This window comes from Plectropomus leopardus, chromosome 18, assembly GCF_026936395.1.
Source record: "Plectropomus leopardus strain MGB_pleo_1.0 chromosome 18, ASM2693639v1, whole genome shotgun sequence".
Taxonomy (NCBI): Eukaryota; Metazoa; Chordata; class Actinopteri; order Perciformes; family Serranidae; genus Plectropomus; species Plectropomus leopardus.
The window spans coordinates 30,313,816-30,457,994 of record NC_142193.1 but is presented as its reverse complement, the minus strand read 5'-3'; the positions used below and the strand labels follow the sequence as shown (position 1 = coordinate 30,457,994).

General features: G+C 38.9%; 5 protein-coding genes across 9 annotated transcripts in view; 4 read left to right on the top strand and 1 right to left on the bottom strand.

The window, feature by feature from the left end:
- Positions 1 to 5,161, bottom strand: part of LOC121940465 (uncharacterized) — a 5,633-nt gene extending 472 nt beyond the window's left edge. The window contains exons 1-3 of the mRNA XM_088069369.1: positions 4,638 to 5,161; positions 3,001 to 3,133; positions 1 to 2,300 (exon numbers count right to left, since the gene is read on the bottom strand). The exon at positions 1 to 2,300 is cut by the window's left edge and continues 472 nt beyond it. Of these exons, the coding sequence (XP_087925495.1) occupies positions 1,485 to 2,300; positions 3,001 to 3,133; positions 4,638 to 4,702 (1,014 nt within the window). The 5' untranslated portion in view covers positions 4,703 to 5,161 and the 3' untranslated portion in view covers positions 1 to 1,484. The remainder of the gene's footprint in view (positions 2,301 to 3,000; positions 3,134 to 4,637) is intronic.
- Positions 5,162 to 6,102: 941 nt separating this feature from the next.
- On the top strand, positions 6,103 to 14,723 carry wbp11 (WW domain binding protein 11). Its single transcript, XM_088090954.1, is given in 13 exon segments — positions 6,103 to 6,288; positions 7,821 to 7,907; positions 8,022 to 8,053; positions 8,167 to 8,260; positions 8,392 to 8,588; positions 9,345 to 9,478; positions 10,217 to 10,383; positions 10,601 to 10,831; positions 10,991 to 11,116; positions 11,228 to 11,506; positions 12,740 to 12,890; positions 12,892 to 12,923; positions 13,061 to 14,723. Coding segments are annotated over 12 exon segments (2,181 nt in total). The 5' UTR covers positions 6,103 to 6,288; positions 7,821 to 7,843; the 3' UTR covers positions 13,735 to 14,723.
- A 1,036-nt stretch (positions 14,724 to 15,759) lies between these two features.
- On the top strand, positions 15,760 to 24,602 carry ddx47 (DEAD (Asp-Glu-Ala-Asp) box polypeptide 47). Its single transcript, XM_088090955.1, has 12 exons — positions 15,760 to 16,045; positions 16,172 to 16,265; positions 17,573 to 17,761; positions 18,384 to 18,455; positions 19,104 to 19,222; positions 19,337 to 19,408; positions 19,762 to 19,878; positions 20,822 to 20,968; positions 22,376 to 22,513; positions 22,593 to 22,663; positions 22,805 to 22,934; positions 24,259 to 24,602. The coding sequence occupies exons 1-12, from the start codon at positions 15,800 to 15,802 to the stop codon at positions 24,433 to 24,435; spliced, it is 1,572 nt and encodes a 523-aa protein (XP_087947081.1). The 5' UTR covers positions 15,760 to 15,799; the 3' UTR covers positions 24,436 to 24,602.
- A 1,775-nt stretch (positions 24,603 to 26,377) lies between these two features.
- On the top strand, positions 26,378 to 120,840 carry LOC121937905 (myosin-10-like). 5 transcript variants are annotated; one of them, XM_088091287.1, is made up of 43 exons: positions 26,378 to 26,546; positions 28,809 to 29,182; positions 38,050 to 38,206; positions 70,578 to 70,605; positions 74,759 to 74,861; positions 77,102 to 77,131; positions 81,505 to 81,597; positions 84,531 to 84,594; positions 85,606 to 85,704; positions 86,789 to 86,932; positions 87,065 to 87,160; positions 87,431 to 87,549; positions 88,133 to 88,285; positions 89,571 to 89,744; positions 89,829 to 90,002; positions 92,992 to 93,106; positions 94,628 to 94,690; positions 96,708 to 96,901; positions 97,847 to 97,968; positions 98,345 to 98,414; positions 98,920 to 99,080; positions 99,821 to 99,929; positions 100,976 to 101,107; positions 102,143 to 102,349; positions 103,068 to 103,205; positions 104,204 to 104,327; positions 105,252 to 105,423; positions 106,272 to 106,484; positions 107,275 to 107,419; positions 107,735 to 107,941; positions 109,252 to 109,356; positions 109,436 to 109,588; positions 109,664 to 109,912; positions 111,171 to 111,383; positions 111,470 to 111,682; positions 112,662 to 112,823; positions 112,897 to 113,025; positions 113,120 to 113,208; positions 114,914 to 115,037; positions 115,706 to 115,914; positions 116,495 to 116,603; positions 117,218 to 117,390; positions 118,234 to 120,840. In XM_088091287.1, the coding sequence occupies exons 2-43, from the start codon at positions 28,838 to 28,840 to the stop codon at positions 118,385 to 118,387; spliced, it is 6,033 nt and encodes a 2,010-aa protein (XP_087947413.1). In that variant the 5' UTR covers positions 26,378 to 26,546; positions 28,809 to 28,837; the 3' UTR covers positions 118,388 to 120,840. The 5 variants fall into 5 exon arrangements, with proteins under 5 accessions (XP_087947413.1, XP_087947415.1, XP_087947416.1 ...); XM_088091288.1 differs by lacking the exon at positions 26,378 to 26,546 and adding an exon at positions 26,589 to 26,735; XM_088091289.1 differs by lacking the exon at positions 77,102 to 77,131.
- A 140-nt stretch (positions 120,841 to 120,980) lies between these two features.
- Positions 120,981 to 125,864, top strand: LOC121939806 (serotonin N-acetyltransferase-like). The gene is made up of 4 exons (XM_088091292.1): positions 120,981 to 121,956; positions 122,358 to 122,599; positions 123,234 to 123,388; positions 123,465 to 125,864. The coding sequence occupies exons 2-4, from the start codon at positions 122,443 to 122,445 to the stop codon at positions 123,831 to 123,833; spliced, it is 681 nt and encodes a 226-aa protein (XP_087947418.1). The 5' UTR covers positions 120,981 to 121,956; positions 122,358 to 122,442; the 3' UTR covers positions 123,834 to 125,864.
- Positions 125,865 to 144,179: the final 18,315 nt, after the last annotated feature.

Below are 144,179 nucleotides of genomic sequence, written 5' to 3'. Positions count from 1 at the left end.
AGTCTGTGCAGAGTCGATGTTTCCAGATGTGAATCAGGTGATCCGTGAACCCGACAGATCGAACAGCGTTCATCACGTTAAAGCGTTTATTATTGTATTCTGTATTCCTCTAAATAAAAAGATCTGCGGAAATCTGCTGCAAAATGTTCAGTGGCTGCGTTTACATGCACAGTAATACTCCTGTTATTCTGAACATGACCATATTTTTAATATTTTCATTCTGGTTGAATTTCCCAAATTATTATTTTTTTCCCCTGAATAGATGTATATTTTTCCGGCGCCTGTTACGCTCGGCCTCTCGCCTGTTTATGGTCAGCTCTGTGTGTTGTGTACAAATCAACGAACCGACAGTTTGCAAAAGGGATGCACGTTTTTTTAATCTATCCGATGTAGTGTTATTTTCTGGATCATTTTGGCTGATTGCAGATGCAGATATTGATTTTATGCACAAACGTTTCCACCTAATTGCAGAGAACATCAAGTCTCTTCTGCAGAGGGATGAACGCGTCTCTGACCCAGCGGCTGCAGATGCAAACATAACATACGAGACTTTTTTAAAATGTACTAATTCATAGGGCAAAGCAATTCTTTAACTTATGTTACATGTAAAGCATATTAATTCTCATTTAACCGATTTCGAACAAAACTGTAAAACTCGTCTCACTTTAACAGACGATGAGAGCCAAAATCTGACTTGTTTCAACTAACTACAGTTGTATTATTAAAGCGGCGTCTTTCTGGCCTGTCAAATCTGCAGAAAAATTCATTTTGGGCCAATGCTGATAATTCATTTTTAATGAATTTTTTTTATTTTCTAATGTGCCGATACTGAGGACATGCCGATATTATTGCGCGTCCTTAATTTGCAAGGGTTGGAGAAGCATGGCCCTGAAGCTGCGTTAGCACGGTCAAAATGTGTGCCACCTGTCGAAAAGTTACAAATAATCCTATTTTGATGCAAAAAAGGAAAAACGGCAAAAGCGGCTCTTTCAGAATAAACCTGAATATTTTGTGCATGTAAAGAGTCACTAGGCGGGTTTCCATAACAGATTTGAGTGATATTTTCCAAATGTGGATAAAACACAATGTGGAGCTGACTGTGTTTCCACTGTGTGATGTTGTACGACTTCTCTTCAGGCGATAACATCCCAGTAACCATGGCGATGGATGTTCAAAACGTCAGCAGCACTGCAGTTTGCACCAATGTGGCTTTTTGGAATTGCCTGAAATATCACCTCTTCTGAGCGTAGAAACTTTTTTGCGATAAATGGGAGTTTTTATTGAAATTGACGTGTTTCCATCAAGCGTATTTAATATTCACAATGTCAATTTTTGCAATTTGAGGCTTAATGGAAACCCGCCTACGCAGGGTGCATTTTTGTCTGTTTCATAGCGACTTAAATAAACCAAGAAACTGAAAAAATGAATAGTGTTCAGACTTTTTTCTGCCTGCTACACACAGCAGCAACAGTCTCACACAGCGCTCACGATAATAAACGATTTCTGACCCTTTCGCACTTTGTGCAGCTTTCCTGCAAACTCATCACTGCAATTCTTTTCTCATACGCGATCATCTTTTTCTGAAGGACCTTCGTCAGAGCTTTCAGGGACAAGAGTTTGGCTTTCATCCTCCGCGTCTGCTGACACTTCAACTTCAGCTTCTTACGAGCTAAGACAAGCTTGTGCCGCAGTGCGTTTTCTTTCGTTTTGAGCGTTATGGTTGACATGGACACCAGGTCAACCTGCACCGTGTTGTCTTTGCGCTGAGGTGTTGACGGAGACTCAGAAACAGGCTGATCCTCGGTGTTTTCGTTCTGCTGGGGTGTTGAGGGAGACTCGGAGACGACCTGATCCTGTGCTGCGTTTTCGTCACGTGTCACGGCTGAGGGAGAAACGCTGTAGTTGTGAATGGTGCGCACGTTGATTCTCTTTTTCGTGAAGCCGCACGTGGCGAGGTAGTCGTGATCGTGCATAACTCTTTCAGGCTCTGCTCTCGTGTTATACTCGACTACGCCGTCAGCAGCAGCGGCCTGGACGTTTCTGATGACGATGTCATTTTTGGGTTCAGGATCTCCGTTGTCGGGGATGATGACGGCCTTACGATCCCACACAGACAGCAAATGTGCGACCGTTCCCGGCGTCTTGTAAGGCTGGATGAGATAGCTGGGGAGCGGACATGGCGTGACAAAGGGGATAGCTATCTTGCCCTTCGTGGCCCTGGTGAGTTGCTTCTTTCTCATCAGATGTGGTGGGAAGGTGAAAATGTTCGGCACGGCGAAGTTCTTCAGCCTCCTCTTTCCCTGAGAGAAAATAAAGAAAGCAGGCTGATGTGATACATATCAAAGGATGTTTTCCCCCTTTACACCCATGATAGTCAACTTAAAGCCTGCGGGCCAAATCTGGCCCCCGAAAAGGTGCTGAGTGCCCCCCAATCATTTTCTAATTCACAATTAAAATAAAGTGACTCACACTGGGAATCGATTTTGTACTTTTAGGATGCATAAAGTGCCTGAGTGCATAAAACAGCACCAAGATAGAGCTTATTAATTAAGAAAGAAAAAACATGTCTGTGAAGGGTCTCCTGACAAAAGTAGCAAAGCCCATAAAGTCCTAAAATTTTGTCTGAAAATTCTAAAAATGTAAGAAAATCCTTGACCTTCTAAAATCTTTAAAAGAAAGAAAATAAAAATATATATCTCTGTTCAGTTATGCATTGCACCTCTCGCAGTGCAGAGCGTACTTTGGGCACAGATGGAGCAGCAGAACGTCAGCAGCAGTGAAAAAAACGTAACCGTTCATTCTGTTGGGTCTAAGTTTACTTTCACTTGCAGCAGCTGCTCCTCTCATCCATCAATCAGATCTAAATCATCAACTCAACAAATCAATTATGAACCCCATCAGTCACAATCCTCAAACTGCTGCTGAGAGAAAAAAACAGTTTGTTTTGGTACATTTTGAAGATTTTCTTTGTAATTCGAGCACAATAATGTATACAATCACCTTCGAGTCAAGGTAGAAGTGATGCTCCTCAAAGTGATTACTACACAGACGGGACGATGTCGTCGGGTACCAGTTCTTCCTCCTCACGTTCGCCAGCCATTTCTTCAGCCTGTCAGGGTCACTTAAAGGAAATCTGTTTGGGGAAAAAATGTGTTTACTGTGTATTTTTTTCACTGTGTTTGTGTAAGTTACACAAGCCGCAAAGAAAATATTAAATGTTTATTTATTTACGACGCTTTGAAACCTGGAACAACGTCAGCCTTTTTGTGGCGTGTTTAGATGCCTTTTACATACATTTAACTCCTGAAAAACCCAGACAAAAGTGGTTTGATTTCTTTTGAAAACACGGGTAAAAAGGCAACGAGAAACTTGGCAAAATTGTCCCACAAATTGCAAGAAATAAGGAAAAGAATATGGCCTGAAAATTAGTCTTAAACGAGAGAGAGCACGCACGCACACGCACACACACGAAACGTGTTTGCAGGTTGATATTTACGTATATATAGACATATGAGATAGGTATATTTATCTCTATCTATCTACTGTGTATACTACATAAATATCATTATATTTTCTTTGGTAGTTTATTTACCTGTTTACTCTTTTTTACTAATATTGTTATTCATGTGATCAGTTTTAAATTTAATTTACTGTATTTTTATTGTTATTGTGCTTTGGCAATGCATGGCAAATGCCCTGCTTATAAGTGACTTGAATTGATTTTGAGAGCGAGAGAAAGAGATGGGGAGAAACATCGATATTATCAATAAAACAACAACAACAATAATAATAATATACTTTGCTATATATTTCTATTTATTTATTATTCTTTTTTGGGGGCTTCTTGTTTGTTTATTTTTTGTTGGTGCCAAATTGTGGGTACTCCTATTATAACTCGTAATTTGTTACTTCTTTCCATGCATGTTTAAAGAAATAATAATAAATATATATAATCATGCCTATATTTATATATATATATATATATATATTACTAATAAGAGAGAGTGAGAAACATTGGTGTAAACATTTTGTATAATAATCATTATTTTTACTATACATTTATACATGATTATTTTCTTGTTAATTTTTCCTTGTTTAGCTAAATTTTTGCTACTACTGCAATTTATGACTTTTTCTTATGCATGTTTTTGAAAGAAATCAAGCCAATTAACAAGCAATTTAATATATATGGGCTCATTTTTTTATCTACCTTACCTAGTAGGTTGATTATTTATTTAAATAAATAAATAAAAACATTGGAAGAAAACATACTCGTGAACACAGATAAATTGATAAACGATGCAAAAATACTAATAATAACCTCACCTAAACCTGAGCTCTGACCCTAACCACCGAGGGAGGCGCTGCGCATCGAAAGGAGGGAGTCACTGTGTGACGAGGGGACACATTTTGATACCACACATCAACGTTATCCTAATGTTATTTGAAATTGCCTGTTTTTATTAGTTTCTGACGGAATAACCACCACTGACAAAGGCCACCATGCCCCCGTATTTCCACTACTACCACAGCAAACGCTAAGCTATCAGCTAGCACTAGCTAGGTTAGCGCGTCATCTGTGCTATCGATGCTAATTTTGGCTAGCAGAAAACGGGCTTCAAACAAAACGTACTCACCGGAAAAAATTAACATCCGACCCCACGGTGGATCTGTTGGTACAGCCAAACGCCGAACAAGACATTTTTCAGACGATCGAAATGGTACAATTAACTTTTATAAGCTGAAAAACGCAAAGAGAAAGGCCAAAGTTGTGGGACGAAGCCACCGAAAAGTGAAGCCAAAGCGGAAGTGCGTTACGGCTGCATTCTTCGTGATGACCAGCAGGAGGCGACTCCACTGGCTGCAGAGAGAAGGCCGCGGCTCATGTTGACATATAAACACAGAGAAGTCTTTGAGGAGTTATCTATACTTCTGTTTCTCTTATTGCTCCTTATTTCACACAAAGGGTGAACAGGCACCACATGGCAGAGAGGTGAAAAAACGGCATCAAGTTTAACACGTTTTTGGAGCCGCTTAAAAAAAAAAAAAAAAGTTTAAAAGTTAAAAAAATATTAGTAACATTTCTGGAAAAAAATCTGTAAACTGTTTGCAAAAAATAAAAGTAAATTATTAGAATAGTATCTGTAAAATATCTTAAAAATAAAAATAAATGTCTGAAAATAATAAATCAAATAAAACATCTGAAAATATTAAGAACTTGTCTGGAAAAATATTAGTAAAATGTCCAAAAAATCGTTTTTCATTCATTTTACTTAGTTTGTCTTTAACTCACACTTTTCGAGCAATTTAAGATTTTTTTGGGACATTTTGCTAATGTTTTTCGACATTTTGCTTATATTTTTTTAAGACCTCTTACCAATATGTTTCGGACCTTTTACGAAAAAAAAATTCAGACATCTTACTTAATTTTTCGGACATTTCACTTATATTTTGAAGACATTTTGCTAATGTCTTTCGGACATTTTACTTTTTTCGGACATCTTGCTGATAATTTCTGATATTTTACAAATAGTTTCCGGGTATTATTAAATAATTAATTAAATAGTTTTAATCTTATTTGGACATTTTACTTCTATTATTCAGACATTTTATTCATATTTTCCGTATATTTTTTTCTGACGTTTTACTATTATTTTCCAGACATTTTACTTGTTTTTTGGACACTTTACCACTATTTTTTCAGACGTCTTACTAATATTGTTCAGACATTTAATCAATGATTTTCGAACATTTTAAGATTTTTAAAAAAAATTTTTTTTTTTTTTTTTTTTTTTAAATTTTAATAGTTTTTGGACATTTTACTACTATTTGTCAGACGTCTTACTAATATTTTTCAGACATTCAATCAATAAATTTCAGACACTTTACTAAAAATATATATATTTTTTTACATTTTACAAATATATATATTTTAATTTAACCTTTTTTTATTTTACATTTTTTTCTTCAGAAATGATACGGACATTTTACTATTATTTTATTAATATTTAAACTTGTTTTTATTTTATTTTTATTTTCTTCAGAAATGATACGGACATTTTACGAATATTTTTGGGGTATTTTTCTATGAACGCGTGTTGATGACGTCAGGCCTCCTGCTCGCGGCAGTAAACATGGCGGCCGGCTAGCGGAGTCTCTGCGTGAATCCAGTCGTGAAATCTTCGGATTTCTCCTTCAAAGCGGAAACGAAACGTTTTTATCGTATTTCGGACACGCAGAGGTGCGCGTGCAGGGCGTCGGGCTCTGCGGGTTTTTCTTGAATTAAAGGTAAAGTCACGTTTTTCTGCTGTCGATGCTAAAGCGGCCCGAGCCACAAGTGCAGGCTAACGCAGCGCTAGCAGCTAACCCAGCGTCCAGGTGCTGCGTGATGTTTGAGTTTTCGCACGGCGGGTTTTTACCGCTTTTTTCGGGCTCTGTCGTAACTTCAGATAAGCGCAGTGTTTGTAAAATGTTACATTGTCTCAGTTTATTTATCGCTCACGCGTTGGCTCTCAACTTTACGCTAACTTGTTGGCTAACAGCAGCTAACCGTCTCATAAAAGGACCGCAGTGTTTATTTTCCCAAATAAGAGATAAATTTAAGTTTAACAACGCGGAAATGTTGATTTTATATATCAGCGGAAATCAGCAGTGACGTAAGAGTGCTTAAAAAACGAAAGTCCTCTTAAAGATATGTAGAGTTTTATTCCCAAACTGATAATATCGAGAGAAATTAACATGATTTCAGAAGAATTATATTTAAAAAAAAGAGGACTAATGTTAAAGGTCACTATTATGGTTAAAGGTGTTATTTCATGAAACAAGTCAAATGTAGAAATGAAAACACGTTCAGTTAACACATTTAAACTTTTTTTTTTTTTCTAAAAGCAACATACTCAGTAAACCGACAGTGTAAGACATTAAGGACAAGAGTGTATGAAACAGCATCAAAGTAGAGCTGGTTTATCAAAAACAGTTCATGTGGAGGATCCCCCACACCCCCGACAGAGGGCCCAGCTCAGACCGTAACTTCCTAAAATCCTAGAAACATCTTATAATCCTAGAAGCATCCTAATATCATTGAAATATCCTAAAATCCTTGAAACACCATAAAATCCTAGAAATGTCTTTCACTCCTAGAAACAGCCTAAAATTTGAGAAACGTCCCAAAATTCTTAAATTGGCGTTAAAAAAAAAACATGCTAAATTCTAGGAAGTGTCCCCAAACCCTAAAAATGTCCTAAAATCTTAGCAATGTCCAAAAATCAGAAGAATGACTGAAATATCCTAAATTGTCCTAAAATCAGAGAAATGTACCAAAATCCCAGAAACACGCTAAATTCCTAGAAATGTCCTAAATTTTGAGAAATGTGTTGAAATCCTCAAAACCTCCTAAAATTCAATTAAAATCCTAGAAATGTCCCAAAACCCAAGAAACGCCCCAAAATCCTGAAACGTGTTGGGCTGCTGCGATTGGCCTCCTGTTATGAGATCTGCTGTATGAGATCTGTAGGTTGTTTTTGAGTTTTATTTTATTTTCTTTGTTTTTCTGTTTTTTATTAGCTATTAATTCATTCAGATCGATCTTTTCTTTTTTCGACGTCAGTGTTTTATTGTGTTTTTTATTTAATCTTGGTGTGTAGGTGATTAAAAAAAAAGGGGGTAAATATTTACTACTCATTTTCAGACATTAAATAAATATGTTTACTCAATACGTTTGCCGAGCATTCAGCAGCTGATTTTGAACTTATATTTTAATTTTTAAATTTATGTAGCATTTTTGAAATTCGAATCATTGCTTTGATTTTTAAACTTTTCAGGGTGAAGGAGACGCTCGGGCACAATGGGGCGACGTTCAACCTCCTCCACCAAGAGTGGGAAGTTTATGAACCCCACCGACCAGGCCAGTAAGTACCCGCCGAAAACCAAGAGCCGGTTCCTCTGGAAGCGTCCGGCTGGATAAATCATAAATCTGTTGATGTCAGAACGAAAACGATAAATGTTTCCTACCTTCCTCACAGGAAAGGAGGCCAGAAAAAGGGAGCTGAAAAAGGTACCACTGATCTGGAAACTCACGATTTACTTTAATGTGCTCATTGTAAATACAAAAATAAAATGAATGAGTTGATAACTCGTCGCTTCGTTCATTAATATCCGTTATTTTAGAACAAGAAGCAGAGAATGATGGTGAGAGCGGCGGTGCTGAAGATGAAGGACCCGAGACAGATCATCAGAGACATGGAGAAGCTGGATGAGATGGGTGAGGGAGCCGAACACGTCAGACCGACTTTTAGTTATTTTAATGCAGCCTGTAGGATTATTTTTCCTACTTTTTATCATTATTTTCTGTCATTACCAAATAATAAAGCTCTTTCTTAACACCGTCGACAGAGTTCAACCCCGTTCAGCAGCCTTTGCTGAACGAGAAAGTGCTGAGGGACAAGAGGAAGAAGCTGCGAGAGACGTTCGAGCGAATCGTCCGTCTGTACGAGAGAGAAAATCCCGACACCTACAAGGAGCTGCGCAAACTGGAGCTGGACTACGAGACCAAACGAGGGCAGCTGGCTCTCTACTTTGACTCAGTCAAGGTGTGTATATGTGTGTGTGTGTGTGTGTGTGTGTGTGTGTTTTGTTATTTAGTATTACATGTTCACTCACGGTTGGACTGACGTGCAGCAAAGTGGAAATATTTTTTTGTTACATGAAGTAAAAATCAGACACAGCGCGCTCAGCTGCAGTTAAACTTTTTGAGACGGGCTGCTGAATCCTCAAAGTGGACATCAAAAGTCAACACCAGGACAGCAGTCCGATATTAGCATTTTATTATTGCCACACGGAGGTTTTGGGACAGATGCCCGTCGGCAAGAACGCGAAGAAAACCAACGCATGAAAACAGCGGGAGGGTGAGCCAGCATTTTAAAGACGCAGAATCACAGTAATATTAAAATCATACAGAAATAAACAAGAAAAATAAATTTATATATATATATATATATATATATATATATATATATATATATATATATATATATATATATATATATATATATATATAGATCAAGAGGTAAATAAATAAAATATTAATAATGACAACAAAAACAATAACAGTGACTGTAACCAAAAATATATATAAACAAAGTTAAATAAAATAAAGTTTCAGTAGTTTCAGGTAGTAACATGCTCTGTGTTGAATTTAGATTTTGATGGATCTCAGTTTAAGTTAAGGGAATTATTTTGGAAGAAACCAGCATGTTTGTGTCTTTTGTCTCAGCACATTTAGCTCCTGGCTCCTTTCCACTGACTCCCCACTTATCGTCATGTGTGTTAAACCGTTTTTTTCCCAGAATGCAGAGTCAGTGGAGGTCGACAGTATCCCTTTACCAGATATGCCTCACGCGCCCTCAAATATCCACATCCAGGACATCCCACTCCCAGGAGCTCAGCCTCCGTCCATACTGAAGAAGAACACCTCTTTTGGGTTTGTATTAACCGGTTTACATCAGAGCTTTCTGCCGGTAAAACTCAGCACAGCGTTCCTACAGATAATCAATCAATCAATCAATCAGGCTTTATATGTAAAGCACTCCCACACACACATACATTTACAAACGCACAAAAACAAAATAAAGCTTTAAAGAATAGAAGTACTCATTAAAACCAGAAATTGCAGATCTGAGGAAGTGCAACCCATTAGAAAGAAAAAAATAAGTAAATAAACAAACAGGTAGATAAACAAGTAAATATATACATAAAATGATATTAAGATAAATAAGTAAAATACTCAAACTGTAGATAAAAGGCAAATGACAGCACAAAGTAAAATAAGTAAATATGTTAAAATGATATATGAAGTATTAAAAATAGGAAACAGATGAAATTTTATTTTAAAAAAAAATATAAAATGAAATAGAATAAAGCTGATAAAAATGACTAAAACGACTAAAAAACTAAAAAGGCAGGTGTTGAGTTTGCTTTTTAAAAATATCATCCCTCCTCTGCAGCCCTCAGATCCTCAGGCAGGCTGCTCCACAGACCTGGACCCTATTAAGTTTCTGTTCTAACTTTTGGGACCATAAAAGGCCAGAAGACCTGAGGGCAAAAGTACGAAAAACGTCGGAGTTTTGAATATAAGAAAAAACTTGTTAGTATGCGAGTGTTTCTGCATCACTGAGGTATTTCTTTTTTTGAGGGACTTCTGTTTTCGTGTCTCTCTCAGTAAAGGACCTCTGTCGGCATCTTCTGGACCGGTTTTGGCGTCAGCGCCGGGCGTGCCGCGTTTACCTCCGGGGAAGAAGCCCCCCGGGCCGCCGCCTGGGCCCCCGCCTCCACAGGTCCTGGCGCTGTACGGCATTCCTGCTCGGCGAGCTTTCGGGACGGACACGGGTAACGCAGGCTCCTCGATGAACAAAAAAGGAAATCCAGGCAGTCCAAAATATGAAAAACATAAAAAACAAGGAGGAAATCACACAGAAAGCCTTTATGACAGCGGCTGAACTGTCAGCTTTTTTGAGCCCTGATGAAGACCGTCGAAACATCACGACTTTGCTTCATCGTTGACTTTCTGCTCACGTTTCTCTTTTTATTGGCGTCTTTCAAACAGAGCCGTCCATTCCCGGTTTAGAAAAGGACGCCGCGATGGAGCTGGGAAGAGACCGGGACAGCGGCAGCGAGAGCGACAGAGATCGGGACGATGCAGACGACGACGAAAGCGACTCCGAGGAGGACAGCGAAGACGAGAGAGACGAAGGGGGAGACGGAGACCAGAGAATGAGCATGGACAGACAGGATGACGACAGAGAGGAGGACCGAGACCGAAACGAAAGACATGCTGGTGAGATGGACGTTCGAAACATTAGCAGCCTTTTTCTATTGCAGCGGCTCAATAAAGCCGATCTAATGTCGCCGTATTTCTTTGTCCCGAATCGGAGTGGACACAAAACACACAGTGATGTATTGTTTTGATGAATGCTTTAACGTCTGACTACCTCAGGTCGCAGTGTACGTTTTGCGGACATGCCTCCAGACGCACCGCGTGAAGGGAAGAGGAAGAAGAAGAGGCTGGTGAAGAAGACGAAGGCCATCACTCCTCTGCAGGCCATGATGTTGAGGATGGCAGGTGCTGTAATACACCGGAGGCTTTTCCTCATTAATGCTAAACTATCACCGCTTTGTTTCTGTTTATGAAGACGTGCTACGGTATTTTCATTGTTTTTGTTTTTGTCTTTAGGTCAGTCGGTGCCTGAAGACGAGGAAGAGGAGGAGGTAGAGGAGGAATACACAGATGAATCCGACAGCTCGGACATCGAGGACAGGGGACCACCTGGAGAAAGTCAGCCCCACCTGATGGCCAATCAGCGTCTGCCTCCTCCTGCTGGGCCGGTGGGACAGGGGCCTCCACACATGCAGGGCCCACCGATGACGGGGCCTCCTCCTCTGGGTCCCCCTCCAGCTCCTCCAATGAGGCCTCCTGGTCCACCCTCTGGCCCACCTCCGGGCCCACCACCAGGTTAGATGCTTACTAGCTTGAATACGCCGCTCCGACTCTGAAATACATATTAGAATAATCCCTGAATCTCGCTCTCTCTCTCCATATATATATATATATATATATGTATATATATATATATATATATATGTATATATATGTATATATATATATATATTTTTTTAATTTTTATTGGAAGAAGTCTTTCTTCCATTTTTTTTTGTGTTTTCTCCCATTATCTTCCTGCCCCCTAAAGAGAGACCAGAACAGAAATAAAGGCAATAACGGAAATCGTTGTAATGGCAACAATCATGAGAAAACTTTTGGGTTTCAGTGACACGGAAATTAGGTCGAAGAATAAGAATAATTTATTAGAGGTCTCCGAATTTTTTCAAAAGAATGAAGCGAACTTGTTTGTTTGTTGGAGATTGAACATGTTTCCATTCAAGAAATACAAGTCGCCTTGCCAACAAGGTAGCAAAGGCGATGCTGTGGAGGAACTTCGAACAAGACAACGAGAGGGCCAGGAACAATAACACCTCATTCCTACTGCCCAAAAAACCTGCTATCACACGCTAGCATCTGTTTTTTTAATGCAAGGGAAACGTGTATGATCGGCATTCACACCCGTGTGAAATGACTCTGCAGTAGACACGGGTTTTTATCGCCTCTGGCTCTGATCAGCATTGATGGAAACACAACTCGTGGGTGAACGAGATAATTTCAGCTCCTTAACCATCGTAATGCAATGACGCGCTGTCACTAATTACAGTCTATCTCCTCCTAAGCAGCTAAAACACTGATCCAAACACATCTGCATCGAGTTTGAAAGAGACTGAATAAGTAAGAGATAAATAAAGAAACCACTGAAACGTTTTCAAAGACCTCTGCTCCTGCTGTCTACTTTTTACCTGTTCTCCTGCCTGTCTGTGATGTTGCACAGACACACCAACAAGACAACACACACGCTAGCTGACAGGCTGACTCACTCTCAAGTGGTGAGTTCAGTGGCAGTAGGAATACAGTCAATCGCTAATATTTAGCAGGTCTATCCGTGTTTAAAAAAACCCACATACAAACGATAAGTTAGTGGGAAAAGGTTTATAAAGGTGATTTTACGCAGTGTTAAGAGTTTCAAATTTGTCAGATATGAATATATTAAGCTTTGTGCAAAAATCTGTTTTAAAGACGTCCTGGCTCTACCTTACACGTACACTATTGATTGTTTCGATTTTTGTATTCTGTTATCTTCAGGTGCTCCTCCGTTCTTGAGGCCTCCTGGTATTCCTGGAGGCATGAGGGGTCCAATGCCGCGTCTTCTGCCTCCTGGACCTCCACCAGGTCGGCCCCCGGGCCCTCCACCGGGACCCCCTCCTGGTCTTCCACCAGGCCCCCCACCACGAGGACCCTCCCAGACTACCACCCCCGGCACCACCAGGTAGGCGTGTGTGACCGTATGAAGTGTATGAAGGCGCATGTTTGTGCGCGTCTGCGGTTTGACCCAAACTTTGTATTTATATTCATGTTTGTATTTATAGTCATATTTTTCTCATCAAAATAAATGTGTTTTTTCAGGTATCCCACCTCCTCCCCCGAGAGCAGGAGGGCCCCCGCGCCCGATGGCTCCGCCGCTCTCCCTCTTCCCTCCTCCTCTCAACTCCAACGTGCTCAGCGCTCCTCCCAACATTGTGCAGCGACAAAAAGGTGCCGGACCCAACCAGGACGGTTCGCAGAGCAGCATGCCGCCTCCCGCCATGCCCATGCGACCAGGCGTCATGCAGATGCCTCCTCCACCGGGAACAGCCGCCGCACCCTCAGGCGCGAACCCTGGCAGCAACCCCCCCGGCCACCACCACGCGGCCACCATCGAAAAGCGCGCCAACATCACCTCTGTCGCGGCGGCCGGAGGCGGCTTGGCAGCGGGGGCCGGCTCCGGCGGAGCCACCATCTCCGCCAAACCTCAGATCATCAATCCGAAGGCGGAGGTCACCCGCTTCGTGCCCACGGCGCTGAGGGTGCGCAGGGACAAGAGCGGAGCGATGCCCGGGGCGGCGCCTGGGCCTCTGGAGAAAGTAGGAGGAGGAAGGAGGGGAGATGAGGTCATGGGAGGCGTGCAGGGACCGAAACAGCCGGCGGCAGCTGCTCCGATGGTCAACCCGACGCAGATGGGCGCCGTGTCTCAGCCCAACATGAAGACTAAGGACCAGGTGTATGAAGCCTTCATGAGAGAGATGGAGGGACTCCTCTGAGGCTGCGGAGGATTTTCGGGGCGAGGCGCTCTGAACAACAGGAGTACGTTTGTTTTCTGTGTTTCTGTGCAGTTTTAGAGGCAGATAGATCAGTTTCTCGTCTGTAAACCACCGGAAAGATTTGACGCTGAGCACCGGCTCGTCTTCATTTCACCTGGACTTTATTTGTTGTATTAAAACGAATGTGATGCACCTAAGAAATCTGATTATGCGTGCATTAGGTGGTATGTAATGTTTCATACCTTCCTGAAATGTCAGTGGAGTATACGAAGGTATAAAAGTGTGTCCCTTCCCGACAGCAAGTGTGCTACTTTCTACTTTCCATATTAAACAGAAAAAAACAACTTTACACCCTCCGAATTCAACTTTCTCTTAACTTTCTCCCTCTCTCAACTCATAAAAAAACACACAACATAAAACTCACCCAAACCATCTCTTATTAGTAATCAAATTAGTAAGTCCATCGTTCCAACAATCACCAGCTCCGGTTTGGTTGAAATAAATCCTTAATTCACCAAATTAGATGTAAAAAAACATGCTGCTTTGCTGGCCGCCGGCTGTTTACACTACTGTAACTTCTCCCTCCACCACTAGGTGTCAACAGCACTGAAAAACATACCTTTGGGATCTCTAAATTGCTTGATATACTGTGATACCGCCCAAGCCTAGTTTGACATTCGTAAACTTTAGTTGCTATAAAAGGCGACTAGAAAAAAACAATTTCTTCTGCAATGAAAAACAAATGCCAGAAACTACCGAGTGCTTTTTGTCCACCAGTATGTTTTTGTTTTTACTACAACTGAATTTTTCCTCCAACCAACTCTTTGTGATTTACCAGACCAGAAAAAAAGGCATTTTTGTATGATGATTATTTTATTTGTGATCTTCTAAACATGTTGGACTTCAAAATAAAGGCGTAGAATGTTTGTCAAACTCTGAAAAAGTTTGAAACAGTTTGATCTGCAGCTAAATAAATACTTTTTACCTCATGTCACTGTGCTAAAGATCTCTTTATTTAACCAGAGTTCCCTCTGACATGAACAAAACATTTTTAAAAGAAAAGTAAAAACTTGTCTGAAGAGGCACAACGCGTCTGATTTACTAAATGACCTTGTTACTAAAAAAAACTTAAATTTTGCCTCCTGAATGTGTAGAATCTATCTCTAAATCAAAGGCAAACCTTTTTTTTGTCACCATTCAGTAACATCTAGACTGCATTTAATCCCAGTGAACTCTGTCTCTTTAATTTGTTGTTCTTAATGTGATTGCGTTTACAGTGTTGAGGAATAATTAGTTACATGTTAATAAATTCTAAATTAAATCGAATCAGTTACTGAGAAAAAAAAATAATTTAACAATAAAAAAACAAAACAAAGCACGAGTACACATACCCCCATCTGAGAAACACTGGTGTCATACAGGAGATAATAAAGGAACATAAAGACAAATCTTCATCTTCACATTTTATTTTTTTATTATTTTGTTTTATTCAGGAATCAGATATTTTTATATTAATTTATTATTATTATTTTTATTAGTGTTTTTTAAATTGTATTTATTTCAGGATTAGACATTTTTTATTCTTTTATTTTATTCAGGAATCAAATATTTTTATATTAATTTATTAGTGTTTTTTTGTTTTATTTAGGGATTAGATATCTTCACATTTCTTATTTTATTTTATTCAGGAATTAGATATTAGATATTTAGATATCTATAGATTAGATATTTTTATTAGTGTTTTTTAAATTGTATTTATTTCAGGATTAGACTTTTTTATTATTTTATTTTATTCAGGAATCAAATATTTTTATATTAATTTATTAGTGTTTTTTTGTTTTATTTAGGGATGAGATATCTTCACATTTCTTATTTTATTTTATTCAGGAATTAGATATTTAGATATCTATAGATTAGATATTTTTAGTAGTGTTTTTTAAATTGTATTTATTTCAGGATAAGACATTTTTTATTATTTTATTTTATTCAGGAATCAATTTTTTTGCGTTATTTTTCTTTTTAAATTTAGGGATAAGACTTCTTTTTTAAGACTTGAAGTTAGGTGATGGTGGTGGGAGCGTCAGGACAACAATTCCCACCATCCACTGCGTCTGAAGCTCGAAGTCGTCATTTCCGCAGCTGCGCAGTCCGGAGCTGGCGGCACGTTGGGGAGGCAGACATGGCGGACGGCGCAGAGGAAAACGTGAAGCCAAACTCAGAAGAAAGTCTCGAAGCTTCGAGCGGAGAAGAAGAAACCAGTCCGGGAGACGGCGGAGAAACCAGCGCGGCGGCGAAGACCTTCAGAGACCTGGTGAGTCCACGAAGAAGAAGAGACGCCATGTTGGCGACGTAAACAAGAAGCTGAAACAGTTTGTAATGTGTCTCCGGTGTCCCCCGGGTGTCTCCGGTGTCCCCCGGGTGTCTCCGGTGTCCACAGGGCGTCACTGAGGTCCTCTGTGAGGCCTGCGATCAGCTGGGATGGAAAAGTCCGACAAAGATCCAGATCGAAGCGGTTCCTGTGGCGCTGCAAGGTGAGCGGACAGGTACACAGGTGAGACCTGTGAGCCCGCCACACGTGACAACAACACACGGGACAGCGAGACACAGCCGCGAGACACAGACAGCCGCGAGACACAGCCGCGAGACACAGACAGCCGCGAGACACAGCCGCGAGACACACCCGCGAGACACAGCAGCGAGACACAGCAGCGAGACACAGCCGCGAGACACAGCCGCGAGACACAGCCGCGAGACACAGCCGCGAGACACAGCCGCGAGACACAGCCGCGAGACACAGCCGCGAGACACAGCCGCGAGACACAGCCGCGAGACAACGTTAACGTGAAGACACATAACAACGAAGTAACAATACTACAGTGTTTATATACTACTACAATCCAAGTAATATTCAAGTAAATGTTTGTATAAAATCATTCTGCAGCAGATCCGCGTTCACTGCTGTGAAATACACTTTTATTATTATTATTATTATTATTGTTATTATTATTATTATTTTTATTATTGATGCTACACTTTAACAAAGTGACAGGAGGTCAGAGGTCAGGCACAGCAGCCCCACGTTTCAAGGATTTCAAGGGTTTTGGGATGTTAGGATGTTTCCAGAATTTTAGGGCGTTTCCAGGATTTTAGGAAATTTTAGGATCTTTCTTAGAAATCAGTAAGTTTCTACGATTTTAGGATATTCCCAAGGTTTTAGCAAATTGTTTTACTTTGAGGATTTTAGGATGCTTGCACAATTTTAGGAGATTTTAAGGATTTTAGGATCTTTCTAAGATATTAGTAAGTTTAGACGATTTTAGGATGTTTCTACGATTTTAGCACATTTCTAGGATTTTAGGACATTTCTACGACTTTGGGATGTTTCTAGGATTTTAGGAGATTAGGATTTTTTAAAAACATTTTTAGGACATTTTTAGGGTTTAAGGACATTTTGGGGAATTTAGGACCTTTCCAAGATTTGAGCATATTTTTAGGATTTTATGACATGTCTAAGATTTAAGGATGTTTCTAGGATTTTAGGATTTCTCTAAGGTTTTATGACATTTCCCGGATTTTAGGACGGCTCTGAAGTGTTGGCACATTTTAAAAAATTTTTTTAGGACATTTCTCAGATTTTTGCACATTTCTAGGATTTAGGATATTCCTGGAATTTTCAGACATTTATTTGTTAATTTTTATTTAAGAAGGACCACCGACTGTTTAAAACATAAACGACACCATGTGATGCACCAGATCACGCGTTAGCTCTATAATCTGATTCGGTGCAGAGAGCCGCTCACACGACCTCAACAACGTCCGCCTTCTTCGTGATCCGCAGGTAAAGATGTCATCGGCTTGGCGGAGACCGGTTCGGGAAAGACGGGCGCCTTTGCTCTGCCCATCCTGCAGTCCCTGCTGTCCTCGCCGCAGAGGCTCCACACCCTCGTCCTGACGCCCACCAGGGAGCTGGCCTTCCAGATCTCGGAGCAGTTCGAGGCCCTGGGCTCCAGCATCGGGGTGAAGTGTGGTACGTGTCCAGCGGAGGTGTGAAACGGTGCATAAAATGGATTTAGACGTCTTATTATTGTTTTTGTCTTTTGTTTTAATTTAGGGATGCAACATTTTAATATTCTTTATTTTGTTTTATTTTAATTTTTAAGGGATTAAACATCTTAATGTTGTTATTATTATTATTTTATTTTATTTTTTATCACGGGATTAGACATCCAAATGTTAGTTTTTAATTTAATTTCCTAATTTAGGGATTAGACATCTCATCTCGTTATTTTTTTATTTTTATTTTTAATTTTTTTTAATTCAGGGAAGAGACATTAAATATTATGGTTTAATTTAATTTTCTAATTTAGTGTGTAGTTTACTTAATATTCCTTTTTTAATTAATTAATTAATTTTGTTTTACCACTACTACCACTACTACTAATGATAATAATAATTATTATTATCATTATTATTATTTATTTATGTTATTTTAATTTAAGAAAACAGATGTCTTATATTCTTTAATTTATTGTATTTTATTTCAGGATTAGACATCTTAAGCGTTTGTGTCCCTCACAGGTTTGAAAGGATGCTGATGACTTTCGTTATTTCTTTACCTAATTGTTTTTTGTTCCTGGTTTGTGTTGCAGCTGTGATCGTGGGAGGAATCGACATGATGTCTCAGTCGTTGGTGTTGGCGAAAAAACCGCACATCGTTATTGGTAAGACAACGAGTCAAACTCACGAACATCAGCGGTCTCTTCTTCTTCTTCTTCTTCTTCTTCTTCTTCTTCTTCTCTGTGTGCGTTTGCTCGTGTTTTTTTAAGTTGTTTCAATATTCAGAAGTTTTTAGCAACAAATAATTTTAGCACGAATGTGATGAAGTGATGGAGATGTGTTTACACGTCTGTCCGAACACACTCGACTTTCAAGTGGTTTCCAGGATTTTAGGACAGTTCTAGCATTTTTGGACGTTTCTAGGATTTTCGGACGATTGTAGGATTTCTGGACGTTTGGAAAATTCTGGCATTTTAGGAGTTTAGGACTGATGATGTTTCTAGGATTTAGGATATTTTTAGGTTTTTAGAACATTTCTAGGAAGTTTGTAGGATTTAGGACATTTCTTGGACTTTGGATGTTTTTAGGATTTTAATGCATTTCTAGGATTTTAAGATGTCTCTGATTTCAGGACTTTTGAAGGATTTGGGGACGTTTCTCGGATTTTAGCACATTTCTGTAAACTGAGGCTGTCTCTATGACTGGATGTGTTTCCGCGTGTTGAGCCGTTTGATGGCGGTTTTTTGTTATAAATAGGCAGAAGTTTTGGCGACGTGTAATTTTCGCACTAATGTGTTGAAATGTGTTTACAGCCACGCCCGGACGCTTGATCGACCACATGGAGAACACGAAGGGCTTCTCCCTCCGAGCGCTCAAGTTCCTGGTCATGGACGAAGCCGACAGAATCCTCAACATGGACTTTGAGACGGAGGTGGGTCAAAACCCAAAACTCTGAGTCACTGACGCAGATCATGAGGGATCACTTTATAACACAGTTATGCATAAATAATGAAAAATAATGAAATAACCGTCTTTCTTTCACCAGGTGGATAAAATCTTGAAGGTGATTCCCAGAGACAGACGCACGTTCCTGTTCTCCGCCACCATGACCAAAAAGGTAAACCGGCACTTCGACAGTGAGGATGCTTTTTTAGGGCCTGCCTGATGCAGCGTGAGGTATTCGGTGTCTTCGGTGAGGTATTCAGTGTCTGTGGTGAGGTATTCGGTGTCTTCGGTGAGGTATTCAGTGTCTTCGTTGAGGTATTCGGTGTCTGTGGTGAGGTATTCAGTGTCTTCGTTGAGGTATTCGGTGTCTTCGGTGAGGTATTCAGTGTCTTCGTTGAGGTATTCGGTGTCTGTGGTGAGGTATTCGGTGTCTTCGGTGAGGTATTCGGTGTCTTCGGTGCTGCAGGTTTCTGCAGGTTTACCTGCACGCTCCTCCTGCTCTGACGCTCTTTGCTTTGGTTTCAGGTCCAGAAACTCCAGAGAGCGGCTCTCAAAGACCCCGTGAAGTGTGCCGTCTCCACCAAATACTCCACCGTGGACAAGCTGCAGCAGTACTACATCTTCATACCGTCAAAATACAAGGTACGGGTCGCTCTCAGCTGAGAGGGAGATAGTAAGTTTATACTGCTCTTCAGATGATGCTGTTGTCGCTTATTTGAATCTGTTCATTGAGTAAATTTTTTATTTTTATTTTTTTCTGTTATTGTCCGTCTGTCCGTTCCTCGATTGCTTTTTTTTCCCTGTAAATTTTTTGGTCATTTTGAAAAAAAAGGCAATTATTTTTCCTAAAAGTCAGCTAATTTGTACATACGTAGAGCTTTTTTTCTTTAAAAAAATGTTTTTGCAGAGTCTTTTACTTCAAAACTTTTTTAAATGATTTAAAAAAAAATCTTAAGTGATTTTTTTTCTTTAAAAATGTTGGTGATTTTAAAAAGGAAAATTGGTACTTTTTTACCTTTACAATTTCTTTGTCTAAAAGCATTTTGCAATTTTTTTTAAAGTCTTTATGATTTTTGGTAGGATTTTTGGTGTCTTGAAAAAAATGTTGGTGCTTTTTAAAAAAATCACTTAAAAAAATTGTTTTGGTGATATTTTTTCTCTAACGACTTTTTTATAAACAGCGTGAAAAATACTGAATTTTACGATTGTAATGCCAGTGTAAAGCAGATTTAATGCCGTTTACAGGATAATTTAATTTTTTTCTTTCCTCAACTTTTTTCCTCATCGTTTTTGTAAAAAGAAAAATAAATATATAATACTTCTATATCCACATATGCTCTTTTACTCACACATATACACCAGTATGTAAATGCTGAAGTGTACATGTGTGTATTAGTAAACTTAAATATTTTCACTGGAGCTGAGGGAGTGTGTACTGCAGTAGTACACGCTCCCTGCATGTTTTAATGACTGTACCGTCGTGCTGCCAGCCGTCCATCCTCTGAGTACTGCAGTCACTTTATGAGACTGTTTATATTAAGTGTATTTGAGTGTTTTTGAATGTTTGTGTGTGTTTTTACGACAGGACTGTTACCTGGTGTCCATCCTGAACGAGCTGGCCGGAAACTCCTTCATGATTTTCTGCAGCACGTGTAATAACGCCCAGCGGGTGGCGCTGCTGTTAAGGAACCTCGGCATCACGGCGATCCCTCTTCATGGTCAGATGAGTCAGGTAGAGCTACACACACACACACACACACACACACACACACACACACACACACACACACACACACACACACACACTCACACACACTCATGAATGTGTCTGGAAGCTCTCGGTTTCAGACGTTAGTATTTGTGATAAAGCTGTAAGTTTTAAAGGTTTAACTGTTCACACATATTTATTAAAACATAGAAAAGTTGCTGACGCGTTGTTCTCTGCCAAACATTCGGAAGCTTTTCGTTTACGTGCCGTGACAGACATTAGTGCAGTTTACTGCAGCGAACAACAAAAAAAAGCATTCCTTGTTTTTTTCTTTTATTTAAAACCTCCGAAAACACACTGAGGGTGAACCCTGATTTTCAGTGGAGCCGAGGGACATAAAACAAACAATTATCAAAACAGAAAAATACAAGGCTTTCACAATATCAAAAACCTTATGTTTTCATTACTTTATGGGTCTAATAATAATAATAATAATAATAAAAAAAATAATAATAATAATGAATATTATTATTATTATTGTTATTATTATTATTATTATTATTATTTAATAATAATAAGAAGTAGTAGTAGTAGTAGTAGTAGTAGTAGTATTGGTATTATTACTGTAGCCGTTGTGCTATACAGTATACCTTCATACTGTTAAACCGCACTATTTTCGCGCCTCGGCGCCGTGTCCGGAGGGAATTTTGTTTTTGGGTTGTCTGTCCACACGTTCGTCCTGTTCTTGAGCGCGATATCTCGATAGCGCCCTGAGGGAATTTCCCCAAATTTAGCACAAACAAAATTCTGTTGAATTTGTTAATTAATTAATTTATGATTAAGTCATATTTACCTATTTTCTTGCATTTTTTGTAGCTAACGATGTGCAATAGGCCTTTGTTTTTATTTTGTTTTTTCTAAGTCTCTGTATATACGTGTGTTTATATGGGTACATGTTTATTTTATTTTACTATTGTCTGCTAGGCTCTGTGGAAGTTAGCATGCTAACGAAAAACAATAAAAATAATAAAATAAAAAATAAAAAAAAGCTGAAAGGTGAAGGTCACATGTCAAGGTCACAGAGACTCATACAACATGGTTTTGGCCGTAACTCAAGGACCCTCAAGAACCACCTTGAGTCTGCGCCGATTGTCGAGACCTCCCGTGTGTGAAGCGTCCGTGTTTTCACAGAAATGGAAACAAACTGTAGGCTCAACTTGCGTGGTGATCGGAGGCATAAAACCGCGTGGCGATTATATATAGTTTGAGACTTATGGTGTCAAAAAATCAAATTTCCTGGAACGCCATCTCCGACTCTTCAGGCTTTATAGACGCGTTTCCATCAGAGCCAAACTCCTCTCCTCAGTCACTTTTTTTGGTGTTTTTTTAATGCCGTATTCACCTGCGGATCTTCCTCCATCTGTTTGTCAGAACAAACGTCTCGGAGCGCTAAACAAGTTCAAGTCCAAGTCTCGGTCGGTGCTGCTGGCGACCGACGTGGCGTCCAGAGGACTGGACATTCCTCATGTGGACTGCGTCATCAACTACGACATCCCCACCCACTCCAAGGTACCGAGGTGCCGACGTTTAACAGGATTACTGAAATACTGTGATTCGATTTAATGTTTGTATGCGTCTGCCTTCGCAGGACTACATCCACAGAGTCGGACGAACAGCCAGAGCAGGACGCTCCGGAAAGTCCATCACTTTTGTGACTCAGTAAGAACGAACGTTTGCCACCGAACTTCATTTTTAACGTCTCTGTCTATCGTGTTTTTTGCGTTTTCTCTTGTATTTTCACTCTGAATATAAAAAAGTAATGAGTTTCCTGCAGTAAAGTGACGTATCGTGTCATCTCAGATATGACGTGGAGCTTTTCCAGCGAATCGAAAGTCTGATCGGGAAGAAACTTCCGGCCTTCCCCACGCAGGAAGAGGAAGTGATGATGTTGGTGGAGAGGGTGAGCGAGGCCCAGAGATTTGCCAGACTGGTAGGTCATCACTTTTTTTTTCACATTTTACCTCAACCACATGACATATTTAACAGATACTTCAAAGTTACTGTTGACAATTTCAGCTCTTCAACCACTTTGATGTGGTGTGGTGTCCCACAGGGCTCAGTACTGGGCCCAGTTTTATTCCGTTTGTATTTATTACACCTTACCATTGTTTCGTTGATGGTTTCCAGCTCTGACGATGTTGTTTTACCTTAGCTGTCTGATATTATTTATGATATTATATTGTATTGTGAAGCACTTTGTAACTAGGGTTTAAAAAAAGCACCATAGAAATCAAGTTTATTGTTATTATTTTTGTGTAAATACAAGGACGTACTATATTAAACCCGAGGAAAAATGTGTTAACTGTGTGTCTAAATAACTTGAATGTCATTTTCAGTGTCATTTCCTTTAATAATTGCTATTCTTAACACTTTAAAACCTGGTTCGACATCAGTTTTCACCTCTAACAAGCTGTTTAACCCTTTGAAACCTGAGTGAATTGGTTTCATTTCCATCAAAATCGTAGCGAAAAAAAGTAACTTGTCAAGAAATGTCCCACAAATTGCAAATCACTACTAATAGGTGAAAAGAAAATTTAAGAAAGGGGGAATGATTTGGGGAAAATTATTGAAAACTAGGGATAATGTACATAAAACTATGTTCAGAATCATCATTATTATATATTTAAAATCATATTACAGAAAAAAATTATAAACATATTTTTAAAATAAAAACATTTCTCTTTTTTGCTAATTTTCAGGTAATTTTCTTGTAACTTTACTTATTTATTTATAATTTTTGGGCAATGTGTTCAAGTTGCTTGTTAGATATTATATAAAAAAAAAAAAAAAACAGGGAGAAATGTCCAGATAACAACATTCAAAACTTATATTTACAGCTATGTTACAGATTTTTTTTGTTTAAAGCTTCTTATTTATTTTTCTGATGTTTTTAGGCATTTTTTTCCCTAATTTCCTGATCATTTAAAGCCACTTCTTGTTAAGTTACTCATCCCCTTCTTTCCAGTTATTTTAAAGAAATTAAACCATTTTACTCAAGTTTCAAAGAGTTTAATTCGGAACAAATCAAGAATCAAATTAACCCCCCACCATTATCTATTATTTATTTTTATTTTTATTATTTATTTTTCAATCTGCCCAAAGATAAAAGAATCACGTTGAACCCCCACCATTATCTTTTATTTATATTATTATAATAATATATATATATTTTTAATATGCCCAATGATAAAAGAATCACGTTGAGAAATAAAAACCTATTTATTAATTTATATTATTATTTTTTTTCTTTTTAGGAAATGAAAGAGCAAGGTGATAAAAGGAAAAGGCCCAAAGGAGGAGACGGAGACGAGGATGACACAGAACAAGCAAGCGGAGTGAGGAAGAAAGTAAGAGGAGGAGGAGGAGGAGGAGGGGGAGGAAAAGGAGGGATGAAGAGGAGGGGTGGAGGAGCGTGGAGGGGAGGACGCTGAATGCTCCTACGCTAACAGACTGTACATAAACATACGATTCCTTCTTTGTATTTGATGTAAAACTTCGTGATGCCGTCAGTGTGGACGCTATTTAATGACCGAAAACACGATTTTCTGTCTCTATATGAAACTTTCCATTTGTAATAAAACAACGCTGTAAAACCGAAGCTGTGTTTATGCAGAGTGATGTCTGGCTGCGTGAGTTTGGGGCCTAAAATGCTGCTGTTGTGGTTTTCAGACACAAGAGGGCGATGTTTCAGTTCACAGCAGAAAAGAAAGAGATGGCTTAACCCTTTGAAACCTGAGCACACTGGCTTGATTTTTTGTTTGAAAACAAAAGAAATAGGCAATGAGCAATAAAAGAAATTAACCAAAAAATAGCAAGAAATATGTTTGAAAAAAGTGCTAGAAATTACCTGAAAATTAGTAAAAAAAAAAAAAAGATGTAGAAAATGTGTAAAATTAAAATAATTTTACGCATGAAAATGTGCCTGTCTTTAAAAAAAAAAGTCTTTTAGGGTTTTTGTTAAGAGGTATCTGAAGGTACCAAAATGTTCAGCTGTGCTAAGGGACTGTTCTTTATTTATCAGATGAGGGGTTGTTGGGTGCTTTCTTTTTTAAACGTGTAACTGTGTTAAATCAGGCGCTAAAAATGATTATGAGGTTTGAGCGTGAACGTTTCTGCACAGGTGAGTCACCACAGATGATGTCGCAGTGCGACCTGCAGGGTCACTTTCACTGAATGACATGAGGCCAGGGGCCAATCGGGAGGGCCCCATACATGTTTCCAGGATTTTAGGAATCATCTAAAATTTTATGATGTTTTTAGGATTTTAGGGCACTCCTCTGATTTTGGCATTTTTCAAAGATTTTAGAACATTTCTAGGATTTAAGACCTTTCCTCAGATTTTGGGATGTTTCAAGGATTTTTTTGATAATTTTAGGATTTTGGCACATTTCTGGGATTTTAGGACATTGCCTGATCGGGGCACATTTCTAGGATTTCACGATGTGTCTAGGATTTTTGGGGCAGTTCTCTGATTCTGGCATATTTCTAGGATTTTAGAACATGTATCAGATTTTAGGATGTTTCAAGGATTTTAGGACATTTCTAACATTTAAAGATCTTTTCAAGGAATTTAATTTAATATCTAAGCTTTTTGTCACATTTTAGGACGTTTTGGGGGGATTTTAGGACATTTAGGTCTTACCTAGGACCTCTGTTAAGGGTGTTGGGATCCTCCACTGGTGTTTTCTTGATAAAAAACAAAGCTCTATTTTGATGCTGTTTTAGGACATTTCTAGCATTTAAGGACCTTTCAAGGAATTTAACCTATATCTAAGATTTTGTCACATTTTAGGACCTTTTGGGGAGATTTTAGGACATTTGGGTCTTGCCTAGGATCCTCCACTAACGTTTTCTTGATAAAAAAAAGCTCTATTTTGATGCTGTTTTAGGACATTTCTTGCATTTACGGACTTTTCAATGAATTTAACCTGTTTTTAAGATTTTTGTCACATCTTAGGAACTTTTGGGGGGATTTTAGGACATTTGGGTCTTATGTAGGACCTCTGTTAAGGGTGTTGTGGATCCTCCACTGGTGTTTTCTTGATAAAAAAAAAAGCTCTGTTTTGACGCTGTTTTATGCACTTTGGCACCTAATGGATGCTAAAAGTACAAAAACAATTCCCAGTGTGAATCACTTTATTTGTATTGTGAATTAGAAAATAGTTGGGGGGCCACCTTACACCGTTTCGTTGTCCAGATTTGGCCCGCGGGCCGTGAGTTGAGTATCGGTGTGTGTGTGTGTGTGTGTGTGTGTGTGTGTGTGTGTGTGTGTGTGTGTGTGTGTGTGTGTGTGTGCGTGCGTGTGTGTGTGTGTGTGTGCGGTAGGCGGGGGCCGCTCGGGTGCTGCTCGGTTGAGGAGGGGCCCCCGTCAGTCAGTGTGGAGGCAGCAGCGGCGGCAGCAGCTCTGAGGCGGCGGAGGAGCTCCGGTACATGCCCGCATTTCATTCAGTGGTGTGGAGTTGCGCACACACACACACACACACACACACGCACTGCTGCTCGGTGAACAGGATCTGACTGCTGCTTCGCACACTATCACCAGGTAAGTTATTATAACTGAGCGCGAGGACAGGTACGAGAGGGGAGGAGGCAGCGCGTGCGGCGGATGGATGTCTCTGGAAACTTAGTTCAGCTCGTGAAACGTTAGCTCGTGAGTGAAAAACGCACCTTTAAATGCGAGCTGAGCTGCTGACACTTATTTCACCTTTAAATGTCGCTGAATAAACGCGAGGTGAGTGCTGTTAGCCGCGGTAAGCTAGCTTCACGAGTGCGCTTTTATCTTTGCCGTGTTTGTTGTTTTTGAATCCTGACGCTAACCGGACTTTAAGCTAACGTTATCCGGCGTTATTCACTTTAAATTAGCCTCAACAGTTAGCTGCGCAGCGGTTATTTACCGCAGATATTAGCGTAAATATTTGTAAACAGGACCACAACTTTCCGCTCGTTGTGCCTTTTTTTGGGGACTCGCCAGTGCACAGTCATGTCATCTGTTGTGTAACTGTATCTGAGCACAAGTGCAGGTATGAGCTTTGATCTGGACGGCGGGGATGTGCCTTAAGGTTGCATTTGATTTTAATAAAGCGGTTACTGGTGATATTTTGTCATTCGCGACGTCTGTCCGTCCAGTTTGATGTGCTGTGTGAGAGGCTGGAGACTACGCAGTATGCGCATTGTTACCGTGCAGACCCATTCAGAGAGACGCAGGGGCGCTCCCAAAATTTTACAGAGGTGGCCACTGAAAGATGTCAGGGGGGCACACAAAAAGCTGCAACTGTAGTCTAGGTATTATGGTGTTATTGTCTGCAAAACTGTATCAGTTTTAGAGTTAAAGGGACAGTACTTTTTGTTTGAGTGGGGTTGTATGGAGTACTTTTCCACATACTAGTGATATTCAACGTACAGGGGTGCCAGTTGCACAGTTTAAGTGATTCACACTGGGTATTGCTTTTGTACTTTCAGTATAAGTTGCCAGAGTGCATAAAATGGCATTAAAATAGAGCTTGTTTATCAAAAAAAGTGCCAGTGGAGGATCCACTGTAACAACACTAACATCCTAAAACTTTCCCGAAATTCTAGAAACATCCTTAAATCTTAGACATGTTCTAAAATTATTGAAATGTCCTACAATTGTAGAATTGTCCTTCAATTATAGAAATGTCCTACAATCCTGGAAATGTCCTATTAAGCAAGAATTGTTTTAAAATCCCAGAAATGTCCGTAGAACCCTTGAAAACCCTTGAAACATGCTTACATCCTAGAAATGTCCTAAAATCCTAGAAATGTCCTAAACTCCTACAAATGTCCTAACATCCTGGAAATGTCAAAAAATGCCAGAATTGTTCTAAAATCCTTGAAACATGCTAAAATCCTAAAAATGTTCTAAAATTATAGAAATGTCCTTCAATTATAGAAATGTCCTAAAATTCTGGAAATGTCCTATTATGCAAGAATTGTTCTAAAATCCCAGAAATGTCCATAGAACCCTTGAAAACCCTTGAAACATCTTAGAAATGTTCTAAAGTCCTAGAAATGTCCAAAAATGCCAGATTTTTTCTAAAATCCTTAAAACATGCTTACATCCCAGAAATGTCCCAAAATTCTAGAGACATGCTACAATCCTAGAAATGTCCTAAACTCCTACAAATGCCCTAACATCCTGGAAATGTCCAAAAATGCCAGAGTTGTTCTAACATCCTAGAAATGTTCTAAAATTATAGAAATGTCCTACAATTATAATATTGTCCTACAAGAATTGTTCTAAAATCCCAGAAATGTCCATAGAACCCTTGAAAACCCTTCAAACATGCTTACATTCTAGAAAGTCCTAAAATCCTAGAAATGATCTAAAGTCCTGGAAATGTCCTACACCTTCACAAATGACTTACCATGCTGGAAATGTCCAAAAATTCAGAATTGTTCTAAAATCCTTGAAACATGCTTGCATCCCAGAAATGTCCCAAAATCCTAGAAACATTTCAAAATCCAAGTAATGTCCTAAACTCCTACAAATGTCCTAACATCCTGGAAATGACCAAAAATGCAAGAATTGTTCTAAAATCCTGGAAACGTTCTAAAATAATAGAAATGTCCTAAAATCCTACAAATGTCCTAACAAACTTGAAAATGTCCTAAAATGTGAGAATTGTCCTAAAAATTATCTCTTGAGGTAAAAAACCAAAACGTTATGAGTCCCTACTGAGACACGGAGGTCTGTTAGAGGGTTCTTAAAGCGTCCATGAGGTTTGTATGATGTTTCATAGATTACGCGTCCTGTAATGTTGCCGTCCCTCTCTGTCTGTTCCAGGTGGCCACGTTGCTCTGGTAACAGCTAAGATGTCTCATCGGAGTGGGCAAGAGGACCCGGAGCGGTACCTGTTTGTGGACCGGGCGGTGGTCTACAACCCGGCCACACAGGCCGACTGGACGGCCAAGAAGCTGGTGTGGATCCCCTCAGAGCGCCACGGCTTCGAGGCGGCCAGTATCCGGGAGGAGCGCGGCGAGGAGGTGCTGGTGGAGCTGGCCGAGAACGGCAAGAAAATTGTGATCAACAAGGACGACATCCAGAAGATGAACCCGCCCAAGTTTAGCAAGGTGGAGGACATGGCGGAGCTCACCTGCCTGAACGAGGCGTCTGTGCTGCACAACCTGAAGGACCGCTACTACTCGGGACTCATATACGTGAGTAAACTTTAACAGTTTATACTGTCCACCAATAATTACCCTCAAAACTCACAGATGTCCTGCCTCTCACGGCTGCAGATTAAATTTTACCCCTAGCTAGTTATGATTTAGTAATGACTGTATGCTCATTAGTCTTAAAGGAATAGTCCACCCAAAAATGAAAATTCAGTCATTATCTACTCACCTTCATGCCGATGAAAAGTCGAGTGAAAGTTGAAAACTATATTATTATAGGAGCATGTGAATGCATTATTATTATTATTGTTATGGTTATTTAAGTTTTTTAAATTAAATTAATTAAATGTAATGCATTATTATTATTATTATTATTATTATTATTATTATTATTGTTGTTGTTATGTTATTATTGTTATGGTCATTTAAGTTTTTATTACAATTTTTAAAATTTAATTAATTAGATGTAATGCGTTATAATTATTATTGTTATTATTATTATTATTATTCTAAGCAGGATCAAGACAAAATAGAAAGATAAGTTAAAAGATAAAATTAAAAGTCAAACTAAAAAACAAATTGAAATTAAGATTATAAGATAAATTGATACACAGTGACCGTGACTCCCTTACCAGGAGCTACAGGCAACCGTGCAGCTAAAAACATGACGTCAGTGACGTTTTTCAAAACAACTCAGCTGTTCGGGGCTTCAGGACTGACCTAAAGCCGTCTGTCTTTTGCACTCTTGTGTGAAACTGAGAGCTGTTATTTATTATTCTTTGTTTGCGGACAGAGAGGGCATTGAGTTATTTGCTGTTCTGTATGAATCCTGACCACACACACACACACACACACACACACACACACACACACACACACACTCACAGTGTGAGTGACGGGTCTCGCTAGTCTTTTAAACATTGCCAGACTTTCAGCCCTGCTGGATCTCCTGAGTGCCTCTGGGTTACAGATTGTTACCTCCCCCCGCGGCTCCTCTCACCTCAGCCGAAGGCAGGCCTCCTCCATAAACACGACGGGTTTCGGTTTGTTTGTGCGGCTCTGCGCTCCCGCTGGCGGGTCTTGTTTGATCACAGAGACGGCTTGACCTCTCTCTCTCTTCCGTTGCAGTCCTGCTGTGTAAAACTAAACACATTTGGCCCAAAATGCAACCCAGTCGCCAAAAAAAAAAAAGTTGCCATTTTACATTTCTGCAAACCACAGATATGTAACATTTGTGCGTTCTTATGTTCAGGATATGTTCAAACTTTATGCTTCAACAATGTGTGGTTAGCTTTAGGCACAAAACCACTTGGTTACGGTTAGAAAAATGTTGTTTTTTCCTAAAATACCTGCTCTGGGGGGCACAATCACAGCAGGAAAAGAAGCGATATCTTCGAAAAAATAAAATGCTTTTCGTGTCACTATCTCTTAATTGTATGTTACTGCTCTGCATTTATCGCAGCCAGCGTTTGTGTGCTGGTCTGCATCACCGCGATGTCCCAATAATCCAGTTTCACTGCAGACGGAGCGGCTCTGTGGCGTTCTAGTTGTGATCTTGACCCATTTAGTGACATGTTTTCCAAGAATAGTAAGTGGGTTGGTTATCACCTGAGACACTCTGGTTCAGGGACGGCGGGCCACATTTTTTGCATTCACTCGTAATTGGGGATGCACCATTTTTTCAGCCAAATTGTACATAATGACAGTATAATCAAAATACTAAAATGCATCGTATGGCAAGTTTTTCGAAAAGCTGTTTTAATTGTAGTAAATGTCAGCTGAGAGGTTACAATGCCTGTTAGTGTTCTCGTGCTGCCTTTCACATGCATCTAAACCTCTGAAACCTGAGAAAATTGGTTTAATTTACTTAAAAAACATATGAAAAACAATATGAGCAGCTTGGCGAGAAATGTCCCGCAATTACAAAAATTTCCATAAAATAAAATAAATATATGAGATGTTTAAAAAACATCTGATTTATCTGGAATTAATTATTAGATTTGTATAAAAAAAAGTAAAAAGTAAAATGCATCAATTTGTCAGCCAAAATGAACAGAATTAAAGTATAATCAGAACACTAAATCGTATAAAATGAAGTTGGATTTTGGCAATTTTTTTTCGAAAAGCTATTTTGACTGTAGAAAATGTCAGCTGTGAGGTCACAATGCTGCTGCTGTTAAAGGGGTGATGTATATATACTTACACGTTAAATGATGTTAAAACTAAAGGGGAGTGTGTCAGTTTGGTCACATAAAGAAAGAGCTGAATGCTTCAGTTAAGGTGGTATTATCAGTTTCTCATATGCACTGAATTGTCCCCCAGTTTCCTCCTCTCTGTTTTCCCTCTCATACCGTACTGTCATGGTTTCGTCTCCGTGGTTCAGAATTGGCTTCGGAGCTTCTTGATTTGCCCCTCGGCTAAGAGAAATTGAAAACATGTGTCTGACGGTGTTGGTTTTCTATCAGGAAGAGAATTTTCCCTCTCAGCTCCCTCTTAGAAGAAGAAACCCCTACGTCTCTAAACGTTTTCCAGTGTATTTGACTTACCCCCCTGAGCTCGGCGGCATCTACTGCAGACTTAACGTAACGCCTCCCACAGGCCGTGTCCTCAGCGAGGTTCGCTGGGAAGATTTCCATATTTATATCATAGCGTGATCAACATCTGCTAAAACGCTGATTCTCTGGTGCCCAGTAGGGTGCCAGGTGGCTTCCCAACCAGTTTCTAATTCACAATAAAAATGAAGTGATTCACACTGGGGATTGTTTTTGTACTTTTAGTTTACATAAAGTGCCAGAGTGCATAAAACAGCAGCAAAATAGAGCTTTTTTATCAGAAAAAGAGGTCCTACCTAATGACCCCAGATCCTACACCAGGGTACACACCGGGATACACACCGGGATACACACCAGGATACACACCAGGATACACACCAGGGTACACACCAGGGTACACACCGGGATACACACCAGGATACACACCAGGATACACACCAGGGTACACACCAGGGTACACACCAGGATACACACCAGGATACACACCAGGGTACACACCAGGGTACACACCAGGGTACACACCAGGTAACACACTAGGATACACACCAGGGTACACACCAGGGTACACACCAGGATACACACCAGGGTATACACCAGATAACATACCAGGGTACACACCGGGATACACACCAGGGTACACACCAGGTAACACACCAGGATACACACCAGGGTACACACCAGGGTACACACCAGGGTATACACCAGGACACACACCAGGACATACACCAGGACACACACCAGTATACACACGGGTACACACCAGGATACACACCAGGCTGCGCCACACTAGCGGGCTACAAACGGGCCTTTGTGTCGGTAGATAAGCCTCAGCTGTCAGAAAGCCTCAGCATTCCTCCATGGCAAAAAGATCGTCCGTCTGTCTGTCTCCTGCCGCCCACTTCAGCTCAGTGTCCGTCCTGTCTTCGGCGACTCCGCTCTCTTTCCCACACTCCCTCTGCTTCTCTCCTGCCTCGCTGCTCCTGCACAAACATGACGTGTGTCTTTCTTTCTTGCATCTTGACCTCATGTATCCTCACTTTTTTAGCATTTTGAATATTTCTGTGATGCAAATGCCAGAACCGAACGTACGTGTCCCATTTTCCTATTCGGCTGTTTTTCTAGTTTGTAATGCTGGATCTGCTGCAGGGCGACGGGCACAGCAGCAGCATCGAAAAACAAACGAAAGCAAAAATGCATGCTTACTCTCATATGGAGAGAGTTTTTGCACGTTTGAATTAAAGCCACATGTGGTCCCTCATTCTGCAGGATCCTGATGTAACCATTTGACATCCTGTTTGCTTTTTCATGTCACCATGATTTTGACAAACACAAACATGATTTCACAAGTATGTAACGAACAGGGAATGACACCGATTCATCAACTGCAGTGCAAGTTTTTTCCCCGCTCCAAAATTCAGCGACCAAGAATTTCCAGTTTATTAACCTTTTAACACTTGGATAATAATTTTCTTAATTATTTTATTTGTTTGTTTTTTACTTAAAAAAACATTTTAAAAAACAACTGAAATCATTCAGGAGTTTAGCTGGGGTGGATTAGTAGATGGATCATTAGATGTGATAAAAAAAGAAAAAATAAGAGAAAAATATCCAGAAAACTATATTTATAATTCCCTCAATTTTATATGTAAAATTATGTTACAGAAAAAAAGGGAAACAATATATATATATATATATTTTAGCATTTTCTTAGGGTAACTTTTCTTGTTTTGTTTGTTTATTTCCTAAACTCTTTTGACTTACTTTCCAGTAATTTTCTATAACTATTTACTAATTTCTCACTATTTTTTTGGACTGACTTCTTGGAAAGTAGCTTATGGCCTTTTTCCATGTTTTTGACAGAAATCAGCCCAATTTGCTCGGGTATCAAAGGGTTAAAGCTGGAGCAGAAGGTGTCCTGCTGTGATATGATACCATGCATATGCGTGTATTGATCACATTTCAAAAGCCAACTCTGAAGTATTTGCAGTGTTTGTTATGAAATCACCAGAGTGAAGCACTGTCAGGGGAACGGTCAAGGTCTCCTCTGCAGATCAATGGCACCGAGGCTGCCTCTGCAGCCAGAGAGCAGCCTCTGCGCCCAGAGAGCAGCCTCTGCAGCCAGAGAGTAGCCACTGCAGCCAGAGAGCAGAGAGCAGCGTCTGCAGCCTCTGCAGCCAGAGAGCAGCTGCTGCAACCAGAGAGCAGCCTCTGCAGCCAGAGAGCAGCCTCTGCAGCCAGAGAGCAGCCTCTGCAGCCAGAGAGTAGCCACTGCAGCCAGAGAGCAGCCTCTGCAGCCAGAGAGCAGCCTCTGCAGCCAGAGAGCAGCGTCTGCAGCCTCTGCAGCCAGAGAGCAGCTGCTGCAACCAGAGAGCAGCCTCTGCAGCCAGAGAGCAGCCTCTGCAGCCAGAGAGCAGCCTCTGCAGCCTCTGCAACCAGAGAGCAGCCGCTGCAGCCAGAGAGCAGCCTCTGCAGCCAGAGAGCAGCCGCTGCAGCCAGAGAGCAGCTGCTGCAGCCAGAGAGCAGCCTCTGCACCCAGAGAGCAGCCTCTGCAGCCTCTACACCCAGAGAGCAGCCTCTGCAGCCATAGAGCAGCCTCTACACCCAGAGAGCAGCCTCTGCAGCCAGAGAGCAGCCTCTGCAGCCAGAGAGCAGCCTCTGCAGCCTCTACACCCAGAGAGCAGCCTCTGCAGCCGCTGCAGCCTCTGCAGCCTCTGCAGCCACTGCAGCCTCTGCAGCCTCTGCAGCCATAGAGCAGCCTCTGCGCCCAGAGAGCAGCCTCTGCACCCAGAGAGCAGCCTCTGCTGCCTCTGCACCCAGAGAGCAGCCTCTGCAGCCTCTGCAGCCTCTGCAGCAGGGACGGGACTGCCCAGGCAGGCACGCCGCCTGACTGATCAGAGGTGGCAGATGGGGTCGGCTGTTGTGTCTGCTGTTGCCTGTGTTGCTCAGCTGTTACTAGGCCACGGCTTGCCCTCCCCTGGATCTGATTTCACAGTGGAAATATCACCTTCTCTTTCCTGGACTGGGCCAGGCATGACGGTTTGGCAGGCGGTGCTCAGTCAGTGTGCTCCGCTAGCTGGCAACAGTGGGAGTAAATGTTCTTTGTGCTGCATTGACCCTCACAAAAATTCCTGGATGGGAAGCAGCAGCATTGCAAACAACAAGCATGCAACAAGTTTCAGGTCTGTCATGATGATTACAAGGGGATTGCGATCAATGTGAGCCAATATTGGTAAACAGTCTGTATACTAAATAAAATTTAAATAAAAAAAGACAGCTCCCTAGGCTTTACAGAGCAAAAGTTCCTCCCAGGATAACTCTTTCTTTTTAATTTAAATATTCAATCGACAATCATTAAAATACAATACGGATACAGATGATGCCAAATATCGGTCCCAATAATTGGCCAGGCTGAGAGTCTATATCATCAGCCATATTGCCACCCTAAGTCCAGGTCTCTGCAGCCTCTCCAGCTGCCTCAGTTGCTGCATGTGGCCAAAGTGAAGAGAACAGCACACACCCCCTATTTATAGCAGCTCCAGTTTCCAGATAGAGGGGGGGATACATTTTTCATTAGCCTCGAAACGGAGAGTTAGAGTTTCTCTCTCCTCCCCTCAGGTTGGGAGCAGTTTACAGGAAGGCTGAAAACACACTTCACTGTTTGTTACACCTCTGCTTCTCTGGGAGCCCCGTCAGCCGAATCATCGCTGCTCTCCTTATTTCTGTCTCCTCGCTCTGCTCCCCCCTCCTCCTCTCCTGCTTTCTGTCTGTATCAGCGGTGCAGAGCATCAGTCGCTCAGTGCTGACGGAGGCTCTACCTGAGCTGTTATGTAACGGCTTACAGCGTGCCGTCTGCTCTGTGGGGCGCCTTTACGAATCTGAGGCTGCTGAGTCACTGGTGGCGCGGTGCCCCGCTCGGCCTTGGGTGTAGTTTTAGTTATCAAGCAGACGATCTTTGATGCTTCGATATGAAACAATCACTGCAGGACATAGTTTTTCTAAATATTACATCTGCGGTTTTTGGCTGCACTGCGTTATGGTTTGATGGCATTTATTGTAAGAGGGAGTAACAGGAGAGGATAACTGAATCGACAGCTCCTTGAAACATAAAGCTCTTAAAAAACAGAGGCTCAGTCTTTTATTACAGTCTGTCGAAAACATGTGCTTTTTATGAGCCCCGAGCGCCATGCTGGCAGTCCAGAGAGGAGACGACTCCTGAATTCTTGAAAACCAAAACATTTCACCGATCATGCTTCTAATTTTCCGTTTATGTTCCCCTGATTTTTATTTTTTAATTGGAAAAGCACATGTGCTTTATAAAATAATGTCACTGTAGAGCAGGGACACTCGCTTTGCTTTGAGTCTCTGCAGCCCCATACATGTCTTTAAGATTTTAGGACATTTCTGTGATTTTATGATCACAACGTGTCAGCACGTTGGTTGTGATGGCAGCCTTTTAAAATTCGTGGGATAAGTACGGATTTGGGTGCCTTACTTTTATAAAAAAACGTGCAAACAAACAACTGGAAAGTGTTTAAAGAACTTGCTTATGTGCACTCATTTAGATATAAAAGTGATATTTCTCTTCTTAAAGATTTGAGGTCAACATATGTGCATTCATCTGCATGTAACTGTAGTCAAGGTTTACGCTGAGTGACTGTATGTGGGCTGCTAGTTAGGTAAGTAGAGACGGGCATTTGCGTAGCCCCCCAGGATTAGCCGAACATGCCGGTGATGAAAGTCATACTACCGGCGAGCAGCTCTTTCTCTGTGTCGTCTATAGGGGGGAATGCAAAGCCCCTATGGCATCTGCAGAGTGAGACAGAGCCGTTGCCCCAGCAGGGGCCTCTCGGTCATTCCTGGCTGCCGTGCCGCCCGGTCGATTCAGCCTCCAGCATAGCTGAGAAGTGTTCATACCACACACACACTCTGGGGAGAAATCTCCAGGCTAATTACACAGCCAAATGCAACACCAAGAGGCAGAAAGTAGGCTAAATGTTTGCAGCAAAGCTATTCACTGCAACATGAGTCATTTTGATAATCATACACGGTTTGTTCACATTGTGTAGTGCAGGAACTCTTATTAGGACTCTCTTGGATCTTCAGTCGCAGCGAAGGAGACAAGAGTCTGTTCTGTATCTCATTTAGTTCTCAGTCTGCTCTGTATCTGTCTCTGCGTTGCTTACCCGCAATGATGATGTAAGCTCCTACAAAGTGGGTAATGACAGGTCTCGCTGCACTGATAGAATGCAGAACTGATGATTTAAACAGCTAGAAACTTGCATGTTTCTTTTTAGTTTTTTTTTTTTTTATACCTCTGTGCCGGCGCTAGCCGAGGCCAGAGGCATTATGTTTTCAGACTGGTCGTCTGTAGTACCTTTGGCACATTCTTGGGAACGCGATATCTCACAAACGGCTTGAAGACATTCTTTCAAATTTGGCACAAACATCCACTTGGGCTCAAGGGTGAACTGATAAGATTTTGGTGCTCATAGTACAAAAGTTGAGGTCCCTATCAATCCATCTGTCCAATTCTTGTGCGCGCAATATGCCAGCAACATCTTGAGGGTTTTTTTTTTTCAAATTTGGCACAAACATCCATTTGGACTCAAGGATGAACTGATTCGATTTTGGTGCTCATAGGTCAAAAGTTGAGGTCCCTGTTACTAATTCTTTTGAGCGCAATATGCCAACAACACCTTGAGGGATTTTTTCCAAATTTGGCACAAACATCCATTTGAACTCAAGGATGAACTGATTCGATTTTGATGCTCATAGTTCAAAAGTTGAGGTCCCTATTACCCCATCTGTCTAATTTTTGTGAGTGCAATATGCCACCAACACCTTGAGGTATTTTTTTCAGATTTGGCACAAACGTTCACTTACACTCAAAGATGAACTGATTAGATTTTGGTGGTCAAAGGTCAAAATCACTGTGACCTTACATCTGTCTTATTCTTGTAAACATGTCATCGAATGAACAATTTGAGGAAATTTCAAATTTAGCACAAACATTCGAGTGGACTCAAGGATTAGCTAAATAGATTTCGGTGGTCAGATACTGAATTTGTGACTCTAATCTTGAAGCTGTCCTGATTGTAGAGATCTTTGCTGTCGGGTCAAAGATGTGTGTGAAGCATCCAGACGTGGATATAAACTGGAGCTTCACTGGTGTGTGGAGGCAAACAACTGCGTGACAATATTTCTAGTTTCTTTTTTATCATCTACAAATTCTGGCTAGTGAGAGTTCATTTTCCGGCACAGTTCATGTTTTTGTGTCTGATGTATTTGTTGATTCTGATATTGCAGCTTCTCTTTGTTCCTCGCTGTGTATTAACTTTCTGTGTTTTTTATTTTCAGACATACTCTGGCCTGTTCTGTGTGGTCATCAACCCCTACAAGAACCTGCCCATCTATTCAGAGAACATCATCGAGATGTACAGAGGGAAGAAGAGGCACGAGATGCCTCCACACATCTACGCCATCTCTGAGTCGGCATACCGCTGCATGCTTCAAGGTAGGAAACTTTCCTCAAACTGACCTTTTATCTGTCTTTGAGCTCCTCGCTGCCATTATTGGTCTGGAGTTTATGAAAATGTCATGTGTCGTGCTTCAGGATTATTAAATCATTTTGCAGTCGTTATAATCCCCAGGGAGATACAAATGTTTTTTGACTGGTATCGTTTGGGCCGTTAAGTATTATTTATGACGTGTGTGCTCATTTTGCAGGAAGTTTAGCTCACTTGCAGACGGCGTAGGGTTTGGGTGCATTTCCCTGGAGATTAGTGTGAGGAAAGTGTGTGAAAGGTCAGAAGGTCAGAGAGGATGTGACGTGATTTATTTTGTCTGAATTTCTGTCATTGAGAGGACGTCAGGTAGAAGGCTCACTGTCTTTTCCAGCTGTTTCTTTCTCGTTGTTGGTTGGTAATTGCGTGGCAACAGCATTTATTTAAACTGTAAACTCTGAGCAAAAGATTTAGGATCTGAAGCGTTAAGTTTTACCGTTCATACTAAGCTTGTTTTTGCTGGCGATCGGTATGCTACACTTATGTAACTCTCTGGCTCTATCGGCTGCTACTTCCCCAAACCATGAACTGATTTATTTTTTAACCCACTGGAACTATTTATTTTTTTAGTTTCCAAGCACACAAATTCAGAAACGAGTTTCATTCATAGTGATGTCATTATTTTAAAAGGATAGATTTGTGCAGTTGGACAGCCTTATTTTGCAGTTTCTCACAAATCTTTTAAGACACCAAGACCTTGAGGATCACCACAGAAAAAATCATAAATTTGGAGATTTATATTTAAATATATTGACCCACATGAAAATGGCCACGTCACTTTTTTCCCTCGCCAATATTTATCCGAACTTTGGAGCTTTATTTAGCCCTTCGACAAGCCAGCATGACGTGATCAGTACCAATGGACTCCTTTGTCTTCTTGTTTTATATGATACCAGTATCCTCGCTCTAGTTTTTAAACTCTGTTTGCTAAAGTCTCTGAAAACCAGTAATGTCAGTTGTTGTCTGTCGATGTTTGTTTCCCGTATTAGACAGCCACTGGCCTTTGTATTACGAGTTAGGAAAACTTTATTGTCCACAAATGTGAAAATATGCCTTTAGTTTCACCATAAAACACATAAAAGACATGTCCTAAAGACAAAAAAAACATTACATTCCATGTAAAAAGTACAAAAATAGCTCTCAGTGATACACATTCAAGCAAATATAATGACAGTAAATAAATATTCGTGTAGAATTGTCACCACCCCTTACTCCAGGTACACGTCCCCGCATCATGTATCACCTTAACAGCACATGGGGAAAAGATTTCTTGGAGATATTTGTATTTGCTGCCGGGAAACGCCTCCCTGAGGGTAAAAGTATTCGTGACATACCTCATCGAGTTTGCCTGGCGTACGTTTGAGTCTCATATTTTCAGGAGAGGAATATGAAAACATCATCTGGTGACAAACTTTGCAGAGATACTCGTCAGTAAAGTCAAGGTCAGACATTTAACGAGACATAAACAGAAGTAAAGTGACACTCGTGTTTTATTAACACCTCGAATCCACCAGCAGCGTGTTGACGAAATTTTTTCTGCGTCTCCCACGCAGCTCTATATCCGGGAGCATTTCAGAATAAGAGCGTCCTGCCAGCTGATACTTTAGGCTTGATGACATTGTGCTTATTTTGTCATTTTGCTACGATTTTGTGGTAATTCTTCCTTGATTTTTGTGACTCTACCATTCTCCTTGGCTACACACATAAATGCTTTCCTTTTCTGACTATTTTGATTCCATTTATTGACGTTTTTACCCACTTTGTGGCGCTGCAGTCCAACCAGGAACAAAGGAGATCAAAGAACCGTGTTTCAGTCAAAAAGCATTTTCATCTTGATAATTATATAGATCAGTATTAAAAAAAACCAAATCCAGTTAAAGATGGAATAGGTTGAAGATTTGTTTCTGTATTTTAGTTAAAAATATCAATCCTAATAATTATACAGATGAATAATTCATAATTAAATTACGAATGAAATAGATATGTTGGAGATTTTAAGTGTTTTTGTTAAAAATGTCTGTTTCATGCACAGTGGCTGTTAGCAGGAGCATTCATTTTCCTGTTGGTCAGAATACAGAGGGCCTGGTGGACGGAGAAGGAGCAGATACGGTAGATGTAATAATGTTAGTTAAGTCAAACATGATGCTGAGAGTGTGCAAGGCGCTTTATTTTGAAAATTGACCAAATGCACAGTTGCTTGACATCCTGCCTGGTACAAGATGCTATGTGCAGCTTGACGTGACTGCTGTCCGTGCCCGGCAAAAAACATTAAATAAATAAAATTAATTAATTAATAAAAAACACAAGATAAAATGATAATGATAACTTAATTAAATCATTTTATTTATATAAAACTTTTATAACTTAAAATTTTTATTAATTATTATTTTTTTTAATTAAAACTTTATTAAGAAATAAAATAAAACATATTTGCGCTCGCACGGTGGAATCATTGTCTGCGATTGGCTCCAGAGGCCGTGCTGTGGCCTTAACGCACCGTTGACGGACCCGGTGGAATTTGGGGGTTATAGAAGACCTGCGACCCACTTTTGAATCACAACCCACCAGTTGGGAACCACTGCACTACAGTGTATGCTATGTGCCCAGGGCTCCAGTAAGTCTTATCTGCATGGAGAGGCGCAGCCTGCACAGCCCAGAGTCCCAAAAATCAGCCTGAGGGTCTGTAATGACAGAGAGCCTCCAGCACATCAGCCAGACACACAAACGTCGGAGGTCAACCGGACAATCAGTGACGTTGTCACATCGAGGCTGAAGAACGTTTGGACAAAAAAAAAAAAGAAAGCAAAGGTAAACATTGGCAAAAACGTTATTTAAAGACTCGAATCCTTCAGATGTGAAACAGCAGCGTGAAAGTAATGCTGTTGTTTCACGGTTTGACAGTGATGGCACACAGCAGAGAGGCTGAGGCTGTCTAAACACTGATAGACCGTGATAAAGGTTCTGCTTATCACAGCGGTTCTTCTACATCAGGGATTCAAAAACAATTAGTCAGACCCAAAGTGGGTCACAGGCTGGTTTCTTGTGGGTCTTTTGCAGACTGATATAAGCCTCCATGAACTGCACATTATCAGCACAGTTCCCGGAAGGAAATATTGGCATTAGCATGTCATATATGCATCCTAATAGGGCTGGACCTGAATATCAGGGCTATTCGGATATTTGTTAAGTGGGTAGGCATTCGGTTTTCCATTTAGGGATTTGTGTTATTTTTATTTTTTTTTTTTAACTTTTATGTATTTATTTATATTTTTTGCAGAGGAAAAGTGCCAATAAAATTAGCAAATAGCAAAAACATTTTTTGAAGAAAAAAGAAAATTTCGCCAATTTTTTTTTTTTTTGAAAAATTGCAAAAAAAAATTAAAGTTAAAAAAAGCACCAATTTTTTTCTTTAAAAAATTCCAAACATTTTTTAAGATACAACAAAACACAAAAATCTAATTTTCAATCAGTTTTCAAATTCACCAAAAACATTTAAAGAATTTTTAAATTTTTTTAAAACTTTAAGGGCATGTTTTCTTTTAAAATCAGGAGTGAAATAAATAGATAAATAAATACAAAGTACAACCATTTAAAGTTGTATGCCTCTCCCCTAAAGCCTCAATAGTCACACCAGATAGACCACCATTTGTTACACAGATTTGGCGCTTTAGTATGTGAGTTTTTTGACCACTCAAGAATTAACAAAAAAAACCAAACCAAAACAAAAAAACTCATAAACATCACATTAAAATGTATTTGGAGGAGAACTTTATTTATTATATGAGGCTAACAAACATTCTTCAGTCACTCATTTTCTCCTGAAATCATTTACTTCCTCCTATTTTATTCTCTTTTGTTGCACTTGTCATATAAATATAGCTTTACTCAAAACCAAAAACACTCAAAGAATCTCACACACACACACACACACACACACACACACACACACACACACACACACACACACACACACACTCCTCACATCCTGTCATCACTATGCAAGATGTTTGTCTGGATATGGGACACCTCTCCTGTGCCCCCATTCTTCTCCCTGACCCCCTTTTTTCCGTCGTCGGACTCGGCGTTCATTCTTCGGGACCGTTGTCCCTTTACGAGGGGACGGGCACAGCCGCCAGTGGAATGAGGTCATCATTGTCCCAGCTTTCCATACCATGCTGTGCTAAATTCAACAAAGCTGAGTCATCGTCGAGTTGTCACGGTCGTCCGAGGAGCAGCCCGTTACCCACTGCTGGGCTGCCATGGATACCTGTGTGTGTATCTGCGCGCGACCGAAATAACCTTCCCCCGGGATCTCAGATAGAGGTGTCACTTTGTGAGTGACAGTGTTTTAGGCGGCAGCGGTGAGGGATTTTTGTGTGTCAGGGTGTGCACGGTCATGAAAAACCAGGAAAAGTCATGGAATTTGCAGATAGCAATTTCCAGACCTGAATACATTTTGGAGAACTTAATATAATATATATATGTCAAGGTTTTGGGAAAGTCATGGAACTTTGTCTCACAAACCTGTATAATAACACATGATGTGTTCAAGGACCATCAGAAATGTGAAAATCCAATGACAGTCTTTCCTGTTTCTGGCCATGATAAATTACAGGTTTTCTTGTGATTTTTAAGGAATAGATGCCTTTCAAACAATCAACACAAAATTTCAAAGAAATTAAAAAAATCTTAAAATCTTCTTTAAAAAATCATCAGAAATGTTTAAAGGAAAAAAAATCAGCATTTTTTTTCTTAAAAAATTTCCAAAAATGTTTGAAGTAAAAAATTGAAATAAAAAAAAAGAATAAAGAAATCACCCTTTTCCCTTTAAAAAATAGCCAAAAAATTTGTAGAAAAAATCACCTTTTTTTGCTTAAAAATACCTATATATATATAATTTTTTTTTTTTTTTTTTTTTTTTTTTTTACAAAAATTCCTGTTCTGAATTCATTACTTTTTAAATAATATATACTTTAACAAGCTAATATGTAGGAATGAAAAAGAAGCTATGAGGAGTATCAAGTTTCAGAGAATGTTTGGTCTTTAAAATTATCCTCGAAGTCATGGAAAAGTCCTGGAAAGTTATTGGTAATTATATGTCAGGACCGTGGCGTGCGTTACTGACCGAATCTCCTTCAGCCCTTTTAGTGTGGCTAATGTCCTGTTCAGCTGCGTCTTTTAAAGTTGTTGAAATCTATTTAGGATCTCCTGCCGTTTTGTAATTGCTGTCTTTCTTCTCTCAGAGACTGAAGCAGCTGGCCTCTCTCATTTCCACCCCTTTCTTTGCTTTACTTACCAGTTTGCCCAGTCTTTCTTTCTTTTAACCAGAATGTTCTGGTTTGGAAGACACTAAAGAGGAAAATTCCCCCCGTCCTCGAGGGCAGTTTGGTCGCCTTTCACTGAACATGAAAAATACAAACCGTGGCCCTGCTGGAAGCTTTTCGGTGGCTGCGTTTGCTTTTCCTCCTCTTCCTTTGATCGCGCAACACAGGAGGACAAGTGTGAGGAATGTCCACCTTGTCATCACTCCTCCACGTCAGGATACAGCCAGGGTTGCCATGGTTAGGCCTCTGTTTAACTGACAACGTTGTGTCCCAATTTTCTCTTATTTCACCCCTCAACTAGCCAGACCACACGGCTCAGAGTCTGGCGGGTTTCCAGATCCCCTGCGTCTGTGTGGATGCATTTGTTTATGTGTTTGGCAGTTTTCATTAATTTTTTTTTTTATCTCATTAGTTAGTTGATTGTGTCTGACTAATGCTGCTTATTTTATTTTATTTTATTTTATTTTATTTTATTTTATTTTATTTTATTTTATTTTATTTTATTTTATTCATTTTATTTCGTTTTATTTTTTATTTTTTTCATTTTTTGTGTGCGTATTGTTGTTCACAGCTGATTAGACTGATGAGCAGCTGCTACAGAGGCGAGGCACTTCAAACTGTTAAACCCAGCACAATCAACCGTCGAATTTTACTTTTACTGTGTCTGTCGTTCTCCCGCTCCATCTGTGCCCAGAGTACGCTCTGCGCTCCGAGAGTGAGGCACAATGATTAAGCAGTTTATACATGTCTCGGTTTTTAGGATACTTCTTGTCTAGAATTTTAGGACATTTCTTTCCTAGGATTTTAGGATGTTTGTAGGATTTTAGGACATCTCTTAGATGTTAGGACATTTCTTTACTAGGATTTTGGGATGTTTATGGGATTTTGGAATACTTCTTGGATTTTAGGGTGTTTCTAGTGTCTTAAGGATGTTTCCACGATTTGTGGACATTTTTCAGATTTTTGGACATTTCCAGGGCTTTTTGATGTTTCTAGAATTTTAGGACATTTGTAGGATTTCAGAACGGTTTCAGGGTTTTAGGACATTTGTAGGATTTTAGGATGGTTTTAGGGTTTTAGGACGTTTCTAGGATTTTAAGACATTTCGGGCTTGGTTAGGACCTCTGTCGGGGGATGGCACTTTGTTGATAATCAAGCTTTATTTTGAGGCTGTTTTATGCACTCTGGTACCTTATGTATACTAAACGTCAAAAAATAATTCCCAGTGTGGATCACTTTTTTTTTGTGAATTAGAAAATAGTTCAGGGGCCAGATTTGGCCTGCGGACCGTAAGTTTAGTATCACTGTTATACATTTTATTAGCGCTCCTAATGATGGCCAAGCTCCAAAAACAAGAGAAAAAAATCAAAACGTGGTGGCAGATGTTTTACTTGTGGCGGGCCACAAAGTAAATGAATGTGTGGGAAACCCGGGATTAGGCAGATTTACTCTCAGGTGGCTCAGTACAGTGAGAAGAGTTACTGTATCTGAGGTCAGTCACGAAACCACATCGCCTCCACGGAGCCCGACGTTATTTTCTGAGGTGGATGCCACAGATAGCTCTGCACATACCACATGCCCTGTACAGTCGCCAACCTCTCTTCAAAAGCGTCGAGCATGTTACACATTATGCTCGCTTACATGTGTGTCCACTTTTCCAGCAGGAAAGGAAACATTTAATTGAAAGAATTTGGTTTGCAGTTTGGCAGACGCAGATCTGAAAAGGCACATACAGAAGTGGGATTTCTGTAGATTAGAGCCAGTCTGGTGACTCCACCCCATGGTCGACGTTATGGAGCAGCACAGATGGCACTGTAGGCACAACATGTTATGTTCAGAAACGTCTTCACAAAGACAAAGCAAAAGCACTCATTTCCCACAGAGGGGCGGGGCCGGCACAGCGTTTTTGCCTTTGTTACTTCTACTTCTACTACTACTTACTTGTAGTAAGTGTGAGAGGGATAGGTGTCAGTAAGGTGTTTAAATGGTTAACTCTGATGCGTCAGGTGGTGCCTTGTTGACTAAGAGTCGAATGAGGTTGTTTTTTTGCTTATTTTTTTGCATTTTTCCCTCACCAGCCAAAAAAAACCAATTATTTATATTGTTTATTATAAGCATCCCCATTAGCTGACGCCGAGGTGACAAGCCAGCCTTCCTGAGGTCCGAGACAACATAACTTTACATTACAACAGAAACAAACAGCAATAAAACGTAATAATAATGATAGTAATCAATAAAACGTAAAAAGTAATAAAAAGTAATCAAAACAAAAATAAGACAATAAAATAAAAGTGTTAATAGTAAGGACAGAATAATACACAATAATAAAAGAATGTATAGTCTTGACTTGGCATGAGAATTTATTTTGTAATGGGACTTGTTTCATTTATCACTGTTTGTTGTGTGTCAGAGGTGTGTGTGTAGGTGTGTATCTTTCACCATTCGTTGTCTGTGGAGCAGCTCCAGACTTTGTGACCTCACAGATTTGAGTTTTAGTACCCTAGTTTTTGGATTTGTGAGAAATATATGTACATCAGCGTGTATTTTTGGACTGTCTTAGACCACAGGAATAACATGCATTTTGAAACTAGGCATCGATCCCCTTTAATGCCTCATTTACACCTGGCACTCACACACAGTTTGTATCTGGATGTCCTGTCTGGACAGGAGGAATTGCATGTTTTTGCAAAACTGTAAACGCACATGGATTAGATTGTGATTGGAAGTAGCAACGTAAACAACCTGAAAAGAGGGTTGCGATCTATAGTTTCTAAGTCCTGCCTTACATGACTATAGATATGAAATGTCTCTCATGCAGCAGAGCAGAGAGGGCCACGGCGAGGGTAACAACAGTCTTGGAGACGAGAGGGAGGGCCACGCTGGGGAAACGGGGAGAGAAGAGAGACCTTCATATTGAAGGGGATAGTTGGGGGGGCTACGCTGGGATAAAAGAGTAGACCCCTACAGTCATGATCAACAGACGAGATTTCAGAGCGGAGAGGAGAGAGCAGAGAGGAGAGGACGAGGGAGTCCGGCAAAAGCGAGAGGGGGCAGAAGGGACAGAGTTATGGGGGAAACAGAGCAGAGGGTACAGGGGAAAGGCAGAGGGGGCGGCCAGCATTGTGCCTCACAATGGGGGCTTTGTGCAGTGTGAAGGGGGCTGGGACCAGTGTGTGTGTTTGTGTGTGTGTGTGTATGTGTGTGTATGTGTGTGTGTGTGCAGACGGGGGAGGCATGGAGCTGTGGGCTCTTCTCTGGGAAATGAGGCCTCTTGTTGGGGCAGTGAGGGAGGCTGGTGGAGGGCACACCCAGGGCCTGAGTGACAAGACAGGTGTGGAGGGTCAACGGGAGTAAGCTGTGTGTGTGTGTGTGTGTGTGTGTGTGTGTGTGTGTGTGTGTGTGTGTGTGTGTGTGTGTGTGTGTTTGTCAGGGACTTTTCCCGGTCTTCAAAAAGGCTTGTGTACTGAGTTACATGTTCAAGAGATGACTCTCAGACAAATGGGGACGCCTGTTTAACCCTTTGAAACTTGGATCGATGTCACTTTTCTTGTGCTGCATTCAGACACTTTTTACTAAGTATTTATACCTTTGAATCGTGAGAAAATTGGTTTGATTACTTTCAAAAACATGGGAAAATATGTTATGAGCAGCTTGGCGAGAAATGTCCCACCTCTCGCAAGAAATTGGTAAAAAAAAAAAAAAAAAAAATTTAACTTTAGAAAAAAATATGTCAAGAAAACAAAATTTCTGTTTGACATAATTACTTATTTATATTTTTGCTAAAGGAAGGACTATTTTACAGGAAATTGCTAATTTTCTTAGCACTTTTTCAGGCCAGTTTGCTAATTTTTCAGGTAATTTCTGTTACTTTTCAGAGTTTTTTTGCCAATTTTGGGGTATTTTTTTCATAAATTGCCCATTGCCTTCACCCCCATGATTTAAAAAGAAATCTTGACAATTTACCAAGGTTTCAAAGAGTTAAACAGTTGCATAAGTGTGCGGCAAACACACGCTGTCTCTCACACACACACACACACACACACACACACACACACACACGGAAAGCTGTGTCTTCGGCGGCAGACAGCTGTGGAGTTCATACAGGATAAAATCATATTTCTGTTGGTGGGTTCATCCATCAGTTCAGATTTATGGTTACGTTCAGCCCCACATGTATACTTTTCCTACCTGACCTGGCCGACGATCGGGAAAGCTGTTGCGTGTCAGTAGTCATGCATATGTATGGGACTTTTTTATGGAGAGAAAACTGAATATTTTTGTCTTTTTTTTCAATCCTCTTTATCCTCAGTTGTCACATTTTTTAGATATTACAAGTTGATGGATTTCAGAGACTTGGCTGAAATCACAGACTTAGTTCGCCATGCATTCCTTTAAGCTGTCATCAAACGTAAATGGATGAGTTATATAAAAATTCACCCTGTAGAGTCGTCTTAAGTGTTGAAATTAGCTTCAGAGATCAAACCAGTTTCTCGCACAAGGCTGTAAACATGTTTTTTTCTGCAGTAAAGTTGGGTATTTTAACCTGGTGGTCTGTAGGGGTTTACTCACTCTTGGAGCCAGCCTCTAGTGGACTTTAGAGGAACTGCAGTTTTTGGCTTCATCTTATGGTCACTTGGTTTGGATGTGTAATCAGAAGTTGAAGGGATCTACCAGTTTTTTTCAGCAACGATTCCACTACAGATTATTGGTAATCAAGGACACAAAAAATGAAAATCTTAGTGTCGAAATTTTGAATAACACAGCAACACAAAACTTTGTATAAATGCCCAAAAGCACATTTTTTAGGACAGACAATTTTTCAACATTATTATAACCCTTTGAAACGTGGACTGTCATCACTTTTCTTGTGCTGCTTTCAGACGCCTTTCACAAGCATTTAAACCTCTGAACAGCAAATTTGTGCGATTTCTCTCAAAAGCAGAAAGCAACTCTGAAAAAATTTTTCCTCAAATTGGAAGAAGAAATTATTTGATTTAAAAAAATTTCAAAAATTAAGGCGAACATGTCAAAAAGCTTGGGGGACGCTATATTTATAATGATCATAATTACATATTTGAAATTATGTCACAAAATCATTAAAATTTTTCAGCATTTTTTTCAAGGTCATTTTCTTTTCTTTTTTTAAATTTTTTTTTAGGGATTTTTGTTGTACTTTCCACATAATTCTAAAAATACTTTGTTGCTGATAATTGTTCGATCTTTAATATTTGACACTCTCAGCTGACTCACAGGGCCACGGACGTCCGTGTCACTGCGAGCGGTTGTGGTGAGATGATTTAAGGTAGAGTCTGTGTCATGTCTTGCCCTCGTTCTTGGATAGTGTTGTCATGAGAGACACATTGCATCGATGCCAGGAGCCTCAGCGCGACAGATAAGGTTACCTGACCGATGCTGTCACTGCCCTCCAACTGACACTGTAACGCTGCACCGCGCTGCAGAGCAGCGAGGAAAGCAGCTATCTGCACAGCTGTGTGTCGCACTGACGGGCAGCGTGATACACACCGTCACTCTTTTTAATGAGCAACTGAGGACATATGTGTGTTTATTATAAGGCGATTACTGAAGACTGCAAATCATGTCACTTTTTTACTCTTACATCCATTTAACATCACCTCACCTCTACTTGTGGCTCCTGCAGTGACCTACTTTGAATTATAGAAGTCATTAACGCCATTTAAAGGGTTCGTACGGCTATGAAATACCTGGAGAAGTCATGGAATTTTGTTTCAAAAACCTGTATGATAACACATGATCGGTTCAATGACCATCGAAAATTCAAAACCCAGCAATTATTTCTGTTCTTGCAGTTTCTGGTTGTGATTAATGGTGTAATAACTGGTGATTTAAAAAAAAAAAGGAAATGTTTTCTTAAAAAAAAAAAAAAAGCATTAAACTTTTACAGAAAAAAAATTGGAAAAAAAGACAAATGTTTTCTTTTAAAATCGCCAAATGATTTAAAGATAATAAATTGCCAAAAATTATCAACATTTTCAAAGAAAAGAAAAATTCACAATTTTAAAAAAAAAAAATGCAAAAAAATTCTAAAGAAAGAAAAAATCACAGTTTCTCTAAAAATCTGTATCGATAGTCGTTTCAGAGATTATATCGTCTTGAAAATTTGCCCAAAAGTCATGGATATTTATTGGTAAAAATGTCTATGAACCCTTCATTTACCCGTTTACTAATTTTTTATTATTTGATTTAATCAGACGCAGTCATACGCACAGTCTCCCACTGATACAGCCTCCCCTCTGTGAGCGAACCCCGCTCCCTCTTGTGTGTCTGGATTCCTGCGGAGCTTAGCTGTGTGATATTAGAGGTGCCAGCATAAACACGCAGGCATACACCCGAAAAACAGCCTTGTCCTGTCGGATTACGGCAGGCCTAGCCATCACAAAGAACCACTGTGGACCAAACAAGCCACCCGACGGCCTGCCATCTGCAATCGATTACATTGCCAAATGCTCTCTGCCGTATCTCCCTCAACTGCTTTCTCTCCCCTTTCATTGGCCGGGAGGCAACACCCAAAAGCACAAGGCTAATTTTACACTCTGGATCAGCGTGCTGTTGTGCAGCACTTAGGCTCTGTTAGCACAAACAAACCTGTGTGAGACTTAAAGTGCAAACTGCAGTTCAAGATTACTCCAGACGTATCTCTGGCCGTTCAGCAGCAGTACTGATAATGTTTATTGTATTTCCACGGGACTCTTTACAGGTAATCCTTGTAGACTGTGATGCATGATGAGGTGTGACAGCAGCAAGCAGTGTGGGAATCATCTACGATGCTTCACAGGAGCTGTTTCCAGGCAGAAAATCCGAATGTGTCCCGATACTGTCTCTTTATTAGGCGCTTTCATGGTATTTTGGAAAACACCAAAACTCTTCAAAAGAAGAAATTAGTGCACAAATCTTGTTCCTGCTTTTAAACTGTACCGTGCAGTTTAGTGCTGCACATAAAATAGAAATGTCCCAAAATCTTAGAAATGTCCCAAAATCTTAGAAATGTCCTAAAATCCTTGCAACCTTGGAAAGTTGTAGAAATGACCTCAAATCTGAGAAATGTCTTAAAATCTTAGAAATCATGTGAAATCCTAGAAATTTCCTGGAAACATCCTTAATTCCTAGAAATTTACTAAAATCCCAGAAATGTTCTTAAATCCTAAATGTCCTCTAAAATCCTTGAAACGTCTTAAAATTTGAGAAATGCTCTAAAATTATAGAAACATCCTAAACTCCTTGAAATGTCCTAAAATCCTAGAAACAACCTAAAATCAGGAGATGCCCTAAAATCTTAGCAATGTCCTAAAATTAGAAAAAAGTCTTAAAATCCTGGCTTAAAATTTAAGAGTACTAATATCTGTGAAATGTCCTATATGTAGATAATTAGAGAAACATCCTAAACTCGTAGAAATGTCCTAAAATCCTTGCAACCTTGGAAAGTTGTAGAAATGACCTAAAATCTGAGAAATGTCTTAAAATCTTAGAAACAACCTAAAATCGGAGAAATGCCCTAAAATCTTAGCAATGTCCTAAAATTAGAAAAAAGTCTTAAAATCCTGGAAACGTCTTAAAATTTAAGAGTACTAAAATCTGTGAAATGTCCTAAATATAGATAATTATAGAAACATCCTAAACTCCTAGAAATGTCCTAAAATCTGAGAATTGGGCTGTCATTTGACCGGAGTGGCCCCTAAACAAAGCAGGTTGGGAATCTCTGTTTTAGACAATAAAAGACAACACAGTAGATTTATTCAGAGTAATTATTGCTGATGAGCTCCTGACGGGAATGTGATTAAAGTTTGTTCGTCAGGCTGGAGGACAGCAGCGTGAACACTGCAGTGTGTCAGGAGCAGATAATAGAGCCCACACCTCTCTGCTATTGTGGGAAATGAGAGCACGAGTGCGTCTGTGTGTTTTTGTGTTCTGTTATTTTGAAGCTGCTGCTGCACCGTCTGGCTCGACCACTGTGCTCAGTGAACCAAAAGGTAGATTACGTCTCACTGTTGCAGCAGTGGAAGAAGTATTCACATCCTTTACTTCAGGAAAAGTACTAATACCACACTGTGAAAATACTCTGTTACAAATAAAAGTCCTAAGTAAGTAAAGGAGAAGTAAGTTTAATGTAAGAAAAAGTACTTGAAGGTTCCCCAGTGCAGAAAAAAAACTAACAAAACAGAATAAAATAAAAACAAAACACCCCCCAAAACTCTAAATTATAAAGAAAAATCAGGGAAAAACACCAAACAAACTAAAAGAAAAACAAAAAAAAGAAAAAAAACCCTCAAAGTTATTTTTTAAAAGTAAAAAACAAACCCAAAACTCAAAATTATTTTTCCAAAAAAAATTGTATTCGTATTTTTTTAGAAATAAATAGAAAAAAACGAACAAAAAAATGAAAAAAATGTAAATTATTTTTAAAAAAATAGACCCCCCCAATCCCCTAAGAAAAACAAACACACGCCAAAACTCAAAATGTTTTTTTTAATAATAGAAAAAGGCTTTTATCAAAATAGTTTAAAATTAATTTTAAATCAGTCGTCTGATTGATTAATCAGTCATTTCAACTTTTCTTGCATAAACTTTTCTTGTGTTTTTATACACAAATATTCATTTGTACCTGTACAACTAAAGCTGCCAGTGAAATAAAATACACAGTATTTGCCTCTGAGATGCGGTGCAGTAAGTAAAGTATCTCTAATTTGTACTTAAGAGCAGTAGTTGAGTAAATGTACTTGGTTACAGTCCACCCCTGTAGTGTTGCCATGTCTCCGTCTCTCTTAATGTCACTGCTGTCGCTCTCTGTCCTCTCTGTTTCTGCAGCGAGCTACAAATAGTTCAGTTTCTCAAACTGCATTAAACCGTCTCCTTTCCGCCCACACCAGATGTTACAGCCCCGCTCGCTTCACTCCCGACTGGGAAGTTGAGCCGAGGATTTCGATTCCACCGTCAACACTCGTGCGTCGTCTCTGCTGTGCTGCCGTGTAGCCGCTGCATATCTTCAGGGCAACAGGCAGTTAATGCGCAGGAATACACATATTACATTTCAAAGAGTCTTTTAATTATCCCAAGAATGTTTACCACACCAGTCCAGCACGTCCCACGACTAACACACCTCCTCCACACCTCCTCTCTCCCTCCATCGCTCCCTCTATCTCCATACCCGTCTTTTTCGCTCCCAGACTTTTCTCATTTCACCCCTGCGTCAGAAGCATTTGAAAAATGTGCTTTGTGGGACTCGAAAAAGGGAAAGACTCCAAAAGCCCGTCTGAGCGTTCTCTGTGGAGTTCAGCTCAGACTGTATAACACAGGCCTTACAAGCCAAACACGGACCCGCAGGACACGCCGGGGCCGCGGCGCCGAATTTAACACCCGAGAACATCCAGATGTGACACTCAAACACCTCGAAAGCAGCTACGAGGAACTTTTAATACGTGTTGATTTTGGCGGCCCCTGTGGACAAAAGCGGTAGTGATTTCATGAGCACCACAGCCTCGTGTCGAGAAGGTGGGCAACCTGTGGCTCCGGAGCCACATGCCGCTCTTTAGCGCCGCTCTAGTGGCCTACAGTGGCTTTGACATGAAAAATAAAAGAAGTCATGGAAATATAATTTTTTTTGGTTTGGTGCCTTTTCTTCCAAATTTTGCCAAACCTCAATGACGGTGGCTCGTCTTGAGTTTCTGATAGGCTTGTTATGGACTACAAATCCAAAAGTCTCGGAGGAATATAGAGAATTTAACAGTGTGAAAAAAGATTTGTTTGCTTTAACTTTAACTCTAGAAAATTTAAATACCAAATAATCTTGAATAGTCCACTTTGTTGTAAGACATATCAATAAATACTTATTTAGACAAATGATGTTGACGTATTTAGACTTAATAGGCTGTGTTATGTTAACTATAAGGCTCAGATATGCTTTGTGGCCCCAGACAGGTTTTTAGAATTGTTTTTGGTCAAAAATGGCTCTTTTGATTGTAAAGGCTGCTGATCCGTAAGTCTACGATGTCACGTAGAGGCGTCATTAGGGCGGCTTTAATTTTACACACACGTAATCGCTCTGCACACAAAATGTGCTTTTCAAAATCAAGCTTAAAAAAATATTAATGCATGAAAATGCATGAAGTTTTTGTCTCACACGAGGTCTCATCAGAAGTGTGAAAATCCAACGCTAATTACTGTTTTAAAACCTCTGGCTGTGATAAATAGTGTCATTTTGGCGATTTTTGCTTCAGTGGGTTGGAAGGCATGTTTTCTGTAAAAGAAGAAAAGAAAAAGAGAAGGAGAAAAAGAAAATCACCAAAAATAAAAAATAAAAATCAGCATTTTTTAATTAAAAAATAAATTAAAAGTTTTTAAAAAGTTGCCCAAAATTTTAAACAAAAACAAATCACCAAAAAAGTTTTTATTTTATTTTTTTCCTAAAAAGGTCTGGGCTAAGCCCCCACTGTGGTCGAATGCTGGAAACGCTCCGGCTTTTAACTAACTACATTTTATTCTTGCAATATGTTTTATTCAGCTGCGTTTTAAGCCCACGTTTTACTTACATTTGGTCAAATAAAACCGAATGTGTGGTAATTTCTTTGATGTGCAAACCTCAAACTAATGACTAAGGAGAAATCTGGACCCGGTGGACCAGTTGGGAACCACTGATGTAGATCGTGTCAGTGCTTTAAATCTATGGCCAGCAGCAAGTTAGCTCTGCACATGGGCTACCAGCAAAATTAACACGTTTTATCTTTGTATAATTTGCACAAAAACTGCAGTAAAGAGATGTAATTTGCTGCTTTACTGTATGTGGAGGTTTTATTACAAACTGTTTCTTGGCTCCAGGAAGTTGCTGCTACCGGCCAAGAAATAGTAACACAACTCCTGTAAAGCCTCCGCTCTCATATCTGTCCATATATTTTAACGGGCATTTATGTGTTTGGGTTGAGTCCATTTTTCTCGGCTTCAAACAAACTGAGCGTGCTCGAGTGTGTTTGGTGGAGAAAGCGAGGTATTTCCGATCAGATGCGGCAGCAGAGTTTCGTTATGAAATCACGCCGTGTTGCTGCCTGATAAAAACACTTGATGCACGTCAAGTTTTGATCCGATCAAACAGCAGACGGCTTTTTTCTGGGCTCCTGTGGTCTGAAAGAGGCGAGATAAAGAGGTGGAAACCATCAGGAGACGTCAGAGAGGAAGCAAAGGTGTGAATGACGGGAATAGCTTCCTCTCTGTCTTTGTGTGTGTGTTGGAGCTCTGCGCCTTCACACACTCACTCAGGTGGTCCCTCACACTCTGCTGTCATCTCCGAGAGGGCGGGAACGGACACTGACTTATGATGACACTCTATTTGTGTCCGTGATCTCAGCCGCCAATCACGATCCCGAAACTGAATGACAAGTAATGAAACACAGTCAGGATTTCATCTTGAAAGTGTGTCAGCGGGTGACGCGACGTTATTTATAGCTGGAAAGCTCCCGTATCTGTCTTTTCCTGACTCTGATGTTCCACCGTGATCTTTCCCTCTGCTATCTGCATTTTCCCCTGCTCATTCTCCAATCTGGTCCCTTCCCATCACGCCCTCGACCCCCGAAGTAACATGCGAGATGCACAGGGGAACATCCTGTGAGCGTCTGTGGGATTTGTTCATTCATACTCATACAAACGTTTACGTGCACAGTTAAAGGGATAGTTCAGGATTTTGAAGTCAGGCTCTATGACATACTTCTGTATAGTCACTGCTTTACATGATGTTAGCAAAAGTTGAATTATTGTGTTTGTCTGACTTAAACTGGACTAAATCTAAAGTTTTTCTCAAAATCAGGGTGACACACCCAGATAACGAGATTGTAAGTCAAGTTATTCTGTCATTTTAACACCTCAGCCGGACTTTATATGGACGCGACGTTCTGCGCGGGCTCCTTGTTTTTATTTATTCTGTATGTTTGACTGGCTTTGTTTTTGTCTCTGTTAAGCATCTTTGAGTATTGTGAAAAGCACTCAAAATAAAATGTATTATTATTATTATTATTATTATTGTTATTACAAAGGCAATGTCCTTGTTGCTGCAGGTTCGCCTCTGGCTCGTTGTCGTTTGCTGCATGTCGTCCCCTCTCTCTTCCCCTTTTCACGCTCACATACTTTCTTATCTAAAAAAGGCAAAATGCAAAAAAAAAAAAAACCTAAAAAAAACCCCCAAATTAACATTTAAGTTAAATGTGCCTCAGCTGAGCCAAAACTAAAAACACAAGCCCCTCTTCTGTGCTTAAGGTTTCTAACAATGCCTGACCTTTTTAGTGAAAACTTGAAAAAATGGAGAAGAAATTAGAAAAAAAAGGTACAAGAAAATAAAATTACCGAACAAAAAGCAAAAAAAGGACTTAAAAAAGTCCCCAAGAATGTATTTATTGTATATAATTTTTTGTAACATAATTTAAAAATATAAAAATATTTTAATTCTAAATATAGTAAATATAATTTTTTAAAAAATCAAGTAATTGCCTTGTCTTGTCACCTTTTACTTATTTGTTGGTCGTTGCGTTTAACCCCACGTTTTCCAAAATCCTCCAGTCAGTTTGCTCAGTTTTCAAACGGTCACATACTTGTGAAAGGTTTCTGAACGCAGAGAAAAGTGAAGACAGTCCAGGTTTCAAAGGGTTAAAGGTTTAACAATCAGATCAGTTTATGATATCAGCTGAAGAAAACAGCAGCGGTCTTTAAAGACGTTTTGTCTCATAGATCAAAATCTTTTCCGTTACAACGGCATACTTTCCTGTTGGTGCGGCCTTTAGCGAGCGCTCGTGTGCGTCAGTCGCTGTAATGCTGTTGAAGCAGCTGCCAGTGAGGCATTCAGCGGCATTCATGAGCCCACCAACAGAAGGGCAGACAGCCCCACTGAGCTGACTGGCCATATGTGTGTACCAGTCTGTGTGTGTGCAGGAATTTGGATGCCCCTGGTTTCCCTCCCCACCGGCGCTGGGGCCTCTTGGGTGTGGAGCAGGCGTTGTTTTCAGCAGGCTGGCTGTGCAGCACAAGTGACATTAAGGGTCAAAACGTGGAGGTTGTGTCGGCTTTTATGGTTGTTATTTGACGCGTTTCATTATCAGTTAAAGATATCGCAGTCTGTGCCGCTCGGTTATATGTGCACCTTATCTTAGAAAAAGTCCAATTATTGCGTTAGTCCGACTAAAACTGGACTTTTAAAATACATGTGAACTAAACCGGATTACTCGGACCAGCACAGCTAGATAACGAGGGTGGAGGTTGATTTACTCTTTCATACATACACCTCAGTCTCACCCGAACTCTGCGCATGCTCCATAGTCCCGGCGCTGGGCTTTGACTCAGACATCCGACAGCATGAATTTGTAGAAGAAAGTCAGGAAAAAACAAAAGAAAAGCGTAGAGGACAAACAAAATGTACAGCGCCAAAACGTTGTCCATGTTGTCTCCGTTCCACATGCAGCCACAGCACGCCCCGTTTGTTTCTGCAAACCGAGAGCGCGCTCGCCAACAGCTGCTGCATGTCATACGCTCTGTATGTTTCCATGCACAGTTTTGTCAAACTATAGTCACTTAATTGGACTACTGTCCTTGTCCCAGCATACAAGCACGGTGGAGAATCAATTTGTTGACAGAAATATGTCCGACTCCTCCTCTCATTGTCCGCCAGTGTCTCCGCTGGTGTCTCCGCCGGTGTCTTCGAAAGTCCGCTCTGCTCTCATTCTCTGCCAGTGTCTCCAAATGTCCACTCCGCTCTAATTGGTCGTCAGAGTCTCTGCCGGTGTCTCCGCTGGTGTGAATGTCCGCTCCGCTCTCATTCTCTGCTGACGTCTCTGCTGATGTCTCTGCTGATGTCTCTGCTGATGTCTCCGAATGTCCGCTCGCTCTCATTCTCCGGCAGTGTCTCCGCTGGTGCTTTTAATTCTTATATAAAGCTGGAAAGTTTAATAAATAATACTGCATCGTATGTTTATTTCGCAACACACCATGGCCAAATGAAACCGTGTCAGTAAACTATGAGGGCAAAAACAAAATAATTGTCAATTAATTGAGGTAAAATATTCAATTAATCGTGATATTGATTTGAGGTCAGTTTGCCCAGCCCCTACTGATATTATCAAGGACAGTATGTTAATGCACCAACCTACAATCAAGAATGATCTTACATCTACTGTTTTTTTTACTTTATATTGTTTACTTTGTTTGGCGACATTTATGAAATGCGATTTTATGCGCGTTTTTGCAGTTGAGGTGACCTTGAGTTTCCTGAAAGGCGCCCATAAATAAAAAGTAGAATTATTATTATTATTATTATTATTGTTATTATTATCTTTTAATTGCTTTGCTTATTAATAGATTATTTATATACAAAGTGTCGGTTTCCGATGTCAGCCTGCCCTCTCCCTCTCTGCAGTATAACAAAGTGACTGTAAGTATAACTTAATCACTGCGGGAGGATTTATTGCTTCTTAGCGTGTTTATCTTTTCGGAGCTGCTCTTGGAGGATGTAGTGTATTACTCTTCTTCAGCCCTCGACTGCTCTGCGTGTAATTTGCGTCTTATCGTTTTTGTCCGGAAGCTTCAAAGTGACAGTTAAACACTGCAGGTTCCCGCAGACCACAACACTTCCCAGATCACGCTGACTGTTTGCTGCTTCCACTGTCTGGGAATGTGAATGAGCTCTGTCTCTCACACACACACACACACACACACACACACACACACACACACACACACACACAGTTAGAGCTTTGTTCCTCGGGTCTTAAGTAGCTCTGGATTGTGTCCTGCCTCTGCTCTCGGCCTTTATGAGTAAGCAGGTCGCCATCTTTATATTACCTTTGCACTAATACAATCACCATATTCTGTTGTGATTAGGGCGTTTGTGTGTGTGCATGAGTCCGTGCGTGTGTGTGCACGAGTTTGTGTGTATGTGTGTGTGTTTATTAGAGAGCAGCTCGCTGGCTATCACTCAGGATTTCTTGCGTGTGTGAAGTGGTTTCCATGGCGCTAGAATTTTCACTGTGTGCAGTTGCGTTTTAACGACTTCTTTTATGAAGCAAATTGTGAGAACTGAAAAAAATGTTACATCCAGATAGAAAGACCCTGAAAGGTTAACAAAAAATCCTGTTTTTTTTTAGAACTGCATGTTCTTAATGAGAAAGTTGTGTTTTTTGTTTATTTGATTGGGAAAAAATTCTTTAAAAAGTGTGATCATGAACTGGTCAGTGAGTTCCTGTTTGCTTAAATGAGTCTGCAGGGCTGGTGTCAACTTTTCCTTTTCTTTGCCAGTGATATCACAAGCATGCTATTAATGAGAAACCGTGTGAAAGTCATCATGGGTAGTTTGACAGCTGGCTGCTCCACATGCATATATTTTACATTAAAACAACAATTTGCAACAATTAGGAGAGCAATTTGTGGGTTAGACTTTGGGTCGAGCTGCATTGAAGTGGAGCCATATCGCTGAGGACCATTGACAATAAATGGACGTAATTATGATCCTTGAGCTGAGAAAGTTTTTTATACACCAAAGTTTGGTTCCAGCAGGGGATGTGGAGAATGTTTTGGTGGGTTGAGGTTAGCAAACCTCAAACTTTTTCAGCCTGGAGCCTAAATGAGAAATTTTGTTCCGCATTCAAAGTCATTAAAACCTGGAAAAGTAAATTACTGTTGCGCTCGCTGTTTGGCAAATACCCATTTTGACCTTAAGCTTAAAGGGAGGGTTTGGATTTTTTAAAGTGGGTTTGTGTGATATATTTAACCCTGTAACACCTGGACCATCATCAGCTTCCTTATGCTGCATTTAGATGCCTTTCAAAAGCATTTTAACCTCTGAAAGCTGAGAAAATGGTTTGATTTCAACAAAACATAAAGAGCAACTTGGCAAGTTGCAAACTGCAAAAAAAGTTGGAAAAAAAACAATATTAAAGGTTGAGGTTATTTTCTTGTTTTTGTTTTGTTTTTTTCCCTAATTTTCAGGAATTTTCTTGTAGCATCTTAGTAACTTCTTGCTTATTATTGGGTCATTCCTTATTAAGTTGGTCGCAGCTCTCCGATGTTCTTTTTTTTTTAAAAAGCAAGCTGATTTGCTCAGGTTTCAAAGGGTTAAACACTGTCAGTGTGTTACCGACAGTAGATGATGGAATTTGGGAAATGCATAAAAAACAAATCTAGACCGTTTAATTAAACTTTAGAAAAGGAGCTTTGTATTTTTACAGAGAACCAAACCACAGTGTCATCTTTCTGCTCCTTTATGAGTGAAAACATCATCTTCATAGCTATACAAAGACTAAACAATCACACACGATAATGGAAACAGTGCAATCTTTTAGTCTTCACCGGCTTTCAGGTCAGAAAAATCTGTCGGTGGTGAAAATATTCTAAATGTAGTATACACTTCAACTGTTACAGATTTAATAGGTGTCAAAAATGTGTTCATTCAACTCAAAACTTTCAAATCTCAGCCATTTCCTGTCACTACCGGTGTTCCTCAGGGTTCTGTCCTGGGGCCCCTTCTGCATATCATCTATCTACTTCCTCTTGGCCATATCTATCTCGTAAATTTAACATCCATTTCCATTGCTATGCGGATGACACCCACCTCTACCTGTCCACCAAACCAGCCTCCACCCCCCCAACTCCCTCTCTGATTGCCTACAGGAAATCAACTCCCCATTTCTCCTTCAACTTTCTGAAACTTAACAGTGATAAAACCGAGGTTCTCCTCCGCTGCACCAAATCCACCCTGACAAAATGTTATAGTTTTTCCCTTACCATTACTGCCCTCGGGTCCACCACTCACACCCAAAAGCATCGCCATTCTCGTTCACACCCTGGGTACCTCTCACATTGATTCTTGTAACTCCCGTCTTTTCGGTCTACCGCTCACGTCCCAAAACTTCAACTTCCAGAACTCTGCTGCTCGCATCATCACCAGAACCCCCTCATGCAACGCTGCTTTAAAAGATCCAAACTATCTTTTTAACATTTCTGCCGATTTTTCTAAATGTTTGGAAAAGGTTGTTCCACCTTTGAACACTGTGGAGCTCTAATATGCAGCATATCGTCCTAATCTGTCGGCCTCTTCTTAATCAAAATCACAATATTTACTAGAAATAGGAAAGTCCACATCAAGAAGGCATGAATAGTTTACAGTAGATTACATGTGCGGGTATGAAAACAGAACAATAATCTGAGGCTATAAGAGGTTAAATGAGGTCGATAATAGGGGTTATTGTAATGATCGGGGCTTTAGTGGAGACGGAGCGAGAGGGGGAATGGTCAGGAATGTGAAGAATGAGGGTTTGTTTAATCCTCGTGGGGGATAAATTATTAGCAGCAAAGGAAACCCTGCTGTGCAACACGTCTCCCACTCTGTGAATGTAGAGTGAGATTTGTGAATGTGAGTGTCGGTTTTGATCCCACGTAAGTTTGAATCAGTAATTGTTGAAGAAGTACACAAAATTTCACAATTTTATGAACATGTTAACCCTTTGAAACATGGATCAGCATCACTTTCTTGTGCTGCATTTGGATGTTTTTCATGAGTATTAATATTGCTTTCTTTCAAAAACATGGGAAATAGGCAAAGAGCAACTTGGCAAGAAATGTCCCACAAACTGCAAGAAATTAGTTGGTTTGAAAAATTATTTTTAAAAAGCTAGTAAAAAATGTCCAGAGATTTTTTTATTATGATAGTTAAATATATATATACATATATATTTCTAAATTATTATAATTTTAAGCAGGTTTTTTTAGGTAATTTACTTGTTTTTTATTTTAATTTTAATTTTATGTATGTATTAGTATTTATTTTTATTATGATAATTAAATATATGTATTTATATTGAATATATAATATATATATATTTCTAAATTATTATAATTTTAAGCAGTATAATTTTATGTATTTATTATTTGCTATTTCATTTTTAAAGAAGCCTATTTAAAATGTGCACTGCTGTATAATCTAGGAAAAATAAAAGAATCTAATCTGGACTCAGTATCGGCATATACTCAAGATTAAATGATATTGAATGATCGGGATAAGGGGAAAAAACAAAACAAAAACCATCATCCCATAACTATCATAATTATATATTTACATTTTACAGAATTATTATAACTTTTAAGCATTTTTTCCAAGCAAGCATTTTTTTCAAGTAATTACCTTTTTGTGTTGTTTTTTTCATCATTTTTGGGGAGGGGGGGTTTAATTAATTTTTTACTTTTTACTAATTTCTTGCTAATTTTGGGTTATTTTTTTTCTTCAGTTGCCTCCCTCTCGTGTTTTTGAAAGAAACCAAGCTAATTTGACTGTGTTTCTAGGGGTTAATTAATGCAATACACAAATAAATCATTGTGTTTTCAGCCTTTTTGATTTGACATGATAAGTGAGATTTACAACATGCTCAGGAAATAGAGCTGAAAATGGCTGTTACATCAGCTGAAAGTAATGTTTTTCGGGGTGCCTGCTCTCTGTCCTGAACAGTGAAGTATTTTACCCTTCAGTGAACTGTGGCAGAGATCCTGATTGGTCTGAAAGCCGCCTTTTCCTGCGCTGTCATTTAAGTTTGTATTTAACTTGCGTTTGAGCAGAGACGGAGCTGCGGTCTAACCTAAAACTTGATGAAGGAATGGGCCAGCTTATTTCCATCTCACACTCACATTACCGAAATGATTGGCTGTGAGTTGTTGTGGAGGAAATAACGGCGCAGCTAAGAGTCCTGATGAGGTGATCAAATTAAAAACATCTGTTGTGTGCGGAAAAGTGATTTTGTCTCCAGTGAGCTCCCGCTCTGTAGCGGTCTGAGTAATCTGGCTTTGCACCGTTCACGGGAGGAAAAAAGGGAAATGAGAGCAGCGGAGAGAAAGGGGAAACACAAAGGGGGTAAAGATTTATTGAGGCAGTAATGAGCTACTGGAAGGGAAGAGCATGCTCAGTTTGATTGGTCCGCCTACGCCTCGCCAGCATGGCATCCTGGGTAAATATGACCCAGCAGTTAGTTGTCGTGGTGATCGAGGAAGCAGCAGCTGCCAAGGGGGCCGAGGTGGGTGCACGGGCCAGATGGATGCACGCACTCACCCACTCAAACAGCACGGGTCACGCTAGACAGTGAATTTTAAAAAGCTCTTCCATCGCAAAAAGTTTTACTACGATACTTTATTTGTCCCCGCGGGAAAATTGATTTGCAGCAACAATCACTTTATATTTCCATAGAATTACTTACATTTCATAGACAAACCTCACACTTACATTACACCGTTAGTAGACTCTAAAGAGACAGGGCGGAGATGTTTTTTTAATTTTTTTTATCTTTATTTAAACATAAAAAAACAAAAAAAAAACAAAAAGAAAAAGTAAACAAACAGAAGAAAACAAAATAGCATTTACAAACAAGAACAAGTCTAAAAAAAAAATAATAATAGTGATGCATTTGGCAGTTTTGAGTTCACACGTCTGAAAAGGAGTGGGCTGAAGTAAAAAACGTATTTATTCCCACCCCTTCTTCGAAAGTCAATATAAATTAATTAATTATCCGGCTTTCTTACCAGACTAGCTGGACATACTGTTTATTATTTGTGCATGTTAAAAATGTAATGGCTTGTGGGACAAAGGACAGTTTGGATGTTTTTTTGTAAAAAGTCTCTCATCACCCACAATGATGTTTGCCTTGTTCAGGATTAGTTACTCTTAGTTAAGTTACCGTTTTCCTAACAGTCTAAAGGTTTTAAGGTTTAATTCATCCCACAAAATGATCACTACTCACCCCGTGTTATGTTAAATTTCTGAAGAAAACATTGCTTTTCTAGCGTGCCTCCACGGTTAACAAAAAAACTGAGGATATTCTTGATGAATTGCAGATTCATTAAAACCTCATTATTTAAAACACCACCGCGTAAACAGTTGATGCATGCTGCTCGGATGTAAAATGACCCTTTTCTGTACGCCATGACTATTTGCACAGATCCATACAAGACCGACCGATATTTTCCAGGGATGATACCGATACCAAATAATAGTAGATAATGAGACCAATACCGATGAACCAATATGCATTTACAATAAAAATTAAAATCTTTCTGTCAGCATTTAGAATTAGGAATTAAACAAACTCCAACACAAAACTTTGTTTAAATGCCTTTTTAGCAAATTTTTAATCAAAACCGAAACTTTTAACATCATATACTGCACGTTTCCTGCAACTTTTTTTGATAAAGTCAAGGGAAACTTAAAAAAAAAAAGAATAAATACAAATATCTTTGTAAGTAAGTACATAAGTTTCTCCCATGCTGACACTTTCTTTGCACTTTTTAATTAATTAATTTGATCAGTGATCATTAAAATAGAATGACGATTCAGATAATTGGCAAATTGGGCCCCAGTAATTGGCCAGGCCGATTATCTATCGACCGCTAATCCATACAACAAAAATAATACATCTGTGTAGTAATTTATGTATATATTCAATAACATTACATAAACGTTTCCGACCTTCGGCATAGTTAATTAATTAATTTTTGTCTCAGTCTACAGCTGCTATTAGAGGCTTCAGAGCATCCTGCGATTTTGTAGTTATAGTTCACTAACTTGCTGTTGGTTCCAGCTCGTAAAGACAGTATCTGCTTTATGCCGTGTGACCTTATAGAAGAAAACAGTCAGAGAGGAGATTATAGATGAAAGGAATGATCGTCCGTCAGGAAAGAGCTGATGGATGTCCACAGAGCAATATAAGGTCAAATGAGAAGTATGAAGAGGGAATTAGAGGTAAGAGGATGTGTGAGGGGCCGAGAGTGAAGAAGGATGGCCCCTAATGGATGTCCAGTGGTGTGTGTGTGTGTGTGTGTGTGTGTGTGTGTGATTTCTTTGCCATTCCCGTCCCATCAGCCAGGACTGATGTGTACGAATACCTTGTTCTCGTTCCAGTCTCTCTTCCGTCGGTCGTCTACCTTAGAAGGACATTTGCCGATCTGCCGTTTCATGTTAGCGTTCAGATCGGCCATCAGGGGTCATCTGAGGTCATCTCATCTCACACACGGACCAGAGACGTCTTTATAAGGAGGGACACGTGCACACGGGATTATCTGAACGACGAGGCTGCTCTACCATCACGTGTTTTTCTGAGCTTCCCGTAGTTGTCTGACAGTCTGGCGGCGAGTGTCCCCTCTGTAGAGATGCAGGCCGAGTGTCCCCTCTGTAGAGACGCAGACTGAGTGTCCCTGCAGGAGACCAGCAGATCAAGTGTCCCTGCTGTAGCGAAGCAGGCCAAGTGTCCCTGCTGTAGAGAGGCAGACTGAGTGTCCCCTCTTTAGAGAGGCAGGCCGAGTGTCCCCTCTGTAAAGAGGCAGGCTGAGTGTCCCCTCTTTAGAGAGGCAGGCCGAGTGTCCCTGCTGTAAAGAGGCAGGCTGAGTGTCCCCTCTAGAGACGCAGGCCGAGTGTCCCCTCTGTAGACAGGCAGGCTGAGTGTCCCCTCTGTAGACAGGCAGGCCAAGTGTCCCTGCTGTAGAGAGGCAGATGAGTGTCCCCTCTTTAGGGACCAGACTAAGTGTCCCCTCTTTAGGGAGGCAGACTAAGTGTCCCCTCTGTAAAGACACAGACTGAGTGTCCCTGCAGTAGACCAGCAGATCAAGTGTCCCTGCTGTAGAGAGGCAGACTGAGTGTCCCCTCTTTAAGGAGCCAGAGTAAGTGTCCTGTCTTAAGGGAGGCAGAGTAAGTGTCCCCTCTTTAGAGAGGCAGACTGATTGTCCCCTCTGTAGAGACGCATACTGAGTGTCCCCCTCTGTAGAGAGGCAGACTGAGTGTCCCCTCTGTAGAGATGCAGACTGAGTGTCCCCTCTGTAGAAACACAGACTGAGTGTCCCCTCTTTAGAGAGGCAGACTGAGTATCCCCTCTGTAGAGACACAGACTGAGTGTCCCCTCTGCAGAGACACAGACTGAGTGTCCCCTCTGTAGAGAGGCAGACTGAGTGTCTCCTCTGTAGAGAGGCAGAATGAGTGTCCCCTCTGTAGAGACACAGACTGGGTGTCCTCTCTTTAGAGAGGCAGACTGAGTGTCCCCTCTGCAGAGACACAGACTGAGTGTCCCCTCTGTAGAGACACAGACTGAGTGTCCCCTCTGTAGAGTATCATGGTACCTGTTTCTGCTCGTGTCTCTAAACAAACGTCTGCTGCTGCCAGAGGGACAGAGTCTGTGTTTTATTTTTTCGGGACAGACTTGTCGGTCACATGGTGTTTATTAAGGCACCAGAGCAACACTTGAAGCAGCTGCTCGAGCATTTGGGCCGGCTGCGGTTTTGGGGCATTTGGGAGGACCGGAGCGGCACTTAGGGCGAACCGTTTATATACAAACTACATAATCGCAATCTGTAAGAGATTTTTTTGTTCTTTCCTCGTTTGTCGAGAGCTAATTTCAGAAGCATGAGGTCACACGCAGACCGGCTCTCCCTTTAATCACGTAAAGCTGAACTGATGTTGTTTGGTGAGTGTGTGTTTGGGTTCGTGACGGGTTACGCAGTGTTGCGTGCTTCAGTTCAGGTCCTGTGAAAATCAACATAATGTGCATCTGATAATGCTGGTACACAAGCCGCTTTTAGGCATCAGCAAAGCCAAGATTTTATCTTATTTTTTAAACTTTTTATTTATTTAACAAGGAGATAACACATGCAACACAGAGGAAATGTGCACAACATATCCACATATTTATCATATTTTTAGTCTTTTTATGTTCATTTCCAACATGCTGAGTACCCCTGCAATGGCAATACCACTTCCCACTGTGCATTCAGTAATTCAGCATTTATGCTCTGATAATTTCATAATTTTATAGCTGCATTAGAGATTTTTCTTGATTAGGTGAGGTGGGATATGGGGATAATAATGTTGGTAAAAATTTTTCAAACTGATGTTTTGTATTTTATTTAATCACATTTTGTCATTTATGTATTTATTTATTTATTCCAACAACCTGCTCAGAGACTACAGGCGGAAATTAGCAGCTCTGCTAGAACCTGCTTTGAATTCTTTATTTTTTTTCTGTGAATTTTAACTAAAAATACTGCAAAAAAAACATCAGCTGGTTCTCTCATAACCGTCGTCCGCCAGGTTTTTTTTGATCATGAGACTTTTTTCTTAATTTTTTAATCTTTTGTCTGTCCCGCTCTGATTTTTTTTGATTATAACAATACTTAAAAATTGCATTACAAAGTACTTTATTTAACCTCCCTATAACCCTATTTTATTAGACGTTATTATAACAGTAGTGTATTCAACTTTTTTATATGATAATAGCTACTTTGAGTTTATTTTAACTGCAGTTCATTCAACGTTTTTCTGTTTTAGTAGCTAACAGTTTAAAGGACATTTAAAAATACTGAGATATATAAATATCACGATACAGCCTTAAAATATCACAATATTATTGTAAAGCCATATCGCTCAGCCCTACATCCTCCTAAACATCCAGACATGAGCACAAAATGGCATTTAATGAAACGATAATGAGGATATTTACTGATATCATCTCATGTTGATCTCAGGCTGCTGAACTGAACTAAAAGGAAACTGTGTCGAGACTTTTGATATCAGCAAATGTGTCGTCGTCCAAACGGCAAATATATGCTGATGAAACCAGCGCGGTTGTCAAAATTGCGGCACACCATCAGAGCAAAACTGTAAATTAATCATCACATTTTCAGCATCTGCTGAGAGTTGAAAAATGTTGAAGTTTGGGCCAATCTTCAGCTTCAGGGTTACGTAGATGAGGCTGTAAAACACGGACAGGAAGAGTAATCAAGCTCTGAGCCGCGTTTCGGAGGCTGCCTCATCAGCGAGGGAGACGGGGCCAGTAAAAGTGAGCAGCTCATTCATCATCCCCGTTAAAACTCATCCAACACAAGCACGCATACGTGTTTTATTTGTGCGCTTTTTTGCAGTTTGAGCTTTTCTGCATTACATTTGCATTCATCATTTTCAGACGAGAAAAAACACGTTTTATTGATGTAAAAGTCTGCAGATGCACAAACACACTTTCCAGCCAAACTCATTTGTCACCAGCTTTTGTCGCCGGAGGGGGACGTTCACGCTGAAGTGCAGGGACAAAAGGTTGTTTCTGTGTTGAAAGATAACACCTGACGGGCTGCGAAAACTGACCCACATCAACAAGGTGTGATTTAATGGCTTCCAGGAGACACATTTGTTCTTCTGAGGCAAAACTGTGAGCTCAGCTCGACACCGATAGTGTGTGACTGTTTGAGAAACTAATATCAACCATCTAATTAACCGTTAGAGGTCCGAGCTTTGGAACCGCACAGCTGACCATTTTTGTACTGAAAACTCTGCAGTTTGATCTTGTACTGATGTTTTTATCTGATGCATTTTAGTATTTAGATTGTACTCTTATATTTAATTCTATTTTATTGTATTACATGGACTTTCCTGTTTTTGCCATACAATTTTTACAGATTTTGTTTATTTTGATTTTTAAATTTTTTTTAAAATTTGTTTATTAATTTAGTTTCTTTCTTTTTCTAAATTATTTGTTTGTTGTTTTAAGGCACTTTTTACAATGTAAGATACTCGGGAAAAAAAATCCTTCTTTATAGATTGATGCATTTTGTTAACATTTTATGCTGTCTATCATTATTATATTTTGGGAAAAAAAATCCACAATGCTTTTAGTGAATGCTAGAATTGCTCGCTGGTTGACTTCCATCTTGACTTGACATCTTAAAAGACTTTAAAAACAAAAAACTAAGCTGAAAAGTTGCTAAATGTGCAGTCAGGAAGACGATTTTACCAAAAATAACATTTTCCGAATGCACCTCTCAGCGTGACCGTTAAACGATGAAGCTGAACTGGCTTTTTTCAAACATAATGGAGGAAAAGCACAAATGAAAGCATGTAGAAAAATGTTTAAACTAACAAATTCAGCACAGACGTGGCGTAATATCCAACAGTCTGATGCGCTCCTTTTCCCTCAGTAATGCAGCTGTGTGAGACGGGAGCGCGTACGAGGTGGCCCCATTCCTTTCAGTTTTATTGAGTTTAGGAATGTGGAGGTGTTCCCAAATTTGTCTTCTTCAGGAAATGAAAAATCTCCTTACTTCCTGCCACAAGAATGTCAGCAGCGGCGGCAGCAGGAGGACACACAGAGGACAAAAAAAGGCTCAAAACTATCAAACCAAAATCATGATAAAAACATGTTGTTTATATTTTATATATATTTGTTCTGTTACAGTGACGCGATGAAAAATTCCCTTCATTAAGTCTTTGGTAAAAGCCAAAATACAAGGTTCACACGGTCATGAGAAACGTCATGGAAAAGTCAGGAAATTTATAAATAGTTATTCCAAGGCCTGGAAAGGTTTGGAAAACTATATATACCCAGAAAGTTTTGGAAAATTCATACAATTTTGTTTCACACACATGTATAAAAACACATATGTCCAAGGACTGTTGGAAATTTAAAAGACCAACCGTGATTTCTGTTTTTACAGTTTCTGGCTAAGATAAATAGTGTAATTTTGGTGATTTTTTTAAAAACATACCCTCTAAACCCACAGGCAAAAAATCGCTCAAAACAAAAAAGACATATTTTTCTTTTAAAAAACACTCCTATAAAAAGTTTAAAGAAAAAAAGTCCAGAATGTTTCGTTTAAAAATCATCAAAAATGATTTTTCCTTAAAAATGCCCCCAAAAATTTTAATTGAAAAAAACTTATTTTTCTTTAAAAATTGCCATTTTTAAGAAAAAGAAAAACACCAAAATTATTTCTCAAAAAATCGCCAGTAATTTTTGAAGAAAAATTAAGCCAAATTTTAAAAAAAATCCCTTCTTAACTCAAAAGTTAAAAAAAAAAAATCAGCGGTAAAATAAATAGAAAACGCCTTAACCACTTTAAAGACTTGAGTGGCCCCTCCCCTAAGCCAAAATAAAAAACGTAGGTCCCTCCTCAGTGTTTAAAATGTATTTGACATGCCTCCCCTCTCATGAATAACAAACAGTTCCTCCATTATATTTAAATATTCAGTTGTAATCCTGTTCTCCTTATTATTGTAAAATAATATATATTTAACAAAGCTGTTATGCGGTAATGATAAAGAATTGATAACAATGTCATTTCAGAGAATGTGCAGTCTTCAACAGTTGCCTCAAAGTCATGGAAATGTATCGGTAAAAAGTAAAAATATCTTAAATTAAAGAGCCTGTTTGCACACCGATGTGTGCTAAAAGACGCGGTGTCCGAGCAGGAAGTTAACATGTATACGTGTTCACAGAGCTGACCGGTCCTCTCGGAGCGTGACAGAAATACGTGACACACACGTTGTTATCAGACGGTGTTTTAAACGAGGACGTGCTCTGATAGCGACAGTTTTTGGTGCCTGATAAGCAGGTCAGCTCCTGCTGGTTTCTGGTCTTTGTAGTTCTTTGTAGTTCACAGCAGGGACCTTCAAAGGTTAGAGGTCACACACTTGAGCGGGCAAAGCTAATCCTGTCATCTGGTCCTCGGTCTGTGATGAAAGGTGCGTCAGCTCCGGTTACCGGTCCTGGTGTCAGTTTATGGCCGTAACGCAGCGATGCTTTGCAGGATAGTGTGGATGAAGGAGGCTGAGAAATGATGGTCTGTTACAGGAACTCTGATGCCAGCATAGAGAATTGTAGCAAGTAAAAATACGTGCCTGCACAAGTATATAAAAATATAAAACAGTAACTTTTCCTGTTGGTCAGAGCCAGAGCCGAGACACCAAAACGGCAGAGGAAGATATCTTTTAAAAATATCTGTTAACATGTGCACAGGGCCTTAAGTGATGCTACCACTCAGTCTCACCCGGCATATTGTACTTTTGTATTTTCATGTTGGCCTGCACCAGGAAAAAACTGCATTTGAGTTTGTTACAGTCCAACAACTGAACCACAAAACGCTGTCTTTGTAATTATGCCAGAGGAGGATGGAAAGATGCTGACTGCTTTTTTCTGTTTTCTCTGAACAGATCGCGAGGACCAATCAATCCTTTGCACGTAAGTACTCTTTACTCTCTACGCTTTACTCTAACTCTCCATTAACTGTCCTCCCCTCGTCTCCGGAGGTGTCTCCGTTAGGACAGACGATCTGTTCTTTAAAGCGGTTCTGGTGATAAAGCAGATTAATGGGCTGGAAAATGAACCTGTCGAGCTGAAGATTGCACAGCTGCACCTTCAGAGGGGTCCTTGAAATGAAAAAAGTAAAATAATGATTAATATGACAGCACTTTGTATGGACGATCACCTCTGAAATACCTGGTTTTCGTGGTTGATCTGAAGGTTTCCCATCTCCCCTCTTGTTTCTCTAACCCTGAGTCAGTTGGCCGGCTCCCATCGTCCTGCTGTTTTATTTAAAGACCGGTTTCAAATAGCTTTTTGCGGATGCTGGGTTGTGCAGCAGCTCTGCCCAATACTCTAGGAGTTATGAGTGCGGTTTGGTGCCCTGCCTTCATCTTCTTTAGCTGACAGTAATTAAGTGCCACACTCTTTCGATGTGGCTCGAACTGACGCTGCCAACCAGCAGTCAAGAGCTGTTGCATAATCTGCATCAGACTCAGAAAACTGCACCCCCTGCTGGCAACGGTGGAGTAAGGAAATCAGAAAAAAGTAGGGCGGTTACCCAGTTTAGAGAAGCTGCAGTACTGTAAAAACATTTTAAACTCACTGAGTAAAAAAACAGCTGGATGTGGGCGATAGAATATGTTGAAACAGCAACAGAGCAAATCCAACATGTGCAAAAAGGGCAGATAGACTTAAAAAATGTTTAAATACAACAAAACATTAAAGAATAAAGTTGCCAACATTTTTTCTTTAAAAAACAGCAACATTTTTTAACCCCCCCCCCAAAAAAAATCCTTTTCTTAAAAACCAAACATTAAAAAAAAGCCAAAAATATTTTAAAAATCTCCAAAAGTTTCTCTAAAAGTAAGGATGTTTTTACACTAAAAAAGCCACAATTTTTACATTTTTTTAAAACATTTTTAAGGATAAAATAAAAAATCACCAAATGTCTTTCCTTAAAAAACATCAAACACTTAAGAAAAAAAAATCTTCATACCTTTCAGAAAAATGCACTAAATTATTGTCGAACCAGATTCAGCAGTTCAATATCGACAATTTGTTTTGTTTTTTGTTTGTTTGTTACACTGCCAACTACTGGCCTGACATGCACACTACAGCATTTTCGGTTTTTGTAGCGGGTGCGGTCAGACCCTATGGCAGTGTAACAGAGCAGGAGAGCAGCTGTGACGTTTATTTGATGTTTTGTCAGCCTGAACAGAGAAATGGTGAGTATAATCAGGGTACGCAGGGACCGTTATCGGTTCTGGGGCGGAGCAGAGCGACCCTAAGACCAGGAACTTGTTGAATCTCTCACTTAAGAGTTGAGAAAACTGTTGACCCGCTGACGTGCGACCGCCGTGAGAGTGAAGGTGTGAGGCGGGTGATACAGAGTCCTCATAAGTGACCTTGTAACATTGCATTTTCACATCTTTTCTACAGGGGTTAAAGGAGATTGAAGTTCCTGCTGGTATTTCTACCTCAACCTTTCAGCCCCTGAACACATATGTTTAATTTTTTTAAAGCTTGTATCATGTAGAAAGAAACTATTAACTCTTAAAATACTACTAATAATAGTAGATTTTATTTATAAAGCGCTTTCAAAAGGAACTCAAAGACGCTGTACAGAAGTAAAAAGCAATATAAATGTAATTACAGCACGCTCAACAAACAGTAAGCAAACGTGACACTTGACATCGTGTATCACAAATGATGTTAGTAAGTTAGTTAGTTTAAATTTAAAAAGATAAATTTAAAAAAAAAAAAAAAAAAATCAGATATTGTTTTACCTGGTTTTGATCATTATTTAATTCTGGAAATTAAAAGATCAACGACTCAAAGGAGAATCATGGCAACAACCCCAGAGAATAGCACATAAATAGCAAAAAAATAGTTTCTAAGAGCAAAGCAATTGAATATTTGGGGACTTTACACTGTTTAAGAGTGATTACTTATATATATACGTATATATATATATATATATATATACGTATATATATATATATATAAATTTATGCAAAATCACATTTTCTCAAACAAGTAAGGCTTATTTTGATGAAAACGGGGTTGTCACTCATTGTTAAGCGTACTGCCGTTCAAAAGTCTGTTGTTTGTGTTTTTACGTTTTGCTTGTGAGTTATTTATGCAAGATGTTCAAATCTGTCCAACTTTATTGAATTTATTCAGGAAGGCAGCTGCTGCTCTTCTCAGTTCTGCATACTGGCACTTACTCCTTCAGTGGTATGGAGGACAAAATATATGAAAGTCAGCTAATGATTATTTCCTTGCAAAATATTCCAACACTGAAGACATCGAGCCAAACGTGGATTTGTGACTAACCTGACCTACATTTCCACGCCTGTGTCCTGCGCTCGAGGACTCGCCCATCGAATTCTAGTGCGGCAGCTGAAACTGCAGCGGTCTCTGTGCAGCGGAGCTAATAGCCAGCTAGACTAAAGCCACCGGTATGTAGCTTCATGTAGTGTCGCTGGCCTGGTTTCTGTGTTGGCCCTGGTTTTTGGGCTCTGGGACCTGACTGTGGGAGCTGTGGATGGCCCTGCCTGAACACAGCTATCATTAGAGACGGCCCAAAAGCAGAGCCTGGAAACTTTGGAGACTGGCCCGCCAAACCACACAGTTCTCCAGTAAAACAGAAGGACAGACTAAAGCAGTGATACTCAACGTGTGGCCCGCGGGCCAAATCTGGCCCCCAATAGGGCCCCCCCCCAACCAGTTTCTAATTCACAATAAAAGTAAAGTGATTCACACTGGGATTGTTTTTGTACTTTTAGTATAAATAAGGTGCCAGAGTGCATAAAACAGCATCGAAAAAGAGCTTGTTTATCAAAAACAGTGTCAGTGGACGATTTTCGCCTCCCCTGAGAGATGTCCCAGCTTAGACCCTAATCTCCTAAAATCCTAGCAGTGTCTCTAAAATCCCTACAAACGTCCTAAAATCCCAGAAATGGTACGAAATTCTGCTAATGCCCTGACATCCTATAAACATCCTGAAATCCTAGAAAAATCTTAAAATCCTAGAAAAGAAAACCCTTAAAATCCAAAAAATTTCTGAAAATCCTGAAGACGTTCTAAAACCCCTGAAATGTCCTAAAATGTGAGAAACAAACTCAAAAAAAGAAACATCCCAAAAGCCTTGAAACATCCTAAAATCAGAGAAATGTTGTCAAAACAGTTATGTTGTGAAATTCTAAAAATGTTTTAAAACCCTTGATGTGTCCTAAAATCCTAAAAATGGTGCGAAATTCTACCAATGTCCTGACATCCTGGAAACATCCTAAAGTCCTAGAAACGTCCTAAAATCCTCGAAGCATCCTAAAATCGTAATTTTTCTAAAACCCTAGATATGTCCTGAAATCCTAGAAAAAACCTTAAAATCCTAGAAAAGAAAACCCTTAAGATCCAAAAAATATCCTAAAATCCTGAAGACGTTCTAAAACCCCTGAAACGTCCTAAAATGTGAGAAACAAACTCAAAAAAAGAAACATCCCAAAATCAGAGAAACGTTGTTAAATCAATTGTGTTGTGAAATTCTAGAAACGTTTTAAAACCCTTGATGTGTCCTAAAATCCTAAAAATGGTACTAAATCCTGGATATGTCCTTAATTATTATTAAATTCCTGGGAACATGTATGGTGCTGCTGTGACTGCCCCCCCCCCCCGGCCACGAATCATTTTGCAAAAGTGTCCCCCAAACAAAGTTTAGTGTCCCTGCTCTAAATGATGCATTTAGAAACCAACAGACAACTTGATGTTCGTCTACTCTTCTTCTCTTCCCTTTTCTCTTTTTTTTCCTTTTCTTGGGGTTCATCCAGTTTTTCTGAACCACCGCGCTGGCTTGTTATTTTGGTCCGTGTTTTACCGCGTTTTGTCTGCACCTTGTTAAACTGTGCTCATCTTACACACTTTATTTCCCGTATTGTGGCTCACAACTGAACGCCTGCGATTCACGTTTGCAGACAAAGGCTGACCTGAAGTGAGAAGGTGTTTTTGTTTCCTCTCACTTCATTCACTCACATATTTTTGTCTGTCCATGTGTATATCCATGCTGTGTCTTCCCTTTTTTTGTTTTCAGAGGTGAATCAGGAGCTGGCAAAACCGAGAACACGAAGAAGGTCATCCAGTACCTGGCCCACGTTGCCTCCTCACACAAAGGACGCAAAGACCACAACATTCCTGTGAGAGCCCCGCTGCTGCACTTTTCTTACTTTATCCTCGGCCCTCCTGTCCCTCCCTCTCACATACGTCCCATTTCAACTGTCCTCGCTGATAGTCCATCTTTTCACCTCTTTAGTTAATAGCTGAAGGGCCTTTTTGGTATTTGTGAATTACATGCATATCATTTATGCAACTTAAAAAGAGTCATTTGACGTTTTGGAAACATGCTTATTCGGTTTTGAGCGGAGAGCCGAACAGTCTGTTAAACGTACAGTTTTTGATTTGCAGCGGCTCAGTCTGAACAAAGAAATTAGGATTCCTCCTGTGTTCGTTGTTTTGGAGGTTTTACTGAGGGCCGAATTATCCGCGGAGGTCTACAGACCAGGCGATTAGAACGAGCAACAAACACTTAAAAAAAGCAGTTTCACGTAAAAGTCGCTGCAGATGGGCTGCTTCTTCTTATGTGTGCTCACCTTTTTTCTCCAATAACTTAAGATCCAGATGAATAATTATTTTTTATCTGTTGCCGAATTATCAGCAGAGGTCTCCTCTTTTCTAAGACGAACCTACCTGGTGATTTATAGCATAAAAAACGCAGGATAAAGCAGTTTTACATGAAAAATCTGTGATTTTTCTATGCTGTTTGGCACAGCAGGGGCTACAGCTCAGCTGCTGCCAGTATTTGCTCAGCTTGTTTCTCTGACAACTAAACTTCAAGGTGTCTGATAACTAAAATCCCTCATCTGGTTAAAACATTCAGTTAAAAATGACCAAGAGCTTAAAAGCCCATTAATATATAATAAAGCCTATATAAAACACTCCTTAAAATTAGATTTAAAAAATCTGTTTATGACACCCTCTTGCTGACAACCACAATCCTGGTGCATGCACATAATAATAATAATAATGATAATGATAATGATAATGATAATGATAATAAGAATAATAATAATAACTATATGCATATACATACACCTACATAGCGGATATGAAAGGCGACCAAATGAAACAGGCTCTGTCCTTGCTTAAAAGTACAGATTTCTCTGGATGTAAGCACTGTTTGAAATATTTAGGACAATTACACAATCAACAAAATGTATAACATTAGCCACGTCGTTTTTTTATACTTTTTAATGCAGAAAAGTTACATATTATATGTTAAATATAACGCTACAGCTAGCAGCCGATAAGATTAGCCAGCACCTGCTGATGTTTACAAATAAACGCGCTATATTTAATTATTTTAATTAGTACAAGATCCCACACTCACTCCTCCACAGCTCCAGCCCCTCGTACAAACATGATCACTTCTGGCTCCGAAAAAACAACATGGCGACAGCCTAAATGCCAAACAATGGATGATGTAACAGTCGCTACGTCCGTAATTTATACACGTCTGTGACAAAAGCCAGTTATATGATACTAGTAACCGCTCAGAGCCAAGAAAAAAACGTCAGGTAACGCCTCATAAAAAAGATAACTAACATTATTGCACAGATTAAATTAAGACAATATAACGTGTTAATTAATGAGCTTTAAAGGTCTCCGCCAGAAAGCGTTTAAGTGTATTTCCCAAAATGTCAAACTATTTAATTAACCCTTTGAAACCTGGATCATCAAAGTATTGAAACCTCTGGACCCTGTGCCAATTTTATTTTAATTCTTAAAAAAAAAAAAAAGGGAAATTAAAGCAGTGAGCAACTTGGCATGAAATATCCCACAAATTGCAAGAAATTAATAGATTTAGAATTTAAAAAAAAGCTAGTGGAAAATGTATATATAATTATCATAATGATATATTTAAATTATTTGACTGAATAATTATATTTTAAGCTGTTTTTTTTCAGGTAATTTTCTTGTTTTTTTTCCCCCTAATTTTCTGGCATTTTTATTGTAAGTTTTGATGTTTTCCAACTAATTTCTGGGACAATTTTTCTTAAGTTTCTCATTGCTTTTTTCCCATGTTTTTGAAATAAATACGACCAATTTATCCAAGTTTCAAAGGGTTAAGGATTGTACTGTCACTGGTCAAAATCAGAGTGCATATTTAGCTTAGTTTAGTGATAACAGGTTGTGTATTAATCCACAGCTAACCTGATAGTTACTTCCTCCTGCTTCATGTCATCCAGTGCCATCCTGCCAGAGCTGACCCAGCGCTGGGCCAAGTGTGTGTGTACTGGTGTTCTGTTTCCTGTGGCTTGTGTCTGACATGAGCGCTTCAGGTTTTTAACCCTTGCATTTGTTTATCCATAACAAACAGCCCGAATCTCCCAAAGCATTCAAGCTCCAGGCAAGTGTATCTCCCGCTTTCTCGACAAGAGTGTGTGGTCCGTTTCTGCTATCTGTGTGTGTGTGTGTGTGTGTGTGTGTGTGTGTGTGCATGCCCTCCTCTCTAAATCTCGGCCGCTTCCATAATAATGTTGACGGACTAATCCAAGCTTCTGTCTTTATGAGGTATTTGTTGGTGCTGGCTCGGTCTCCTCACACGATGATTTGAAGCCGCTGAATCGGACATAAAACCAGCAGGCTCATGATGCCGAAAACGCTGTTTTATCAGTTGTTTCGGGTTTATGAGAACAGTAAGAGAATTAGACGTTTTATTAGAAACACACGTCAGTCAAACCCAGAAGGGCGGATCTAACCTGTGAAGAGCTAATCGAGCACGAATGAGTCTTTGGTGCTCATCGCTCGCCTGTTTCTGGGATTTACGTCGCGTTTTAGCACGTGACGTGTGAAATGAGACGCAGCCGCACCAAACATGTCTCCTCGTGTGTGTCATGCAAAGCTTCATCTGTTTATTCCTCTGAAGTACAAACTGTGATACTGACAGAGTTCTGGTTTTATATCTTTCATTTGATTTGATTTTATTTGCATTTTTGTTAGTTTTCAGATTGGGTTTGCTTTTTTTAAGTTACTTTTTTTATTGTTTCGATTTTCTGATACAGAACCTTTAAAAAAGTTGAGTTTTTATCAGTTTCTGTATTATTATTATTATTGTTTTAATCATAATATCGTAGGAGTTTGTCGGGGGCAAGATTTCAGAAGTTCAGTAGAAATCGACACAATACAAACAGTGAAGGCAGCTGACTCACAGTCGACGTTTTCTGTAAACGTCACGTTTTTTGTTTCGACAAATTTGACCAAATTAGACTAGACTAAAACTAAATCATTTCCTTTATGTTTTTATTTACTGTATCACTTTGAATAGTTTGTGTTTGTCTCTAAACTCACGTTTTATTATTGTTTTTTTCTTCAGTTTTTTCAAACCTAGTTTTTGTTCCATTTTGGTTTAACTGCAGCTTCATATTAAAAAATTAGAATATTTTGTTAAAAAGTTCAGTATTTTCCATCAGTTAAATTAGGAAAGCGAAAATTAAATATATTCTTGACTCATTACATAAACTAAAATGTTTCAAGCATTTTTCTATTTTAATTTCACTAATTATGGCCTACAGCTAGAAAATAAATATTTTTAAAAAAGTTTAAAAAAAAGTCAAAAATATTAGAAACGCCTGCCCCAAAAATACAGACCAGCTGAAGGCTGCTGTCAAAGCAAAGCTTCAGTTACACCTCAGCAGAGCCGCAGGCAGATCGCCTCTGTGCCACATTAATGCAGTAATTCATAGTAAAGGATCCTTAATCAAGTATTGAGTATAAGTACATTTCTGTATTTTAAATCACCTCAGGAAATATTCTGATCGTTTAAAATACTTGATTTCTGATTTTTATGAGCTTTATAAACCATAATCATCCAAATTAATACAAAAAAGTCTTGAAATATTTCAGTTTATGTGCAGTGAATACACAATTTTAATTCAATTACAAAGAAAAATGAACTTTCTCAAGATATTTTAATTATTTCGAGAGCCCAGGTGTAAAATGAAGATGAAACATGTTGATCAAATCTTTATTGTATTTATGCATGTTTGTTTTTTATCGGTGATTTAATCTAGATGCATGTGTGTAGTTAAAAAGCATTTTAGTTAACCCTTTGAAACCTGGATCGTCATCACTTTTCTTGAGCTGCATTCACACGTCTTTAACAAGTTTTTAAACGTGCGAACGTCGAGAAAGCTTGTTTTATTTCTTTCAGGAACAAGGTGGCAAAAGACAATCAGCAACTTGGCAAAAAAGGTCCCGCAATTTGCAAGAATTTTTTTTGTAGATTTAGAAAATTATCGTGATTTTATAAGCAAAGGTAAAATGTCAAGAGCACTATATTATCAGAATTAAATATTTAAAATTATTTTACAGAATTATTCAAAAATGCAAGCAGTTTTTTTGTCAGGAAATTTCCTTTTTTTTCTTGCCTGTGTGTTTTGTTTGAATCTTTTTTGGGTTGTTCAGGTAATTTTCTTGTACCTTTTACTAATTTCTTGCTCATTTCTGGGTCATTTCTTCTTGAGTTGCTGTTTGCTTTCTGTCCATGTTTTTTGGGCTCCAGGTTTTAAAATGTAAATAATGCATTTACTTTTTCTGTAGCTTTATCTGTGATGATGTGTTGTGGACGATGTAGACTCACCTGGACGTTCAGATTTTAATCCACAGTGTTTTAACAGATGAAACTCTACTTTCACAGCACTGAATTCGTCCAAATTCCACCTTCTGTTTTTCATGCTCGCTACAAAACATGATATTTTCTGGCTCACCTCTCCTCTGCTTGATTTATCCGGTAGCTATTTTTCTTTCTCCACTAAACCAAAACCTGATGTCCTCCCTAAATTTAATAACAACAGAAGCGGAGTCTTAGCTGCGACCTGTAACCTGCAGCTTTGAGCACACGCAATCCGGCTGCTTTAATGTGCTGCCTTTCAGTAGCCGTAACTCGGGACCGTCCACGCTGACCTCCTTAATGCCGCTCTCCTTCTGCGTTGCATTACGGCCGCTCTGAGCGCAGGCCAGAGGAATGTGGAGCCGGGGATCGAGGCAGGGTGGAGGAGAGGTGGAGGAGAGGTTTGAAAAAGGGGAGAGATGAAGTAGTGAAGAAGAGGTAAAGCAGACCAGAGGGGACGAGACCGGCATGTCTCTCAGTGACAAAGACAAATGTGAATACCTGTTTATTCTTCAGTTACACAGGTGTTTGCACTGGTTTCTGTGACATTCAGAGTCTGAGGGATAAAAAGGAAAACATGAGGAGGAGGATAGTTTTTCTGCACGCAGGATTTAACAAATTCAGACAAACAGAGGAGACAAATATATGTACAAATATATGTCAAAAGCAATCAATCAGTCAGTCAGATTTTATATATATAGCACCCTTCAAATAAATCAAATGCAATTCAAACTGCTTTATAGTTTGATTGATGAACAAAAACAAGAGCCTCATATAAAATAAGCAAAAATGAAAGAAGTATCAACCATAAAATAGTGATAGTAAGACACTACATAAAAGCCTTACCAAAAATGAAATGACATAATAAAATTGTCCTTCAGTTTTGGTTATTAAAAAATTGCTCTTAAATTTGAATTTTGAGTGGCATTAAAAAGTCTTAAAACAGTCTTAAATTGACCTTGTCTTAACCCTTTGAAATTTGCAATAAAGCAAAAAAAAAAATTACCCCCAAATTGACATACAAGACAATTACCTGAAAATTTGTAAAAAAAAAAAATTAAATAAATAAATAAATAAAATAATAATCATAATAATTTAAAAAGTAAAGGACCTGGGAAAATTGCTTAAAAATTCAATTTTTTCTGTAACGTAATTTCAAATATATTATAATTCTAAATATATTTTTCCCAGCTTTTTTCTATACATTTTTCTCTAGCTATTTAAAAAAATAATTTTCTAAATCTATTAATTTGTTACAATTTGTTGTACATTTCTTACAAAGTTGCAGTCACAGTTTGCTTGAGGTTCAAAGGTTTAAATACTTGTTAAAGGCGTCTGAAAGCAGCTCCAGAAAAGTGACGTTGCTCCAGGTTTCAGAGGTTTTAAGCTCAGCAGGGTAATGGGCAGATCCGTGTTTCCATCAGTCTGCCGCTCTGTCCCCTCTGGGCTGACAGAGTCCAGAGGAGCATCCTGGAGCCGGATCAAGGCTGCAGGGACTATTTTTGTTCCTCCGCTGTCCCGGATAGAGGAGGTTGTGTCATTAGAGGGGGGTGATGGAGGTTTTTGGGGGCTGTAGGGAATGTCCCAACCGCCTATCTACCCAGGTTTTGAGATTTGGGAGGAAGCCATCATTACGGTCTTGGCGGTGCAGTCTCGGTATATATAGCGTACGTCGTCACGGCCGCAGGAATGTGCAGGCCGGACGAGGTCCCGGACTAACCGCTCACTACGGGGCCATGTGTCGAAACACGCTCGCTGCGCTCCTCTGTGGTTTCACGTCAAACTGTTTGGTTGTCTTGGCCCGTTAAACTTGTCGAGCCCCCCTGACAAAAATCACACGTTACCGCGGTCGACTAAAGCGAAGCCAGCAGAGCCGTGATGAATCGCTGACTCTCTGACAGATTGGTTTAGCATATTAACGTGGACACATTTTTCCTCTTGCTGCTCTGCTGCGAAGAATTGATTTTTGCCTCACCAGCTTGTGTATGTTTTGGCAGAAATAAAGTGTTTAATAGTGATAATTTTTTTTAAAAAAAGATTCATTTGGTGGTGCCAGGCGTAAGAAATGTTTGACAGCTAGCTGGCTTCTCACCTCTCTGTTTTCTGCACAGGGTGAGCTGGAACGGCAGCTCCTGCAAGCCAACCCCATCCTCGAATCTTTTGGCAACGCCAAGACAGTGAAGAACGACAACTCGTCTCGCTTTGTGAGTTCACGATTCCTGTTTTAATGATCATTTGTGGGATTTAGACGTCTGATCAGATCATAGGAAAACAGATTTACTTAAACTCAGCATCGACTGTTGTGCACTTTTGTTTGCCTTAAAGGGACAGCTCCTAAAAATCAAATCCTAAAATCAAAAATATCTATTTCTCCTCAAACCTGTAGAGCTATTTATCAGTCGAGATAGTTTTGGTGTTTGAGATGCAGCGTGCTGGAGATATTAGACACAACAACAACAACAACAATAATAATAATAACAATAATAATAATAATGATGATGATAATAACAACAACAACAACAACAACAATAATAATAATAACAACAATAACAATAATACAATCCAAATTCATATATAAAACACATTTAAAAACAACAGAGTTGACCAAAGCACTGTACATCGATAAACAAATTAAAAAACTATAGTGATAAAATTAAAAAATAGCATAAAAGAGGACAAGAGAGGAAGAAAAACACCAAAGCTATTTAAAAAGGCAGTAAAACTACACGGTAAAGATGACAGAAGCTAATAATAATAATGATATTAACAATAATAAAGCAGAAGCAAGAAGGTTTTTTTGCAGAGGACAAAAATAAGAGACAAAAATAAAGACCAAATGTAAAGTAGAGTTTCCCAGTTTTCCATGTCTTCCACTTGAGAAGGTTTTAATTTTTTTAAAACTTTTTAATTTGACCAAAAAAGTTGTTTTTTATGTTACAATAAAGATTTTAGACACGATTGTAATTGATGTGGATTTTATTTTATTTTTCTTAAAATTTGGTCATTTTAAAAATGATTTATTTATTTAAGAATAGGGACTGTGCATATTAATGTACTTTTTTTTGCATGAAAATAAGTCAGATACTTTATATCTGCTGTCCCTGGGATCTTAAATTTATTTCCAAATGACATTTCAAAGTCTTTAAAAAAAGTCTTAAATTTAACTTGTCTTTGCCAAAAGGTAACAAAACATCAGCAGAACTATCTCTTTAATATTTATTTTTGGGGATTTTAAATTCAGATTTGTGGCTAGAATATTTTCATAAAACAACTATTAAGTTTGTTTTCTTGTTTTAAAAGTATTTGTTCTCTATTATAACAAAATTTCATGAAAAATCTGGTTTTATAAGAGGACTAATGCTGTATTTTTACGGTATAAAATTATGCATGCACACTATATGATATCATTTTGTTTTCTATGATCGTGTCGTGATGAGTTACAGGAATCACGACAATTATTGCTCCGAGCATTTTAAATTTTTGTATGACTAAGTAAACCATGTGGCTGAGGTTAACCACCGCAGCGTTCAGTCCTCATGAATCACCGGCTGTCTCAGATGAGACCAGCAGACAGATTTACACACACACACACACACACACTCACACACTCACACACACACACTCACACACACACTCACACACACACACTCACACACTCACACTTTCACTGTCAGGAAACCACAGACATGCCAGAGATTCTCTGACCTGTTAACCTGGCTTCTCCTAATATAGACATTTTGTTCTCCACCGTGTCTGCATGAATCCACAAAGTGGCGTCTAACATGCAGGACATTGCTGACATCATGGGCTTTTTTTTAATTAACCTGTGGAGTTTCATCAACCTGTTATGTAATTATCATACAGGATAGATTCAAAATAAATTGCACAAAATGCCACAGAAATGTGAGTTCACACACACGGACACAACTCAACAAAAACAACAAAATATGCAATATGCAGTCTAAATGTTAATTAAAACACACGGTTGCTTTTTGGGGTCGAAAGATTATCGACATGGCTGATTTTGTATTGTCCGATATTTATATTTTTATTTCAATGATCGCAGATGAAATTAGTTAATGAAAAAGTGTGTGTTTTACACTCGACCAACACCCAGGACGGCAGTTCAATACAATACCGTACATGCAAAGAAAGTGTCAGCATCAGAGGAACTTTTACACTGTAAAACCTTCATGGAGCTATTTCTATTCATTTATTTTTTTATTTAAATTTTCAGTGACCTTTACAAAAATACATTTGCAGGGAACTTGCTGTATATGATGTTAAAAGTTTCATTATTTGCTGAAGGCATTTAAACAAAGTTTATGTTCCAAATTCTAAATTTCGACAGAAATATTTTCATTTTTATTGTAAATGCACATCAGTTACAAATAGGTTATTGTCTCATTAAATACTAATAATCGGCATTGGTCTAGATAAAAAACAAAATTGGTCGACTCGTTGTTGCTTTACATGTTAATTATTGATGCCACACTTAAGCTGGTGGCAGAAGTATAAAGTTGGGAGGATTATTTCAGGGTTGCCAAGTCTTATTAAATATGTCAAAAGAGTCTGGTAAAATAAATTTGACCTTTCCTAGTTGAAGATACTGCATGACATCTCTTATCAACATAATGTAGGTGGAAGTTTGAGCCTGTTTCCAGTGCAATAAAATAATCTACGTGCTAAAAGGGTTATACATTTGCCACAGTTGAAAAGAGTCCTTTAAGAGGACCGTCCTCTCTCAGGACCCCAAATACAGCTAACAGTGCATCAGGTTGCCCCAGAAAAACAGAGTTTTAAATATGGAGTCCTTGAAAATAGATACGATACGATACGATACGATACGATACGATACGATACGATACGATACACTTTATTGCCCCTGTAGGAGAAATTTGTCTTGGACTAATTGCTGTGCAGATAACGCCTCCACAATTACAACGAAAACAATAATCACACTATGACATTAAAAACAGCCTGAACAAAAACAACACCAGATATGCAACTGCACACAGTCCCAGTTAGACTTTATATAACTTGTGCACACATTACACACAATAATTTGGACACGGCCCAAACATGTGCCCTAACAATCTGTGTTTTTTAACCTAAACACGCATCTTGTTTCCTGCAGGGGAAGTTCATCAGAATAAACTTTGACGTCACGGGCTACATCGTCGGGGCCAACATTGAAACTTGTATCCTCATTACTGCGACGGGCTGAAGGAGCAGACGCTCAGAGGAGCGTTTCAGACACAACAAAGGAGCTAAAAGACACACTGAGTTCAGATCTGAGAGCAGCGGTCAGGCTGCACGGCTCGCCGCGGCTCGTGCTCGCTCGACCACAAGAATGCGATTCTTCGTTCTGCATCTTCTCCAGATGGAGTCGGAGGCCGCTGAGCTCTGAGTTTGTATTTTAGGTCTTCATTATTCTTTATGTTTATTTATGTGCAGTGAGGATCGTAATGAGGTTTCTCTGGATACATTTCTTTGTTGCAACTCTCCACAGGAATTTATTGGATTCTTCTGAGAGCGACGATTTCTAGGAAGATTATTGGTGACTTCATTAGAGTTTTTGTATTAAAATAGCAGCTGCTTAGTTCGGGTTGCCTTTTAATGCTTTTTTGTTTTTTCATTTTCATAAGCAGTTTACCCTTTTAACCCAAGCACATTGATTTGATTCTCTGAAAAACGGGGAAAAGGCAATGAGCAACATTGCATAAAAATGCCCCACTAATCACAAGAAATAGAAAAAGGAGACAGAAAAATGCGTGTCAAATTAGTTTTAAAAACAGGGGATTTAAAAAGAAAAAAAACTCATTTTGTATTAATTATGATAGTTTTTTACAAAACGTGTATGATTTATTATCTGCATTTTTGTTTTTACTTTTCTTTTTTTAGACTTAATTTGAGGTAATTTCCTCCTTTTTTTAAATATGTTTTTTGCAAAATTTTGGGCCATCTCTTGTTAAGTTTCTCATTGCCTTCACCACAAGTTTTCGAAAGAAACTAATTTTCTTCAGGTTTTATGACATCAAGTTGGCAGCTCGTGTCAAATTTTCTCTAAGTTGCCGAATGAGATGAAGTCATTGATTTTTAAATAACCAGTTTTTTTCTCTTTTTCTAACATTTACTACAACAGTGACTGTGTCGGTTTTCTGTCTGATCACGCTTTAATCTCCCGGTCAGTCCTTAACGTTTGCTCTCAGATCTTCTGGAGAAGTCGAGGGCCATCAGACAGGCCAAAGATGAGAGGACCTTCCACATTTTCTACCGCCTGCTGGCAGGAGCCGGAGAGCATCTACGCAGTGAGTGTCTGACAGCTGCTGCCGGGGGGATAAACCCAAATATCAGAGCACCGACAGCGAGGTTTGATGTTAGCGCCAGTTTGCCGCGGGCGGGGAGGGCGAGCTACAGAAGGCTGGTTTGAATCATCACCGGCCAATTAATCTTTTTTCCCTCGTTAACTTTTAATTGACCTCGTTGGTACATTGTTTCATGATGACGTGTTTAGGTAGCATATGTCTCCTCTGAGGTCACTCAACCTCTCGCTCATTTGTCTGTTCGCTCTCTGAAAATAGACTCAACTGTCTTTACTGAGCATGAGTGTATGTGCAGCACCTGTAAGGATCCTGTCATCTGAAATGTTTCTTTAGAGGGCTGATCAGTACACATCATGGTCCTAATAAAGGACTTAAAGCCTGATTGTTGGTCTTTTACATAAAAAAATGAATGTCGGTTACATTCAAGCTCTGCCAGATGACATCACACGATGCTGATTAAGCCTCTCACCACCAGAACGTCCTCTATGTTCGGTCTTTCTCATACATATACTCAGTACGTTGAGATAAAATCGAAATCCCTGTTTTTTCCAATCAACGGTGTAATTTTACAGCACACAGACCGTCCGACCTGCAGCCCCAACAGTGTTTCCCATCAGTTACAAAGACTATGGCGGGCTGCCATGGTCTAATTTGTCCCGCCATATTCTCAGCGGAGCTGGACTGTTAATTAAGAGCCGTATTAAAACCCTGTTGTGTTATTTTCAGACGCGCAGCAGAACGTCAGGCGCATTAAAAGTGAAACTGAAGTATTCACTCTGCTCGGCCTAAAACTGTCACCTACAAAAATCTGCAAATACCTCCTCTCATGTATCGATGTGATCAGCTGTGAACGAATCACCAGATCAGTTATCCACCTCAGGAGTGACATTCAGCTGCAAAGGAGATAAAAAGACCTCGGCCTGCTGCGCTGCATTCACGGACCCGCAAAAACGTCGGATATTAGAGCATCTTAAAACTAAAGCATAAATAAGAAGATGCTGATACAGTTATCATTGAAATATTTAAAATCAAAAGTAAAAAAAAATCTTTCTTTTCTTTCCCTCTCCAGCGGACCTGCTCCTCGAGGGCTTTAACAACTACCGTTTCCTGTCTAATGGTAACATTCCCATCCCTGGCCAGCAGGACAAGGATAACTTCCAGGAGACGCTGGACGCCATGCACATCATGAGCTTCTCCCACGACGAGATTGTCTGTGAGTAAGACTTCCAGATGTGCCCCGAAACGCTCTTATTCTCCGTCTCTTTCTATAATTACATTGTTTCCTCTCTTTCATTACCTAATTCGCCTCCTGAGGATCACTTAAGTGTTTTCTCATCCTCGCCAGGCATGTTGAAGGTGGTCTCTGCAGTGCTGCAGTTTGGCAACATCGTGTTTAAGAAAGAGAGAAACACCGATCAGGCGTCGATGCCTGAGAACACAGGTGAACATCCAACACACACACACACACACACACACACACACACACACACACACACACACACACACAAACTGTAGCTTGTATTTTAAATAGGTTGAGTTGCTTTCAGGCTTATTTGTTTGACTTTAGATTTAATTATTTCAACTTACCGTCAAACTTGAATCAAGTTCTTGAGATATCAAAAAAATATCAGTTTTTTCAAATGAACTGTGAGCTCGTGTGAAATTCACATTTACATCGTAGATAAATTTAATGCTTCCTGCTTCCTCTCAGTGGCGCAGAAGCTCTGCCACCTGCTGGGAATGAACGTGATGGAGTTCACCAGAGCGATCCTCACCCCGCGGATCAAAGTGGGTCGAGACTACGTGCAGAAGGCACAGACCAAAGAGCAGGTGAGCAGCATCTAAAACTCATCTATCAGCGAGGAATATGTTTGCACAGCATGTTTAATTATTTTTTTTTAGCTGTTAAATAGGCAAAAACCTGTAAAAGTTCTAGTTTTTATATCTGTGGTTTCGTATCTTTCTGTTTATAGTACACCTAACATTTGCAGAAAAGGTTTAAACATGTTTTCTAATGGTTTGTCTTTACTGTGTTTCATACAACAAAGTTTATAATTTTACAAGGGATGCACGATAATATCGGTAGTCGGTCAGTGGTATCGGCAGTTATTGGTTTTAAAAATATCTGAATTTTAATAAAATATTTACATAGGAAAAAGGAAAATAAAATACAAAAAAACCCCAATAATAATAACATTGTTTTTGTTGTTGTTGTTATTATTTTCAAATAATATATATTAATTTATTTATTTATTGACATTGAACAAGTAGGAAACATTAACCTTCAGTTGCAGTATTTTGCTTATTTTGCTCAGTGAATGAATTTTACATATAGTGATACACATACACTTCTGCTCATGTCTCAGTGAGCTAACTCATGACTCTGGTCTCGTCCTCGGTGTTGTTTCGGCAGGCTGACTTTGCTGTTGAAGCCCTGGCGAAGGCGACGTATGAGCGGCTGTTCCGCTGGCTGGTCCACCGCATCAACAAGGCCCTGGACAGGACCAAACGCCAGGGGGCGTCTTTCATCGGCATCCTGGACATCGCTGGCTTTGAAATCTTTGAGGTACTGATTGTGGCGCTTTAATGCGATTAAACTCATTTCCACAAAAAAAACTCAAACTGCCTTATAGATACTATAGTTTGTTTATTTATGCATATATTAAATAAAATCCAGTGATCCTAGAGAATTAAGAATAAGTGATTGTTATCTGTATATGTGGCTGAATCTGTTTAACCAGCTAAATTATCTGTATCCGTATGTGTGTTCGGAAAGAGTGGGATTCAAACCTGAAATGAGTGGGACCTAAACGGGAGATGTTATTTATACCTTATATTAGGGTTGGCGATATGGCTTTTATCTTTTAAGGCTATATTGCGATACAAAATATATATATATATATATATGACAATATCTTTAAATGCCCTTTAAACTAATGCTAACAACTAAAATAAATTAAAAAAATGTTTAATGAACTGCAGATATAGTAAAGTCAAATGAAGTACATTAAAGTTGAATAAAGTAGCTAATGTGAAAAAATAACGTTTAATACACTGCTGTTATAATAACATTTAATACAATACGGTAATAAGTAAGTACGTATGCTTATAATAACGGATAAACAGACACCGCGGTGTCTTTAACCGTGAGGATTCATTCACTGTGAGCAGGCAACAAACTAACAGCTCTCCAGTTCATATATTACTAAGTCTTGATCAGAGCTCTGCAAATACAAACACACACTTCACCTGCTCACACTTCCACTCATCAAGTTAGACTGTTACCGCAGCGCCGTTTAACCTGATTTATTCTCTGTAAGCTGGAAACAAACTAACATCTCTTCGGTTCAGATATAGTATTTGCAAATAATCACAGTGTGGAGCTCTGCAAAAACCCTGCTTTGTGTGTGTGTGTCTTTGAGAGCGAGAGATCCGAAATGCTGGTGGCTTATAAAAATGACGTGCAAATGTATACTTTACTGTACTATAGTAATAATAATAATATATTTTATTTATAAAGCGCTTTTAAAGGAACTCAAAGACACTGTACAAAAGTAAAAAAGCAACATAAACATAATTACATAACACAGAAATACACAGCAAACAAATTGATGATTTACTTAAAAAAGTGAGTTTTTAGGAATTATTTAAATTTGGATGTGTCGGTACAGACTTGAATATGTGTTTGGAGTGAGTTATATACGTTATATCGTCCACCCGTACCTGAAATTGATATGGTTTGATGTGTTGATATATTTAGTATTATTTATTTTTTTAAAAATTCACAGAAAAATCTCAGAATCGAGCTTTAGATCACAACTAACAATCTGGTGCTTTGCGTTTCCTTTCAGCTGAACTCATTCGAGCAGCTGTGCATCAACTACACCAACGAGAAGCTGCAGCAGCTCTTCAACCACACCATGTTCATCCTGGAGCAGGAGGAGTACCAGAGGGAGGGCATCGAGTGGAGCTTCATCGACTTCGGCCTCGACCTGCAGCCCTGCATCGACCTCATCGAGAGGCCGGTCGGTGCTCTCCCGCTCTGTGCGTTTGTGACCGCGTGTGTCTGTTTTCAGATATTCCTGTTAAACGAATTCTGTCTTCCTCAGACGAACCCCCCTGGTATCCTCGCTCTGCTGGACGAGGAGTGCTGGTTCCCCAAGGCCACCGACAAGACCTTTATAGACAAGGTCCTCCAGGAGCAGGGCACACACACCAAGTTTCAGAAGCCGCGACAGCTCAAGGACAAAGCGGACTTCTGCATCATTCACTACGCCGGGAGGGTACGTACGATTCTGGCTGCTCTCTTACCTAAATGATAACTGCTGTTTGTTTTTTCAACCTGGACTCTATTTTCCCGGTTTTTGTGCCATGAACAAAATAAAATAGAATACAAAACAAAACAGAAAAAAAAAACAATCAAATATTATTAACTATGTGAATTAAGGGTTTATGTAAACCATATATATATTTATTTATATTCTTATTTATTTATTTATTTATTTATTTATTTATTTTTCATCTAAATATTTTATTTCTGCTCTTCTGGGTGATTTTCCTCCATGTTCGACGTGGTAGGATGGTTTGTTAAGTTGCTCGTATTTTTTAAAAATAAGGAAATGTTAGACTCAGTCGTAGTCTCTCTATGCCGACATGTCCAAATAAAGAAAAAAAAATCAAATCAAATAATCCTTTTCTGCCAATATATCTTCCTAAATCCCACACATTGGACCTTCAAACTGAGTCTGACAGGTCAGGTGAGTGATATTTTAGGGTTTTTTCTGTTTAAACAAAAAGGATCTTACTGTCTACTCAAAACCGTCTGTCTCTGAAAAGGCTGGGCGATGAAACGATAACGATATCAATCGCGATATAACTTTTCTTCACTTGAAATATGAGATGTGAGAGCCATGTCCGCTCTGCTCTCATTCTCCGTCGTTGTCTCCGCCGGTGTCTCCAAATGTCCGCTAGCTCTCATTATTAACGTGCATCACTGGTTATGATGTCTTCATACCTCACAGGAGTCAAAGGGAACCTTTAAGCTTGACCGAAATAGTGATTTGATGTATATCGTGATATATATCGATATCGACTGATATAAAAAAAAACCATATCGCCCAGCCCTACTCCCTGATAATGTCGTCAGTCACTCGGACCAAAAATCGAAACCTTTCTGTGACTTTCCGTGCATTGACGACACAAAATGAGTGTTTACGCTGCAGCCTGTTTCACTGCTGGCAGCTGCAGCGCTGCTGCTCAACACTGGACCAATTAAAAAAAAATGTTTCCATTAGTCACACACAAACAGCGGAAAATAGAGTCCAGGTTGGAAACTTACCTTTCATGTAAGCTTCTACTCTAACAACACAACAGGCGTTTTTTAAAAAACCATTATTCATGTCTGCTTTACAGCCTCAGATTTTTCCTTATGCAACAGCTCTGTTTGTGTCCCGCTTTGAAGCCTCTCGGAGGCAAAGATTTAACTCCCCTGAAGGCGCCGTTAACCAGGTCATTGCCTGGAAACAATAGCCCAGTTGTCGTACCGCTGCTGCAGAAAAACCCACATCTGGTTCACATTGGTGCGCGAATCGAGTCCTCGGTGCCTGGCGGGTTACATAACGGAGGTTTTCAACTTTCACCTTTGTGTGGTGGTCTGCCATCTGTGAAGGGAAACCGATCCACATTCCTGAGAGGACGCTCGTCAGTCGCAGCGTGAAATCTGATATCCCAGGAGTCGTTTAATTAGGTTTACCTGTCTCAGTGCAGAGCATCGGTCAGTCGTGTCCAAACATCAGTCCTGGAGCTGCGCCGTGCCATGACAAACAGGTGGAAATCTCAGATTCAGCCCGATATCGAACGCCGAAGCCAGCTTTAAATTTGAACTTCATCAAATAAACCCCACATGACAGAGTGAAGAGCAACATGAGCGGCAAACACTGTGAGTTTGCTTTTCCAGGATTCTGATGAAACCCATATGGAGATCTGACATTCCTGCTCTCGGGTTGCAGACAGTGTCAGTTACTTATTATGTCCCGCTCTGATTCAGCACTCTTCAGACGTTTGAAAAACACGTCCGAGGGAAAGTCTTCGTCGAGTTTCAATCCCATCAGCACACTGTGGGCCAGTAAGACCCGACCGTGCTGTCAGTTAAATAAAATCAGGGTTCGTACGGTCATTCATAACCTGCAAGAAGCCACTGCCAGGCCTGAAAAAAAAATGGGAAAAATAAATTAGGGATCCTTAAAAAGTCTTAAAAAGGCGTTAAATTCATGGATTTGAAAATAAGGCATTAATTTGTATTAAATTAACCTCAAAAAGTCTTAAAAATGCTCAGACATGGGAAGTAGGATTTTATGAACATTTTTTTTTCTGAAATATCGTATTGAAATCTGAAAATATTTGGTAGCATCCATTTTTTTTGTTAAATAATATAATAAAAACCTCTTTTTAAAGTTGTCACGATTGGAATCAAGCCATGAAATCTCACATGCAGAGTGAAAAACACAAAATCGCCCAGAAAACCGTCCAGAAACGCCAGATATTTCCCATTTCTGTTGGTAAACCAAATAGATACTTTAAATAATAATGTAGTATGTTCATTGTCTTCCATGTGTTTCACTCTATAAAGGTTTTTTTTCCAATATTTGATGTTGATATTAATAATAATAATAATAATAATAATAATAATACATTTTATTTATGGGTGCGTTTCAGGACACTTAAGGTCACCGTACAAAAAACAACAACAATAAATCAGCATAAATCACATATCATATATGTCATCACGTAATGTGAAGTTTTCACTGGAAAAACAAGTCGTTTTTTTTATTTTCCAATAAACATTTGGGCAAATGGTTTTAAAAAAAATGGTCTTAAACTTAATTTCGAGTGGCATTTTTATTTTTTTTTAAATCTTAAATCTACCTTACATTAAGCTGCAGGAACCATGTAAATATACCTTGTAAGTTTGGGGAAAGTCATGGAAATCTGCTTCACAAACCTGTATAATGATGCATGATGTTTCCAAGGACCACTGGAAACTTTGTCTAATTTTGGAGATAAATAGTATATTACACAATAGCTTGTTTGACTGACTGCAGGCCCAAAATATTTACATAATTTTCTGTCTTTTTCTTTTTTCCGCGGTTATTTATGTATCGTTTCTCCTCTCATCCCTTCAGCTTATTCTGGGAATGTAACACTTGATCTGTTTGAGATTTTCGATGGAAACGCAGTCGAACCATTAAAACTGATGAGTCACTGTTTCTTCAGGTGGACTACAAAGCCGACGAGTGGCTCATGAAGAACATGGATCCTCTGAACGATAACGTGGCGACGCTGCTGCACCAGTCCACCGACAAGTTTGTGGCTGAGCTCTGGAAAGATGGTGAGCCTCTACAGCTTCTTTTTTTTTTGTATTTATTTTGCTGTGTAGGAGCACAAATAGCTCTTAATTGCACAAAAGTGTATCAAGATGTAGGCCACAGTTTTATCTGCAGTTTGAATTCTGATAAACCTTCATAAATCTTTCTTCACACATTTAGAAGGACACTTTATCGATTGTGGTATCAAATCTGGTGCAGATGTTCATGCCCCCTTTAGGATTACAGTTTTAGTGATACTTAAGTTTTCAGCATCAGAGCTTTTATTTTATTTTTATTTTTTTTACCAAAATGTCTTCCAAACTAATGATATTCAGCCTCAGCTGTACTTTGTGTTTATTGCTAATTTAAACACGGTAATGTTGAAATAAGATGGTCAACATTAAACCTGCAAAATTTCAGCGTGTTAGCATTTCATGCAAGGTTTTTTTTTCAAAGGCAATTCAAAATTATTTCATTTATTCCCTTCAGGGGAATAAATTTCCTTATTTTCCTTATTATTATTATTTCCTTCAGGCTTCTCAAAGTAAAAGTCATCCTCTGCATTATATAAATACTGTATATTACATCAGTCCGTTCGTCAACACTGGGAATTTCTTTTATTGTATTTAATTTGTTTTTTTATGGATCACACACAGCTTAAATGGAAATGGGAATGGTTTTATAACACTGTCTGGACTAATCTTTCTCCTGATTAATTTTCAGCTGCGATGAACCAACAGCGGCTTTGATAATATTACAGCGCATGAGCTGACATTTACTTCAGTCCTCCTAACAGCTAATCAGCGCCTGTGGAAGTGTGTGCAGGTGCACCTCGAAACATTAGAATATCGAGAAAAAGTTCATTTTTCCTCCTAATTTAATTCAAAAGGGTAAACTTTTATATATTGTGTGTTCATTACAGGTAAATTGAAATATTTCAAGCCTTTTTTGTTTTTATTTTGATGATTATGCTTATATAAATCATGAAAATCAGAAATATGACATCTCAAATTATTAAAAAATAAAAATACAGAAATGCACAACTTTTGAAAATATGTTCATTATATACACAATACTTAGTTGGTGCTCGTTAACTATGAAATACTGCATTACTGTGACACGGAGCTGATTATTGAAGCCCAGCAGCCTTCAGCTCGTCTTTATTTTTGGGTCAGATTTTTCTAATATTTTGATTATTATTATTATTATTAATATTTTTGTATTTATTTATTTTTTTACATTTTTCTAGCTGTAAGCCTTAATGATCAAATATAATAATAATAATATAAAAAAGCTTGAAACAATTTAGTTTATGTCTAGAATATATTCACGTGTCCCTTTCTTAAATAAATGATGAGAAAATATTGAACTTTTTCCCAATATTTTAATTTTTTGAGATGCCTGTGAGTATGTGTGTGTGTGTGTGTGTGTGTGTGTGTGTGTGTGTGTGTGTGTGTGTGTGTGTGTGTGTGTGTGTGTGTGTTTGCGTTTTTTCCCTCCCTCACTCCTCTGTCTTCTCTCTGTCCGTGTCTCTGTTGCTGTAGACATTCAGACGTTTCAGAGAGCCTCTTTCTATGACAATGTGTCTGGGCTCCATGAAGCTCCAGGTGAATGATAGTAACCTTTGTGCACCGCTGGCTTCTCCTCATCCTCTTCACCGGAGGGGTCTCCGGTTCCCCGTCCTGTCCTGGCTGCACTGTGCACCCCTCGATAAACTCCCCTCTGGCTTTGCATGGCTGTAAAGACCTCTGATACTCGACATTTCATTCCTCCATGAGTGCTGGCGGCTCGCTGCCGCAACAACTGTTGCTCCAAGTAATCATGAAGTGATCGTGCAAAAAAAAAAAAACGGCCAAAACTCTGAGATGGGGAATTTTAGGATTCCACATTTTGAAGCAGTTTTTTGGCCATGGTACATTTTTGTTGACTACAAGGGGAAAAGTAAAGATCGGTGGCACGCTGTGCTTAAAAAAGGTGTCACATCTAAAAAAGGGAAATGGATTGATGAAGAAATGAGTCCTAAAACGCAGAAGTCCGTTAGTATTTTTGCACTTCCAGTTCCCTCGTCTCAAAACCTAAAAATAAGTGGCTAAATCGGACTACAGTGTAGTGTACTACACTGCAACAGTCACACTCCAACTCTGTTTATAATATTTTTCGATTGTGTTTTAATGTGTTTTTACAGTATTCGTCGTGGTGACGCTTAAGTCGTGCGACCACGATGTAGTTGGCTTATAGTCTAACGAAAGCTTTCTGCTTTTTTCAAAAAACATGAGGAAAAAATGCAATGAGGAACTTGGCAAGAAATTGCAAGAAATTTGTAAAAAGTGACCAGAAAATGATTTCAAAATTTGTTTTAAAAGGGGGAGGGTATTAGAAAATAACTAAAAAATAGAGAACATTTTTCAGAGAATTTGTTTTTAATTATTATAAATTAAAATTTAAAATGATGCTACAGAATTATTATTATTATTATTATTATTATTATTATTATTATTATTATTATTATTATTATTATTATTATTATTAATTTTCAGCACTTTTTTGGCTGTTTTTTTTAATACTTAGTTTTGTGCTTATTTTAAGGTATTTTTTGTCACATTTTTACAAAATTTTAATTTTTGGGCCATGTTTTGTCAAGCTGCTCATTGCGTTTTCGCCATGGTTTTGTATTTAGAGCATTTTATTGGGAGGGTTCAATTTGCACAAACTGTAGCAAATATACACAAACACAGAAAAAACTGATATTTATACAAAAGCAGCATGAAAATCAGTACTGCTTTTACATAACTTGTACAGACACTGCTTTTCTCTAGGATTTTTAAAATATAAAAAAGTAAGACAATAGAACAACTAAAGAAAACAAAATGCACAACCCAGACGTCCCGGACTAGGATGCTACGTTCAGTTTATAGCACAAATCATCAAATGGCATCCCGCGTTTGTATCGTCGTGTCCTTTATGACTCACTCCGGGCAGAGACGGCGCAGCAGAACGCCGGCCGCATCGAAACTGAAACTCAGCCGTTCACCCTGCTCGGTTAAAAAGTTTATTTTCACTTACAAACTGCTGCTCTCATCCATCCGTGTGATCGGATCCACAGATCAGTTATCTGCGAGTGACAAACTGCCGCTGAGGAAAAAAAACAAAGAAGTCACGGAGAGCTCCGTGTGCTGCGCTGCGTGCACAGACCCACAAACACGTCGGCAGCCACCGCCACACAAACACCGTCAGTCTGTAGGATACACTAATGTTTTAGTACACGCACATACTCACGTGGTCGCTCAGATCTGTTAGATTCGGCTTCAGAATCACTTTTGAATGATTGATTGTTCGGCAGAGAAACCAGCGTTTAAAATCAAGCCTGATGTTCTCTGGTCACAGCTGGCGTGACGCCATCGTCTGTCCTCATGCTTTATCACAAAATCAGAAAAGAGCAAAACCTGCTCAATTCAACACTTTATTGGCAACAATTCCTGATGAACATCCACATTGGATTCAAATAAACGACTCAGGAGTCATCTGGCTTTTCTCTTTTCTGCGTTCATAAAAAGAAAACGCAGCGTTTTGCCTTCGGTCACTCCACACGTTCACCGCGTCTTTCTCTTCATTTTTCCTCCCCAGTCGACAGAATCGTGGGTCTGGACCAGGTTGCGGGCATGAACGAGACGGCGTTTGGCGCCGCCTACAAGACGAAGAAGGGCATGTTTCGCACCGTGGGGCAGCTGTACAAGGAGCAGTTATCCAAACTGATGGCCACACTGAGGAACACCAATCCCAACTTTGTCCGCTGCATCATCCCCAACCACGAAAAAAGGGTGAGTGTCACAGTCCGGACTGAGGACGGCTCGACTCAATACTCACGTGACGAGTTTTGGTTTCAAATACAGTCTCCAGTTCATGCTGCATTCATGTGATGTCGGAGGGTTTTCAGAGTCCGGAAGTCCTTTTTCTGACTTTGTTGTGTAAAGTGGGAACAACATGGAAACTACAAAAAAGATTAAAAAGGTTACATTTTAATGCTAAGATATTTTAGATATGATCGTTTTGCGTTTAATCTAGGTCACTCTTCATGGACAGCAGTTCACATACAATATTATACTTTACATGTGATCAAAAATTGATATTTAATACGTGAATTAATAAAAAAAGTTTCTTACCATCGACCAAACATTGACTTTTGCCGCCATGTTTTTGCATTTCTGACGTCAAGATGGCAACTCCTTGTTTTCGTGAGCGTACTTCACCGATAAGGCTGATTCTTCTGACTCTGAAAATAACGTCATCGATGTTAATGTACTCGTCTGAAATGCTTTTTCGTTAAAGGTTTGCCTGCTTGCTGCAGCTACTAGAAGCATACTAAAATGTGCAACTACAAAAAGAAAATGATAGCTACTGGGAACAAAATAAATAACATTTTACCGTCAGTTCTTGACACTGTTTCCGTGTTTTCCTACATTTCTGCTGCACTGAAACGTCACGTAAACACACCACAGGTATCACTGAAATTTCCCAATTTCCCGCTCATAATTCTGACTTTGGAGGGCCGTTTATGTGCTCATAACTCATAAATATGATATTTCGAGGAGCACGTGAAGACATTATTACAATCACAACGTTTATAAATTCTTTTTGATTTCATCACACAGTGTTTCTTTTATTATATCATATTATAATCTCTATTCAAGTTTGAGCAAAACTTATTTGTCCAGAACCTTAACACATACATGAAAACGTTCCTCCTCCTCCTCTTCCTCCTCCAGGCTGGTAAACTGGACCCCCACCTGGTCCTGGACCAGCTCAGGTGTAACGGAGTCCTGGAGGGGATCCGTATCTGCAGACAGGGCTTCCCCAACCGCATCGTCTTCCAGGAGTTCAGACAGAGGTACTGCTGTCGCGTCAGCGCACACGAAACACACATAAAAGTACATTATTGCTATAAGCAGATAAATAATAATGATAATAATAATAGATTATGGATTTGGTGATATCACCTGTTAATCTTTTCATTGTTTTTTAAGCTTTAAAATGTGTGTACTCATTACTCGGCCCTCGTCTGTTTTCACTACTGTGGGGGCCACACGAAGGCCCCAGCGTTATCAACGTATTGAATTTTTTATTTAATGTTTCTTATCCCTTCCTCCTGTCTACTGTTCATTTGTAAAAGTTATTATGGTCTGTAGACTGCTGAAACCAAGATGCCCTTTGGGATTAATGAATAGTTTGAGTCTGAGTTTGAATTGTCTCTGTTCTGTGTTCAGGTATGAGATCCTCACTCCCAACGCCATTCCCAAAGGCTTCATGGATGGCAAGCAGGCCTGTGAGAGAATGGTGAGGACTCGTCCCTCAGTTCAGGACTAATGAAATGATCTCTGCTGCTATTTTTATTTTTATTCTTAATATTTTAATTTTTATAATTTTAATTTTTATTTTTACTTTTATTATTTTTAATTTTGTTATTTTTTATTATTTATTTATTTTTATTTCATTTTATTTTTTATTTTTATTAAATTAACGTTGTTGTTGTTTGTAATAAAATTAATAATAATAATTTAAATTATATTTTTCTGACAGTGGGTTTGAGGAAGTTTGGGAACAGTAGAGCCATCGCAGTTTATCAAACCATGTGATACAGAGAAAAACGATGGCACCGAAATCTGACGTTTTTGAAGCATAAAGCACTTTGATCAGGGAATTAATAAAGACTTATTTTATCTTTAAATTATATTTATTTGAGAGAACAATCTGAATAACTAACTGAGAAGCCGATAAATCTTTAAAAAAGTGTTTATGGGAATGATGTGCTAGAATTAAAGAAGCGTTTCCTCCTTTTCAGATTAAAGCTCTGGAGCTCGACGGGAACCTGTTCAGGATCGGTCAGAGTAAGATCTTCTTCAGGGCCGGAGTCCTGGCTCACTTAGAGGAAGAGAGGGACCTGAAGATCACCGACATCATCATTTACTTCCAGGCCGTCTGTCGGGGATATTTGGCACGCAAGTAAGAGCTGCTTTTCTGCTGCTGTCTGCATCCGACACCCCGAACTGAAACAGATCATTTCTATATATTCATCAATCAATCAGTCGATCAGACTTTATTTCTTTTCTGCACTTTTCATAGAAGCAAAACTGTAACACAAAGTCATTCATACAATAAAAGCAGAACAAACAAACCTGCTTCTACTACTACCAATGATAATAATGATAAACTAATACACAGGATAAAAGCCATAAATAAAAAGATAAAAATGAGCTAATATGTAACTACCACTACTACTGCTACCAATAATAATAATAATAATAATAATAATAATAATAATAATAATAATAAATAAATAAATAAATGAATAAAATACTCTCAAAAGTACCTAAGAACCTATAGATAAAAGATTAATATTAATTAATTTTATTTTACTACTACTACTACTACTACTACTACTACTAATAATAATAATAATAATTATATTAATTATCATATAAAAATAATAAATAAATAAAAATACTCTCAAAAGTAGATAAAAGTTAAGTTAGACAGAGTTAGATAGATAGTTAGTTAGATAAATAGATAGATAGATAGATAGACAGATAGATAAATAAATAGGTAAAGTTCAATTAAAAGTCAGACTAAAAAGGTCGGTCTTGAGTTTGCTTTTAAAAATATCTTATTGTATTTGATCACAAAAACCTGAACTGTACCGTCGTCTGACTGCCTCTCTGCCGTCCTCCTCTCTGATGTCTCAGGGCTTTTGCCAAAAAGCAGCAGCAGCTCAGCGCTCTGAAGGTCCTCCAGAGGAACTGCGCCGCGTACCTGAAGCTGCGTCACTGGCAGTGGTGGAGACTCTTCACCAAGGTGTGTGTTCGTTTACGAGGTGCATCTCAAAGTCAAATTATATTGTGAAAAAGTTCATTTTTCATGTAATTTAACTCAAAAGGAAAACTTTCATAGATCGTATATTTACTACATGTAAACTGAAATATTTCAAGGCTTTTTTGGTTAAAATTTTGATGATTATGGCTGATATAACTCATGAAAATCATGAACATTTCCTGAAGTGATTCAAAATACAGAAATATTCAAAGTGTGTTAATTTATATACTCAATTCTTGGTTGGGGGCCCTTCATGGGGGTCCTGTGAATTACTGCATTAATGTGGCACAAAGGTGATCAAGCTGTGGCCCCGCTGAGCTGTTACCGAAGCCCAGGTTGCCTTGATATTGGCCTTCAGCTTGTCTGTATTTTTTTTCCTTTTTTTTAATATTTTGAAAAATTAAAAAAAAGGAAAAAAATAACAATAATTTTAAATAATTCAAATAATTAATTAACAACATATATATATAATTTATATATATATTATTTATTTATTTATTTATTTTTTAACGTTTGCAAAACATTTTTCCAGCATAGACCATAATTATCAAAATTAAAATAAAAAAGTTTAGTTATGTTTATGTAATGAGTCCAGAATACATATTTAATCTTCCCTTTCTTCAGTAACTGATGGAAAATATTGAACTTTTTTGCAATGTTTCTGTGAGATGCACCTGTACATTTATTTTTATGTTTATTTTTATTTTATTTTATTTTATTTACCTTTTATATCTTATCTCTCTACTTTTTTATTGTAAATCTTTATCCTTTATTATCTTTTTATATTTTATTTCTATTTAAAGCACTTTGAATTGTATGAAATGTGCTGTACAAATAAATATATTCAAATAAATAAAGCTGCCTTGCCCACATGCAGGTTGTGTGTTGACCTCTAGAGGTCACTGCTCTCCCACTAACCTCTGAATCTGTGTGTGTGTGTGTGTGTGTGTGTGTGTGTGTGTGTGTGTGTGTGTGTGTGTGTGTGTGTGTGTGTGTGTGTGTGTGTGTGTGTGCGCGTGTGCGTGCAGGTGAAGCCTCTGCTGCAGGTGACCAGGCAGGAGGAGGAGATGCAGGCGAAAGATGAGGAGCTGGTGAAGGTGAAGGAGAAGCAGACCAAAGTGGAGGGAGAGCTGGTGGAGATGGAGAGGAAACACCAGCAGGTCTGTTACAAACGCAGCATTAGTACCAAATTACAACAAACTACATTTAACCCTTAGAGGGCTGTCTGGCCAATTCACACGCTTTTCATTATTGATCATTTTGACTGTGTTCATGCATATGGCATCAATTTTGGCAGGATTTTTTTCTTTGTTTGTTTAATCCTGTCATTTTAAGCTCCTACAATAAGTCTAAAACACACTGTGGAAACTAAATAGTTACATTCAGACTGTTCAGGTCAAAAAATGCTCCATTGAAACCCATTCAAACTGACATTTTTGATCCCACAGCCATCAGAGCAGAAAAACAGGACTTGTATTATTTCTGGGTGTCATTCTGGGCTTTTGACTCTGAATTTGTCATTTTGACTATTTTCCACCTGATGAGGTCATTTTGACCATATTTGGCATATGGAGGAAATACATGCTGTTTCCACTAGGTGACCTGTCACAGTCAATGTAGCTGCTGATCACTGACATATCCCAGACTGAGATCATTAAAAAAAACTGTTTTGCATATACTATATCGAAAATAATTCAGTTTTTTTTAACATCCAAAAACATAGTGGCATCAAGAAAAAAAATCATTTAAATTGTTAAAATTCTGAAAATTACTAATTATTTGAAATGTATGATTAGGACTGATGTAGGTTTAAAATAAACTCAATGAAAGTAGAAAATAATATTAATGTATAATATTTTTATAGCCTGATTTTGAAAAGCGCATTTTGTGTGCATAGCGGTGTATGCGCATTTGACACTGTACCAAAAAATTAATAATGTATAAAAATCAATGTTGGTGCTGATCATTGACATATCCCAGAGTGTATTGCATTTAAAGGGCTAAAATCCTTAAAATTAATGCATATTTGATATTTGTGATGATAAAGGATGTTGGTTAAGAAATTAACTCAATTAAATTAGAAATTAATATTTATGTATAATATTTTTTTAAAGCTTGATTTTGAAAAGTAGAGCGATACGAGTGTGTGGTTATTGGGATGCACGGTTGAAGGTTTTGGTGTTTCTGATGTGCAGCTGGTGGAGGAGAAGAACATCCTGGCAGAGCAGCTGCAGGCAGAGACCGAGCTGTTCGCAGAGGCGGAGGAGATGAGAGCTCGCCTGGCGTCCAAAAAGCAGGAGCTGGAGGAGATCCTTCATGACCTGGAGTCCCGGCTGGAGGAGGAGGAGGAGAGGACGCAGGGCCTGCAGACCGACAAGAAGAAGATGCAGTCTCACATCCAGGTCCGTCCTCAGGATGCGCTGAAAAACTATTCTTGCATTATTGGAAAATGTGTTTAAAAAATAGAACTTTTTAAAATTACATCAAAATATCTTTGCTCCAATCTGAGTCACTTAAAACGCACATCTACAATAAAAACTCCAGAATTTATTTATTATACTTCACATGTGTAATAATGGGGTTTTAAGGTGCAATAATTCTTTAAACTGCAGTATTTAAACCACAGATTCCTCTGCAATTATTCAAATGTGCAATATTCTTCCAACTCTTGAATGTTGGATATGTTTAACACGTGACACATATATTCTTATTGTTATTCTTATTTATGTATATCTTTGTTGTTAATCATAGCATTGCACGCATATTTATATTTTATATTTTTAACCTACACACTAGTTTTATGCATTGCATTGAAGTATAAGGCGCAGTATTTTACACACTCAGCACATTATCCATATTATAATTCAAATATTCACATACTTGTGCTCATTGTTTTCTGTGTTTATTTATATTTTTACACACTCAGCATATTATACATTCTTTTATTTTTGAATATTTACATACTAGTGCTAAGTGTTTATTATTACTGTATTTATATTTTTATATTCTTGTGCTGGCACGTATTTCTACTTGCTATAATGATCTATTCTGGCATCAGAGTGACCGTAACGAACCACGATTTCCCTCCTGGGGGTCGAAATCTTTCTGATTTCTGTTTAGGACCTGGAGGAACAGCTGGACGAGGAGGAAGCTGCCAGGCAGAAGCTGCAGCTGGAGAAAGTGACAGCTGAGGCCAAAATGAAGAAATTTGAGGAGGATATTTTACTGCTAGAAGACCAGAACTCCAAATTTCAGAAGGTGAGACGAGAGACTCTGATCGACTCTCACAATCCCCAAAAACTCTTCCGCTAAACTGCAGTAATAAAGTGATAAAGTACAGCTAAAAGTGACATTACAGGAACACTACACCCCACAAAATCAATAATTAAATAATAATAATGACTTTATTTGTATAAAGGAATTAAGATCAAATGAATAGGACAGACTTACACACATTATTTTATTAATTTTAATTATTTTTAATAGCACAGGTTATAAAGTGATACAAAGAAGAAGACAGGACAGCGAATACAACATAAAACACAAACGCAGATCAATTACAAAAGAGAATAAAAAGCTACACACAAAATCACACGCACATGAAAATTAACTTTGATACTAATTTCAAATTTGTAAGGACATTTAGTGAAAATAGAATTTTAATTTTTTATACTGATGTGTATAAAACACTGTTTTATACAATTAATACCCTAGAGGGAAAAATGTCAGTCAAACATTTTAAACAACTTTACAAAATATATTTTTCACAAAGAGCCTTATATTATTTATTAAAATAAAATAAATAAATAAATAAAAATTAAGGAAAAAATGGGTAGAGGAAAAAAAGGAAAAAGGGCAATAAATCCCCAAAAAGGTAAAAAATAAAATAAGATTACCAAAAAAACCCAAAAAAACAGAATATTTTGAATGATTTTAATATTAAGTTTGAGTCACTGAATGCAGCATCAGCTGCTCTTTATTTGAGAATAAGGAGGTGACTAAGGAGGAGAATATGGAGGAGAATAAGGAGGAGAATAAGGAGGAGAATAAGGAGGTGAATATGGAGGTGAATATAGAGGAGAATAAGGAGGTGAATATGGAGGTGAATATAGAGGTGAATAAGGAGGTGAATAAAGAGGAGAATAAGGAGGAGAATAAGGAGGAGAATATGGAGGTGAATAAGGAGGTGAATAAGGAGGTGAATATGTCGTGCTCAGAGCTCAGATCTGACCTCCCTGTTTCGGTCGCTCCTGCAGGAGAAGAAGCTGATCGAAGACCGGATCAATGAGATGACCTCGCTGCTCGCAGAGGAAGAAGAAAAAGCCAAAAACCTGGGAAAAGTGAAGAACAAGCAGGAGATGATGATGATCGACCTGGAGGGTAAAGGAGCAAAAAAAAACCACAGAATCGTAAAATACTGAAGTGGAATAATTAACCCTTTGCGTTCAGACGCCTTTCACAAGCATTTTAAACATCCGAAACCTGAAAAAACTGGTTTCATTTCTTTGAAAAAACGTAATGAAAGATATTGAGCAACCTTGCAAGAAAAGGCCCACAGATCAAAAAAAAAATGGAAAAGGCAACAAAAAATGGCCTGAAAATTAGCTAAAAGGCGATATTGTTATCATTATTATTTTAAAAAATACTGAGGAAAAAATGTCAATGTCACAAAACTAATCCTATAAGTACAAATATTCAGCACTTTTTAGGTCATTTTCTCTTCTTTCTTTTTTATCTTTTCTTTTTTTGTGCTTATTTTCAGATAATTTTCTTGCAATTTTTACTAATTTCTTGAATTTTTTTTTGGCCATTTCATGTGAAGTTGCTCATCTCCTCCTTCTTGTGTTTTATATTTATTTATCTATTTTTTTATTATTATTATCATTATCATTATTATTATGAGTAGTAGTACTAGTAGTATTAACAATAATAATAACAATAATAATAATAATTTTATTTATTTATTTTCATTTCATATTTAGCCTTTATTTAACCAGGAATAATCCCATTAAGAATCAGAATCTCTTTTTTAGAGGCGTCTGGCCCAGACGGCAGCATGTTGAATTTATCATAAAAGAACAAACAGACAAAAAACAAACAATAAAATTCACACACAACAACATTTAAAACAATCAGCCAGTTAGCAGCATTCAGAAACCGTAAATGTGCATTCAGTGTTCAAAGAGCCATTTTTCTCAGGTTTCAAAGGGTTAACTTAAATTTAAGAATTAAACTACAATAAAAGACACTTTTTGGTGTTTCGTCAAACCGTCCCGTTACATCTGCCTTTTTTTTCTAACTCAGAGAGGCTGAAGAAGGAGGAGAAGACCCGGCAGGAGCTGGAGAAGGCGAAGAGGAAGCTGGAGGGAGAGACTACCGACTTTCAGGACCAGATCGCCGAGCTGCAGGCGCAGACGGAGGAGCTGAAAGTTCAGCTGGGCAAGAAGGAGGACGAGCAGCAGATGATGCAGGCGAGGTAGGAGACTCTGCAGCCACCTCAAACATCCAAATCTGACCAGCTGTGCTCAATGCTGAGTCCCACTGATCATAAATCACCTGTACCGCACAGGTAACGCCCCCAAACGCCATATAAGGGCAGGTTTAGTGCCGTGTGCAAAGACGAGACTGGAGACACGACACAAGAAAGGCTGAAAGAAGAAGTTTAAACTGATGTACTGTTAATAAACTTAAACAAGTTATTGTTTATTTCAGGAATATACATTTAAGTAAAAATGAAAAAAAAAGGTTTAAATAAATTGAATACATTAAAATATTTTAATTAATTTAAATAATTTTTTTGCATGAAAAATAATTTACACAAAAGAAAATAGTTACCAGTTAATTTTCTAATTAATTACTAACAGCTGCATTTCTATATTTTCAGATTTTTGGTTTGAGTGAAAAAAAATCTTAATCAGAAACAGAAAAAAACAGTAACTAATGACTTCAAAAAGCGCAAAGAAAAATACGTTTAATTTTTTCAAGTATCATAATTTTAAATATATAACCATAATGATTATGAATATAGTTTTCTGGAAGGTTTTCCCTGGTTTTGATTAATTTTCTCATAATTACACCTCTTTTTTAGGCTAATTTTCAGGTCATTTTCTGTCACTTTTACAAATTTCTTGCACTCAGTAGGACGTTTCTTGCCAAGTTGGTCATCGCCTTTTTCCACGTTTTTGAAAGAAAACAAACTAATTTCTCAGGTGTCAAAGGGTTAATACAGAATTATTGCACCATGAATTTGCAAAAGGAGAAAATGCAAATATGCATCAATAATTCAGAATTGATGAGGTGTTTCTGACACGTCTGTGGTTTCAGAGGCGAGGACGAGGTGAGCCAGAAGAACAACGCTCTGAAGCAGGTGAGGGAGCTGCAGGCGCAGCTGTCTGAGCTGCAGGAGGACCTCGAGTCAGAGAAAGTGGCCCGAAACAAGGCCGAGAAACTCAAGAGGGACCTGAGCGAAGAGCTCGAGGCCCTGAAGACCGAGCTGGAGGACACCCTCGATACAACCGCCGCCCAGCAGGAGCTTAGGTACTGCACTGCACTCCTCTCTTTTTATTTTATTATTATTTATTTTATTTTTGTACCTGATACAGAGCGGCATTTAGCCAGTCGGTATTATTACCAGAGTTTGTACGGTTATATAAAAAACCCTGGAAAAGTCATATAATTTACAAATAGCAATTTCCAGGCCTAAAAAAGGTTTTGGAAAACTAAATATGCCCTGAAAGTTTTGGAAAAGTCACAGGATTTTGTTTCACAAACCTAACACGTGATATGTTCAAGGACTGTCGTAAAATTTCTTTTTTAGTGTTTCTGGTTGTGTTAAATGATGTGATTTTTTTTTTAAAGAAAATAAGATATTTATTTAGTTTTTTTGATATTTTTTTTTATTTAAAAAAAAATACTTTTTTTGGCATTTTTTAAAAAAAAACTTTTTCTTTTGGCTTTTTTTTTTACAGAAAAAATGTCAACAAAATTTTAAAGGAAAAAAAGCCATTGTTTCTCTTAAAATAAAAAAGGACAAGAATTGCTATTTTTTTCTTTAAAAACGAACAAAAAAACTTTAAGGAAAAGAAAGGTTTTGAGGGCATTTTTTCTTTCTTTCTTTTTTAAATAGCGAAAATGTTCTGAAGAAAATATCCCTTTGGAAGACATATTTAAAAATTGTTGGTACAATAAAAAGAAAATACAGCCAATTAAAATTGTATTCCCCTCCCCTAAAACCAAAATAATAAAAAAACAAATAATGGAAATAAGGTGTCTGAATTCTGCATCATTAAAGTCAACAGGAAGACGTTTCTGTCTCTGTCCTCTGCAGGACAAAGCGTGAACAGGAGGTCGCAGAGCTGAAGAAGACCATCGAGGAGGAGACTAAAAACCACGAATCTCAGATCCAGGAGATGCGGCAGAGGCACGGCACCGCCTTGGAAGAGCTGTCGGAGCAGCTGGAACAGGCCAAGAGGGTAACGTAGTCTCCAGAGTCCACCACAGTCCACCACAGTCCACCACAGTCCACCACAGTTCACCACAGTCCACCACAGTCCACCACAGTCCACCACAGTTCACTACAGTCCACCACAGTCCACCACAGTCCACCACAGTTCACCACAGTCCACCACAGTCCACAACAGTCCGCCACAGTCCACCACAGCTCACTACAGTCCACCACAGTCCACCACAGTCCACCACAGTTCACTACAGTCCACCACAGTCCACCACAGAGAGTGACGTCGCTTCGTCGTGTGACCACACTGATGTTTGTTGTTGATTACGTCCAGTTCAAGGCCAACCTGGAGAAAACCAAGCAGAGCCAGGAGAGCGCCAACAAGGAGCTGGCCAGCGAGGTGAAGGGGCTGCAGCAGGCCAAGGCCGAGTCCGAGCACAAGAGGAAGAAAGTGGAGGCGCAGCTGCAGGAGTTCATGGCCAGAGTCACCGAGGGGGAGCGGGCCAAGGGAGAGCTCGCCGACCGCACGCACAAACTGCAGGTGAGGGGTTAATCCGACGGAGACTTCTGGTTTTGTCAACAACTTATTTTTTCCCAGAATAGTGCTTTTTTATTTACTTTTTATTTATTCAACATGAAAAAAGAAACCGCACGTCCAGCAGACGGCACACTGCAGATGTTTACAGCCCAAACACGTACTTTTGTCCTTTCATGTCCATATTCAGCTTTCTACGTAAAGAAAAACAGCACAGAAAACACAAAACACAAGATTAGAGCACAGAGGGGCGCCTGCTGGCTCAGTGGATAGAGCGGCCGCCCCACATTTAGAGGCTGCGTCCCCGCTGCAGCAGCCGCGGGTTCGATTCCAGCCTCGGCCCTTTGCTGCATGTCACCCACCCTTCACACTGCTGTCCTATCGATTAAAGGCAAAAACACCCTAAAAGATATCTTTAAAGGAAATAAATAGCACAAAAAATAGTATGACAAATCAGTAGTGATAATAAATAGAAATTAAGTTTAAATATCATAATTAAAACAAAAAGTAAACAAGCGAGGACAACAAAGAAAAGGCAAAATAGAGAGGGATGAAAAATAAATAAAAATAAAAGTAACGTCACTGTCAATTTTTCCATAAAAACACATTTTTCACCCTCTCTCTCCACTGGTTTATACTGGTTTATACTGGTTTATGCTGGTTTATGCTGGTTTATACTGGTTTATGCTGGGTTATGCTGGTTTATACTGGTTTTAATGATTTATATTGGTTTATACTGATTTATACTGGTTTATTCTGATTTATACTGGTTTATACTGATTTATACTGATTTATACTGGTTTTTACTGATTTATACTGGTTTATACTGGGAGGCTGCAGCTTTAGCCAGTTATCGTCTTTTTTGCTGTTAGAAGCAGAATCCTCATTAATTATATAATTTTCCTGTTTGTTACACCACCTTACATAATACACCAGTAATAGTGATGTTTTTGGTTAAAACCAGCAACATTAAGCGAAACCACGTAAATCATCAGATAAAAGTGCCGTTAAGATTCACGAAAAAAAAATTGATAATGCACTCAGATCTTTGCTCACTCTTTAAACTCGTTCATAATACTTAAAAAAAATGTCACGCTCAGCTCAGAAAAAAAACCAGCACGAGCCGCTCGGTGAGCTGCCTGCTATCCCATAATGCATCTTTTGCAAAGTCTTTGTATCTGTTTGTTGTTGAGAGCTTGATGCTGCAGATTTCCGTGAAAACAATCGAGTATCATCTTATTTTTACCTAAATGTTTTACAGATAAATTTGTTCTACAGTGACGACCATGTTTTTACCTCTGTGTCTCTGTCTGCAGACTGAGTTGGACAATGTGTCCACCATGCTGGAGGACTCAGAGAGGAAAGGTATCAAGATGACCAAAGACATCTCTGGACTAGAAAGTCAGCTGCAGGACACACAGGTGACGTACGGTGACGTCTGAGCGTGAACCATCAGTCCACAGCATTGAACTAACTGGACAAACGTGCATTTTTATTTAGGAGCTGCTCCAGGAGGAGACGCGTCAGAAACTGAACCTCAGCAGTCGCATACGCCAGCTGGAGGAGGAGAAGAACGCTCTGCAGGAGCAGCAGGAGGAGGACGAGGAGGCGCGCAAGAATCTGGAGAAGCAGATGCTGACCGTGCAGGCTCAGGTTGGACACGTGGTCTCCGGTGAAGGAAACGGTTGTATTTTTTGTTATTTTCATACTGAATTGTGCTTTTCGTAGCTGTCAGAGAGCAAGAAGAAGCTGGAGGACGACGCTGGAATAATAGACGGGCTGGAGGAGATGAAGAAGAAGCTGCAGAAGGACCTGGAGCTGACCGGCCAGCGTCTGGAGGAGAAGACCATCGGCTTTGAGAAGATGGAGAAGACAAAGACGCGTCTGCAGCAGGAGCTGGACGATCTGACCGTGGACTTGGATCACCAGAGACAGATCGTCTCCAACCTGGAGAAGAAGCAGAAGAAGTTTGACCAGGTGAGAAAAACACTTTTATTCGGGATGTTGTGCTGAGTTTTACGGATATTTTTTCCCGGAAAACGACTTAGGATGGAGTGATTTTTCATGTGGAGGTTTGTCTCGGGGCCCTGGATTTGTTTGCTCGGCAGTCGGTGAGCGTCTGCTGCATTCGTTTTTGCGGCGTGTCCCACACAGGCAGCAGCAGTTTGCCCTTTCTGCTATTTTCCAGCCAATTCGGCAGGTCGAATCAGCGTTGGGGAATGAAATCAGTCTGATTGGCAGTGCGGTTCATCACACAAAAGGAGAATCCAAATTTCACGAACACGTGGAAAATTCAACGTTAATTTCTGTTTTTATAGTTTCCGGCTGCGATAAATCGTGTAGTTTTTGGTGATTTTGAAAGAAAACATTCCTGCGGCCTGCAAGTAAGGGCATGTTTTCTTTAGAAATCACCAAAAATGCCTTTAAAAAAAAAAAAAAAAAAAAAGATTAAGAAAAATTAAGAAAAAAGGTCTTTAAAAAATGCCATCCATACAAAATCCTAAAAAAAATGTAGAGAAATAAATGCCAAAATGTTATCTTTAAAAATTGCCAAAAGTTTTTAAAGAAAAAATAATAGAAAGAAAATACAGCCATTTAAAGGTGTGTGCCCCCCCAACCCAAAATTAAAACAGTCCCCCCACTCGATTAATACATTATCTTACATGCCTTTCCCTTTTTGCTCACCCTTTCATTAATAAACAGTTATTAATTTATATAAAGTCATTCAAATATTGAAATAATCTGTACTAATCCTTGTCTGAATTTTTTTTAAAATAATGCATATTTTAAAAAGCTGTTATATAATAATGATTATTGGATTGTTGGTGGCTGTTTCAGATGATGTTTGCTCTTTAAAATTTGCCTGAAAGTCATGGAAATGAATGTAGAAATGTGAATGACTCCTGCCTGTTGGTCTTCTGGTTTCTCTTTTTAAATGACGAAAACAGACAATGCAGAGATACTTCCTCTCACGCAGGCGCAGACTGTGTGAGAGACTGTGTGCAGACTGTGTGTGTCGTCAGGCCGTCGGTTGTACTCTTATTGTGTGCAATAGAGACACAGGCAACAGTCGGCCTCTGTCACCACTCGTTCTCTGACTTTGATTTGGTGTTTTCTGGGGATTCATCCTGCAGCTTTGCATGTTAACGAGATTTCTGGAGACAATTAATTCAAAGAAATTACAAATATATTTCTAAAATGCTGTTGCTCCATCTTGCTTGCTCCCGCTCTGCAGATGCTGGCTGAGGAGAAAAGCATCTCGGCTCGTTACGCTGAGGAGCGTGACCGCGCCGAAGCCGAGGCCAGGGAGAAGGAGACCAAAGCTCTGTCCTTGACCAGAGCTCTGGACGAGGCGCTGGAGGCCAAAGAGGAGCTGGAGAGGATCAACAAGCAGCTTCGGGCAGAAATGGAAGATCTGATGAGCTCCAAGGACGACGTGGGCAAGAACGTGAGTGTCGATAAAACTGATTTGCTAAAAAAAAACCTCAGCAGCAGCGTCGCTGATCACGTCGCGTTCACCTCCTCCTCCGTCAGGTGCACGAGCTGGAGAAGTCCAAACGCACTCTGGAGCAGCAGCTGGAGGAGATGAAGACTCAGCTGGAGGAGCTGGAGGACGAGCTGCAGGCCACCGAGGACGCCAAGCTGCGTCTGGAGGTCAACATGCAGGCCATGAAGGCTCAGTACGAGAGAGACCTGCAGGGCCGCGACGACCAGAACGACGAGAAGAAGAGAGCTTTGGTGAAGCAGGTGAAGAATCACACTGAATACATCAGATACCAGCAGCCCGACAGTTACGTGGTTATTGGCTCTGGAAATCATATCAAGAATAATAAAAAAAACAACCCAAAAACACTTCTTATTTAAAAATAAATGAATAAAACATTGTTAAATCTGTCATCTAACACACGATATGTTGAAAGACAGTCAGGAATTTGAAAATTTTACATTAATTTCTCTTTTTAATGTTTCAGGCTGTGATGAACGGTTTAATTTGATTAGTTTAGAATGAATGTTTTCTTAAAAGATCACCGAAAATGTTTAAAGAAAGAAAAATTGCCTTTGGAATTTTCTTTGAAAATTGCCGAAAAAATTAAAAGAAAATTTCTTAAAGAAAACATGCCAAAATCGTCCAAAAAAAAAAAAAAAATCGCCTAAATTTTTTCTTTGGAAATAGCAAAAAAAAAAATTAATGGAAAAAATGGCCAAAATTAAATATCTCCAGTGAAATCAATAAAAAATCCTACCATTTAAAACTGTATACCCCTCCCATAAGCCAAAAATAAAGAAATGCCTCCCCAGTGCTTATAAAATGATTTGACAAGCCTCTCCCTTTTCGCACCACCCCCTCTCTTCTCATAAATAACGCGCAGTTATTAGTTATATTTATGCTATCCAACGTTTTTTAACTGGTTTTAATGACTGAATGGAGCCATTTTGGTGTCGGTGTGAGCAGCACCGTAACATAAACACGCCAATATTGACTCTGAAAATCATTTCATGATGTGCAACTTATGTAAGCGTAACTTAAAAATTTGATTTGAAAAAATAAATGATAAATACAAATATTGCAAATGGGAACTTTTTAGAAAACCTGCAGTGAGATCGAGAATTTCAGGCTGCAATTATCACAAAAGAAATGAAATAAAATTAAATTAAAAATGCTTCTAAAATGCTGTCGGGACTGTAAATCTCACCTCGCTGAAACCTTTTCATGGCTGCCTCTCAGGTGCGAGAGATGGAGGCAGAGCTGGAGGACGAGAGGAAGCAGAAATGTTTGGCCGTCGCTGCTAAAAAGAAGCTGGAGATGGATCTGAAGGATATCGAGGGTCACATAGAAGGAGCCAACAAGGCCCGAGACGAAGCCATCAAACAGCTGCGCAAACTACAGGTGTTTGAATCACTTCACACACATTCAAACTGCTCTCATTCTCAGCGCTAAAGCGGTATTTTTTCTTCTTCAGGCCCAAATGAAGGACTACCAGCGCGAGTTAGAAGACGCCCGATCTTCCAGAGATGATATTTTCGCCATATCCAAGGAGAACGAGAAGAAGCTCAAGAGTCTGGAGGCTGAGATTGTACAGCTGCACGAGGTACAGGGACATAATATCAGAGTGAATTTTCTGGTGTTGTGTCGCCTAGTTTGGGTTGGAGGGTGCATGTTTGACCTTTGACCTTTATCTGTAGGACCTGGCAGCGTCTGAGAGGGGTCGGCGCCACGCAGAGCAGGAACGAGATGAGCTGCAGGACGAAATCTCAAACAGCACCTCTGGAAAGTAAGTTACCCTCGCTGAATACGCCACACCGATGTATCAGTAATATCAGTAATATCTGCAATATCAGTAATATCAGTAATATCAGTAATATCTGCTTTATCAGTAATATCAGTAAAATCTGCAATATCAGTAATATCAGTAATATCAGTAATATCAGTAATATCAGTAATATCTGCTGATGGGCACATCTCCTGTTTATAAAGTCTTTTAACCTGCACAAGTCATATGAGGACTGTTTTATAAATGTATTTATTTATTTATTAGCAAACCCTAGCTGTTTTTTCCTCATGCAGGCTTTTTAAACTATTTTTGTCACCATTTAATATATGATATGGGGTGTGTTGAACTGTATTTATGTGAATGTTCATTAGTCATCATCAATTTGTCGTAATTAATTTGTGTGTGTGTCTGATGTATAGCGCTGAGTGACACATGCTATATATGCACTATTTATAGATTCATATAGGGGTCATACACATTAATATCGCGATATTTTGCGTGACGATATTATGTCGCTTTACGGCCGCCAAATATCGATTTTTTAAATTATTTTCTATTGATTGCAAAAATGTAAAAAAAAGCCTTTAGTGTTGGAGAAATGAAATAAATTGCTTTTTAAGTCCACATGATGGTGTTGTTGAGCCATTTGCCGGTGAGGTCGGAAGCGGTGATCCGCTGTGCAGGAGGGAGGTAGTACATCAAAGATGGCGGCACAGGAGAGGGACGCAGTGGACGCACCGTCGGCGTTTACATCAAACTTGTGGATTTATTTCGGATTTTTTAACAAGGAAGGGACGGAAGAGATGGGCATGACTCGTGGGGTTTGCAAGGAGTGCAGCATGAAGGTAAAATACCGTCGAAATACGACGAAGCTCAGGGCTCACCATCCGGAGGTAGCGTTAGCCGACGACGGTAAGCTAATGCTAAGCTAGCCCCGCCGATAAAAGATAAAGATAAAAACCGAGTGGTGTTCACTGACAACGTTATGTTAATATACTGAGATCCTTTTGTTTTATTAGATTAACAATGTGTTCTTAATTTTTGTAATATGACGTTGAAAAAGGTTATAAATCACAATATATTGCAATGTTAAGCATTACACTACTCCATATTATAGAAAATCGCAATAATATCATATCGTGGGTTAAGTATTGTGATGATATCGTATCGTGATTCGTCGCACTGGTGATTCCCAACAGATTCAAGAGTACTTTTTTTGTATTTGGCAAATGTTTAGATGTGTAATTTGTGTTTGATCATTTTGTTGTTATATTTATATTTTATTCAGAATCAAAATCTCACTGAGTTTGAAGGCAAACTATTGTGTTTATGGTGACCTATAATACCTAAATACCTTTTTCTGCAATATTATCCCCCCTTTATTGTGAAATGCAGTGATAAGAGGAGAACAAGTGAATGCAGGTGCATATAAACAGACAAAAGAGATTATGTAAAGTGACGCAAAGACATACAATTACGACAGAGTAGAACAATAAAATAAACAATAAAAGAAAAAATGATAAAGGGAAAAAATAAGCAATTTTATCTCCGTAAAATGAATATATTTTTCCAGATTTCACATAAACACCCTGACATATTGTGATATTATTTTAGGGCCACATCGTCCACCTCTGCTATGATATGTTTGTAGACTCTTTATCTAAATCTCCTTGTGTGTGTGTGTGTGTGTGTGTGTGTGTGTCAGGTCCGCTCTGATGGATGAGAAGAGGAGGCTGGAGGGTCGCATCGCTCAGCTGGAGGAGGAGCTGGAGGAGGAGCAGGGCAACATGGAGCTGCTCAACGACCGCTTCAGAAAGACAACCATGCAGGTGCGCCTAAAATGATGGGACCGAGTATCTTAAACAATCATCTTTATTCATCTTCGTTTTTAATGGACCACATCTGGCAGGATTCTTAGTTAGTGTGTGCATTTCTTTAAATGTTCTTTACTGAGAAATGAACAAAACTGATGTTTATTTATTTTGATTTAACCTTAATTTATTGAGGTTTTCTCATTGAGACACGGACTCTCATTCTTGAGAAAAAAGTGCTGAGTAGAAGCAGAATCAAAATACTAGAAACACGTTTCCAAAGATGCTTTTTCCAGTGGCCCCAAAATTAGTTAAAATCTGCTCGTGGGATCAGGCTGGGCAGTGGTCCAAGGATGGATTTGTAAATGAAGTTATTTATTTTTTAACAAACATTTTTTCATTGTTTAAAATTATGTTATATTATTATTTCATTTGTTCTTATTTTATGATAATTATTTTTTTATTGTTATTTATTTACTTATTGATCTATCTGAATATCTGTCTGTTTGTATCTGAAATATAATAAAGAAATTAATCACAGACACAAATAGAGAATAAAAATTAAACAAATAAATGATGTGTTAATAATAATCTTAACAGTGTTATTAGTTAGACATTTTACTGTGGTTTGCATGGACAAATATCCTGACTGTGTCTTTGCCTCCTCCTGTCCCTCTGTCCCTCAGGTGGACACCCTGACCACGGAGCTGAGTGCGGAGCGCAGCACGGCGCAGAAGAGCGAAAACGCTCGGCAGCAGCTGGAGCGTCAGAACAAGGAGCTGCGGGCCAAGCTGGGCGAGCTGGAGGGTTCAGTGAAGAGCAGGTTCAAGGCCTCCATCACCGCCCTGGAGGCCAAGATCGCACAGCTGGAGGAGCAGCTGGAGCAGGAGGCCAAGTGAGAACTCGAAATCCGTCCTCCTCCGAGCTGAAACGCACAGATCAAAAAACATAAACCAGATTTAAATATGAAATCAGTTAATCAACAAATGTACTATTATGGGCAATAAAAGCCCCCAAAAATAAATTTTAAAAAAACACATGAAGAAGACAAGGAGCGATGAGAGAAAAAATGACCCCCAAAAATAGCAAGAAATTAGAAAAAAAAGAAAACTAGAGATTTACCTGAAAATTTTTATTTAAAAAAAGGGATAACAAGACTTGGAAAAATTGTTTTATAAAGATTCAATACTTTTTAAATTTAATTTTGAATATGTAATTATGATAATTAATTATTTTTTCACCAGACATTTTTTTCTAGCTTTTTTAAAAAAATATTTTTGTAATCTATTACTTGTTTTTTTAGTTTGTGGAAAAATTCTGACCAAGTTTCTTAGTGCCCCTTTCCCTGATTTTGAAAGAAATCGGCAGCATTTTGCTCAGAGTTCAAAGGTTTTAAAGACGTCTGAAAGCAGCATGAAGAAAGCGATGTCGCTGCAGGTTTCAAAGGGTTAACCTCCATTTGTTGTGCTTTAAAGGGAGCGAGCAGCAGCCAACAAGACTGTGAGACGAACCGAGAAGAAGCTGAAGGAAATCTGCATGCAGGTGGAGGATGAGCGTCGCCATGCCGACCAGTTTAAAGAACAAGTATGTCTGCCGCCGTGTGCGTCTCTACCTGACGCCACTGATTCACATTTGAGGTTTTTATGTCGTTTTTGTTGTATGAAGCTTCAAATGTCTGTCGCCTCAATTTAAGACGTCACAACCCTAAAAAGAAAAAAAACCTTGAATAAAATCCTTAAATTTAAATAAAGTGATTTATCAGATTAAACAAGTTCGTCAAACCTACTTCACCTGCTTACAATCCAGATCAGTTTAAATCAGTTTAAATCTTCAGTATTATTTTATAATAATAAAAATATATACATGTATATATGATTTATAATAATAACAATAACAAACACAGTAATAACTATTAATCGTATTTTTTTCTTTATTTTTGTACAGCATCTTTTCTACATAAATACAGCTCAAAGTGAAAATTAACATCTGACAATATATAGAAATATATATATTTATAAATATATAAATAAATAAATTTAAAATATAAAATCATTATACAGCACATGGATACCACAACTCTGGAAATAAGCTGCAGACAGGTCAAAGGTCGAGAATAAATATAAATATATGTATAAAAATAACAAAAAAAAGCATAGAGCGCAGAAATTGTGACGTACTTCTGTGTGTTTTGTGTGAAGGTGGAAAAAGCCAGCTCTCGTATGAAGCAGCTGAAGCGTCAGCTGGAGGAGGCCGAGGAGGAGGCCACCCGGGCCAACGCCTCGCGCAGGAAACTGCAGAGAGAGCTGGACGACGCCACCGAGGCCAGCGAGGGTCTGAGCCGCGAGGTTCACACTCTCAAGAACCGCCTCAGGTACGCCGGACGGACGCTTCCACTGCCTGACTCACAATTCATCGTTTTACGGATGTTATTTCTGTGTTATAACAACCTGCTTCTCCGACCTTCCCGTTTTTTCGGGAGGATGAAGCTGCATCTTTACCACTCTTACTGTGTAGTTTGGTGACCTCGTGTAACTCACGCAGAGCTCCGAGTTTCCTTCAGCCAGAACAGGTGGAAACTAGAGTTGGGTCAGTTTCCAGTTTTGCAGATCCAGATCAACCCGGTTTGTTTTTATGCAAACCGGCTGAGCCGGCAGTCAAAATAAAAAGTCTACATCGGCAACCTGAGCCGACGGCGTCACGGCGCTGAATCCAACTTGTGTTAGTAATAAGCGATGTGACAATGTGATTATCAGATGTTTGTTTACAAACTGAATTTGAAGGAGATCAAATTTCAGTGTTGGCTGTTGGTGCAGAGCCGCGCCACAGTCTGTGAGATTCTTACACTCTGCGACGTGGATCTTTATGAACTTGGGTAAGACGTTAAGTTTGATGTTTGCAGACCGCGATCGCAGGCTCTGATGTTCGTCCATCGACGTCAGTACGCAGGAACAAGCCCGAGCTGTAGCGGCATTTGTGTGTGTTGGAAAAGGTCAAAAGAAATCAATGCAGCCCAATAAACGTGATGTCGATCCAGGTTTCAAAAGGTTAAATGAGCATTTTCTGAGCAGATACAGTTTTTATAAGTTCGGTAGAGAAAGTAGCAACTTTTTTTACATGTGTTGGCTTCATAAATGAACGACATTTTCCCTCTCGTATTTTGGCTTTTTTATTTTAATATTTTTATCTCCCTCTACCTCCGCCCCTCCTCCTGCAGGCGCGGCGGCCCCATCAGCTTCTCCTCCAGCCGCTCGGGCAGACGCCCCCTTCAGGTGGAGGGAACCTCCTTGGACCTCCTGTCCGACGACGAGCTGGAAAACAAGATCACCGACAACAATGCCAACGAGACGCCGGCGCCCCAGCCGGAGTAGACGAGGGAAGGCGTTAACTTTTCCCCTCCCATCCACGAATCATCTCTCAGCCCTAAAAATACTCCTCCCAGCTTGAATAGGGACCCTCCGCTCCACGTCTGTATAGATCTAAACTCTCCAAACACACGCAGCATGAAAACATCGTGTCCCTGAACCTTAGCAGACACCAGCAGTTGGACCGCCAACGCTCTCGTAACCCCCCCACTCAAGTAAGAAGCACTACTCTGCCTTACCCCCCACCCCCACCCCCCCACCGAGCTGCAGGGCTGCATAACACAATAGCAACTCCCATCACGAGTCACAACTTCAGCAACCTGAAAGAGACACGAGCTGCGTCGCAGTTAGAAGTGCTTTACCTCAAAAAGCACAAAAACACAAACGAGAAAATGTGGTCAACTAAAAAAAAAAACCCGCACACACGTTAGATGAACGTTCTGATTGAGCTCGTGCTTCGGTGAGTGTGTTTGGATGATAAGTAGCCTGTGAAATAAAGATGGATGATGTGACGGCTCCCCAAAAATGAAGCCAAAGTATCTTGATCGCCCCCTGGTGGCCCCCTGCAGTGTCGGCTGAACTGCCTGTGTGAGCGCTGCGTGACGGTTGCCTGGCTGCACCGCTGCGGCTCGTTCACGTAGACAACGTTGCTGCTGCAGAGCTGCGAGAACTATTTTTTTCCACAATTAAAAGCCAATAATCAATTATTTATGGAGCCGTGCAGCCGCTGTATCCTCAACGACTCAGTCATACAAATATTTTCAAACGAAAGCTGCACGTTAACACCTGAAGGGATTCGGTTGACAATAACATTGCCAGAGTGCTTTGTATGTATATATATATATATATATATATATATATATATATATATATATATATATATATATATATAGATATATATATATATATATATATATATATAATAAGGAATTATTAAAGATATAAAATGCATTTAATTTTTAAAAAAAACACTTTTAATTAGGTTTTCTTTCACGGAACAAAACAAATCCAAAGCTAGGGGACGATCCACCTAAAATAAAAACTAATCGTTGACGTACATACACGTCACAGGATTATTATTTTGAGACGAAAAAAGAAATATTTATATTTTTCTTGTCGGTGACACATAAAAACATTAACGTTTTATCGTGATTATCGTTTCACTTTCTAATTTATTCAAAAACTCACTCGTTGGTGTGGCTGCTCTAACCTGTTAACAAGGACGCTGAAATTAAAAAAAAGTTTTCGGCTGCACTGCTGCTCTCTTTATGTCAGCAGACGGGAAAAACTAAAACGTCAAAGTACACGTCAAACATTTTTAAGGCAGTTTTTATCACCCTGATGTTTGTTCGAGTGTTCGTGTTTTAGATGAGTTTGGTTTTAAGTTGATATTTTAAGCTACAAAAAGCTGTTCTGATGTCATGATTGACAGCTGTGTGAGCCAATCGCTGTGCTCGCAGTAAACGGTGCCGCTTGCAGTTGATCCGTCGCAGACTGTAGCTCCAAATGTCACCAGTCGAGATTGCAGCAATATTTGGGCTATTTTGGCTTCATTTTTGCACAGCGGGAGGAAGTGGAGTGCATCTTTGTATCCGGTCAGTGGCTGGAGCAGATTTTAGCTGTTTAAAATGCTTCCAGATGCTAAAATTACAGCGTTGCGATATTGGAAAGAAAGCGATCATGATGAAAACAAACTTTATTTTTGCATCAATCTACAATATAAACAGTATGTCCATCATATCGATCCGTTTATCATGTTGTAACAGAGCAGCATTTTCCGGTCCTGCGCTAGGATTGTTTGCTTGCATATGAATATAGAAATGTGACTGTACGCTGCCTTGTCGCCTCAGTGCTACAAACCGTTGCTCTTTTGACAGTTTTATTTCCTCATGATGTTTGACAGTAGGTCCGTGTTGACTCGTAAGTATTTTGGTGTGACGGCTGAAAGCGGCAATCACACTCTTTTGCTTTTCTTCTTCTTCTTCTTCTTCTTCTGTGCCTTTTTTCGCTCATTTGAAACTCGAAAAACCCATTTATGCCACATATACTGTTCATATATTGAACCATGCCTAAGGTATTTTCATAAAATATTCATAAATTTGCATATGTAATGAGATAACAGTGGGAAACTGATTTTCTTTGATTTGTATGTCCTGCTACAGGCGTGAATGTTACCACGGTGATTGATGTGTCGAAACGTGCGGGATTCTTTGTAGATGGGTGCTATGACTTTTCTTATTGATAACTTTTATACTTTTTGAGTTATTAAGGTTTAAAAACAATCCGATTGACATCAACTGTATTTATATCTGCTATTGTATACAGTACAAACTCCACTCGTACTTCAAAAATGCTCAGTTATTGCACATCGATCAACTGTACCTCTGCTCATCACCACGACGTGTACAGTTTATGAATTATTAGGAGCTATATGATACATTAAAGTCTATGGAGCCCAATTCAGCCACATTGTATTTATCACTCAACCTGTAAACGACAAACTCAAAAGATCAGAGAAATCATAGTGTAGAATATCATAAAAATACCATTGAAAAGTCAGTAAATAATGACATAAAAATGTCAGTACAGTATGCAATGAAATATGGCACAAACTCAGTGTCGTATGTCATAACTTTTTTTATGTAAAAATTGTCGGAGTAGTACGCCAAAATGAATGCCAGTAAAAAATCATAGTATGCCAAAAAATTGTCACTTAAAAGTCAAAACGTGCATCATAAAAATGCCATTAGAAATATTATTATAAAAATATTATATTTATTCCATAAAATGCCATTAATAGTGTCATAGTTAAACAAATTCTTTATAAAATGAAAAACACAAAAAATTATAGTATAATATATAAAAAATTGCTATCAAAAGTCATGTTATAACAAATCATAAAAATGCCACTAAAAATAGAATACACATAAAAAAAATCATAGTATGTCAAAAATTTTCATTAAAAGTCATGGTATAACACATAATAATAATGCCATTAAAAAGTCTATAAAATGCCATAAACAATCTCATAGTTTAACACATTATTTTAAAAAAAGAGGGAAAAAAAATCAGTATCTAAAAAAATTGGCACTAAAATGTCATAGTATAGTGTGTCATAGGAATGCCATTAAAAAGTCTGTATATTATTCCATAAAATGCCATTAAAATATCAGAGTTTAATATGTTATTTTTTTAAAAACACACGAAAAGAATCATAGATGGCCCTGTCTTAAAATCCAGATGATGAGATTGTTTCTGCATTAAGATGAAATGATAGTTTTCATACATCGCAGAGTTTTTGCTGTTAAAACAAACCAAAGACCTGGTGGTCACTTCCTCCAGCACGCGCAGCGACGTGGACTCGTTGTGCTCCGTCACGGAGGAGATAACGAGTCAGTAAAGCGCCGAGTTGTGGAAACAACTCCGAGTAATCCTTCATCATGTGACTCATAGTAATAATCACTTGATAATGAAGACGGACGTCTGCGGCGCAGCAGGTGACACCGACAGAAGAGAAGAGCCGCTCAGACCGGAGAACCTCAACCACACCGGGACATTCACCGAAACATCCTCCGGTGAGTCACATCGACACGTGCGAACCATGTTTTTATTAATTATATGAGGAAGAAAAGACAGGAGGTAAACACAGATTCATGTTTGTGTCACTTTGTCTAAAGTTTTGTGAGCCGCCGCTGATCCTGGGTCAGTGTGCCTTCGTGTGAACGTGCGTAAACCTGCTATAAATACACCGGAGGCGGCGGTTGATGGAAAATTGTTATTTTCTGTCAATAGAGACAAAAACCAAACAGCAACAGCGCGCGCTGTTAATTGCAGGTTTTCAGCAGATTGCCTCTCACGGTTCTGACCTTCGTTCATTCACTGACATCAAATCATTCAAATGCAAATGAGCCGCGGGATCAGATCCGGGGAAGCTGTCCTATAAATACAGACATAAATCATCCCGTTCTCCTTGCAGGGCCCGACAGAGGTGATCCTGCACAGCGGGGGACCACGAGACAGCAGAGGTCGTTTTTTGGAGGACAGAGTGTGAAAAGAGTCGTATGATGTCCGTTGTTGGCGCGCAGCCTTTCATCAAACCAATGCAGCCTGCGCCGTCCGTTTCGCCCGGTATCCAAAGGAGACACACACTCCCCGCGAGCGAAGTCCGACCCCTGAACACGCAAGATGCCATAAGCGTGTTTGAAATCGAGCGAGAAGGTAAGTGACGCGTCTTATCCGTCTTATACTGAAGGAGAAATCCGCTCTGCTGAATCCGCCGAGTGAAATAAACATCGACAGAGTGCGTAAAATCATGTGGTGCTGACGGACCGAATGTCCTTTTTGAGTTTAATTTACACTCCTATCAGATGTTTGTTTATTGACCCTTTAAATATGTTTAATCTGGGCTTTTTATATATATATTTGCGCCGCCAGTAGTGTGCGTAAAAGTAGTGCCAAACCATTTTTTGCGCATGGCCACTTTTCTTCCCTCTCTTTTTCTCCCTTTGTGTGACTTTCTTTTTTTATTAAAGAAATAATCCGCTCTGTTAAATTACTAATCCGCCGAGTTAAAGCAAGCAATACTTCGGCAGGGTGCGTAAAACCATGGCACCGACAGATCTCATTACTGATCTTAGTCGAGGCCAAGCCATTTTTGCGGACGGCGATTTTCTCTTTCTCCATCTCTCTTTTCCCTAAAACCTTGATTCAGGATTCAGGTTTCAAATGGTTAAATATATACTAGACACTCAGCGGCTATTTAGGTCGCCTTTAACGTGTGTAGAAGAAGAAATTACGGACGGCCATTCTCGTTCTTTCTTTCATTCTCTCCCCATCTCTCTCTTTCTTTCAGCGTTTATCTCAGTATCGGGTGAGTGTCCTCTCCACCTGGATGAGGTGCGTCACTTCCTCACCCTGTGTCCGGAGCTGTCCATGGGCTGGATCGAGGAGGGCCGGCTGGTGGCTTTCATCATCGGCTCTCTGTGGGACCAGGACAGACTCACCACAGTAAGATATGCTGCACTTTTCCAAATCATCACTAAGATCTGATCATACCCAGTAACCTTTAATCGCTTTGCTCCAGGACGCGCTGACTCTCCACAAACCCCGCGGCTCCACCGTCCACATCCACGTCCTCGCCGTCCACCGCACCTTCAGACAGCAGGGCAAAGGTCCCATCCTGATGTGGCGCTACCTGCAGTACCTCCGCTGCCTGCCCAACGTACGCAGAGCGGTGCTCATGTGCGAAGACTTCCTCGTTCCCTTCTACCGCAAATCTGGCTTCAAGGTGCTGGGCCGCTGCGCCATCACCGTGGCTAACCTCACCTTCACGGAGATGTGGTACCCCATCAGCGGCCACGCGTACATGCGGCGCAACAGCGAGGCGATCCGGTTCCCTCAGCACCCTCTGACGCTGCCGCTGGCAAAGACGGATGAACATGTTGATGTATGATGTGGTGAGTTATGACGCAAAGAAATCTCCACACACTGTAAAATCTGACAAGTTCACTTAAAAAGAAATCTAAGAAACTAATTACTAAGTTAAGTTTACTTAAAACGTAGTGCCATTATCTTAATTTGTGAAGCCGTTGCAACTTAAAAATGACAAGAAATCAATCTTTCTATGTTTTAGTAACTTCAGTAAAATGAGTTTACTGTGTTATTTATCTATTTTGCTGTCAGTCGTTTTTCGTATTTTCTTAATCACGTTAATCAAATGAAGCCTAAGCAATGGGGCGTAAAAGGCATTAAACAACTTAACAAAAAATGTCCCACAAATTTTTAAAAATTAGTAAAAGGTGAAGAGAAAATTTCCTGAACAATAGTTTTTAGAAAGGAGGTAGGATTATTAATTACATATTTAAAATTATGTTACAGGTTAACAAAACAACTCTAAAACCTTCTAACTTGATAATCGGAAAAATCCTCTTTGTGATGATCAAGTAAAGTCACTAACTTTGTTTACTGTAATTGCAACAACTTCACAAAATTAAGTAAATATGGCTAAATTTTGACTAGATATAAAGTGAATATATATATTAAAATTAATAGTTATTTTTACTTAAATAAATCAATCAGTTTCCTTTTTAAGATAAACTTGTGCAGGTTGTCTTTTTTCTTTTTCTTTTTTGAATCAGTATTTTATTTTTTAGATATTTAATATTATTATATATATACATAATATTACACTAAATTCTGTGCGAAACTGTCTTATGTACAATGAAAACAAGAATGTACAACGCTGTAATGTGATGTAGGCTCACTTTGTTAGACTCTATTCGGTGTTGCATTGGACATTTGGGAGCACGTTAAGCTGCACCTGCTCAGCACCTTTCTCACTTCCATAACTATAGACTGACGTCAGCGGCCGAGCTTCAGCTGCTCAACCGCAGCTCCGGCAGCTCTATTCGGTTGCTTTAGCTGTTGTTACCATGGCTGGAGTTAGAAGGGGATGCACTTATCAGCACATCCAGACTTTGTTTTGTGATGTAACATAACATATTCAATTAATTGTTTTTATACAGTTGTTTTTTTAAGATGAAATGTGAAAGGTTTTTCAGTGGTCTATAGGAAATGGTCTTAAAATAAATATAAAATAGCATGCCGAAACATGCCATTGCATTGAATGGCGCAAAAACGTCCAAAAACACCATAAAATGGCGCAAAAACGACTGAGAATGCCATACTATAGTATTAAAAACTGCTTAAAACCACATAAAATAGCGTGCTGAGACAGGCCATAGCATGGAATGTCGCAAAAACGGCCAAAAACACAATACTGTAGCATGTCAAAAAAACTGACCAAAAACATCATAGTGTAGTATGTAGAAAAATAACAAAGTACGACATGTCCCAAAAACAGCTGAAAACTGCATAAAATAGAGTGCCGAGACACGTTATAACACAGAATATCACAAAAACGTCCCAAAACACCATAATATGGCATGTCGAAAAAACCACAGAAAATGACACAGTATAATATGTCTGTTGAGAGTCCAGCCAAAAATGGGAACTTGGATCCAGATCCTAACCCAAGCTGTTCATTCCCCCTAAAGGAAACTAACCCCTTCATGAACATGCAAACCGCCGCACCCTGGCTTATGAGCATGTTTTACATGTTCATTAATCAGCAGCAGCAGTATCTTGAGCAATCAGTGACAGGAAAGCACATGAGGAGAGGTAGAAACTCCCGGGCAGCAGCAGGTGGAAGCTTCTATTCGAACATGCCATCCCAAAGCCAGCCAATGAGGAAGGACGGAGAGTGGGGTGATGACGGGATGGACTTCCAGATAAAGAGGAACAGCAGATCACTGTGTGTGCTTTTTGGGGCTTTTTGTGCTTGTGTGCTTCTGCTTTATATTGCCTTGACCTTGTGTGAGACGTTGTACGTAACTCCTGTAAAAGGGAGCGAGGAAACTGTTGCTTTTGACATTTTTATCTTTGAATAAAGCCTGCCTCGAGCAGTTTTAAAATTTTTCTACCATCCCTTGGTGTTCACCTCTTTATCTCTCTGAGAATCTGGTGAGTGGCTAAAAAGACGGTGGCTGGAGAAGAGTGACTTTTAAATTTGCTGCTCTGCTACAAGCAACAGCATGAAATGTTGCAAAAACGTCTAAAAACACCATGTTACGGCATGTTGGAAAAATGGCCGAAAGCACCATACTATAGTATGGCAAAGAGTGTCAAAAAATTACATGTCCCAAAAATTAGCTGAAAACACCTCAAAACAGATTAAATAGTGTGCCAAGATGCATCAAAGTATAGAATGTCACAGAAAAACGGACAAAATCAACAATGATATAGCATGTTGAAAAATTAAGCGAAAAGGCAAGGCTATAGTATGGAAAAATGTCCAAATATGACATGTCCCAAAAACAGCTGAAAACACCTCTAAACAGCATAAAATAGCTTGCCAGGACACGCCATAGCAAAGAAACTTGCAAAAACCGCTAAAAACACAACGATATAGCATGTTGAAAAAATGACCAAAAATGACCAAAACGGCAAGGCTATAGTATGGAAAAATGTCAAAATATGACATGTCCCAAAAACAGCTGAAAACACCTCAAAACCGCATAAAATAGCTTGCCGTGACACGCCATAGCAAAGAAACTTGCAAAAACAGCTAAATACACAATGATATAACATGTTGACAAAATTGACCAAAAATGACCAAAACGGCAAGGCTATAGTATGGAAAAATGTCCAAATATGACATGTCCCAAAAACAGCTGAAAACACCTCAAAACAGCATAAAATAGCTTGCCGTGAAACGCCATAGCAAAGAAACTTGCAAAAACAGCTAAATACACAATGATATAGCATGTTGAAAAAATTGACCAAAAATGACCAAAACGGCAAGGCTATAGTATGGAAAAATGTCCAAATATGACATGTCCCAAAAACAGCTGAAAACACCTCAAAACAGCATAAAATAGCTTGCCGTGAAACGCCATAGCAAAGAAACTCGCAAAAACCGCTAAAAACACAACGATATAGCATGTTGAAAAAATGACCAAAACGGCAAGGCTATAGTATGGAAAAATGTCAAAATAAGACATGTCCCAAAAACAGCTGAAAACTCCTCAAAAAGAGCATAAAATAGCTTGCCGTGACACGCCATAGCAAAGAAACTTGCAAAAACCACTAAAAACACAACGATATAGCATGTTGAAAAAATTGACCAAAAATGCCCAAAACGGGAAGGCTATAGTATGGAAAAAATGTCAAAATATGACATGTCCCAAAAACAGCTGAAAACACCTCAAAACGGCAGAAAATAGCTTGCCGTGACACGCCATAGCAAAGAAACTTGTAAAAACCGCTAAAAACACAATGATATAGCATGTTGAAAAAATGACCAAAACGGCAAGGCTATAGTATGGAAAAATGTCAAAATATAAGACATGTCCCAAAAACAGCTGAAAACACCTCAAAACAGCATAAAATAGCTTGCCGTGACACGCCAGAGAAAAGAAACTTTCACAAACAGCCAAATACACAACGATATAGCATGTTGAAAAAATTGACCAAAAATGACCAAAACGGCAAGGCTATAGTATGGAAAAATGTCAAAATATGACATGTCCCAAAACCAGCTTAAACCCCCTCAATACAGCATAAAATAGCTTGCCATGACACGCCATAGCAAAGAAACTTGCAAAAACCGCTAAAAACACAACGATATAGCATGTTGAAAAAATGACCAAAAATGACCAAAACGGCAAGGCTATAGTATGGAAAAATGTCAAAATATGACATGTCCCAAAAACAGCTGAAAACACCCCAAAACAGCATAAAATAGCTTGCCATGACGCGCCATAGCAAAGAAACTTGCAAAAAACGCTAAAAACAGAAAGATATAGCATGTTGAAAAAATGACCAAAAATGACCAAAACGGCAAGGCTATAGTATGGAAAAATGTCCAAATATGACATGTCCCAAAAACAGCTGAAAACACCTCAAAACAGCATAAAATAGCTTGCCGTGACACGCCATAGCAAAGAAACTTGCAAAAACCACTAAAAACACAACGATATAGCATGTTGAAAAATGACCAAAAATGACCAAAACGGCAAGGCTATAGTATGGAAAAATGTCAAAATATGACATGTCCCAAAAACAGCTGAAAACACCTCAAAACAGCATAAAATAGCTTGCCGTGACATGCCATAGCAAAGAAACTTGCAAAAACCGCTAAAAACAGAAAGATATAACATGTTGAAAAAATGACCAAAAATGACCAAAACGGCAAGGCTATAGTATGGAAAAATGTCCAAATATGACATGTCCCAAAAACAGCTGAAAACACCTCAAAACAGCATAAAATAGCTTGCCCTGACACGCCATAGCAAAGAAACTTGCAAAAACAGCTAAATACACAATGATATAGCATGTTGAAAAAATTGACCAAAATGACCAAGGCAAGGCTATAGTATGGAAAAATGTCAAAATAAGACATGTCCCAAAAACAGCTGAAAACACCCCAAAACAGCATAAAATAGCTTGCCGTGACACACCATAGCAAAGAAACTTGCAAAAACCACTAAAAACACAGTGATATAGCATGTTGAAAAAATGACCAAAAATGACCAAAAGCAGCAAGGCTATAGTATGGAAAAATGTCCAAATATGACATGTCCCAAAACAGCTGAAAACTCTTTAAAACAGAATAAAATAGCTTGCCGTGACACGCCATAGCAAAGAAACTGGGAAAAACCGCTAAAAACATAACGATATAGCATGTTGAAAAAATGACCAAAACGGCAAGGCTATAGTATGGAAAAATGTCCAAATATGACATGTCCCAAAAACAGCTGAAAACACCTCAAAACAGCATAAAATAGCTTGCCGTGACACGCCATAGCAAAGAAACTTGCAAAAACCGCTAAAAACACAACGATATAGCATGTTGAAAAAATGACCAAAAATGACCAAAACGGCAAGGCTATAGTATGGAAAAATGTCAAAATATGACATGTCCCAAAAACAGCTTAAAACACCTCAAAACAGCATTAAATAGCTTGCCGTGAAACGCCATAGCAAAGAAACTTGCAAAACCGCTAAAAACACAAAGATATAGCATGTTGAAAAAATGACCAAAATGACCAAAAGCAGCAAGGCTATAGTATGGAAAAATGTCCAAATATGACATGTCCCAAAAACAGCTGAAAACACCTCAAAACAGAATAAAATAGCTTGCCGTGACACGCCACAGCAATGAAACGTGGAAAAACCGCTAAAAACACAACAATATAGCATGTTGAAAAAATGACCAAAACGGCAAGGCTATAGTATGGAAAAAATGTCCAAATATGACATGTCCCAAAAACAGCTGAAAACTCCTCAAAACAGAATAAAATAGCTTGCCGTGACACGCCATAGCAAAGAAACTTGCAAAAACCGCTAAAAACACAACAATATAGCATGTTGAAAAATGACCAAAATGACCAGAACGGCAAGGCTATAGTATGGAAAAATGTCCAAATATGACATGTCCCAAAAACAGCTGAAAACACCTCAAAACAGCATAAAATAGCTTGCCGTGACACGCCATAGCAAAGAAACTTGCAAAAACCACTAAAAACACAACGATATAGCATGTTGAAAAAATTACCAAAAATGACCAAAACGGCAAGGCTATAGTATGGAAAAATGTCCAAATATGACATGTCCCAAAAACAGCTGAAAACACCTCAAAACAGCATAAAATAGCTTGCCGTGACACGCCATAGCAAAGAAACTTGCAAAACCGCTAAAACAGAAAGATATAGCATGTTGAAAAAATGACCAAAAATGACCAAAACGGCAAGGCTATAGTATGGAAAAATGTCCAAATATGACATGTCCCAAAAACAGCTGAAAACACCTCTAAACAGCAGAAAATAGCTTGCCGTGACACGCCATAGCAAAGAAACTTGCAAAAACTGCTAAAAACACAACGATATAGCATGTTGAAAAAATGACCAAAAATGACCAAAACGGCAAGGCTATAGTATGGAAAAAATGTCAAAATATGACATGCCCCAAAACAAGCTGAAAACACCCCAAAACAGCATAAAATAGCTTGCCGTGACACGCCATAGCAAAGAAACTTGCAAAACTGCTAAAAACACAACGATATAGCATGTTGAAAAACTGACCAAAAATGACCAAAACGGCAAGGCTATAGTATGGAAAAATGTCAAAATATGACATGTCCCAAAAACAGCTGAAAACACCCCAAAACAGCATAAAATAGCTTGCCGTGACACGCCATAGCAAAGAAACTTGCAAAAACCGCTAAAAACACAAAGATATAGCATGTTGAAAAAATGACAAAAAAAATGACCAAAACGGCAAGGCTATAGTATGGAAAAATGTCAAAATATGACATGTCCCAAAAACAGCTGAAAACACCCCAAAACAGCATAAAATAGCTTGCCGTGACACGCCATAGCAAAGAAACTTGCAAAAACCGCTAAAAACACAAAGATATAGCATGTTGAAAAAATGACCAAAAATGACCAAAACGGCAAGGCTATAGTATGGAAAAATGTCAAAATATGACATGTCCCAAAAACAGCTGAAAACGCCTCAAAACAGTATAAAATAGCTTGCCGTGACACGCCATAGCAAAGAAACTTGCAAAAACCGCTAAAAACATAACGATATAGCATGTTGAAAAACTGACCAAAAATGACCAAACAGACAAGGCTATAGTATGGAAAAATAAAAAAATATGACATGTCCCAAAAACAGCTGAAAACACCTCAAAACAGCATAAAATAGCTTGCCGTGAAACGCCATAGCAAAGAAACTCGCAAAAACCGCTAAAAACACAACGATATAGCATGTTGAAAAAATGACCAAAACGGCAAGGCTATAGTATGGAAAAATGTCAAAATAAGACATGTCCCAAAAACAGCTGAAAACTCCTCAAAACAGCATAAAATAGCTTGCCGTGACACGCCATAGCAAAGAAACTTGCAAAAACCACTAAAAACACAACGATATAGCATGTTGAAAAAATGACCAAAAATGACCAAAACGGCAAGGCTATAGTATGGAAAAATGTCCAAATATGACATGTCCCAAAAACAGCTGAAAACTCTTTAAAACAGTATAAAATAGCTTGCCGTGACACGCCATAGCAAAGAAACTTGGAAAAACCGCTAAAAACATAACGATATAGCATGTTGAAAAAATGACCAAAAATGACCAAAACGGCAAGGCTATAGTATGGAAAAATGTCAAAATATGACATGTCCCAAAAACAGCTGAAAACACCTCAAAACCGCAGAAAATAGCTTGCCGTGACACGCCATAGCAAAGAAACTTGTAAAAACCGCTAAAAACACAATGATATAGCATGTTGAAAAATGACCAAAAATGACCAAAACGGCAAGGCTATAGTATGGAAAAATGTCAAAATATGACATGTCCCAAAAACAGCTGAAAACACCCCAAAACAGCATAAAATAGCTTGCCGTGACACGCCATAGCAAAGAAACTTGCAAAAACCGCTAAAAACACAAAGATATAGCATGTTGAAAAAATGACCAAAAATGACCAAAACGGCAAGGCTATAGTATGGAAAAATGTCCAAATATGACATGTCCCAAAAACAGCTGAAAACACCTCAAAACAGCATAAAATAGCTTGCCGTGACACGCCATAGCAAAGAAACTTGCAAAAACCACTAAAAACACAACGATATAGCATGTTGAAAAAATGACCAAAAATGACCAAAACGGCAAGGCTATAGTATGGAAAAATGTCAAAATATGACATGTCCCAAAAACAGCTGAAAACACCTCAAAACAGCATAAAATAGCTTGCCGTGACACGCCATAGCAAAGAAACTAGCAAAAACCGCTAAAAACAGAAAGATATAGCATGTTGAAAAAATTGACCAAAAATGACCAAAAGCAACAAGGCTATAGTATGGAAAAATGTCAAAATATGACATGTCCCAAAAACAGCTGAAAACACCTCAAAACAGCATAAAATAGCTTGCCGTGAAACGCCATAGCAAAGAAACTTGCAAAAACCGCTAAAAACACAACGATATAGCATGTTGAAAAAATGACCAAAACGGCAAGGCTATAGTATGGAAAAATGTCAAAATAAGACATGTCCCAAAAACAGCTGAAAACACCTCAAAACAGCATAAAATAGCTTGCCGTGACACGCCATAGCAAAGAAACTTGCAAAAACCACTAAAAACACAACGATATAGCATGTTGAAAAAATGACCAAAAATGACCAAAACGGCAAGGCTATAGTATGGAAAAATGTCCAAATATGACATGTCCCAAAAACAGCTGAAAACACCTCAAAACAGTATAAAATAGCTTGCCGTGAAACGCCATAGCAAAGAAACTTGCAAAAACCGCTAAAAACACAGTGATATAGCATGTTGAAAAAATGACCAAAAATGACCAAAACGGCAAGGCTATAGTATGGAAAAATGTCCAAATATGACATGTCCCAAAAACAGCTGAAAACTCTTTAAAACAGTATAAAATAGCTTGCCGTGACACGCCATAGCAAAGAAACTTGCAAAAACCGCTAAAAACACAACGATATAACATGTTGAAAAAATGACCAAAAATGACCAAGCAAGGCTATAGTATGGAAAAATGTCCAAATATGACATGTCCCAAAAACAGCTGAAAACACCTCAAAACAGCATAAAATAGCTTGCCGTGACACGCCATAGCAAAGAAACTTGCAAAAACAGCTAAATACACAATGATATAGCATGTTGAAAAAATTGACCAAAAATGACCAAAACGGCAAGGCTATAGTATGGAAAAATGTCCAAATATGACATGTCCCAAAAACAGCTGAAAACACCTCAAAACAGCATAAAATAGCTTGCCGTGACACGCCATAGCAAAGAAACTTGCAAAAACCGCTAAAAACACAACGATATAGCATGTTGAAAAAATGACCAAAAATGACCAAAACGGCAAGGCTATAGTATGGAAAAATGTCAAAATATGACATGTCCCAAAAACAGCTGAAAACACCCCAAAACAGCATAAAATAGCTTGCCGTGACACGCCATAGCAAAGAAACTTGCAAAAACCGCTAAAAACACAAAGATATAGCATGTTGAAAAAATGACCAAAATGACCAAACGGCAAGGCTATAGTATGGAAAAATGTCCAAATATGACATGTCCCAAAAACAGCTGAAAACACCTCAACACAGAATAAAATAGCTTGCCGTGACACGCCACAGCAAAGAAACGTGGAAAAACCGCTAAAAACACAACAATATAGCATGTTGAAAAAATGACCAAAACGGCAAGGCTATAGTATGGAAAAATGTCAAAATATGACATGTCCCAAAAACAGCTGAAAACTCCTCAAAACAGAATAAAATAGCTTGCCGTGACACGCCATAGCAAAGAAACTTGCAAAAACCGCTAAAAACACAACAATATAGCATGTTGAAAAAATTGACCAAAAATGACCAAAACGGCAAGGCTATAGTATGGAAAAATGTCCAAATATGACATGTCCCAAAAACAGCTGAAAACACCTCAAAACAGCATAAAATAGCTTGCCGTGACACGCCATAGCAAAGAAACTTGCAAAAACCGCTAAAAACACAACGATATAGCATGTTGAAAAAATGACCAAAAATGACCAAAGCAGCAAGGCTATAGTATGGAAAAATGTCCAAATATGACATGTCCCAAAACAGCTGAAAACACCTCAAAACAGCATAAAATAGCTTGCCGTGACACGCCATAGCAAAGAAACTTGCAAAAACCGCTAAAAACAGAAAGATATAGCATGTTGAAAAAATGACCAAAAATGACCAAAACGGCAAGGCTATAGTATGGAAAAAATGTCAAAATATGACATGTCCCAAAAACAGCTGAAAACACCCCAAAACAGCATAAAATAGCTTGCCGTGACACGCCATAGCAAAGAAACTTGCAAAAACCACTAAAAACACAACGATATAGCATGTTGAAAAAATTAACAAAAAATGACCAAAACGGCAAGGCTATAGTATGGAAAAATGTCAAAATATGACATGTCCCAAAAACAGCTGAAAACACCCCAAAACAGCATAAAATAGCTTGCCGTGACACGCCATAGCAAAGAAACTTGCAAAAACCGCTAAAAACACAACGATATAGCATGTTGAAAAAATGACCAAAAATGACCAAAACAGCAAGGCTATAGTATGGAAAAATGTCCAAATATGACATGTCCCAAAAACAGCTGAAAACACCTCAAAACAGCATAAAATAGCTTGCCGTGACACGCCATAGCAAAGAAACTTGCAAAACCGCTAAAACAGAAAGATATAGCATGTTGAAAAATGACCAAAAATGACCAAAAGCAGCAAGGCTATAGTATGGAAAAATGTCCAAATATGACATGTCCCAAAAACAGCTGAAAACACCTCAAAACAGCATAAAATAGCTTGCCGTGACACGCCATAGCAAAGAAACTTGCAAAAACTGCTAAAAACACAACGATATAGCATGTAGAAAAACTAACCAAAAAAGACCAAAACAGCAAGGCTATATTATGGAAAAATGTCAAAATATGACATGTCCCAAAAACAGCTGAAAACACCCCAAAACAGCATAAAATAGCTTGCCGTGACACGCCATAGCAAAGAAACTTGCAAAAACCGCTAAAAACACAACGATATAGCATGTTGAAAAAATGACCAAAAATGACCAAAAGCAACAAGGCTAAAGTATGGAAAAATGTCCAAATATGACATGTCCCAAAAACAGCTGAAAACGCCTCAAAACAGTATAAAATAGCTTGCCGTGACACGCCATAGCAAAGAAACTTGCAAAAACCGCTAAAAACACAAAGATATAGCATGTTGAAAAAATGACCAAAAATGACCAAAACGGCAAGGCTATAGTATGGAAAAATGTCAAAATATGACATGTCCCAAAACAGCTGAAAACACCTCAAAACAGCATAAAATAGCTTGCCGTGACACGCCATAGCAAAGAAACTTAAAAAAACCGCAAAAAACACAAAGAAATAGCATGTTGAAAAAATGACCAAAAATGACCAAAACGGCAAGGCTATAGTATGGAAAAATGTCCAAATATGACATGTCCCAAAAACAGCTGAAAACACCTCAAAACAGCATCAAATAGCTTGCCGTAACACGCCATAGCAAAAGAAACTTGCAAAACCGCTAAAACACAACGATATAGCATGTTGAAAAATGACCAAAAATGACCAAACCGGCAAGGCTATAGTATGGAAAAATGTCCAAATATGACATGTCCCAAAAACAGCTGAAAACACCTCTAAACAGCATAAAATAGCTTGCCGTGACACGCCATAGCAAAGAAACTTGCAAAACCGCTAAAAACACAAAGATATAGCATGTTGAAAAATGACCAAAAATGACCAAAACGGCAAGGCTATAGTATGGAAAAATGTCCAAATATGACATGTCCCAAAAACAGCTGAAAACGCCTCAAAACAGTATAAAATAGCTTGCCGTGACACGCCATAGCAAAGAAACTTGCAAAAACCGCTAAAAACACAACGATATAGCATGTTGAAAAATGACCAAAAATGACCAAAGCAGCAAGGCTATAGTATGGAAAAATGTCAAAATATGACATGTCCCAAAAACAGCTGAAAACACCTCAAAACAGCATAAAATAGCTTGCCGTGACACGCCATAGCAAAGAAACTTGCAAAAACTGCTAAAAACACAACGATATAGCATGTTGAAAAAATGACCAAAAATGACCAAAACGGCAAGGCTATAGTATGGAAAAATGTCCAAATATGACATGTCCCAAAAACAGCTGAAAACACCTCAAAACAGCATAAAATAGCTTGCCGTGACACGCCATAGCAAAGAAACTTGCAAAAACCGCTAAAAACACAACGATATAGCATGTTGAAAAAATGACCAAAAATGACCAAAACGGCAAGGCTATAGTATGGAAAAATGTCAAAATATGACATGTCCCAAAAACAGCTGAAAACACCTCAAAACAGCATAAAATAGCTTGCCGTGACACGCCATAGCAAAGAAACTTGCAAAACCGCTAAAAACACAAAGATATAGCATGTTGAAAAAATGACCAAAATGACCAAAACAGCAAGGCTATAGTATGGAAAAATGTCCAAATATGACATGTCCCAAAAACAGCTGAAAACGCCTCAAAACAGCATAAAATAGCTTGCCGTGACACGCCATAGCAAAAGAAACTTGCAAAACCGCTAAAACACACAAGATATAGCATGTTGAAAAATGACCAAAATGACCAAAACGCAAGGCTATAGTATGGAAAAATGTCCAAATATGACATGTCCCAAAAACAGCTGAAAACACCCCAAAACAGCATAAAATAGCTTGCCGTGACACGCCATAGCAAAGAAACTTGCAAAAACCGCTAAAAACACAACGATATAGCATGTTGAAAAATGACCAAAATGACCAAACGGCAAGGCTATAGTATGGAAAATGTCAAAATATGACATGTCCCAAAAACAGCTGAAAACACCTCAAAACAGCATAAAATAGCTTGCCGTGACACGCCATAGCAAAGAAACTTGCAAAAACCGCTAAAAACACAACGATATAGCATGTTGAAAAAATGACCAAAAATGACCAAAACGGCAAGGCTATAGTATGGAAAAATGTCCAAATATGACATGTCCCAAAAACAGCTGAAAACACCTCAAATCAGCACAAAATAGCTTGCCGTGACACGCCATAGCAAAGAAACTTGCAAAAACCGCTAAAAACACAGTGATATAGCATGTTGAAAAAATGACCAAAAATGACCAAAACGGCAAGGCTATAGTATGGAAAAATGTCAAAATATGACATGTCCCAAAAACAGCTGAAAACACCTCAAATCAGCATAAAATAGCTTGCCGTGACACGCCATAGCAAAAGAAACTTGCAAAAACCGCTAAAAACACAATGATATAGCATGTTGAAAAAATGACCAAAAATGACCAGCAAGGCTATAGTATGGAAAATGTCCAAATATGACATGTCCCAAAAACCGCTGAACACACCTCAAAACAGCATAAAATAGCTTGCCGTGACACGCCATAGCAAAGAAACTTGCAAAAACCGCTTAAAACAGAAAGATGTAGCATGTTGAAAAAATGACCAAAACGGCAAGGCTATAGTATGGAAAAATGTCAAAATATGACATGTCCCAAAAACAGCTGAAAACATTTCAAAACCTCCTGAAATAGCTTGCCGTGACACGCCATAGCAAAGTAAGTTGTATAAACTGAATGTGTCAACTGAGGTCGTCATCTGTGTTATTTGTTATATTCTTTGTTGTGTGGCTGTGTTGGATGGGTGCATGTTGCTCCTATGTGTGCTTGTGTGAAAAAATGACCAAAATGACCAAAACGGCAAGGCTATAGTATGGAAAAATGTCAAATATGACATGTCCCAAAAACAGCTGAAAACACCTCAAAACAGCATAAAATAGCTTGCCGTGACACGCCATAGCAAAGAAACTAGCAAAAACCGCTAAAAACAGAAAGATATAGCATGTTGAAAAAAGTGACCAAAAATGACCAAAACGGCAAGGCTATAGTATGGAAAAATGTCAAAATATGACATGTCCCAAAAACAGCTGAAAACACCTCAAAACAGCATAAAATAGCTAGACGTGACACGCCATAGCAAAGAAACTTGCAAAACCGCTAAAAACACAACGATGTAGCATGTTGAAAAAATGACCAAAACGGCAAGGCTATAGTATGCAAAAATGTCAAAATATGACATGTCCCAAAAACAGCTGAAAACACCTCAAAACAGCACAAAATAGCTTGCCGTGACACGCCATAGCAAAGAAACTTGCAAAACCGCTAAAACACAAAGATATAGCATGTTGAAAAATGACCGAAAATGACCAAAACAGCAAGCCTATAGTATGCAAAAATGTCAAAATATGACATGTCCCAAAAACAGCTGAAAACACCTCAAAACAGCACAAAATAGCTTGCCGTGACACGCCATAGCAAAGAAACTTGCAAAAACCGCTAAAAACAGAAAGATATAGCATGTTGAAAAAATGACCGAAAATGACCAAAACAGCAAGGCTATAGTATGGAAAAATGTCCAAATATGACATGTCCCAAAAACAGCTGAAAACACCTCAAAACAGCATAAAATAGCTTGCCGTGACACGCCATAGCAAAGAAACTTGCAAAACCGCTAAAACACAGTGATATAGCATGTTGAAAAAATGACCAAAATGACCAAAACGGCAAGGTTATAGTATGGAAAAATTTCAAATATGACATGTCCCAAAAACAGCTGAAAACACCTCAAAACAGCATAAAATAGCTTGCCGTGACACGCCATAGCAAAGAAACTTGCAAAAAACGCTAAAAACACAACGATATAGCATGTTGAAAAAATGACCAAAAATGACCAAACGGCAAGGCTATAGTATGGAAAATGTCAAAATATGACATGTCCCAAAAACAGCTGAAAACACCTCAAAACAGCATAAAATAGCTTGCCGTGACACGCCATAGCAAAGAAACTTGCAAAACCGCTAAAAACACAACGATATAGCATGTTGAAAAAATGACCAAAAATGACCAAACGGCAAGGCTATAGTATGGAAAAATGTCCAAATATGACATGTCCCAAAAACAGCTGAAAACACCTCAAAACAGCATAAAATAGCTTGCCGTGACACGCCATAGCAAAGAAACTTGCAAAAACCGCTAAAAACACAGTGATATAGCATGTTGAAAAAATGACCAAAAATGACCAAAGCAAGGCTATAGTATGGAAAAATGTCAAAATATGACATGTCCCAAAAACAGCTGAAAACACCTCAAAACAGCATAAAATAGCTTGCCGTGACACGCCATAGCAAAGAAACTTGCAAAACCGCTAAAAACACAACGATATAGCATGTTGAAAAATGACCAAAATAAAAGCAGCAAGGCTATAGTATGGAAAAATGTCCAAATATGACATGTCCCAAAAACAGATGAAAACTCCTCAAAACAGAATAAAATAGCTTGCCGTGACACGCCATAGCAAAGAAACTTGCAAAAACCGCTAAAAACAGAAAGATATAGCATGTTGAAAAAATGACCGAAAATGACCAAAACAGCAAGGCTATAGTATGGAAAAATGTCAAAATATAACATGTCCCAAAAACAGCTGAAAACACCTCAAAACAGTATAAAATAGCTTGCCGTGACACGCCATAGCAAAGAAACTTGCAAAACCGCTAAAAACACAACGATATAGCATGTTGAAAAAATGACCAAAGCAACAAGGCTATAGTATGGAAACATGTCAAAATATGACATGTCCCAAAAACAGCTGAAAACACCTCAAAACAGCATAAAATAGCTTGCCGTGACACGCCATAGCAAAGAAACTTGCAAAACCGCTAAAAACACAACGATATAGCATGTTGAAAAAATGACCAAAATGACCAAAACGGCAAGGCTATAGTATGGAAAAATGTCCAAATATGACATGTCCCAAAAACAGCTGAAAACACCTCAAAACAGCATAAAATAGCTTGCCGTGACACGCCATAGCAAAGAAACTTGCAAAAACCGCTAAAAACACAATGATATAGCATGTTGAAAAAATGACCAAAATGGCAAGGCTATAGTATGGAAAAATGTCCAAATATGACATGTCCCAAAAACAGCTGAAAACACCTCAAAACAGCATAAAATAGCTTGCCGTGACACGCCATAGCAAAGAAACTTGCAAAAACCGCTAAAAACACAGTGATATAGCATGTTGAAAAAATGACCAAAACGGCAAGGCTATAGTATGGAAAAATGTCAAAATATGACATGTCCCAAAAACAGCTGAAAACACCTCAAAACAGCATAAAATAGCTTGCCGTGACACGCCATAGCAAAGAAACTTGCAAAAACCGCTAAAAACACAAAGATATAGCATGTTGAAAAATGACCAAAGGCAAGGCTATAGTATGGAAAAATGTCCAAATATGACATGTCCCAAAAACAGCTGAAAACACCCCAAAACAGCATAAAATAGCTTGCCGTGACACGCCATAGCAAAGAAACTTGCAAAACCGCTAAAAACACAATGATATAGCATGTTGAAAAATGACCAAAATGACCAAAACGGTAAGGCTATAGTATGGAAAAATGTCCAAATATGACATGTCCCAAAAACAGCTGAAAACACCTCAAAACAGCATAAAATAGCTTGCCGTGACACGCCATAGCAAAGAAACTTGCAAAAACCGCTAAAAACACAATGATATAGCATGTTGAAAAAATGACCAAAACGGCAAGGCTATAGTATGGAAAAATGTCCAAATATGACATGTCCCAAAAACAGCTGAAAACACCTCAAAACAGCATAAAATAGCTTGCCGTGACACGCCATAGCAAAGAAACTTGCAAAAACCGCTAAAAACACAATGATATAGCATGTTGAAAAAATGACCAAAAATGACCAAAACGGCAAGGCTATAGTATGGAAAAATGTCCAAATATGACATGTCCCAAAAACAGCTGAAAACACCTCAAAACAGCATAAAATAGCTTGCCGTGACACGCCATAGCAAAGAAACTTGGAAAAACCGCTAAAAACATAACGATATAGCATGTTGAAAAAATGACCAAAACGGCAAGGCTATAGTATGGAAAAAATGTCAAAATATGACATGTCCCAAAAACAGCTGAAAACACCTCAAAACCGCATAAAATAGCTTGCCGTGACATCATAGCAAAGAAACTTGCAAAACCGCTAAAAACACAATGATATAGCATGTTGAAAAATGACCAAAATGACCAAACGCAAGGCTATAGTATTGAAAAATGTCCAAATATCACATGTCCCCAAAACAGCTGAAAACACCCCAAAACAGCATAAAATAGCTTGCCATGACGCGCCATAGCAAAGAAACTTGCAAAACCGCTAAAAACACAATGATATAGCATGTTGAAAAAAGACCAAAAATGACCAAACCGGCAAGGCTATAGTATGGAAAAATGTCAAAATATGACATGTCCCCAAAACAGCTGAAAACACCCCAAAACAGCATAAAATAGCTTGCCATGACGCGCCATAGCAAAGAAACTTGCAAAAAACGCTAAAAACAGAAAGATATAGCATGTTGAAAAAATGACCAAAAATGACCAAAACGGCAAGGCTATAGTATGGAAAAATGTCAAAATATGACATGTCCCAAAAACAGCTGAAAACACCCCAAAACAGCATAAAATAGCTTGCCGTGACACGCCATAGCAAAGAAACTTGCAAAAACCGCTAAAAACACAACGATATAGCATGTTGAAAAAATGACCAAAACGGCAAGGCTATAGTATGGAAAAATGTCAAATATGACATGTCCCAAAAACAGCTGAAAACACCTCAAAACAGCATAAAATAGCTTGCCGTGACACGCCATAGCAAAGAAACTTGCAAAAACCGCTAAAACACAATGATATAGCATGTTGAAAAATGACCAAATGACCAAACGGCAAGGCTATAGTATGGAAAAATGTCAAAATATGACATGTCCCAAAACAGCTGAAAACACCTCAAAACAGCATAAAATAGCTTGCCGTGACACGCCATAGCAAAGAAACTTGCAAAACCGCTAAAACACAGTGATATAGCATGTTGAAAAATGACCAAACGGCAAGGCTATAGTATGGAAAAATGTCAAAATATGACATGTCCCAAAAACAGCTGAAAACACCTCAAAACAGCATAAAATAGCTTGCCGTGACACGCCATAACAAAGAAACTTGCAAAAACCGCTAATAACACAAAGATATAGCATGTTGAAAAATGACCAAAAATGACCAAAACGGCAAGGCTATAGTATGGAAAATGTCAAAATATGACATGTCCCAAAAACAGCTGAAAACACCTCAAAACAGTATAAAATAGCTTGCCGTGACACGCCATAGCAAAGAAACTTGCAAAACCGCTAAAAACACAACGATATAGCATGTTGAAAAATGACCAAACGGCAAGGTTATAGTATGGAAAAATGTCAAAATATGACATGTCCCAAAAACAGCTGAAAACACCTCAAAACAGCATAAAATAGCTTGCCGTGACACGCCATAGCAAAGAAACTTGCAAAAACCGCTAAAACACAATGATATAGCATGTTGAAAAATGACCAAAAATGACCAAAACGGCAAGGCTATAGTATGGAAAAATGTCCAAATATGACATGTCCCAAAAACAGCTGAAAACACCTCAAAACAGCATAAAATAGCTTGCCATGACGCGCCATAGCAAAGAAACTTGCAAAAAACGCTAAAAACAGAAAGATATAGCATGTTGAAAAAATGACCAAAAATGACCAAAACGGCAAGGCTATAGTATGGAAAAATGTCAAAATATGACATGTCCCAAAAACAGCTGAAAACACCTCAAAACAGCATAAAATAGCTTGCCGTGACACGCCATAGCAAAAGAAACTTGCAAAAACCGCTAAAACAGAAAGATATAGCATGTTGAAAAATGAAAAATGACCAAGCAAGGCTATAGTATGGAAAAATGTCAAAATATGACATGTCCCAAAAACAGCTGAAAACACCTCAAAACAGCATAAAAATAGCTTGCCGTGACACGCCATAGCAAAGAAACTTGCAAAACCGCTAAAAACACAACGATATAGCATGTTGAAAAATGACCAAAATGACCAAAACGGCAAGGCTATAGTATGGAAAAATGTCCAAAATATGACATGTCCCAAAAACAGCTGAAAACACCTCAAAACAGCATAAAATAGCTTGCCGTGACACGCCATAGCAAAGAAACTTGCAAAAACCGCTAAAACACAATGATATAGCATGTTGAAAAAATGACCAAAAGCAGCAAGGCTATAGTATGGAAAAATGTCAAAATATGACATGTCCCAAAAACAGCTGAAAACACCTCAAAACAGCATAAAATAGCTTGCCGTGACACGCCATAGCAAAGAAACTTGCAAAAACCGCTAAAAACAGAAAGATATAGCATGTTGAAAAAATGACCAAAAATGACCAAAACGGCAAGGCTATAGTATGGAAAAATGTCAAAATATGACATGTCCCAAAAACAGCTGAAAACACCTCAAAACAGCATAAAATAGCTTGCCGTGACACGCCATAGCAAAGAAACTTGCAAAACCGCTAAAAACACAAAGATATAGCATGTTGAAAAAATGACCAAAATGACCAAAACGGCAAGGCTATAGTATGGAAAATGTCCAAATATGACATGTCCCAAAAACAGCTGAAAACACCTCAAAACAGCATAAAATAGCTTGCCGTGACACGCCATAGCAAAGAAACTTGCAAAACCGCTAAAACACAATGATATAGCATGTTGAAAAATGACCAAAATGACCAAAACGGCAAGGCTATAGTATGGAAAAATGTCAAAATATGACATGTCCCAAAAACAGCTGAAAACACCTCAAAACAGCATAAAATAGCTTGCCGTGACACGCCATAGCAAAAGAAACTTGCAAAACCCGCTAAAAACACAATGATATAGCATGTTGAAAAAATGACCAAAAATGACCAAAACGGCAAGGCTATAGTATGGAAAAATGTCAAAATATGACATGTCCCAAAAACAGCTGAAAACACCTCAAAACAGCATAAAATAGCTTGCCGTGACACGCCATAGCAAAGAAACTTGCAAAACCGCTAAAAACACAATGATATAGCATGTTGAAAAATGACCAAACGGCAAGGCTATAGTATGGAAAAATGTCAAAATATGACATGTCCCAAAAACAGCTGAAAACACCCCAAAACAGCATAAAATAGCTTGCCGTGACACGCCATAGCAAAGAAACTTGCAAAAACCGCTAAAAACACAAAGATATAGCATGTTGAAAAAATGACCAAAATGACCAAAACGGCAAGGCTATAGTATGGAAAATGTCCAAATATGACATGTCCCAAAAACAGCTGAAAACACCTCAAAACAGCATAAAATAGCTTGCCGTGACACGCCATAGCAAAGAAACTTGCAAAAACCGCTAAAAACACAACGATATAGCATGTTGAAAAAATGACCAAAACGGCAAGGCTATAGTATGGAAAAATGTCAAAATATGACATGTCCCAAAAACAGCTGAAAACACCTCAAAACAGCATAAAATAGCTTGCCGTGACACGCCATAGCAAAGAAACTTGCAAAAACCGCTAAAAACACAATGATATAGCATGTTGAAAAAATGACCAGAACGGCAAGGCTATAGTATGGAAAAATGTCAAAATATGACATGTCCCAAAAACAGCTGAAAACGCCTCAAAACAGAATAAAATAGCTTGCCGTG

Coding starts and splice junctions, on each gene's coding strand:
- ddx47 (XM_088090955.1), top strand. CDS start 15,800: ATGGTGGTGGGAGCGTCAGGACAACAATTCCCACCATCCACTGCGTCT. Junction 16,046..16,171: donor CGAAGACCTTCAGAGACCTG/GTGAGTCCACGA, acceptor CGGTGTCCACAG/GGCGTCACTGAGGTCCTCTG. Junction 22,514..22,592: donor ACATCCCCACCCACTCCAAG/GTACCGAGGTGC, acceptor CTGCCTTCGCAG/GACTACATCCACAGAGTCGG.
- LOC121937905 (XM_088091287.1), top strand. CDS start 28,838: ATGTCTCATCGGAGTGGGCAAGAGGACCCGGAGCGGTACCTGTTTGTG. Junction 29,183..38,049: donor ACTACTCGGGACTCATATAC/GTGAGTAAACTT, acceptor TTTTATTTTCAG/ACATACTCTGGCCTGTTCTG. Junction 84,595..85,605: donor CGGGGCCAACATTGAAACTT/GTATCCTCATTA, acceptor GTTTGCTCTCAG/ATCTTCTGGAGAAGTCGAGG.
- LOC121939806 (XM_088091292.1), top strand. CDS start 122,443: ATGATGTCCGTTGTTGGCGCGCAGCCTTTCATCAAACCAATGCAGCCT. Junction 122,600..123,233: donor GTTTGAAATCGAGCGAGAAG/GTAAGTGACGCG, acceptor TCTTTCTTTCAG/CGTTTATCTCAGTATCGGGT. Junction 123,389..123,464: donor ACCAGGACAGACTCACCACA/GTAAGATATGCT, acceptor GCTTTGCTCCAG/GACGCGCTGACTCTCCACAA.